Source organism: Gymnoscopelus braueri (genome assembly GCF_963280865.1).
Source record: "Gymnoscopelus braueri genome assembly, chromosome: 23".
Taxonomy (NCBI): domain Eukaryota; kingdom Metazoa; phylum Chordata; class Actinopteri; order Myctophiformes; family Myctophidae; genus Gymnoscopelus; species Gymnoscopelus braueri.
In genome coordinates this window covers 1,758,630-1,902,808 of record NC_137625.1, presented here as the reverse complement: position 1 = coordinate 1,902,808, position 144,179 = coordinate 1,758,630, and the positions used below count along the sequence as shown (strand labels likewise).

Genomic DNA, 144,179 nt, shown 5'->3' with positions numbered 1-144,179 from the left:
TTCCTTAGACAGATGAGACAAAAATAGCAAAATCAAATGAGCAGGAGCTAAAACAAATAAGTGTATCGACTAAACAAGATCCAATAAAACAATACAACAATAAAACAAGCGTTCGTACAACTAGTTAACAACAAGTAGGCCAGGCAGAGAGGATGGGTAGTGTTTCCTGAAGAGGTGGGTTTTCAGCCTGCAGCGAAAGATGGGCAGTGACTCTGCTGTCCTGACATCAGTGGGAAGTTCATTCCACCACTGTGGGGCCAGAACAGAAAAAAGTTGTGACCGTGTGGATCGGCCAGAAGGACCCTTGAGTGATGAGGCAATCAGTCGCCCCGAGGTGGCAGACCGAAGTGGTCGGGCAGGGGTGTAGGCATCGACCATAGCCCGGAGGTTCCTTTCACTGCCCTATAGCTAGCACCAGGGTTTTAAACTGGATGCGAGCCGTTACGGGGAGCCAGTGTAGAGAACGGAGAAGGATAGCTGTGTGGGAGAACTTGGGGCGGTTGAACACCAGACGAGCCGCAGCTTTCTGAACAAGCTCCAGAGGTCTGATGGCAGATGCCGGAGCACCAGCAAGGAGGGAGTTGCAGTAGTCCAGGCGGGAGATGACAAGAGCCTGGATGAGCGCCTGGGCTGCCTTCTCCGTGAGGAAGGGGCGAATCCTCCTGATGTTGTAGAGGAGGAATCTGCAGGACCTTGTCACTGATGCGATGTTTGCCGAGAACGACAGTTGATCGTCCAGGGTCACACCCAGATTCTTCGCAGTCCGAGTTGAGGTCACCACAGCATTATCAATGGTGATGGCCATGTCTCGGTGCGGACAGCCCTTCCCCGGGAGGAACATCAGCTCGGTCTTGTCCAGGTTGAGTTTCAGGTGGTGCGTCGACATCCACTCCGAGATGTCAGCCAGACAAGCAGCAATGCGTGCCTCCACTTGGGTGTCAGAGGGGGGGAATGAGAGGATTAGCTGGGTCTCATCGGCATAGCAGTGGTAGTAAAAGCCATGGGAGTGGATGACAGCACCAAGAGATGTAGTGTAGAGAGAGAAAAGAAGAGGACCCACAACCGAGCCTTGGGGAACCCCATTAGTGAGTCCCCAGTAGTGAATCTTACTCAATAATTAGGGAGAAAAAAATATATGTTTTGACGAGCCCCCATTATGTTACGGTCTCCAAACAATAATACAAAAACCAATGGCTGGAATTGGAGACCCCAACATAAAATGGACACCACAAACATTGGCAAAGGTTTAAACAGTTTTTATTAACAAAAACATGAATATGGGGGAACAAACATAATGAAAACTTAATGCAAATACTTTACCAAATGAAGGAACTCAAAAGGAGGCCTGGCGATGCCGGCAAACTAAACAGAATGGAGGGGGGGACTCAAAACCAAGTTGTACTGAATTAAAAACTGAACGAAAAGAGGGAACTACCGGCCATCTCCAGGCCAAACTAAAGTAAACTAAACTAGAAGTTCTCCGTCAGGTCAGGTAGAATCGGCCACCTGGTGGCGCCATAACAAGCCCATGTGAAAAATGTGAAAGATTTGGGGCAGAGGTTCTGAATTGGCATCCAGGGAGTGTGTGTGCAAAGTTTTGCTGCGATGAGGCCTACAGTGCCGGAGATGAGCTGTTCACAGACAGAAGGACGGACGGACAGGGTGCAGAACATACTCTCTCGCCATGCCTTCGGCCTGGCGGAGACAATAACTTCAAGAAAAGGCTTTCTAGCCTCAGCAAACAATGGCGTGGGTTCTGAGCTGTTGCTGGGTCTGTGTCTGTGTCTGAAGTCTTCTTCGTCTTCTTCTTCTTTTTGTTTAACGGCGGTTGGCAACCAGTTTTTGGTGCATTACCGCCACTGTGTCTGAAGTGGAACTGAATCTGGCTTTTATAGTTGCTTGTGATTGGGGCGGCAGCAATTCCTGATCAGCTGCAGGTGTGCCAGCCTGAGTGAGAGGAGAGACAGTGAGGGTTAGTGATTGATTGAGGATGATGTCATGGCCACACGCAACAGTGGTACTTAACCATGACCAACAGATCAGTGCAATTTTTTCCATAAAGTGCAGCACATGTAGGATACATTTCAGAGATTCAGGTAGCCTGTATACATTCAAGGACCTTCTGTAAACTCAACACTTCCAACTTTCTATTTTTATAAAGTAAAACAACACTTTCAAGTACATTCAGAACAGTGTAAACCCTGACCATTAGAATATCTCAACATAAAGTGCCATTAGTACCATCTAAAATGGTCAAATAAATAAGTGCCAGTGATTGACCTCAATCCCTCGTATTCTTCCAATATCCTGAGGAAAAATATCTCTGTTGCAAAACATAGGCCATAACCGTTTGATCAACATTTTAGTGACAACAAGCCCATTGGCCTCAGGATACCTCTAAGCCTACTTCTTCTGCTTCTTCTCTTTCAGCCAGTTGCTGAGACAAACTCACATTTTCAGAGCTACCATGGCTGACAATGCATTGTGATATGACACATTGAGAGCTTTGAAGAGCAGCTATTTTTTAAATATCCAGACAGACAGACAGACAGACAGACAGACAGACAGACAGACAGACAGACAGACAGACAGACAGACAGACAGACAGCTGTTTACAATATTTCCAGTTGATATCATGAGAAGGGGCTTAAGTTAATGTGCAGGTAGGGAATTGTACTAATATCTGCCCCTGATGGGGTGGAGGTGACCACAAGACCCTGGTCTGAGGTGGCCCAAATAGTTCAATACAGAGTCAGTTGTTATGTGTACCAATGGTGGTTAGAAAAAGAAGAAAACACTGTTGGCCTATCACAGGATGAACAACATTTGCTCAGACTTGATGCACACAAGCAAGGTCATTTACTGTAGGAGTCCTAATTCATTACATGGTACAGACACACAAGTGCAAATTAACTATACAATAAATAAACGTTAAGCTCAATGTTTACTAGTCCTTGGATTGTGCTGCTGCCTCTCTCTCTCTATCTGATTCTCAAGGCAAATTATTGGAGGGGAGTATGCTGCTCATCTCTCTTAGAGAAGAGACACACCAAAGGCTGGAAGGATTTGGGCACACATTGCTGGGTCAACAATGACAAGTCACAGGTTTCACAGGTTTGGTACCGGTACAGTTTTTAAAGGCCTATAGAGAAGTGGGATTTCACACAGTCTAGACACCAATCCACAACTTTCAGAGGTGCACCTACGGAATTGCGGTTGTGTGGAATGTGCAGGCTGTGTAGCACAAACCGTGTGCCACACAGGTTGCGAACCCTCACACTATTTTAACTCAAATTCCGCCCGTCACGACGCATTTTTCTGTGGTCAAGTTGACCAATGAGAGGTTTTTTCGTTTCCGATTGAGGCATCCGATAAATCTGATCAGGTCGGAGAATCATGCGAATCTCCAGGTGTTTCACAGTGAGCTCGTGGAGAACCCATGAGTCTGGACCTATCCGCGGGGTCTACACTTTGCCGGTCTTGACAACTTATGGTCTGGCATGGCTCCTCAGAGGAGGCCTGCAGAACTGACACTGTGATGCTTCTGAAGCACCTCGCTGATAATGGTCAAGATTAGTTTGTCAAAACTGCAGTGTGTACAACAAGAGTGAATGTATTGGGGACATGTGATCACAGTAGGGGGCAAATCCCTCTCTCACAGACATGTTTAGTAGAAGTATTCATCAACATGACCCGAGTGTTATAGGGACTGTACTGGACTGGACTGGACTGACAAGGCATTTCATGACTTAAAACAGGCCTTGGATGAAGCCCCTACTCGCTACCCATGACGGGTAGATCAGGTGGGGCTTACAAACGCACTACTAGAGTCGTATTCATAGACTTATACTTTATATTGTCCTTTGTTGAGGTTTCAACAATCTCTTGTAACTGTCATTTTAATCTGTTTTAACACAGACGCAGAGTTTGGTTTTATTTTCATGTGTGCAAATTATATTACTGTAGTATTTGCATAATATTTAATATTATGCAAATACTATATAAATAATTGCATGAAAGAATATTTAAAATAATAGTCAGCTTTGTAAGTCACAGAAAGGAATACCAGCACTCACTTAAGTCCATTTAGGCTCTTATTTATTTTAGGTCATAGCTCCCCAGCAGCAGCGTCAACCGGACGTTTCGGCCCAAAGGCCTTCCTCAGCGTTTAATGACAAAACACTGTTTTTGTGTCACTTATAAAGGGACCTTGGTGCCACGCACAGAGCGGTCCGGGTAACAACAAAATAAGAACGTCACTTTTTAACAAGAGGGTCACCATAAAACAGAGAAAAATGCATATAAAGACAAATACATAGAAACATTTGTTTAGCAGTATAGAACCATTTTTAAAACGCGAGTCCCTCAGTACCCCTTCATAAAGACAGACTCAGATTTCATTAAAGAATTACATATTTGTAAAAAAGACTGCAAAATACATTTTAAAAAAAATATAGTATACATAGCGTCCCTCAAAATGAGAGGCATTAACCACTTATTTGTCACATCATCAATTCATTGCTCTGAAAAAATCATTTCACTCTATAGTGGTATACTCTTTCTGTTTCAAAAACAATACATTCTATAAGAAACAACCAAGTAAAAGTTCTTTGTTCAGGCCTTTAGGGTGTTCTGTTTGGAGAGTGTATCCACCATGCCTCTCGTTTTGTAATAAAAGTTTTTCACGATCCCCACCTCTTTTTAAGGGCTGTACTGCCTCAATACCCTGAAACCTTAAAGAACAGACTTCATGTCCCACCGCATTAAAATGTCTAGCCACAGGCCATTTTTCATCCTTGTTCCTAATATTACTTTTATGTTCTGAAATTCTAACTTTAAGTTCTCTTTTGGTTTTACCCACATAACAAAGGCAGATAAACCACAAACTTAGTTTTACAAGTGATGATGCTTTTAAAAAAAAATCTCCTGAATGTGGATGTAATACATGATTCCCTCTGATCATTGCATTGCAATGAACACAGTTAAAACACGGGAAGTTGCCCGTAGGCAAATTGGACATAAAATGTTGCGGTGGAACATGACAGTCTGCCCTCACTAAAGAGTCCCTCACATTTTTGGCATGTTTGTGCGCAAAGATGGGGGGCTCCTTGAAAACATGACCCACATTAGGATCACTCGATAACACATACCAATATTTTTTAACAGAATTCTTAATGTCAATGCACAAAGGGGAATAGGTTGTGGACAAAACTATCTTGGACTCCCCTGCACGAGCAGGCTTAGGAGTTAACAAGCTAGACCTCTCTTTCTCTCGGGCTCTCTGTACAGCATTCAGCAATTTGTCACTGTAACCTTTAGTTTTGAAACGATCGCACAAGTCCTTCGCTTGTCTTTTGAAAGCACTGTCAGTACTACAGATTATTTTCGTCCTCAATAGTTGACTGTAAGGTAAGCTTCTCTTTAACCCTGAAGGGTGATATCAGTTTGTTTTCTGTAGACACAAGTAGAACTCTTATCTACATCTCTACATCCAAGAACAACACTGATTCTCTACTACACTCTAAAGTGAAGGATATCGATGGCATTATAGAATTAATATAATTCACACACACACACACACACACACACACACACACACACACACACACACACACACACACACACACACACACACACACACAGAACGAGATCCCAGCATTGCTCAAAGTGCAAAACAATATCTGGCTATATATAAATCTGGACTCATTCTACCTAGACCGCAATATCCAAACTGCACTCACAGGTCTATGAAGCTAATAGCTGCCATAATTCAAATTAAATGGCAAATTTGAAAATTCTATTGAAATAAGAGAAATGCTTTTTAATCTTCAGGAAAGGAACACATTTTTTTAGACAAAAATAAATGTAAAATTCAATAGTGTGGGTGCCTGTATGCTCAGTATTTTTGCTTTACATAATATCTGTATAGGTGACAAGCTGCCCCTCCTTTTCACTGCTAAATTATTACATAATGGTAGTGATTCCTTGTATGTACACAACAACTTAGTTACAGGGTCAATTTTAAACATTTTAATTGTATTTCTTTTTTTCATTTTTTACATTTTTTTCTTTGGTTTTCTCTTTCATTTTAGTTTTTCTTTCACATCAGCTAATTCATTCTCTGACACACACTTTTGTGAGTGTCAAGAGGAGGAAATATGTTTTCCTCAAGCTCCCTGGAAACTCATAGCACACAGCAAAATGTAATGCTCTGTGGGGTAGGCTATATTCCTAAGGGACTCATGGATCTTTTACAGTGTGTAGTGTGTTTACACTGGTGAATGATAGCTGGTGCTCATATCAATAAAAGACAAAACAGGAACAGCAGGTACAGTCCTGGAGCAACATATTATAGCCTGCTGTAGATCTATCACTGTCCACAGTTAATGTCCAGTGACAAAGTTAAGACCAACAGTAGCCTGTTTGTTTGTCTGTGTGTGTGTGTGTGTGTGTGTGTGCGTAGGACAGATATCAGCAAGTTTACATGTGTTTGGTGTGGTTTAAGGTGGTCCATGCAGGTGTATTCAGCCGTAGCCTCTGCTGGTCTATTAATAACTGCATGTTCTCTAATAGGCATCCCTCTATAGCCACTGACCTACATGAAACTATGTGCCATGGACATCCAAGTGTATTCTGGGATTCATACTACCACAGCTGATTTCATCATTAGTGCACCTTGTACCACAGATATCCATACAGAGGCAACATTTGGGGTCCCAGGTGTGTCTCATTAACCTCTAATTATGTTCCTTTATAAATATTTTCCCCATCATTATGTTTTGCAGATCTGTCTGATTTAGACAGTAGTATAAACTCATGGGGGACTCCGGTCAACAAAGTACATGCATGGGGTTTAAACTGGTTAAAAGTAGGGCTTAACACATTGAATGCCAATCGCGTAGATCTACGCGAACCGCCGGTTCGCGTTGATTTCACCCCAGGTGCACTTTTGGATTTTTTTGATCCATTTCCGGTTCCGGTTTGAAGACCGGAAACAGAATTATTTGGGATCCGGTTTTGCCGATCGCGTCGGCCCTCGTTCTAATGACGAAACTGAAACAGATTTTTCTCCTTGTAGTTTTTTCTCCTCGCATATATCACTCGCATATCACTGTTTAACGTAAACCGCTCTAACTACAAACATGGAGCTCCGTTTGACATGTGGTTTTCACTGGTAGATTCAGTGAGATGTCGCCGATGTATACAGACAGTATATAGCTCAATCTTAAGGATTTTAACAAGGTCTATGGCGACGTGAAAAAAACAACAATAACACGTTGGCACTGGTGAGTACATTATGAGATTAACGTCTGGCATGGAATGTGTTTTTAAGTGTTTACTTTTTTTTTTGCCACCTTCTATTTTTTTCTGAAATGCTGCCTCTGCCCCCATCTATCTCAGGTCACAGATGGGGGTCTGTGAGCTCCAGCTACAGCGCAGTGTTGATTTCATCAACTAAAACTATGACGAAAAATGTTCGTCGACTACCTTTTTTCACTGACTACAAAGAAACTAAATATAAAAAAAACAAAGGGATTCTACTGTTGCGCCTCAGCCTTAAACGGCCAGTCCGGTGCGTCACAAGGGTAGAGACAATAGATGCAAAAGGGAAGGACGCTGGAGCAGCACGGACTATTTAAGCCTTTTATTTATGCAGTGCAAGTAATAACAATGACTGACGTTTCGGTCTTTCGACCTTCCTCAGAGTCATGGGTGGCAGCATCTAGGAGGACATATATATAGACAGAGGTGAGCATGGGCTGTGCTCTCAATAAACCAATGGTGGATGGCCCTCTGTTCAGTGGTAATTACCTAGTACTGCATGTCACAGTCTCAAGGTTGCGGCAATCAGAGATAATTAGGGTTAGCTCTGGGCATATGAACCATTTTACAAAATACAGAATATACAAAAAGTATAACCATAAAATGCCATGATAAGGTAAGATTAAAACAGTGTACAAGTAGAGATAAGGGCCAAATAATATTAAGGCCAGTTCAAAAAACATTTTAGACAAAATTATGACAATTTTTAAATTGTTAAGACACAAAAAATGGGGGAACACTCTCAAAAGTACAGGGCACACAAAAACAGTGTCAGGGAGCCTAAGGGACCGTCTATAGAAAACATGAAAGGCTCAGTTCTTCATTTAGACCATTGGGTTCTAGGGTATCAAGGTTGTGGATCCATAGTGCTTCGGAGCAGTTTGTTAATAATGTCACCACCCCGTGGTGAGGCTGAATTTTTTTCAATTCCCCAGAATTTAAGGGATGCTGGGGAGCCATGATTTGCTAATCTGTAGTGTCTGGCCATGGCATATTCTGGGTTGTTAGTGCGAATAGCAGTTTTATGCTCACCTATACGGAGTTTAAGTGGTCTCTTGGTTTGACCAATATATGCCAGTCCACAGGGACATTTGAGCATATAGACAACATGGGTTGAGTTACAATTTATAAATGAGGATATTTTATATTTTTTACCAGTACGTGGATGGGTGAAAAACTTGCTATTGGATGAATTTGAGCATTGGGCGCAATTGCCACATTTATAAAAACCCTGTGGGGGATTGGGGAGCCAGGAGGGGGGGGGGGGGTGTTTTCATGTCCGAGTGGACTAGACGGTCTCTGAGGCTTCTGGAGCGTCTGAAAGAGAAGAGAGGAGGATCAGTACACATGTTAGCAAGTTTGGGATCACTTTTGAGGACGTGCCAGTGTTTGAGGAAAGCATTCTTAATTAGCCCTGCCGCTGGAGAATATTGTGTTGAGAAACAGAACCGAGTAGGTGTCTGTTTGGGCTTTTTTATGAGTAGGGACGTTCTGTCTGTATGTAGGGCTCTGTTATACGCTGCATCTAGGTCCACTTGGTTATATCCTCTTTATATGAAGCGGTTAGTAAGCTCTGTAGCTTTAAATTCAAAGTCTGTGGTGGAGCTGCAGTTACGTCTAAGGCGCAAGTATTGGCCAATAGGGATATTCCGGATGAGCTGTTTAGAGTGGTTGCTGTTTGCTCTTAGTAAAGTATTCCTGCTGAGAGGTTTACGGTAAATAGTGGTATCAAATAGACCATCACTACTTTTAAAGATGGTGAGATCTAGAAAGTTTATTTCATTGTTGTTACACTCCAAGGTAAAAGTTCAATATCTAGTAGTGGAGTTAACATACAGGAGGAACGCTTGCAGCTCATCAACGGTGCCTTTCCAGATCAAGAGCACATCATCGATGTACCGACGCCAAAGGGCTATTTTGGGGAGAAATATATTATTTACAGGGTTATATATGAACCGTTCTTCCCAAAATCCCATGACCAGGCAGGCATATGACGGGGCAAAAGCACTACCCATGGCTGTCCCTTGGCATTGTAGATAAAAATTGCCAGAGTACTTAAAAAAGTTGTTAGACAGAATTATCTCAGCGAGTTCAGTCAGAAAAGCTGAGGGGGGCATGATATGTGCCGGGCGTGTATCTAGATAGTGGGAGATGGCTTCCAAACCCACATCATGAGGTATGCAAGTATAGAGACTCGTTACATCAAGTGAGGCTAAAATAGTATCATCATGGTCACATTTCAAATTTTGAATCAGGTTCAGAACGTCAGTAGTATCCCCAAGATAAGAAGGCAAATGTAATACATGTTTTCTCAAAAAATGATCAACATATTGAGACAAGGGCTCAGTGAGACTGCCTATGGAGGACACAATGGGGCGGAGGGGGGGGGGGGGTTATCTAGGGTTTTGTGAATTTTGGGAACACCATAGATTACTGGGCACATGGGGTGATCTTTGACCAAAAATTTCTTTTCCTTATCTGTGATGAAGCCTCTCTTGTTAGACGCATCAATAAAAACATCAATCTCAGTTTTGACTTTAGCAGAAGGGTTGGAGGGTATAGGAGTATAGTGGTTAGTGTCAGCGAGCTGACTTAAAATACCTATGTTGTATTTATCAAAACTCATGACTACTACTGCGCCGCCTTTATCGGCTGGGCGTATAATAATGTCTTTTCTTAATTCAAGATTCTGTATAGCTTCCATCTCAGTTTTGGTCATATTGGGTTTACCTTAAATTTTTAGGCATTTTTTGGCCAGGTCTTTTTCTACCAATTGACCAAAGGTTGTAATGGAAGGACTAAGATTAGTAAGTAAGTAAGTAAGTAAATTTTATTTATAAAGCACATTTCAAAACAAGTTTACAAAGTGCTGTACAATGGAACACAATTAAACAAAATTAACAAGTTAACAACAGAGTATAAAAGTATATAAATAGAGTAATAAAACAATACAACAACAAGGATTAAAACAAAGCAATTTGTCTGTGAAAGTCAGGTAGAACTATGGGTAAAAATGCTTACGGAACAAATGTGTTTTTAACATCCTCTTAAAACCTTCAACAGACTCTGCATTTTTTATGGCCAATGGTAGGGCGTTCCACAGTGTGGGAGCAACCACTGCAAAAGCCCGGTCACCCTTTGTTTTGCGATTGGACGCAGGTATTTTAAGAAGGCCTTTGTCAGAGGACCTGAGGGATCTCATATTGTCCTTAGGAGGCAGTAGGTCCAAAATATAAGGTGGGGCCAGCCCGTGTAACGCTTTATAAGTGGTTAGGATAATTTTAAAATCTATTCTGGACCTAACTGGTAGCCAGTGCAGTGCGGCTAACACCGGAGTTATGTGTGCTCTGCGGTTGGTGTTAGTAAGGATTCTGGCTGCCGTATTCTGCACTAGTTGGAGTCGGGATAATGATGAACGGCTCAGGGTGGTATAGAGTCCGTTACAATAGTCAAGACGGGAGGAAACAAAAGCGTGCATGACTTTTTCTAGATCTTGTGAAGTGAGCATTGATTTAATTTTTGCAATATTGCGTAGATGGTAGAAGCATGACTGGGTAACCTTTTTAATATGGAACTCGAAGTTCATTTGATTGTCAAAGAAGACACCTAGGTTCTTTGCAGTTTGTTTGACATTAGTTGCCAGGGGACCAAGGGACAGACGAATTGCATTTGAGCTAATCTCAGGGCCTATGATGAGGATTTCGGTTTTATCTGGGTTGAGTTGTAAAAAGTTTTGTGCCATCCATTTATTGATACCGGTTAAACAGTCATGCAAGACTGTGAGTTTAGTGAGATCATTTTGCTTAAATGAGAGATATAATTGTGTATCATCAGCATAACAATGATATGATATTCCTTCAAAGCTGTTAATAAGAGTGCCAAGGGGGAGCATATAGAGGGAGAATAGAATTGGACCAAGTATGGAACCCTGGGGGACCCCACAGGTCAGGGGAGCTGAGGAGGAAACATAATTGTCACAAGCGACAGCCACACTTCTCCCTGTCAGATAGGAGGATAACCATGCCAGGGCCGACCCGGTTAGTCCCACCCACTGTTGGAGCCTATTAAGGAGGATGGAATGATCTATCGTGTCGAATGCTGCGCTTAAGTCAAGCAGCAGCAGCACCGAACACTCACCGACATCGGCCCGCATAAGGATGTCACTAGAGACCTTAAGTAGTGCAGTTTCAGTGCTGTGCTTCTGGCGGAAGCCGGACTGAAACTTATCAAATGTGTTGTAGGAATTGTAGAAGTTGATTACAGACAACTTTTTCTAAAATGTTTGAGATGAAAGGGAGTTTGGAGATTGGCCTGTAATTGCTGTGAACTTGTGGATCAAGGCTTGGTTTTTTTAAGAGTGGTTGGATACTTGCGTGTTTAAAGTGATCGGGCACACACCCAGAGGATATAGGGAGCTATTGATTATTGACAGGATGTAAGGATTTAGACAGTTAAAAGCATCTTTTAAAAGGGCAGTAGGAATAGTGTCAACAGGGCTAGAGGAGGGATTCATATGTGACACAATTGGTGAGAGATCCTCTAAGGAGATCATGTTAAACTGGGACAGTGACGAAACTGGGGGAGGATGGTCAGCTATGGTGATACTAGGCGGTGTTATCTTAGACCTAATATTGTCCACTTTATTAAGGAAAAATGATAGAAATTGATCACAGTCATTATTAGAGAAGATAGGAACTGGGGGGGAGCTGGGTTAACCAGAGTGTTAAGTACGGCAAAAAGAGCCTTAGGCCTATTCTTATTAATGTTAATCAGATTCGAGAAATAAGCAGCTCTTGCATCCTCAACGTTGTGATTAAAAGCAGACAGAAGTTCCTTCATGAGGGTGAAGTGAACTGTCTCCTTAGTCTTTTTCCACCGTCGCTCTATCTTTCTACATTCTCTTTTTAATCTGCGGATGTCCTCATTTATCCATGGGGATGCATTAACAGCACCAGCACACTTATTTTTTGTTTTGAGGGGGGCAACTACTACTACATCACAAACACAAATTATTAAAATGGCAGACGAGGTCATTGGTGTCAGTGGGAGCTATCGCAACCTTACTAAGATCTGAAAAAACAGAGGAAAAATTTTCAGCAGAGGAACTGTTAAGAATGCGAGAGCGGGTTAAACGTTTGATGGGTTGGGTCTCGGCAATAAAATCTATGTTAAAAAGAATATATTTGTGGTCAGAGAGAAAGAACTCCCCCACATGTAGATTATTGAGGTTCAATGACAGTGTAAAAACTAAGTCCAGTGTGTGACCCTGGTCATGTGTCGGCCCAGACACATGCTGAGTCAAATTCAGTGATTGAGTAATACTCATAAACTCATTCGCTAAATTGTCGGAGGGGTTGTCAATGTGAAAGTTAAAATCACCTGTCAGGACCAGGTTATCAGTCTTCATAACGACAGAGGATAAAAACTCAGAGAATTCCGTTAAAAACTCACTTTTTGAACCTGGTGGGCGATAACATAATAAAATAAAGAGAGGATTAGCAGATCCAATCCTAAGCAGGAGAGCCTCAAAGGTGTCAAAATGATCGATGTCCACAGAGCGGCAAGCAAACTGTTTGGAAACTACAGTGGCTAGACCACCTCCACGGCCGGACAACCTAGGAGCATTAATAACTCTGCAGGAAGCTGGGCAGAGCTTGTTCACAGTTACGTTGTCTCCGTCTTTCAACCAGGTCTCTGTTAAAAATTAAAAATCAAGGTGATGTGATTTAAAAAAGTCTCTTAAAATGAAGGACTTTTTACAGACTGACCTGGTATTAATTAAGGCCATTTTAAATGGAACAGCCTTAATGGCAGGGGCTATAGGTAGGCAAGGAATGCAAATGAGATTAGATGGAGTGACTGTGCGAGGGGCGATGTTGTTGAGTGAAGAGTGTCTGGACCTGATAAGAACAGGGATGGTCATGGGGCAGAAGAGAAAAATGGAATCAGCATGAACCAAAGGGAGATGCTCATGATTATTGTAATGAAAAACTACTGTAGTGGGATCATGCTGGGGTGCATGTCACTTAGAGCTGCAAGCTATGAACTGTATGTAGTGAGTAATTAATAGATTGGTGCCTTTTGAATTTGGGTGCAGGCCATCACGTTTATACAGGTGATTTCTAGTCCAAAAACTGTCGAAATTGCTGATGAAGCCAGCTCCGGTGGCCTGACAGAAGGCTTTTTGCCATTCATGCAGGCTCCAGAGCCTGCTAAAGTGTTCAGGACTCTTTGAAGGGGCTGGGATGGGGCCAGAAAACACACATGTTTTGCCTAGACTCTGTACAGTGGTGGCAAGTGATTCCAAATCTTCCCTGAGTTTCACAGAAAGTCTGTTCAGGACATCATTGGAGCCAACATGAATAAAGAGGGTCTGAGCAGTGGGATGAAGATCTAGGACAATAGGGGCCAATTCAACTAGATTGTGGACTTTGCCACCAGGGAGACAATAAGTGATGGCACCAGGGATCACAACAGCTCTGATAATCGAGTCACCAATAATGACAACCTGTGGGGGCCTGTCCTTGCATCCTCCCTTATAAATAGAGAGTTTGGACCAGAGGGGATTGTCCTTAAATGTATTGGTAACGGTGGCATTAGTGACGTCACGTTCCGCCGCAGCTGTGACCATCGCGTCGTTGGGGGAACCCCCATTGACGTTACTGTCAGCTGGGACAGACGCTGGAGTTTCGGCTGGGATTTCCTTGGCAATGGTGACGTCAGTAGAGTTCGTGACGTCACGATTGTCCACAGCTGTGTCCATCAGACCGCTGGGCAGTGGAAGAGTAGTAGGAACACGCTTGGATGTATGGACAGCAGGAGGCGAGGGGGTTCTGCGACGAGAGCGTTTATGGTGGATTCGAGGGGTCGAGGGACATGAACGCTTTCTGTTGGAATTGGAGAAGACCTGTTGCTGATAGCCAGCTGGCGGACGAGGGTCTGGTAGCAACCCATTTGCCACGCTCCGCACGGTAGTAGATGTTAGCATTCCATTAGCCACAGCTAGCTCGCTGCTAGCCGCTGGCTCCGGGGTAGCTTGTTGTGGCTCGGATAAACAGGCCAGTTGGGTGAAGAAGTTGGTCAGTGGAATGGGGCTATCAGTACCTCCAGGAGAGAACCAGGGAAGAGAACGCTTTCTCCCATTCCTGACAACAGACGTCCAGGAGCGGCCCTGAGTGGGACTCGAACAGCGGGGTCCGTTGGGAACCAGTTTGTCCAGCCTGGACTGCAGCAGCGACTTCCTCCGGAGGACATCCTTCAGGACTCCCTCGATGGTCTCGAGCTCGGACCTTAAGGTGACCAGTTCGGAATCATCTGAGGTAAGTGGCGACATCTAAGGAGAGAGAAATAACTGCCAGTACACAGTCCAATAGATAGATACTGGTGTTTGTTGTTTAGCCAAGGGCTAAGTGGTTAGCAGCGGCTAGAAAGGCTACTTACACACCTGGACTCCGAAAGGAGTCCAGTGCGTTGATCAGATGTTGTAGATATTATAGATGTACAGGTAGGATGCGATCCAGAGCGGTACTTACACACAAGGGTCCCGATAGGGACCCACTGCGTTGAACGGGTCTAGCAGGGGTACACAGTTGTACCGGTGTCGCAGGATAACGAGTGAATTCAGTCGTTATTGATGGTGATCTTCGACCATGGTGCAGTATGGCCATCAAACAATCAAAGTTTAAAAAGTGTTGTTAAAGACAATCAAGATTAGATGTGGGGAGAAAGGATGACTTCTTTTTAAAGGGGGTAGGTTCTCTAACAGTCTCAGGTACAGATTCATTTACAATGGGATTACAGATACTGGTGCTATTACTGTTAAAGACATTAGGTCTGGAGAAAAAATGTTGTCAGGTGTAATATTCGGAGAAACTTAAAGGTGTCTACCTTGAGAGTAAATGGATCAACAGTATTTGTAGGAGCAAAGGTGAGTCCTTTACTGAGAACAGTCTTTTCTTGTTCTGTGAGGCTGTTGTCGGATAGGTTGATCACTGTCTCCTGTTGCGTGGAGAGCGTCGTGGGGGGGGTGGTTCTCCTCCCGCCGCGCGTGCCCCTCCTCGTTTTGCGTGATGAGAGCGGCCGTGTGGAAAAGGAGGTTTGGAAGACCTTTTATGGGCATCGGCTACGTCACTGGCAGCGTCATCGGAGGATTCCCTCTCACTAGCTGTTGAGAGCGGGTCTTTGATGTTTTTGGCAGGGAGGCGCCGTTGGCTCTTGAAGGCTTTTCTTTTTCCATGCCAGTCGTAGATGGTTCCCACCTCGTAGTCTTTGATGTCCCGCTTGTATTTGTCCATCTTATAGGCTTGTAGATCTTTCACAAACTCCGACACGGTGGTAGTCATGTTGGTCATTATATCGTTGTAGGTTTCCGTGTCCACTTTGGCTTTGATTTCATTCTCAATGTTTGTGATGTTAGCTGTCACTTTATCTCTCTCTGCTTTGTTTTTTTGAATGACTAAAAGCATAAGGTCCATTGAGCATTTGTTCAGAATCTGTTCCCATTGCTGTACAAAATGTTTGTCATCCATCCCGAAGGACGGGGTTTTGTGTAAGCGGAGTCCGCGAGGAATCCGCTTTTCACGCCAATACTCTGAGAGTGTAATAGAATGCCAGAGGAATCTGGCTTCAGTCTTTTTTGCATCTTCAAGGTCTCTTGTAAGAGTAGGTGTACAAGACACTGTTGGTAGTATAAAGTCTTTAAAAAGAGACTGTGGAAGAATAATACTTGCACCTTGTTCTTCAGTAAAGGACAGCGTTTCTGATCGTACCTCAGTGTTAACACTGGTAGTCAGGCTTAGGTTGGTTTCCAAGAAATTCATCGCGTCCTTTTGTTTGGGGCGGCGAGCAGCAGGTAGAGAGGCTAGTCCAGGTAGCCACAGGAACTTGAGAACAAAGGGATTCTACTGTTGCGCCTCAGCCTTAAACGGCCAGTCCGGTGCGTCACAAGGGTAGAGACAATAGATGCAAAAGGGAAGGACGCTGGAGCAGCACGGACTATTTAAGCCTTTTATGTATGCAGTGCAAGTAATAACAATGACTGACGTTTCGGTCTTTCGACCTTCCTCAGAGTCATGGGTGGCAGCATCTAGGAGGACATATATATAGACAGAGGTGAGCATGGGCTGTGCTCTCAATAAACCAATGGTGGATGGCCCTCTGTTCAGTGGTAATTACCTAGTACTGCATGTACCTGAGACTGTTAGAGAACCTACCCCCTTTAAAAATAAGTCATCCTTTCTCCCCACATCTAATCTTAGTCCTTCCATTACAACCTTTGGTCAATTGGTAGAAAAAGACCTGGCCAAAAAATGCCTAAAAATTTAAGGTAAACCCAATATGACCAAAACTGAGATGGAAGCTATACAGAATCTTGAATTAAGAAAAGACATTATTATACGCCCAGCCGATAAAGGCGGCGCAGTAGTAGTCATGAGTTTTGATAAATACAACATAGGTATTTTAAGTCAGCTCGCTGACACTAACCACTATACTCCTATACCCTCCAACCCTTCTGCTAAAGTCAAAACTGAGATTGATGTTTTTATTGATGCGTCTAACAAGAGAGGCTTCATCACAGATAAGGAAAAGAAATTTTTGGTCAAAGATCACCCCATGTGCCCAGTAATCTATGGTGTTCCCAAAATTCACAAACCCCTAGATAACCCCCCCCCCCCCCTCCGCCCCATTGTGTCCTCCATAGGCAGTCTCACTGAGCCCTTGTCTCAATATGTTGATCATTTTTTGAGAAAACATGTATTAAATTTGCCTTCTTATCTTGGGGATACTACTGACGTTCTGAACCTGATTCAAAATTTGAAATGTGACCATGATGATACTATTTTGGCCTCACTTGATGTAACGAGTCTCTATACTTGCATACCTCATGATGTGGGTTTGGAAGCCATCTCCCACTATCTAGATACACGCCCGGCACATATCATGCCCCCCTCAGCTTTTCTGACTGAACTCGCTGAGATAATTCTGTCTAACAACTTTTTTAAGTACTCTGGCAATTTTTATCTACAATGCCAAGGGACAGCCATGGGTAGTGCTTTTGCCCCGTCATATGCCTGCCTGGTCATGGGATTTTGGGAAGAACGGTTCATATATAACCCTGTAAATAATATATTTCTCCCCAAAATAGCCCTTTGGCGTCGGTACATCGATGATGTGCTCTTGATCTGGAAAGGCACCGTTGATGAGCTGCAAGCGTTCCTCCTGTATGTTAACTCCACTACTAGATATTGAACTTTTACCTTGGAGTGTAACAACAATGAAATAAACTTTCTAGATCTCACCATCTTTAAAAGTAGTGATGGTCTATTTGATACCACTATTTACCGTAAACCTCTCAGCAGGAATACTTTACTAAGAGCAAACAGCAACCACTCTAAACAGCTCATCCGGAATATCCCTATTGGCCAATACTTGCGCCTTAGACGTAACTGCAGCTCCACCACAGACTTTGAATTTAAAGCTACAGAGCTTACTAACCGCTTCATATAAAGAGGATATAACCAAGTGGACCTAGATGCAGCGTATAACAGAGCCCTACATACAGACAGAACGTCCCTACTCATAAAAAAGCCCAAACAGACACCTACTCGGTTCTGTTTCTCAACACAATATTCTCCAGCGGCAGGGCTAATTAAGAATGCTTTCCTCAAACACTGGCACGTCCTCAAAAGTGATCCCAAACTTGCTAACATGTGTACTGATCCTCCTCTCTTCTCTTTCAGACGCTCCAGAAGCCTCAGAGACCGTCTAGTCCACTCGGACATGAAAACACCCCCCCCCCCCCCCTCCTGGCTCCCCAATCCCCCACAGGGTTTTTATAAATGTGGCAATTGCGCCCAATGCTCAAATTCATCCAATAGCAAGTTTTTCACCCATCCACGTACTGGTAAAAAATATAAAATATCCTCATTTATAAATTGTAACTCAACCCATGTGGTCTATATGCTCAAATGTCCCTGTGGACTGGCATATATTGGTCAAACCAAGAGACCACTTAAACTCCGTATAGGTGAGCATAAAACTGCTATTCGCACTAACAACCCAGAATATGCCATGGCCAGACACTACAGATTAGCAAATCATGGCTCCCCAGCATCCCTTAAATTCTGGGGAATTGAAAAAAATTCAGCCTCACCACGGGGTGGTGACATTATTAACAAACTGCTCCGAAGAGAAGCACTATGGATCCACAACCTTGATACCCTAGAACCCAATGGTCTAAATGAAGAACTGAGCCTTTCATGTTTTCTATAGGCGGTCCCTGAGGCTCCCTGGCACTGTTTTTGTGTGCCCTGTACTTTTGAGAGTGTTCCCCCATTTTTTGTGTCTTAACAATTTAAAAATTGTCATAATTTTGTCTAAAATGTTTTTTGAACTGGCCTTAATATTATTTGGCCCTTATCTCTACTTGTACACTGTTTTAATCTTACCTTATCATGGCATTTTATGGTTATACTTTTTGTATATTCTGTATTTTGTAAAATGGTTCATATGCCCAGAGCTAACCCTAATTATCTCTGATTGCCGCAACCTTGAGACTGTGACATGCAGTACTAGGTAATTACCACTGAACAGAGGGCCATCCACCATTGGTTTATTGAGAGCACAGCCCATGCTCACCTCTGTCTATATATATGTCCTCCTAGATGCTGCCACCCATGACTCTGAGGAAGGTCGAAAGACCGAAACGTCAGTCATTGTTTATTTATTGCATAAATAAAAGGCTTAAATAGTCCGTGCTGCTCCAGCGTCCTTCCCTTTTGAAACTAAATATAAACTAAGCTATGATGACTAAAACTATGACTAAATATATTGATAATTTTGTCAACAAATAAAAACTAGACTAAAATGTTAGGGAAGGACTAGTGGAGAAGAGATCCAGTAGAACTGAAAGACAATGAGCTTGTAGATCGGCTATTTTCATTATGACGCCATCAAGGCACCGCCAACACACAATTTAGTCGACTAAATCAACTGTAGATTTAGTCGACTATAACTAGACTAAAAGTAAACATTTCAGGTGACTACAATATGACTCAAACTAAACAGAATTCTATTCAAAAGACTATGACTAAAACTAAATCAAAATTTGCTGTCAAAATCAACACTGCTACAGCGATGGGTTAGGTCACAGATGGGGCTACCTCCCCCCCCCCCCCACCAGCACTCACTTCACTACCTTGGTTATTTGTTGACATATGCTATGTATGTTACTGTATGTAGATAGACATACAGTATGCTATGTATGTTACTGTATGTAGATAGACATATAGCCTACTGCTTTCTTGACCACAACATTAGGCTACTTAGATAGTTTAGAGACAGATGCTAGGTTTGATGTTTACCTGATAGACCCTATGCCATGTCTTCTGTTGAATAGGGTAATGTGTCTAAATGAGTCTGTGTTCAAATGTCTAAAGTCCTGGAGATGCAGAACTTTTCTGGTTTACATTTTAGACGGTCTAACCTTCAGTCACACTGGAAGATGCTTGGAAATCAGGTGTATTTAGTGCAACATCCCCATCTCTCCAGCAGAGGACTATTTGTTGATTATGATCAACAAACTATGATAACAACTATGATTGTTTCATGCAATCAATTCCATATTGTTTCGGGGTTTCGCTGGTTTCAGTTCATTCAACCTCCTCTTGTGTGTTGGCTAGTGAGGCGCGTCCTAGCGAGACCTGACAGAATGGGTTTCATTTGGTGCCGGCCTGCGCGTGCATACTGGTTCTTATCAGTGTGACGTCGTCTGTTAAGGGGTTTATTGATTCCCTGCAAGCACTGAGTAGTGTTGGTATCAGAGCCAGACAACAGAGCTATGTCTATGGCTCTGTCATTTTCTAGTTACAATTTAATTAATGGGTTGCTCTAGCAGTCCTTGAAGCTGGAAACATTAATGCCATGCTCATTTACAGAAAAACTGTACGTTTTTACACACGAAAGGCAAGTTTATTTGTATAGAACACAGGCAATTCAAAGTGCTTTTATAAGGTATAAAAAGGCATTAAAAGCTTCACAGTGAAGTAAAGTGCCATGATTAAAAAGCTTAAGTGTGTTTAAATCACAGAAAACATGGAGATTTGGCGCATAAGGCTGGCGCTAGAGGAAAGGGGTCGTGGGGTCAGTCAATGTTCCCTGGGAGTATGAGTGGCATGGCAATCAGCCCATTCTTTTTTACATATCTTATGTGCATATTTTACAGACTTGAGTCACACAGAATGTGAATATTATGTGGCTATAAAGCGACAATTTGCATTCAGGACAAGGACATGATGTTATTTGTTTATTGTTTATTGTTTATTAGGATCCCCATTAGCTTTTGCCATGACAAAAGCTAGTCTTCCTGGGGTCCGACACAGACAAACATTTTAACAGAGACATTCCTTACATCAACTTTACAATCACTGTAATCTAAATAAAAATAGAAAATAAAAAACAAAAAGTACAATCAAGTAATACAATTAAAACTATAACTAAATCACTTATTACACATTAAACTTTGTGTTTCTGGGGATTAGTACAGGCATGTTTTCATCAGGTGTTCTTTTAACTTTTTCTTAAAGATGAATTTTGTGTTTGTATTAATTATGTACTTAGGCAATGAGTTCCATCCTATTGCAGCTCTATAGATAGTAGAAGCTTTGAGAAGATCTGTTCTTGGTTTAAGTGTTACCATCACCTGAACTGGCTTGTCTAGTCATATGGGTATGTTCATCTCTTCTGTATCCTACCTGGTCAAAGAAATACTGGGGTTTTTGGTCAGTTAAAACAGTAAGCCATGATAGATTTCTGTGCATTTCTACTACACGTGTGCGCTTGGAGCACTGGAGAGCTAATCTGGCAGCTTTGTTTTGAGCTGTTTGCAATTTCTGTATGTCTTTCTTTGTAGCGGATGACCAAACAACTGGGCAGTACTCAAGGTGTGACAAGACTAAAGCTTGAGTTACTACTTTCAGAGTTTTTAATGTAATATACTTGGAACATTTCCTGGTTATAGCGATGCTCCTTCCCATTTTAGTTACTATATTATCAATTTGCTTTGTCCAATTTAGTTTAGGATCTAATACAAATCCAAGCAGTTTAGCCTCCTTCACCTGTTCCACTGGCTTCCCGGCAAGTGATAGGCACAATTGAGGATCACTTTTCAATATATGTCTAGATCCAAACACCATGCATTTGGTTTTAGCAATATTCAGTGCTAATTTGTTCTCGCCGACCCAATCCGCTACTGATTTAATTTCAGCATTGAGTATATCATTTAACTCACCTACTGTAGATGCTGTACTGTACATGGTTGAGTCATCCGCGTACATAACCACACTAGATTTCATGTGTCTAGTTCCTATAAGGGTGTGACCTATCCAGTTTCACGTTATCCTTTTGATGGTGGTAGTGGAAGCTATGTCATCCCAGTTTGGATCAGAAACCCGAAAATGGTATTGATCCCACTGATGTACATGTACTCAATGTTTCCGTATCTGCTGCAATATTTGCTGTAGACCCAGAGCGGATCTGCAACCTGCAAAGTGAAACGCATTCTACAGGTTCTTCAGAAGAAGAGGGTGTGGACTGTGGAATTAAGTGATTATTTATCATATTCTTGTCTTTTATGTGTCACAATGACATAATCTGTTAACAAATTACAGGCTACAAAGTGTCAACGTGAATCATGTCCAATCTCTTGCAATGAATCTCTCGCATACAGTGTGCAACTTTGTAACTTCTGTTAAATGTATGTCATACAGAAAATCAAATCAATCAGTTTTGCTGAAAATGCTGGACACACACATACAGTGAGGGGGGGATACATGTTAGGTATGTTTTTCATCTATTGTATATGGTTGAGTTGTTTTTCTCTTCACACATTGGACACAAAATGTATTTTCTCTATCCCATAGTTCTCACCTTTTTTTATTTCAAGGACCCCCATAACTCTGAGAATGTACAGATGTAACCAAACTTGGTCACATGATATGTATTCTCAGGTTTAGGAGATGCAAGGATCCATTTGGACCCCCCTCAAAGAACCCTAAGGGTCCCTGAACCCCACTTTAAGGACCACTGCTCTATCTCAACATTTATAGTGAATATACTGGAAGATTGGCAGAAAAAGACTCACTCACTGCATGAAAATGAAGGAAAACCTCTTAGACAGACTTAAGAAAATATACTTTATTTAATATAATGCTCATAGTGTGCTCGGTGCTCATAGTGATTTAAAAAAGCAAACGTTTCAGTCCTAGGACCTTCGTCAGTGCTATAATGCTCATAGTGCTTTTTTAAATCACTTTGAGCACCGAACACACAAGCATTATATGTCAAAGGAGTTTTCCTTCATTTTTATGCAGTGAGCGAGTCTTTTTCTGCCAGTTTTCCTTTATGTTTTTGAGACCAACCCTAACCAAAGGACAAAGAATGGCGCAACAGTTTTCCCTGTTCTTTAGTTAATATACTGTACATGTTCCTGGAAATTGAAAATGTATTTGATGTGCATGGCCCCTCTGAAGCACTATTAGCACTACTTATAAACACTAATTATTATTTTAAGACAGTTCCACATGGGATTTATTCTTCTACACAATGCTTACAGTCAGTTTAGTTCTCGAAAACAAATAACATGAACACAATGTTCATGTATGGCTTAATTGGTTCTCCTCATTCAGAAGAAGCAGAACTTTGTTATTATTTGACAGTTTTACAGGTGCACATTGTTGGTACATACATTTAAACTCATTACATTTAGAGTTAGTTGTGATAGAGGGATATATGTATGTATAGCCTCCTGTCTGACTGGATGTCATGTCTAATGTATTGTGTACTGTGTGAATGAGGAAACCTTCATTGAGGTCTATTCAGTTCCCGATGGATGGATGCATGTTGTGTCTAATGTATAGAATACTGTCTGTCAAGTGCCCGAATGGATGTCATGTCTAATGTACAGTCTACTGTATAATGTGTTCCGCTTTGTCATTCTTACAATGTTTCAAAATAAAAGGTGAATCATCAGTCTGACAGTCTCTTTCAAATTAAAACACAAGTAATGTTTACTAAACTTACTAACATGAACATAAAGCATAAATGTTAATTCAATCAATCTTTGCATTAAGAGCATAAATTCAAATGACACTTGTTGTGGGTGCAATATAAGAGAATTAAAACAAAGAAAGGCACACGCAAAGGACAGAGGTAGGCCAACATGAATATAAAATCCAAGAAAACAGGGCTCAGTATTGACTTCACATACTGTACATTTCCACTGTGGATGGTGGTTACTGGTGGCAACAATATTCAAGTCATTCCCATCATTGTGTAAAACAATACTACAGTAATAAGCTGAGGGTAGAACAGAATGGATGTTGTGTCTAATGCAGTGGGTTCTCAAACTTTTTCATGTCAAGGACCCCCAAATTGACACTTATTAGCCCGCGGACCCCCATTTGAAAAGATATGCCAGCTACGGACCCCCATAATACGGCTCTAGCAGTGATTCTCAACCATTTTAATTTCAAGGACCGCCAGTTTAACATGCATTAGGCTACGGACCCCCATTTAATGGCATTTCTATCACTGGGACCCCAATTTATATTGTAAAATCAATGTTAATTTAACTCTGTTAATTTAACTCTCAGAGTTACAGACCCATAAGGGTCCATTTGGTTCCTAACTATCCATCATTTAGCTGGGAACCTCCTGGAACTCCCTCAAGGACCCCTGGGGGTCCCCGGACCCCACTTTGAGAACCAATGGTCTAATGTACAGTGTACTGTCTGAATGGATCGTGTATAATGTATAATCTACTGATCGTCAGAATGGATGCCACGTCTAATGTATAGTATATTAGTCTACTGTCTGAATGGATGTTGTGTCCGTTCATAGATTAATCATGTTAACTAATACACAGGATGTGATAGAAAAATAATTTCTGCTATTAAACTAGGATAAGGTACATAAAAACATAAAAGGCAGATAGGTGAATATAAGCACTAGGTTTGTCAATCAGGGAAATGAGTGAATTCATCTTTGCCAATGTTCCCTCCGCTGAGGATGCACACTACATTCTTGTTCTCCATGTTGGGTATCTTGTTGTTAACGATGGCAGCGAACGCAGCAGAACCTGACGGTTCTACCACTAGACCTGACTTGTAGAGTGTGGACACCGCCGTCTTGAGCTCTTCGTCGCTCACCAGGACGATGGCCTCCACGAAGCGTTTACACAGCTCATAGGGGAGGGCTCCTGGATAAAACACACAAACTATGAATTAAGTGAAGCAATGGTGACAAAATAGTTGCAAATGATGACGTCACTGAAAATGTGCCCGTTTCTGAAGACCAATTGGAAAATCTCTCCAATATCACGGTGACCTTCTGAGCATTTCAGTGAAATGCTGACGAAGGCCAACAGGTTGAAATGTGTCTGTCATTAATTGCTGCTGCGGCTTATTGAAGACTTTTAAACGTTGTTCATGAGTGCGGATGGTGTGATATCAGTCATCTATGATGTCAGTCGTCTATGACATCATAGATGTCAAATTTGGGCAAGGTTTCTGAAAACTTAAGTCAAGATTTAGAAGGCGTTATTAGAATCAGCCTCAGGTCTAAATGGGTGTCATCCTCTCCACAACATCTTGGCAGGTCAGAAAAGCGGTCGTAAGGACCTGTTCCGTTCATTGCCCTGCAAGGACGATCGTTTTAAGAACACTTTTGTTCCAACAGCAATTAGGCTCTTCAACTCCATGACCAGCCGCTAGGCCTATGAACTGGACTAATGGACTAATGGTCTTAGTTTTTAGTTATTTATGGGTCTGTGTGCAATGATAAAGGATGATTTTTATTCTTATTCCCAGTGACATCTTTTAAATGCTTTTTTATGCTTATTCATAATATATCTTTTATATTTGTGTTCTCTCAGTTTTAACCTGTTGCCCCTCCTCTTTTTGTGATGTGTTTTTAACTAACCTTGCCTGTATGAGCTATGGGATATCTGAATTTCCCCTCGGGATTAATAACGTATCTATCTATCTATCTATGTATCTATCTATCTATCTATCTATCTATCTATCTTAATACATTTCTAAATCTAAGCTTTAGCTCTAAATCTAAGTTACCTTCAAGTTGAGTAATCTGACTGAACAAGAGGAACATTTCAGGAGTGCTGATCTACAGTATAACAACACTGGAACAATTTACTGTAACACATCACTGTTGGTTTTTCCTTTAATGTGTCACCCGCCTGTATAATTTACATACAGTATGTTTCACATGTTGTATCAGCACTGCACTGATTATCTTCTATGACGGAATCACAGCTGTGCTGATACTGTATACCAGGGGTCTTCAGAGTTTCTTTTTTTTTTACATTAACGACTTGAACCCTGTGTGTAGAGGGAAAAAGGAGCAAACCAAGTACAGAGCCAAAGGTCAAGTTTACTAAGTATTGAGGGTTTAAATGGTTAAATGTCTGAAATAAACAAAAACAAATGTTAATTTACTCAACACTGATGATAGTGCTGTCAAACAAGTCTATGAAGCTATCTATGTAATCTATGAATAAATTCAATCTGCAACATCATTTCATACAGTATATAGTGGGGGTCCCTGGTTCATCTCTCTCTCAGCTAAGGGGTCCTTGGCCTGAAAACAGTTGAAGACCCCTGCTGTATACAGTATAACAGTATGACCTCAAGCAGAGCATGTGAGCAGAGCGGGTGGAAATGCCGCTCGGCGCTCCAGGGGGCTGGTTTCACGCTCGCTATTCACTCATGTTGACCCCCCCCCCCCCCCCCGTGCGCTCCGCTCCCCGTCACTCATGTTGATTTTGCTCTCACTCCATGCTCTGCTCAAACCGGGCCGCTCAACAGTAAAAAAAAAGTTGAAATTTGAAATCTTGATCAAGGACGAGCGCTGTGCACTGCTGGATGTCTGTGTGTCTGAGTCCGTGCGACCGGGCATGCTCAAACATTAGGTGCGCGGCCCCCGCCGGAGCGGCTTGGAGCGGCAGGCGGTCCTCGCTCCGAGTAGCGCTCCAACCTTTTTATAAACCAGCTCCACGCTCCGCTCCGCTCTCGCTCCACTCCGCTCACATGCTCTGACCTCAAGTGTGACATTGCTTCAACTTGTTGAAAAGAGCTTTAACACACAACAGTTTTAAGCAACAAACATGTAGGGTAGCAGTGGCCTAAAAAGGTTAGAGTAGCCAAAAGGTTCCCAGTTCAATCCTCCGGACCAGCAGGAACAATCTGTGTGAGGTAGCGAATGACCGACACTGTCTCCCTTCCCTCTCAACACTGTTGACCTGCCCTTGAGCAAGGCACTGAACCCCTAACCGCTCCAGTGGAGCTGCCAACAGTATGAGATTGTGGTTGTAGTGACCCTACCTGGCATGACCTGCTATATGAATGAATGAATGAATGAATGAATGAATGAATGAAATTTTATTTTCGTGTCATGCCACCATTTTGGCCCATCCCATATGGGATTATATGACACATTACACAAAAAGAAAACAAGACATTAACAGTCCATTAACAGTCCTTCCTGTTCATATTACGTCCTTCCTCATACCACTTAAATAAAAACATGCGTATAGTACTTATATGAACAAAATAAGAACAAAAAAAGACAATGCCATTTTACATATAAATGGCTCTCCTCCTCATTGACCAGGCCTTGTCAAGAAATGAAGCAAATGAAAGAATATCATGTTGAAAGAGACATTTCAGTTTCTCTGAATCCTCCAACCACACAAGTTCATATTTAGGATCTACCTTATTAAAAAGTCTCTGCCTGATAGAGTTGTAGAATGGACAATACAAAACAAAATGCATTTCATTTTCAATTTCATTAAGATCACACAAACCACATAATCTATCCTCCTCAACCGTGCCTACATATCTAACCGTCTCAATATGAAGACCAAGTATGCCAGCCCTGATTTGAGCACATAGGCTTCGTTTCTTTTTTGACAAATGATACAATACATAATTTTCTGGACAATAGACATGCTTTATCTCACAATAAGTACGGAGCTTTGGTTTACACCATATATCCAGAGCCCATCTGTCCTTTATTTGTTGAAAAATAGTTTCTTTTATTACCATAGTCTCTACTTTTTCTTTATTATAAAAATGATCTTCATACCCTGCTCTCAAAAGAATGTCATACATGTCCGTAGCCCATGCGCCCTTGATCAAAATGTCCCACTAGAAGACCTTTCTTACAATTCTATTGGTGTTCAGCCCCAGTATTCTATTCCACAAACGTACCATGTGCTCACTCCACCGTACCTCATTGGGTTCCCACCCCATATCTCCCATGATGGCCAGGGTTGGCGTAAATTTGTGTACTCCCAAGAAGTACCGCATTGCTCTATTGTGGACAGCCTCACTTTTAGGATATTGTTTAAATCCCCACACTCCTGCTACGTAATCCAACACTGGACACACACAAGCCTGGTATAGTTTGGAGTAGGTAGAGAAACCCATATCCCTCAGGATCTTTGTTTTAGCTATGACTCCTCCTAGTGCTCTATTTGCTGATTCTGTCAATAAAGTGGTTCCTTTTATAAAATGCATATGCTCATCCAAATAAAAGCCCAGATATTTATAGAACTTTGTATCATTCAACTTTGATCCCCCAAATTGGAATTGGAAGTCACTTGTGCGCATGGCAGGGTTTTTAAAATGCATGATTTCAGTTTTCTTTTCATTTATCAAAAGTCTCCATTTTTTACACCAGTTACTTGCACATGTTAGCATTCTTTGTAAGTCAACTGTCTCTGCTATTAAGATAATGTCGTCAGCATACATTAAAATGCTGACATATTCACTTCCATATTTGACTACACAATTTAGTGGTTTGATTTGATTAGCTAAATCATTAATAAATACAGCGAACAAGGTAGGGGACAAAGCGTCCCCCTGTTTCACTCCTGATTGTGTGGGAAACCAGTTGGTACAAGCATCATTTACCTTTACACATGCTTGTGGTGCACTATAAAGTGAGCTAATTGCCTGATAAAACTTTCCATCTACACCAGTCTTAATCAATCTATAGGCAAGAAGGTCTCTATTGACAAAATCAAAGGCTTTTTGGAAGTCAATAAAGCACGCGTATGTTGATTTGTTTACCTTCAATCTATTTCTTACTATGGCACATACTGTATAAATGTGGTCAATACAAGCCCTGGCTTTACGAAAGCCATTCTGCTCCTCTACCAGAAGCTGTTCTTTCTCTAAAAAAATCCATCAATCTCTCATTAAGTAAAGATGAATACAATTTATAAACTGTGCTCATCAAACTAATTCCCCTATAATTAAGGGGAACTCTAGGATCATTTTTCTGTGATTTTGGTATGGGGCTTATGATGGACTTAGACCATATTGATGGTATTCTACTGTGTTCAAAACAATTGTAAAACAAATTAAACAAAATTTGGGCAATCTTAGGTGATTTTAGAATTTCATTTGGTAGGTCTTCTATACCTGTAGCTTTTCCTATTTTAGCTTTATCAATAACCTTTAGCACTTCCCCCATAGAAATCTCCCTATTAAGGTCCCCATTACTTTGAAATGTTACTTCTTGCATTTCTTTTTCCCAGTTGTTTTTTAATCGACACATTTCCTGAAAGAAATCATCATCAAAGCCTATTGCATCGTTTTCAAATAGAGTGGCAAAATCTTTTTCCCATTTAGACAACACTTGTGAAGCCTCTCTTATCAGATTTCCCCCTTCTCCCCATACTTCCATTGGAATTATTTTTTTACGTCTTGGTCCTAACTTATTAATTTCACTCCAGAAGTGCTGGGGGCTTGATGATTGGATTTCTTCCAGATACAATAGCTGACCTCTTTGGTATCTCCGTTTAAAGAAACGGTATCTCTTATCAAATGCATGCTGACATTGTCTGAAATTATCTAACAGTTTCTGCCTGTCCCCTATAGCTCCTTTACATCTTAAAAACAATCGTTCTGAACTATGCATAGAGTACCACAGATCCTGCAACTCTTTATTCCAGTATGGTTTGCTTTGCTTAATTCTCTTTGTTTTAGTAGTATATGGCTTGTGCTGGGAGTATTTTCCCATTTCATCATGGACTAATTTACATAGATCACCATACCAACTATCTAACATCTCCTGTGTAGTAAAACAAGCCTGCTGTCTATCCACCAGGTCTATCAATGCTTTGCATCTCATATTAGAACACAAAAAATCATTTGGTAGTTTTCTGCTTACACTTATTTTATAAGGTTTAAATTGTTGGTCACTTTCCCTCGCTAAATCTACATCTATCTTAGTTCCATAACCTACTGTAAAATCCATTACTAACAGGGAATGGTCAGGCACTTTACTACGTTCTCCAATGAGATGCATGCAACCAGTTAATTCTACCATTTGATTAGAAGTTATCACTTTGAACAATGTACATGTTTTCAAACACTCATAAGGAGTTGCTATATAATCTACAACTGCTTTTCCTTTTATAGATACTGAGGTGTAGTTGTCATTTAGTGGACATATTCTGCCATTTACAATACACATTTTGGAGTCTTTAAGAAATTCTATCAATGATTCTCCGTGTTTATTTACCCCCTCATCTAGAACAACTCTCATTGGCACATCATCAATTTCCCTCACATAGTCCTCTAGGTTACCAGTTCTACCATTTACATCACCACAAACATAAATGGCATCCACATCGGAATATAAATACATGTGACTCAGTAAATGACCAAAAAAAACGGATGCATCTCTTCCCCACGGGGATGTCTCAGGGGGAAGGTAGCATGAAAAAAACAACAAAACAATATTGTGAACTCAAGCTAATAAAATGTAAACCAAGAATTCCATCCACCTCTTTACTGATCACTTTAATTTTATATGAACTTAATAAGTCACATTTAACACAAATACCAACCCCCCCTGAACCCTTTGGTGCCTTAACATGCTTTTCTCTATTATTCCCATACCAGACATATGCCCCTTTTCCACTACGGAGCTGGAACCAGAACTTTCCAGAACCTGAACCTAGTTTTGTGGTTCCATCCAAGTCAATAGAAGCCTCTCCCGTTAAATGAGTTTCATTTAATGAGATTATGTCTGGTCGTAGGTGATTTAAAATCACAGTTCTTAACTCACGGTTCTTGTCTGTCCATCCGTTTACATTCCAGTGGATTAAATAGAGATTTTTGGCATCAATCTGTGTGGTTGTAGACGCGGCTCACTTCTCTCCTTTTTTCTCTGACGTCACGACCCTGACAACTCCGGAGCGGTCAGGTTCACGTCCACGTCCAGTGTCCCGTCTCATTACTCGGCCATTCCCGGTGATGAAGAAGTCCTTTCCCGATGGCATCTCTTCAAGGATAGTTCTGAAGTTGAGATCGATCAGACGTTCAGTGTGTGATTTGGCTGATCTAATATAGACCTTGCCAAACGTCGCGTTGTCCTTAAGCTCCCTTTTTTGTCTCAACACTGCCACTTTATCTCCAGTTGTGTTCAGTTCCATCTTAATCAGCCCCGGGCCCCGTCCTCTCGGTACCAGCCGTTCCACGGCAACAATCACCGGTACCGGGTCGCACCGCAGCCCCTCAGCCAGCAGCGCGTTCATTCTCTGCATAAGATCCTCACCATTTTCAAACAGCAGGCCCGAGATAACGATGGAAACATCGGGGTTGAATTCTGCACGTTTAACTTTCTTGTTAAAGTTGGCTTCCACCTGGTCGATTCTCGCAATTACGTGCCCGATTTCCATATCCACATTGGCTTGAATCTCGCTTTGTTTTTTTTGCAGTTCTGCTCTCATGTCTATAAGGTCCAGGTCATCGTAGGAGTGGAGGAAGGTCATGTTGTTCTCCTGAACGCAGCGGTTCACCGTATCCATCAGACAACATCTCATAAAAAATGAACTTTAAGTTAATTGCCATTAACCGCCAAGCACAAATTCATTCAACCTTTAATTAAGATTCTCAGAGAGATCATTGAGGGAGACCCTCATTTACAATGAAGCACAGGAAAATGTATTGGTGTAATTGGTGCCAATATATAATGTGTCAATGTACTGAGTTTCACAGCACAGTTGTGCACATAAAGAACAGTGAACAATGCATACACTACTGTATAATCTTTGACAGGACAGTTAAGTCTAACAGTAGCAATGAGCTAGTGAAAAATCAACATCTGATTTGAAAACTGAATAAAATGGGAAACTCACAGAGGCTACATATTGTATTTATATATTATGGGTGTTATCCAAATCCAAATAAATGTTTTTATTTTCATTTAAACAGATGTAAGTCACACTATGAAAATAAATAATAGGATACCATTCTAATTCTGGTGGCTTTTGAAGGTGAGGGAACTCAAGCTGTTGCTGTTAAGTACCCTTCTGTCATCTAGTGGCTCTTCTTTTAACTGCAGTGTGCACTCTTTGATTTTAAGGTCATGGTATGATTTGGTTTTGTCCTGTTTTGACCGATCAATCATTCAGATTTGTATTGATTTTCATTACACCCCTATTTATTCATGCCAGGTTTGAGGTCTACTTACTTACTTTGTAGCACATGCTTGTTTTCTTAGCACTCTAGTAGGTACCCTGATGTTGGTTGACTAGGGTCCATGTCTGTGAGCATCTGATAAATGACTAAATTGTCATGGACATTTCAATAGTTTAATAGTTGACTTGTAAACGTGACAGTAAATAGGTCGGAGAGGCTTATTGTAGGTACCAGCCATGGACACAGGAGATGGATAGCTGAGGTGGAGCACAACAAAGCCGTGCTCCTCATACGCTGAGTTGGCGGTGCCCAGGGTCGTACCCCAAACCTAGTAGACTGAAAGAACGAGCCCAATCGATGGTCTTGAAGGGCGGATCCAAACCCAGGCGCTGGATTCCTGCACCGCTTCCTATTGCTTCACCAATCTATGTCCCCGCCTCCCCTCCCCCCCCCCCCGGCCTGTGCACGGAGCACGCTGACGTCACCAAATTCAGAGCGACGCCCCTCTGCACTCTGATTGGTTAGGAGATAACAAGGTCCTAAGACCAGCGTTCCTGCAAGGTTCTCCCAGCCTTTTTTTCTTTTGAAAAAAAAAAAAAAAGGCTTGGGTTTCCGAGGCTACGAACCTAGTGATCCAAAGGCTAGTGCTCTACCGACTGACCTACCGGACAAAACAGTGTCCCTGTCACAGTTTACATTTTACCAGTAGATCAAGTATCCGATCATGGAGCCGTAGTGCTTTGAGGCGTACGCAAAAGACTTCCCATAGTTCCCTGCAGACATGGTGACAAAGTGGACGCCTTTCTCTCTCCTGGCAAACTGATTGGCCACTCCCCGGATCTTAAACGAGCCTGTCAAATATAGAAAATAAAGAGATACACACTGCAGTCATTGCGTCATTAAACTAATGAACACAATACATAGATGTTGACTGGTAGAGTCTACACTACTACGGTAACCACTTTGGCAGGTAACCAGACCAGATCATTGAAGAATGATCACTTATTTTAACCAAAGAAAATCACCCATAAAGGTATATTTGGTTCCTAATAGGGCTGTCAGAACGAATTTCACTATTCGAAAAAAAATCTAATTATTATTATTTTTTTTACTATTCGAATGTTAAAATTGGTATTCGAATGTAGCTTTTATCATTTATTAAAACATTTTTTTTATACATTTTGTTTTTATAAAATTTTATATAAAATGTATTTTATAAAAGAATTTAACGATCCGAAACAAGCCCGCTTCTTGCCTGCAGGCATGTAAAAAAGGTGCTCGTCAGGTCACGTGATATCAACAATACTGTTTGAGAGCCGGCACCTCGCGAGAGTGCAGTAGTTGTAAACATGGCGGAAGGCGGCGATGTCGTGGATGCACCAGAGATCACCACTCATGATCATTTAAGGAGTGATGTGTGGAAAGTTTTTGGATTTCCATCCAAAAACGGAAAAATAACAAGAAAAGACATAGCAATCTGTAGAGTATGCAAGATCGAAATTAAGTATCACACCACTACAAGCAACCTGAGGAATCATGTCGCAATGTTGCACCCTGCTACATTTGCCGAGATGGCAGATGTGGATGAACCACATGTAAAACAGGCTAGGATGACCTCGTTTCTGCCCCCCTCCTCCTCAATGTGAGGTTTGCCTGCTGCTCGCCAGAAGGCGATTACAAAGAAATTGACCCAATTTATCTGCAAAGATATGAGGCCGATTAAAATCTCGCAGGGGGCTGGGTTCCAAGAGTTCATACGGGAGCTTGAGCCAAGGTACACAATTCCCTGCAACACTACAATCACTGACAAAGTTGTGAAGCTATACGATGTCACTAAAGACAAAGTCAGACAAATGGTTAATGGAGAACCACAGATGGGTGGACGTCACTAGCCACGGAAAGCTATGTGACACTCACTGCACATTTTATAAATGAGAAATGGGAGCTGAAAGATGTCATTCTCAAAACGGCGGAAGCCCAGACAAGCCACACAGCTGAGAATGTCGCAGGCTACATAGAAGGCATACTCGATGAGTACAACGTTAGTCGTGAGTCCGTTCTCTCCATCACCACGGACAACGCAACTAATTATATTAATGCGGTGGAGCAGCACCTCCTTGCCACCAGCGTCCCGTGTATGGCTCACACAATTAACCCTGCAAGACCCGGATATATTTCTACTTACAAAAAAAAATTGTCAACCTTTCAGATGGTGTTTTAGGAGTACTTTGGAGAGGAAAATATAATGTTTTTAAAAAAAAATAGTTTTCGTAAGGTTTTATTGAAATGTTGTAATATTACAACAGTGGGTCTAACGGGTAGCAGAATTTCCTATAGGCCATTTTACTCACTGTCAGAATAGCATGGCAAATGTCTATATACTTCACTAAAACAACTTAAGGGTTCATTTATATGGTTATGGTTTATCATTTGGCCTCAGAACAGTATACATTATGAATAATATTGGGCCTCAGAACAGTACATTATGAATAATAACATCAATAAGCCATATTTTTAAGAATTTTGATTTTATTAAAAGAACAAAATGAAAAACAGTACAATGAATGTACTAAAGAAACCTAATTACAATATACACTGGTCACAATGTGATGCAAACAGCCCTCCACCGAAGACCAATTCACACCTGCTCAAAATGAAACGGGCACCCCCTCTCATCCATCTATTTGAACACCATTTACAATCACTTGCTTTTTAGCAGTGATAGTCCCAGAAACAGTTTCGGTCTCCTGAAATGCACAGACGAACACCACACTTGTGGCAGAGTAAGCTGGTGTAACTTGAACAGCCACTATTCCTGCAGCGCCCCCTCTCTGTCTTCCGTGGGAGGTGTCCAACTTGGTCCTGGCGCACATCTGATGGCCGATGTTGACATCCATTCATTTGTACAAGGCCCATGTTCAGATGCATGCCCATCATTTGCTCTATTTCTTTTCCACTTGTGTTAACTGATGTTCCTGTTGTTTGAAGGCTGTACACATTTGTGTTTGTTGTCAGGGAGTCAATCATGTCTTCGGACACAAACCGGCGGAAGTACTGCAGTGGTGTGTGGAGTGAACTCACATCTTCAGTCAAAGGTGGACCAGAAAAGTCTGTATTAGGGCTGATGAAGGTCTTCTTCTGCCACTGATATCTTTCACTGGGTTTGGCGTGTTTGGCCGGTTGGGGGGGGGGCAGTGGGTCAGTGGGTTCACTGGGTTCACTGGGTGGATGGTTTTCTTTGGACTCCTCTCCACAGGCCTCTTCATCCGACTCTTCATCAGTTTCAGTAAAGTCGATGTCCACATCACTCTCTCCATTCATTACAATATCCAACACATCCCTTGCAGTGAAGCGAGGCTCTCTCCTTGCTTGTGGCATTCTGAAATGAAAATAAAGAAATACCATTAGTACATTAGTACTAGCACATCTCACTGCAGGTACATATTTCACAAGTCACACAATACTGTCTGGCCAACCTATTGTACTTTGCTTATCCTCACAAGTGGCATCAGTGATGATGGTACTTAGCACCATCAGTGATGAATGATGATGCTTAGCCTAACAAAGGGATTGGGGATGACTGTAAGTGGGCAATCCCAACACCCATCACATGAACAATGATGAGAGATTCTTAACTGGGCGACTCCCATATGAACAATTACCATACACTGATTGCTAACCACAAACATTACCAAAATGTTTTGCTAAAACATTATAGGCAATGACATGTTATAAGCTAATGATGCAGTATATTTGTCTTCGAGTACAATTGGTTACAATATACAAATTGGTATATATATATATATATATATATATATATATATATATATATATATATATATATATATACACACACACACACACACACACACACACACACACACACACACACACACACACACACACATACCAATTTGTATGTTTTAACCAATTGTACTCGAAGACAAATATACTGCTTTAGCTTATAAGTTATAACATTTCATTGCCTATAATGTTTTAGCAAAACATTTTGGTAATGTTTGTGGTTATTTGTGGTATATATATATATATAGTAATGCAATGTGGGGAAAATACACATAATTGTATAAATGTATTGTGAAAACTATAAGACTCCACTTAGCCAGGTGAACAGGTGGCATTGCTATTTGCTACCACTATGACCCAGAGTTGTAAAAAAACAACAAGTATAAAGCATGCTCTAATTTACATTTGGGGGATATCTTTCCCAATAATATCATATGTACATGTTCTAGACATTCTAATGATCACCAAAAAAATTATTGCAGACATTTTACTTACTTTTTTGTGAGAAATCCTGTCCAGTGAAAAAGAGATTGTTCTTCCTTCAAGGATTTTCAAGTTGTGACTTTTCCTGCCTCTGTGGGGGGTATTTATATGCAAATATCCCGGCCAATGACATTGCAAGACTAAACAATAGGATCCAATGATGATGTTTAGGTGAAAGAATAACAGGAAAACAAATGATTTATACCATGTTTTTGATAAAATACAAATGTTGTAATATTACAACTGCGGGTCTTGGAGGGTTAACCTGGCTGTGAGGAAAGGTCTAGCAGTTCGAGCCATTCATACTCCGGTCAGCAGACTAAAGGCCACAGCACTGCATTTCAACAAGTCTCCAGCAGACATGTACCTCCTGGAGGCCAAGCAGACGGCACTTTCTGTCACACAAAATAAGCTAATCAACGACTGCGCTACTCGGTGGAATAGCACCTACGATATGGTGTGTCGGGCAGCTGAGCAACAAGCTCCCGTAGCAGCGGTAATCATGGAAAAGAAACTCGGTCATCTGGAGTTGAGCACCAATGAGTGGACGATTATGGAGAGGGTCAGAGAAGTGCTTAAGCCTTTCAAAGTGGCCACTGAGGCTTTATCAACCGACCGATTCCCAACAGCATCAGCCGTTCTTCCCCTTAAGTTTGTGCTTTTGTCGCAACTCCAGACTTCCACCGACGACCCAGCAGCAGTCAATGAAATGAAAACAAAGATCTCAACCGACCTCAAGAAGAGATACAGTGAGGACAAAGCAGCTGCCTTCATGCTACTTAACGCCGCTAGCTACCTGGTTCATTTGGATGACGGACAAAAACATAAAGTACGTGAGAAAATTAAAAGTGAACTGCAGTTGCTGTGGGTTGAAGAGGAGCGAGATGTGGTTGTGATTGCTGAGGACCCGGGGCAAGACGAGGAAGGAGCAGCCATGGCTACAGCAGGGACATCGCGCCAGGGCAAGAAGACAGCCAAGAAAACAGCGCTTAGCGCCATGGGAGATCTGTTTGGGAATGTTTACAGTCAAGCCACAGATCCATCAGGTTTGTTTTTATTTTATTTTTGTAAATTATTTTGGTAAAATAAATAAAAGTAAGCACAGTATAACTTAAACCCAGGATATACACATTAAATCATAAAGTGTAACGAAACACTTCTTTTCAATGTGGTCCTACTATAGGTGCCACCGTAGACATACTACAACAAGAGATGGTGTCGTACGAGAGAGAGATTCCGCTACCGAGCGACGGCAACCCACTTGAGTGGTGGGGGGTGTCATGTTCCAAGTACCCCCACCTTGCCCAGCTGGCAGGGCGCTATTTGTGCATCCCGGGTACTTCGGTTAGAGCAGAGAGGGTTTTCTCCACCACCGGGATAATCGTAAATATAAAACGCTCTGCATTAGATCCAGAAAATGTGGATCGCCTTGTGTTTTTGGCTAACAACCTTTAAGTCTCGCCAATGTTGTTGTTTTGTTTTGTTTTTATTTGATGCTGCTGAACGCTGAGCACTTTATTATTTTCATATTATTTTATTCGTTTGGAACAGTGGTTTTGTTTGGTCAAAGTTGACAAGATAACTTAACAGATTTACACTACAGTTGCAATGTAGCTATGTTGGCTTATTTCACTTTCATTGCTGGACTTATTGGGACTGTTCAGTGTACATGAACACAATGTGTTCATGTCATGATAGGAGCCTATTCATTGTTTAAAAAAAAAGAAGAGAGAGAAACTGGACTTGTCCTGCTGTTAAAGACTGTTCCTTCCTCGTTTCATATTGAGTCTACTGAGTGCACAAGTGAAGTGCATTAGATAGCAATCTGTGCTGTACTCAATAAAATACAACGTATCCAACGTTATACATTTTGTGCCTGCCTATCATTATTACATGCAAGCGACATCAGTGTTGTTGTGTTGAAAAAATAGCTTTGGCGTTTGGATGGGGCGCCGTCTAGTGGACATAACGTGCATGATTAACCACATCGATGTTCGTTGTACTGTATAACCTTAACCCTAGAACCGAAATACATTTTTAGACGGGAATAAAGTACCCGAATCCGCCCGAATCCGCCCGAAAAGCGCGCGCGCGCACGGGAACATGCACGCGCGATATAATATTATATATAATATATTCAGAGCCAAAAGTAAGAAAAGTCAGGGGCGCAGCACAGAGCAGGATTCCAGCACCAGTCACCTCATAGAAGGACTCAGAGCAGAGCTGTTGGAAATTAAAAAATAGTTCTGGAAACTGCAGAGGCTAACAGAAAGACTCAAACAGACAGAACTTCAGCCTACGCCAGGAACCGACCAGGAGGATGCAGAGCCTGTCAGGAAGCTCAGATTGGAGAGTCATGCAGACACTGCTTCAAGTGTGGCCACGAGGGGCACATCTCCAGAGGATGTCGTCAAGGCAGAGAACAGCAGGGAAACGAGAGAGGGCTGCTGAGTCGGGACTCTCAGTAGCCCATGGACATGAGACCCCACTTAGTCCCACTGAGCAGACAGCTGTCACCCAAGTAACTTCCCCGTTCCAGAGCCCCGCCAACTATCTCGCACCCCGACGCCAAGCCAAACTCCTAGACCTCATAGGTAAGAGGTGTATGGTCCATTGTCAGTTAGACGGGGTTCCTGTAGAAGCATTATGGGACACGGGTGCGCAGTCTGGTCTTATTAATGAGGAATGGAGGAAGGTGAATTTACCTCATCGTGTGGTGAGACCTATTAGTGAACTGTTGGAGGCAGACAGAGTAATTGGACTTGCAGCAAACCAAACTGAGATACCTTTCCTTGGCTGGGTGGAGGTGGAGTTTAGACTAGGCAAAGATGTAGACCATGTAGAGACACTTTTAGTCCCCACCCTAGTGTCAAGTGACCCAAATGTTGCAGAGCAGCCCATAATTGGCTTTAATGTAATAGAGGCAGTGCTAAATGGGGAGATGATGTCAGAGGCAAGGTCAGCGACCATTCTCCAAGTGAGTAAGGCATTCTCTGTGACTTTCAGAGCAGCAAAGTCAGTGCTCAGGCTCGTGCAGTCCCCAGAGATAAGTGAAGAAGTGGGAATTGTGCATAGAGGGAAGAAGAGGGTTCACTTAGCAGCTGGACAGGTCAGCATTGTCTATGTCAAAGCTAGTAGTGGAGCACAGTTTCAAGGTCAAAACCTCTTACTTGTCCCTTGTGAAGAGCCCACACTACCTGAGGGGATTATCATTGAAGAGGGGTTAGTCAGTATCCCCACAGACAGGTCAATGTATGTGCCGGTCCCCATTGCAAATGTCAGCAAGCAGGCCATGACTTTAGATAAACGCACAGTTCTGGGTCACCTCCAAATAGTCAAGACTGCCTATCCAGTTAGAGTGGAACAGATAGAGAGTGATGTCAACAATAAAGAGGGAGGAAGGGAGGACAGTAAACAGAGTGACACTAAACAGACAGGAGAGCAGACAGGTGAACAGAAAAGGGACACCACTTGCAACCAACCAAAAACACCGAAACCAAGTCAGTGGGATCCCCCTGTCAATCATTCCCACCTAACTGATGAACAGAGAGGATTAGTGAGACAGTTACTGAGAGAGGAGTGTCATGCATTTGCCTACAACGAAGATGACATAGGGAGTATCCCCTCCCTGAAACTACACATTAGTCTTCAGGACCCCACTCCAGTAAAGAGAACGTACATGTCAGTCCCCAAACCACTGCATAACGAGGTCAAACAATATATACAGGACTTGCTGAATCGTGGTTGGATAGTCCAGTCAAGATCCCCATACGCATCACCAGTGGTGTGTGTGAGGAAGAAAGATGGGACATTGAGACTTTGTTGCGATTACAGGGAGCTGAACAGAAAATCCATCCCTGATTGCCATCCAATCCCTCGAATTCAAGATATGCTAGACTCTCTCACAGGCAGCTCTTGGTTCTCAGTATTGGATCAGGGGAAGGCCTACCACCAGGGGTTCCTGAGTGAGGAAAGCCAACACCTCACAGCCTTCATAACACCCTGGGGTCTTTATCAGTGGACCAGAATCCCCTTTGGTTTGAGTTCAGCCCCCGCTGAGTTTCAGCGTAACATGGAAGAGTGCCTAGTGGGTCTGAGGGATGATATCTGTCAACCCTACCTTGATGATAATCTCGTTCACAGCTCTAGCTTTGAAGACCATGTCAGCCACATGAGAACTGTGTTCCAAAAACATGGAGTTAAGCTCAGTCCACGCAAGTGTGATGTGTTTAAGCGAAAGGTCAGATTTCTGGGACGGATGGTTTCGGGTGAGGGCTACACGATGGACCCAGCTGAAGTGGCTCCTGTGCAGGCATTAAAGGAGAGGGTACATGTCACAGTTTCAGACTTGAGACGAACAATGGGCTTTCTATCATACTACAGGCCATATATACCAAACTTTTCCAAAATTGCAAAGCCACTGTACCAGCTGCTCTCGTCACCTCCTGACAAGATATCGCCTGCGGAGTCAAAGACAAAGACAAAGACAAACAGAAAGAGTGGCACCAACAAAAATAAAGGTAACCTCCTACCGAACACTCCCATACACTGGACACATAGCCACCAAGAGACACTGAACTTCCTCATAGATAAGCTGATTGAGCCCCCCATTCTTGGCTACCCTGATTTCACCCAGCCTTTCACTTTGCATTGTGATGCGTCCCAGGAGGGACTGGGTGCAGTGCTTTATCAGAGACAGAACAGTAAAATGGTTGTTATTGGGTACGGCTCCAGAACACTAAGCCCACCTGAGAAGAACTATCACATGCACTCAGGGAAGTTAAGAGTTCCTAGCACTGAAATGGGGCATATGTGAGCGTTTCAGAGACTATTTGTATCATGCCCCCCACTTCACAGTATATACTGATAACAATCCCCTGACTTACGTCCTATCAACAGCTAAGCTTAATGCTACAGGTCACCGGTGGGTCGGTGAGTTATCAGATTTTAACTTTTCTATAAAGTACCGCCCAGGTAAACACAATGCTGACGCAGATGGCCTATCCCGTATGTCAGTAGTCATAAACAAGCTCATGGAACAGTGCACAGAGGAGGTTCACCAGGAAGTTATTAGTGCGTCTGTGCAGGGAGTGATAGTACAAAGAGATACACCTCTCATTTGGACCATGCCAGTGTCTGTGGAGGCAGTAACAGTAGTGAGAGATTCACCCACTCTGAGCAAACCTCTAACACCAGAGCAGATCAGAGAAAGCCAACTGAGAGACCCGGTTATTGGTCGAGTCCTCCATCACAAAAGTAACAACCAGCAGCCTTCCAACAAGGTACTCAAAACTGAGTCAGCTGATGTAAGAGCCTTAATGAGGCAATGGCATAAACTGTATATCAATGACAATGGTGTCCTCTATAGAAAAGCCGGTGACAAATGTCAGCTTGTCCTGCCCAGAGAACACCACCCCACTGTGTTTCAGGAGCTCCACCGTGAAATGGGACATCCTGGAGTCGACAGAACACACAACCTGATCAGAGACCGGTTTTATTGGGCCCGTATGCAGAGTGACATAGACCACTTTGTCACCCAAGTCTGTGAGTGTCTGAAGACAAAACGACCCCAAAAAGCAACCAGAGCCCCTCTTATGCCCATTGTGTCAACACGCCCCTTTCAAATAGTGTCTGTCGACTTCCTCCACTTAGAGACTTGCAAACAAGGGTACCAGTATATTCTAGTAGTAATGGATCATTACACCCGTTTCGCACAGGCCTATGCCACCAAAAACAAATGTGCAAAGACTGTGGTTGACAAGTTGTTTAATGACTTTGCCCTTCATTATGGTTTTGCTGAGAAAATTCACCACGACATGGGAGGAGAGTTCCAGAACCGACTTATGGACCAGCTGCAGAGATGCTGTGGTGTAAGAGGCTCTCATACTACATGTTATCACCCACAAGGCAACGGACAGGTAGAGCGTTTTAACAGGACACTACTGTCAATGCTTCGAACACTCACAGACACAGAAAAAGCAGACTGGAAAAGTTCATTGGCCAAGATGATTCATGCATACAACTGCACACGCAGTGAGGCCACTGGATTCTCCCCCTATTACCTTCTTTATGGCCGTTTTCCCCGTCTGCCAATAGACTTGCTTTTCAACATACCACCCACAGAGGGACAAGAGAGCTATGCAGAGTATGTTGAAAAATGGCAAACTAGAATGAAACAAGCATATGAGATTGCCTCCAAAACATCTGCCAAGAAAGCTGCCCGGGGAAAAAAGGGCTATGACAAAAGAGTCCATGGAGCTGACCTTCAACCCGGTGGACGAGTGCTTGTCCGTAATCTGTCAGAAAGAGGGGGTCCGGGCAAGCTACGATCCTATTGGGAAAACAGAGTCCATGTCGTAGTGAAAAGAAGGAGCAGTGACAGCCCTGTTTATGAGGTGGTACTGGAGGGAGGTGGTAAATGTCGAGTGCTGCACAGAAACCTTCTACTCCCATGTGACAGTTTACCCCTAAGTCACCCTGAACCAGACACAGAGCAGAAAAGAGTCAGCCCCACACAGAGGAGAAAAAGGGGACAAAAGACTGATAAACCAATTGTTTGCTCTGACAGTGAAAGCAGTGATGAGGGTGAGCTTGTGTGCCATTTCCCTAATCACAAGCAACAGAGCCAAAGAACTGTAAACCTAGACCCAGAGGCAGAGCCCTTCGTGCCAGAGATGGAATATCGTGAGGAAGAGCCAGCACCACAGGACGTAGGAGAAGACATCGTTGACTACACAGCAGCAGAGGACAGAGATGACGCTTCAGAGCCTGGAGATCGTCTGCTAGAATCATCAGAGCAGCCGATGTCGGAGGAAGATGAGCCTGCATCACCAACCGTGAGTGCCTACCCCCAGAGGGAGAGATGGCGCCCGAGAATGCTGACCTATGGGACCCTGGGTGAGCCATCGGTGGTCGAGGTTGGAGTTGATAACCTGCATGTGAGTATGCCTTCAGCCACGAGAGACTGTGGCGACCTTGGACCATGCCAGACATTGAAGTATCAAATTAAGATAGACTTTCATAGACACTTGAAGTGACATTTGATATTTGCCTTATAAGAGACTCTTGAAGAGAAAAACAAAAACAAACACACACACACACACACACACACACACACACACACACACACACACACACACACACACACACACACACACACAATGATGACTGTTTTTTAATGTCCCAATCATACATCTATATATCGAAATGCAACAGACTCCAGCTTTGCAGCATTTGCTGTGTCCACCAAATGACTTTTGCAGCCACAGAGGAGGACGATAGCGCACGCTTTACTGGCATCTGCAAGATGGGTCCAGTAAGGTTCCCAGGTTCTGACACTTGGGTGGGAGGAAGGTTCTCAAGGGACCTGGTACCATTTGACCAACATCAGCCTTCCCTGACTATGGGAAAAGGAGTACAGGTATCTCAAAGAAACCCTGGTCACCCTCACCTTGGAGCCTGAAAAGATCAACTCCAATGTCCATGTCCAAAGATTGGAGTGTATGGTCATCATCATATACAGCAAGAGCTGTGGCCACAGCAGAGTAGATGAATCCTGACAGTGGCTTTTCTCAGTCCCTCACGAACATTCCTCTCACCCAAGCTGCACTGATTCAGCATGTAAAACCTGCTTCAGACCAGCTTCTATTGGATCAGACAACCTCCGTCCAACAAAATATCCCAGATTTCAATAGGTTGGGCTGGTACTGGGACTCCATTACTAAGACTTGTGAACCTTACTGGATCTTGCAGGTGCCATTAAAGCTATTGCTGTTGTAACACCAAGACCATAATGTGATATAAACATATTATAAACAATTCTATACACCTTTGACTAGTATGATATCATACTAGTCAATGGTGTATAGAATAGTATTACTATAGAGTATTACTTTTTATGCTGAGCATTGTTGCACATACTGTACTAGCTGTAGCTGTATCATTAGGAACGAGTTCTACTCATTCTATTGAGTTAAATCATTATATTGTTTAAATAAAATTACATTGTAGGATACATTGGTTGTTTCATAACATAGTGGCATATATATCACATATTTGATATATCAAATTAGTGTCCTCTAGATAGATTACATCATAAAGATAAGCATTCAAACATGTTTCTAATTGTCAAAAAACATGATTTAGACACCAAGTTTGCATTCGTAGCTCATGTGGTTCAAACGTTATAGCCAAAGGCTTTGGCAGGTGGCAGCCATATTGGATTTGGCCACTATGATGACCCCGAAGGTCGTTGGCTCGGGCACCCTTGCTAAATCATTAGAGCATGCCCTGGGTTACATCAGGGACAAATGTAGTGCTTTTAGATTGATTCGCGCAACTATGGCCCTGGACTGTAATACGTTTTTAGCCGTTTCTTTTAGCTGTTCTGTCGTAGTCATGCAATAAACCAGGTCGCGCTGACGTCTCCATGGCCTGCTCCCGTGGCGGCGCTCCCCGTCGTAGGAACACTCATGGATACGATCCTCCTCACCGGCCCGCACCCATGGTCACCTCAAAATACACAGGTTCTTTAACCGAAGCGCACGCCGAAAAGTGTGCACAACAATGTAGCTCGCCATTTGTGGTGTAATTGAGGCAGTAAACTGCGGACTACCAGGCTGGTTGGTTGTAATAAAGTAGAGGAGAAGAGACGTCAGGACCAGGTTTCCAGAATCATTCAGTGGTTTATTCAGCAACAACAAACACAACAGCAAAGATTCCAGAGGCAGAGCCCCTGTCCACCCCCAGCCTCACGGCGTCAGGACTGGTTGCAGTCCTGACCGCCGTGAGGCTGGGGGTGGACAGAGAGTAGGGGGGTCCCTATTCCTGAGGGACTGAGGGCCCACTCTACTCGGGGCGTAGCTGCATCTTGGGCCCTTTACAAAGGGGTGTCGATGCAGGAGATCTGCTCCGCGGCTAACTGGTCGTCTCCCTCGACCTTTGCATCTCTATACAGCCTTGACGTAGCGGCGTCTGAGATGCCTCCAGGTAGAGAAATGTGGACATGCCTTGGGGCATGATTTTCTCCCTGAGTGGAGTGCAGCTGGCTGCTTCCAGGTAGAGAAATGTGGAAATGCCGTGGGGCATGTTTTTCTCCCTGTGTGGAATGCAGCTGCCAGTTTCAAGGCGGGGAATGTGTTGCATGCCTGAGGGCACGCTTTCTCTCCCTACCTGGCTGGCCTTTTCCTGCCCTCCCGGGACCGGCTAGGCATGGTCCGGGGAGGAGGAGGCCTTGGTTTCTTTGTCACTGGCTGGATAATCCAGGTTTTGTCCAGGTCTGGTGACAGGGACAGGACTTATGTCTGTCAAGGTCTTGCCTTAAGTCCTTCGCGTCCCGAACCTGTGGGTCTGGGGTGCCTGGAGGCCGGGGTTTCTGCCGAGGGCAGGACCTGTGGCCTTGGGCAAGCGATTGGGTATGGGTTGTCACAAATTGGGGCTCCCCCGGGGGACGTGTATGTGTCCCATAGTAAGCAGTTGCTGTTAGCTACGCTATAATAACCCAGGGTTACGTATGTAACCCCGGTTTTATTAGTAGCGTAAGCAACTGCTTACATTTTGAACCCCCTCTGTGTGCGTTGAGCATGCAGAGTGGAAGGTTTCAGAGGAAGCACCCATGTGACGCAGCGGTACTTATGCCGCTACCGGTTTCCGGTTTGCGTCACACGACCCTATCCAATGGACATTGGAGTTGTCGGGAGTCCTGTGTGTTGCTCTGTGCATCGCTAGGGGGCGATGATATCCCATAGTAAGCAGTTGCTTACGCTACTAATAAAACCGGGGTTACATACGTAACCCTGGGTTTTCAATGATCTTGGATGATCTTCAAAATAGTGTTTGCACTTTCTTCCTTTTTGGTCCGTGCATCTACATAAACGTTCAGATTTCAAATATAAAGTGCTTACCTCATGGACACGGATGTTACAATTATGTACGGGCCCTCAAAAGTACCTGTATCTTCCGTATTGTTCAATAAAAAGCATTTTCATTCGATTGGTGGTCCTTTTCTCATAGAGTTATAATGTATCAGAGTGCAATACACCTCCCAACCGATAGGGCCAAGTACTGAAAGCATACGAAAATACGGAGAAAATGGCCAACAATCGGATTAAAATGCTTTTTATTGAACAAAACGGAAGATACGGGTACTTTTGAGGGCCCGTACATATTTTGTAACATCCGTAACCATAGGGTAAGGGTTTATATTTGAAATCTGAAAGTTTAAGTAGATGTACGGGCCAAAATGGAAAAAAGTGCAAAAACCAGGTTGAAGTTCATCCATGACGGTCGTGACAGACGGCCGTCGTGTATCCATAGCTGCCCCTTATGCTGGAGTATGTTGGCCATAATAATCTGTTTCTGATTATGAATTCATTAAGGATCCATTATTTTATGCTTAGGCCTACCTGGAGGTTAATACTCTGAATTGTGTTTGTTTGTTTGTTTGTTTGTTTGTTTGGTTGTTTTGTATTAGTGTTTTATCATTTCTCAGAGTACTTCAGCCATAAAATGACTTATTTTCTATCTATTACACACCCCATGAAGCCTTGAATTCATGGAGAGTTTTTTGTTTTTGTTACATTCCTAAGCCAATAATTTGTCTTGATGACCGGCAGAGTCTCCGGTAGGAGTCTCCTACTGACCGATGACCCGGGCATCAAATTCTTGGCCTAGGAATGCAACAAAAAACAAAAAAGCACCATGAATTCAAGGCTTGTGTGTAATTGAAAATAATATTTTTTTGGGGTGAACGACTCCTTTAATGTTTCTTTTTTCTAAAATAAACGTGTATACATTATCGTTGGAAAACCCTGGAAATGCTACATCTCAAGGGGTTATTATTCGTAATAAAGAATTTCAATCATCATCATCATCATGTTCTCAATCTCGTCATCTTCTACCTACCCTGCTGTGTGTTCACCCCGCACTCTAGTGGTTCTAAATTGCCATCGTAATAGTAATGTAGTCAATAGAATGGGGAGTTTGGATCAGCATTTGCACTAAGAATTGCTTCGTAGCATATTTGTAGCAATTATAGCTGAACCTGCTTTGATGTACACAGTGGTTCAATGTGTCACATGTACTTACTGTACGTACATACTAATAATAGTAATTCTTGAACTGCTTAAACTGCTTAGGCCACAGTTGAGATTTAAAGCAAATTTCAGTATCCCTCTTCGAATGTAATAAAATGTGTATCACTTTTAGTCTTTATTACTTTTGTTGAGGTGCGTGCGTGTGTGTGCGTCTTTGTGTTCAGAACTGAAGCCATTCAGTTGCATCTGCTTTGATCTACAAAGAGGCAACACACTATCAGGCTTATGTGGAGATGGACCCCTCACAACCTGCGGTTAGTTTTCTTAAAGTTTTCATCATAATTGCCTGTCAAAGCATATAGGACCCTGGATGACAAACTCTATTGATCCTTGTTTATAATGGTAAAGCTGTCAGAGAGCACTCATAACTCACGTGGTCATATTGCACCATTGTTTAATAACCAGGATCATTTACACAATGATATCAACAACAGATATACAGCGAAGAGTCATGTTATACAGTACCTCGTAAACACACTGATACGACTACTTCTCATCCTTAAGCCCATGACCCACATCATTCCAACACACTTTGCTAGTTTGGGAGGCAGAGCAGAGGCAGCTCCACTGATCACGTCCAACCCAGATTTGGCACTAACAAGGGTTTGAATTCGTTCTCCTGCTATGCCACCAAAATGTGGAATGCCCTACCAAAAGTGGTGAAGGAGTGTAAAACCCTACTCTCCTTCAAAACTGCCCTAAAAGAGTACCTACAAGTGGCTGCAATTGGAAACTGGCCCCTGTAAAAGTCCAAACCTAAATATCACTGGGATTGGTATTTAAGACAGTCAAAGTCAATACCCTCATACCTGTCTAACTACTTCTCCAAAGTGAGTGCCACACCCACAGCCACAACACTAGAGGGAGCTAGAGGACCATGATATGATCTGGTACCACACAAAGTTACAATGTGGAATGCCCTAACACCATCCAATAAAGGATGTGAAACACTGGTTTCTTTCTAAACTGGCCTGAAAATTCTTACATTTCATACAAGTATTCAATCAATCAATCAATAATCATGTCCTGAACATAATCAACCCCTGCTCATTGTTCTCCATAAAAATCATATTATTAAATTGATGGTCAGCCACATCTAAACATCTATTTTGATGGGCCGTGTCCATGGAGAGAAAAGGCTTTATCTCCCACGTGTACAAAAAGGAAGGAATTGTAAACTTACACTAACATTAAGACTTAATATTTTTGGAGGTTGAACAGTGACAAGACTTTTAGGTCCTAAACTGTAACACATGGTACAATATACATCCATGCATAAACACCATGCTGTTCCTTCTTCTGAGAACACCTGCTGGCTTACTCCTCCTCCAACTGCTCCACCACCTGGCGCAGCTTGTCCACCAGCACTGTAGAATAGAGATAAATATCATTTATTTTGTGGGAGGTTTACAACTACACCAAAAGGCATGAGTTGAAATGACCAAAGGGGTACAGCAACAGTGACCAATGAGGTTAGGGTTAGTGGAACACAAGAACGCTCGCCCCGGGTCAAATCCGGCGACCTCGTAACAGTCACCATCAGGTGTTCCTAAACCTAATCTCAGTAAAACAAATACAAGAATACAAGAACCGCTGGGGACGATCGGTCCGTGGAAAAAATGTGTTTTGGGGCGAGTGTTCCGGTTACCAGTTGGAGAGATAAAACCGGTGTTATTGATGTGAAACAATAAAATAAACTGTAATTTAATGCATTTTGAAACAGTTTGCATTTCCGGTCTGGAGTGAGTAGACAAACCGGGATGAGACTCTTCACCCCATTGGAATAGTTTGCCCAGTCTACTCTAAATGGTAATTGGACTGAATTTATATAGCGCTTTTCTCCAAAGCGCCTTACAAAGTATTTCACATTCACCCATTCACACATTGATACCAGAGGAAACCATGCAAGACACCAACCTACTCATTGGGAGCAGTTAGGGGTTCAGTGTCTTGCTCAAGGACACTTCGACACGTAGCCAGGAGGAGCCAGGGGTTGAACCTGGAACCTTCGGATTCCAAGACGCCCGCTCTACCTCCAGAGCCACTGCCGCCCCACAACTCTACACTGTCTTCCCTGGCATAACACTCAACCTGGGTCTAAAAGAAGCTTACCTCCAGCTGTTGGCCTTTGGAAAGGGTTGTACCCACGACAGGCATTGATCAGTTCTCTCAGCTTTTTAGGACAGTCCTCAGGAAGTGGTTCTAGCACTCGCTTCTCCACACACACTCTCTTAAAGATGTGGAGATCTGTGGTACAATCTGTTATGAGAGACATGTGTTATAATACATACAAAGTGTAAAGAAAGTGGGTGCAGTCTGCGTTAACCACTGTTTACAGGACACATACCGTCAAGGGGTTTCTTGCACGTTGCGATTTCCCACAGGACCATTCCGAGACTGGGAAAAGAAAAGAGAAATACAGTGTGGTTTGGTTCATTAATTCATTTCAGTTATTGGCTCTAGGTCCAATTACAATTAATTGGTTATCCTCTGAACTTTATTGTATTCATGCATTTTATTTGTTTGTATGTTTTATACTATGTTATTATTCTTATTACTGTAAAGGACTGACCTGTAAATCTCACATATCTTGCAGTATGGATGGTTGACACTGTCCAGCTCTTCAGGTGATCGGTAGCGCAGGCCGCACTTCTTTGGGCCCTCAGGGCTCCTTCTCAAGGACGTCTCTGTTTGTGCCAGCTCCAAACCACCCAGCTAGTGACAAAACAGACAGCCAACCAATGAATGATAATACAATATAATAATTACCTTAGGAAATAGAGAAAAAGCTGTTGGTAGCAGTGACTGATGTCCATAAAAGGAATATTTACTAGCTATATTAAAATAGTTTACTTTAAACCATTAAGACCGGGAAAGCATCTGTGTAGATTTTAGCTATCTAGCAACATATTTATTTCCAGAAAAATAGCAGACAGACAAGCTCACTTGTACATCTGCTATTTTTGAAAATTTTGTTTGGAAGTGTTGCATTTGTTGCATTTTTAGCCTCCTTCTGGTTGTTTATGTTGAGTTAGCAAAATGTTTTTTTAATGGTAGTGGATAGAGAGAGAGGATATTTGTCCAGCCAAGCACAACAGCAACCAATGGGCGTGAAGAGACTTGACAAAGGGTCAATTAGCCGAAAGAATACGATTACAATTGTTACATTTGAAAGATTATATACATGCAGTGAGCTGTGAACAAAATCAATCAAGGCTAAATTAATCATTTTTAGTAATTTCATACCAACTTAATATAAAATATATGCTTTGTATTTAACTCCGTCATACCTTAACTCTGTAGCCTTCAGCTACCATGAACTTGTCGCTGGTGATGCTCCCATGGACTTTGGCTTTTTGTTCTGACTGATGTAATCTAAGAGGAAGCAATAGTAGTCAGTGTGTCACTTATCAGAATCAACTTGTAAGAGATTCAACAGAAGTCAAAAGCTTTATTAGAATGACATTTCATCTCTGTCGGGTGGCTCATACTGTATGCCCAAAACAATTACTTTTCAGGATTCAAATTCAAAAATAGCAAAAGAAGCAGATCTACAAGCTCAAAATTTGCTACTGGATCTACTTTTGATGCTTTTGTGTGACGCTCTCTAGTGTGATCAAATAGGGCATTAATACGAAAAAAACACAAAAAGTAAAAATCTGGAGACAGGAGGTTTCTACCTGACAGCAACTATATGATTGTGCCAGTGCATGATTTGATCACCTAAATCACTAAAGAACCGCTGAAGCACCAACATTTGTTTAAATTGTCCAGTGGTGTTCTACCGTGTTACGCTATATACGTAGCATGCCGTCCAAGAAAATGTGGGAAAAAATCGCATACCCTCCAGTAACCATCGAGGAAGTGTATCTGATACGCAGGAGGAGGGGCTGGGGGCAGCAAGAATGTAAACTTCAGTTTAAATAGCCTTTTTCATGATAATGTGGCGTCTGAGGTGAAGGCTTACGTAAGGATAAGGATAATTCCTTTTAACAGGTCGTTCATGAAAGTCCTTGCGGTCTTGTTTCCAATGAGAACCTGTGAGCAATTAGGGGTTAAGAGTCTTGCTCAGGGCCAAATTTCATTTCATCGACACATATGCTGGCCTGGCCTGCAATCGAACCTGGGGCAACCAGGGCCTCTGGCTCCCTAGGCGGGCTCACTAACCACTCAGCTATGGCTATTGTCTTGAGGTGATAATGACCGCTGGCTATTGGAGATTCGAAGTAATTCACACATTAACTACTTAACAAAAGAGCAGTTATTTCATTCAGTGACCACCACGCACACGTGTTTATGTGCTTGTGGGAGGGAATAATTATCGTATACCCCCCAAAAAGACCTAGAACACACCACTGGAATGTACCATGTCAAAACGTCAAGTCAGATTCTTACTTATTGAACTCATTCTGAATCTAATTGGTTTGTTTTTCTCTACCAAAGACTTTCCACTGAGAACTCACCTGTAGATGCCCTGTGCAGCATCCAAACACATGCGAGCCTTCCTGACCCAAGGTAGTTTACACTTCAAGTTGTTGTCCAAAACCTCTCTCAGACTTCCCTTGGCACAGTACTCCATGACTATCTGTCCTGCTGGCAGGGAAAAGGAAATCTCATATGTTATAGGACAGTGGTTCTAAACCTTTTTAGGCTGCGACCCCCAAAAATAATCACATTTGAACTGGGGACCCCCACCCTGAGGCATTACATTTAGTTTGACTCTGTTCCCACAGATAAATATTGTGAAAATAACAGATGAACAAGCTCACAATGCCTCGCACAGCGAGGCGTTGTGAGCTTGTAGATCGTATTGTGAAAATAGCAGATCTACAATCTCACAATGCCTCGCAAAATGAGGCGTTGTGAGCTTTTAGATCGGCAATTTTTTGCCTCTTTCTTATATTATTTGACAATTTGGCCAATGTTTGACCAGTTTTTATAGTTTGTTGATGCATCGATGATTCATTTAATTTATTTTTTATTTTTTATTAAATAGGTCTTAAAAGTCCTTAAATTGTCACTTTAATGTCATCTGGGGACCCCCTCAAAATCATGACCCTGGGGGTCCTGACCCACAGGTTGAGAACCACTGATATAGGAGACAGGCACAAAGTAGAAAAATGAAAGCAGATGATGACGTGGTTTCAATAATTCTTCTCAACAAGTAAAGCACAATTATAAAAATGACTCACCATCGGCACCCTCGAAACAGACTCCAAACATCCGCAGTATGTGTGGCGATTCATAGTTCATCATGGTTGCGATCTCCCTCTCGAATATCTTTATCACCTCACTATTAGGGAAATAATACAATACATAGGTTAACACCCAGCCAGGCCCGCTCTCTCCCCACACTGTATAATAATACAATACATAGATTAACACCCAGCCAGGCCTGCTCTCTCCCCACACTCTACCTGATTGACAGTAATGTTAATCTATTTTGTTCATTTACAGCAGTGGTTCTCAAACTTTTTCATGCCAAGGACCCCCAAATTGATATGTATTTGGCCGCGGACCTCCTTCAGAAAATATTTTGTGCCAGGGACCCCAAAAAGAGAAGAAGTGTGTAAAAAAACATTATTCAAACTTTTCCAAACATCTCCGATATATTTCAAATCATTTAAAAAATGTCCAAAAATATTTATATCATTTATTTTAAGCCTAGAATCAAGCCATCCAGGCTCCTGGTGAATAATGACCATAAAACATTTTATTCTGTGAAAAATAAAGGGTATTTAAATGAGCAATTAAATATTCATTTTCTTCCTTCTTCACAGAATCATATATTGTATTATTATAGTATAAAAATTGTATCAATTAAAAACGTGTGCCGCAAACCCTGGTATAGTGATCTGTGGACAGAGGTATCTTTTGATGGCCACAGGATATTTCCTGTATTCTCCCTTGTAGACTTCACAGATGTCAGTTTTCATGATGGGCGTTATGGGGAAATCAAAGGTCAGGTCCCCAGGGATGATCTTTCGGATGCCTTCAGGAATGATCTCAGACTTCTGAACTGATGACGGCAAAACCACCATTGAGATTAAAGAAGAAAACAAAAACATCAGACAGCTGTCAGTGAAACTAAATCCCTTTATGGAAAAAAACATTGATAGCACAGTCTAAAGTCACTGAGGGATACTGCTGTGAACATATGACATGACAAAACTGCATTCTATATTTACCACAGTGACTGGGGATTAGTTTTTCCTTAATTGTTTTATTCAAATTGAAAAAGTCTATATGCAAAGCATAATGTGAAATGTCTAACAAATAAATAACCCTTCCTCTGAAGTCTGGGATGGAAATCATCCAGATGTATTATGGGTGAAATACAAAGTGGAATAGTTCACAAACCATGCACTATATTGAATGATATGTGGCAACTGACCTTCAAAGTTGTTTACTTACGCATTTCAATCATTTGTTTCATGTCATCCGGTTTCAATGACATAGCATCCAGTTTCCCCTCCACAGTATCCTTTTGGTCCACCACATGTTGTAGCACTGTGAAATACATCTGATATTAAAGCCAATCACACAATCAACATTAACTTCATGAAGGCATACCTACGTGCAGCTTACATTGTAGACATTAGACACTGGTTCTGTAGAACCAGTGTCTACACTATTGACTATACAGTCAACACTGGTACACTAATAATAATAAAAATAATAATAATCATTAGACCTATTCCAAATTGAAATTCAGTTTTCAGCTCCCATACAACGCAAAAAAGAAAGACAAGACCCCCTCCTCTCACTTTTCTGGATCTCTTCATGATCCTTCTTCCTGGCTGCCTCGTACTCTTTCCGTTGAGAATCTGCATCAAACAGCTTAGGATCCATCTGCACCGGCAGATTCAGGGACAGCACCTGGAACGCGTCGATGAGACGGTCGTTAAGGCTCTCAAACTCGTCCCCGTAGTTGTAGGTGTTCCAGAACCGCTTGATGATACTTTTTGTATCAGCGTTGTATTTTTTGACGACATCCGCAGCAGACTTGAGTGTGAGCGTGAGCTCCTTGAGGGCCGTGTACATCTTGGAGTCGGGAGAGATCTGGGCCCTTTTTCCCTGGATGGCCCTCAGCACTGGCTCCAGCCCTTTCACACGGTCTTTCAGACGCGTGCATCGTTTCTTGTTGGCCTTGACCTCCTCGCAGAGAGCGTAGAGTGTAGTCGCTATGCCAAAGATGGGGTCTATGAAATCCATGACTGAAGGGAGAAAGGGGGACAGATAGGTTGAACTGCAATAGACTGAATCAAAATGTTGCACGCACAAACAACATTTTCACCATGTTTAAAAGGATCCCTGGCTAATAAGCCAAATATGCCTTACATGCATTCCATACATTCCATAGGGCTAGACCACACATGGGCAAATGACATCATCAACTTGCGACGGGCATTGCCCATATTGAGTGAAAGATGAACTGTTTCTAAAATAAATACAATATTTAAAAGGGATAGTTCACCCCCAAAATGACTCGATCGATTAGTTACCCCATGGAGACTTGAAATCATGGATATCTTTTAGTTTTTGTCGCGTTCCTAAGCCAATCATTTGATGACCGGCAGCGGTTCCGGTAGGAGACACAAAGAGTCTCCTTTGTGTCTCCTACCGGAACCGCCTACCGGTCTGCTGGTCATAAAATGATTGGCTTAGGAATGCGATCAAAACAAAAACATATCCATGAATTCAAGTCTCCATGGGGGGACTAATCCATAAAGAAAAAGTAATCTTTTGGGTGAACTATCCCTTAAAGGGCAATACCATTCATTTTCAACATTGAACTATGTCTTTAATACACCTTAGAGCTGTTGTGTGGAAATAAGAAAAAGGTCATGATTGAGGTCATGTGATCAGTGACATACGCACGGTGTACTTTTGGCTCCGCCCTCTAGCCTCTCTGCATTCACTAGAATTGGGAATCTCACTTCCAGCTGAAGCAGTGCGTATGTAGTAGTTTATAATGGTATTATGGTTATATATCACATTTAGCAAGACATAGTACTTGTAGATAATAGATATCAATTGGCTGAAAATGCTCTAATAAGTCTTAACTTTATATTCAAGACACACTGTTTCAGCTGGAAGTCAGATTCCCCATTCCTATGAATGCAGCAGCATAGAGGGCGGAGCCAAAAGTAAACCGTGCGTATGTCACTGATCACATGACCTCAATCAATTCTCCAGTTCTAGGCAACATAGAGGGGGGGGGGGGGACTTTTTTCTTATTTCCATTTTACAGTTGATTTTAACTGTAAAATCCTGACAACAAACAGAGAGAAATACCTACCATGATGTCCCCCCCCCCCTTTTTAATCATTTTAACCCATTAAAACCTGGAACGCATCTGTGTCATTTTAGATGTCTTTGGCTATTCAAAAATAGCAGATCTACAAGCTCGTAGCGCGGCACCGAGTGCCGCGCTATGAGCTTGTAAATCTTCAACATTTTGTGCAAATATTTGAAAATATATATATTTTTAAAGGGAACATTTGTAACTCAAATCTTTGCTTCATGGGGGTCCATGGAACAAAATATTTTGGGATGGGGGTCCACGGCCAGATATATATAATTTTGGGGATATGAAAAAGTTTCAGAACCAGTGCTATTATAGCAACATATAGCAACAAGTTTTTCAGAAAACAGTTAGGATTTAGGAGACATTTGTAGAATCCCCAGAAGCAAAGATTTTAGTTACAAATGTTCGCTTTAAATATATATATATATATATATATCCAAAGATTTGCACTCGGTGCCGCGCTATGAGCTTGCATATCTGCTATTTTTGAATAGCCCAAATAAATCATTAAAATTACAGTCTTTTTCTTTGAGTGAACGTAAAAAAGTTTTCAAAATGTGTCAATATATTTTGAAAAAAGCAGATCTACAAGCTCACAATGTGATGCATTGTGAGCTTGTAGATCAGCCATTTTGGAATAGCTGAAGGCTGAAGTATGAAATAGGGTTGAGAATAGGGTTCACAGCCTGAAAAGGTTGAGAACCACTGCTCTATACTACAGTTTTTTTTTTTAAATAAAAGATCTACAAGCTCACAACGTGTCATAACATGATGCGTTGTGAGCTTGTAGATATTTTCCATGAATGTTCACGTATTAAGAAATGCCAAAAATCGCCCAAATGCCAAATAAAAGGAGAGGAGAGGAGAGGAGGAGGAGGAGGAGGGATCCCCTGGACATGACATTAATATGTCACATGACGTACATGTCCCCCACCACTGGTCTACTGGTATCTAATTTAATAAGCATTTGGCCCATGTTGTGAGCTTGCAGATCTGCTATATTATATTGACTCATTGTGCTGGGGCCCCCCTGGAACCCCTTCAAGGACCCCTGGGGGTCCCAAAACCCCACCACTGGTCTACTTGTATCCAAACAATGTAGGGGTTGAAGGGTTTGTGTAAAAAGCAGTTTACTGATCACTATGTACTCACGTTTTAAATAGTCCTTTCTGTTTGTGCTGCCTGGAGGCACTGATGGTAGTGAGTCATTGACTGGAGGCACTGATGGTAGTGAGTCATTGACTGGAGGCACTGATGGTAGTGAGTCATTGACTGGAGGCACTGATGGTAGTGAGTCATTGACTGGAGGCACTGATGGTAGTGAGTCATTGACTGGAGACACTGATTGTAGTGAGGCAGGTAGTGGAGACACTGTAAACACAAGAAGTCATTTGATATCATGATCTAATCTACAAAGTATGCATAAATAAGTGGGTGCGTTTGGAAATACACACTGAGTATAGGGCATAGCAGTGGCGGCCATTTTATGGTTCCACTCCAAAATAGTCAATGCATTTTTCCCATTGAAATTTCCAAAAATATTTATATCAATTATTTTAAGCCTAGAATCAAGCCATCCTGGTGAATCATGACCATAAAACATTTGATTCTGTGAAAAAAACTTTTTGAAAACGGCAAAACAAAGGGTATTTATTAAATATAGTATAGAATATAATTATTATTATTTATTTCTTTAATCACAGAAACAAATATTTTATGGTCATGATTCAACAGGACCCTGGATGGCTTGATTCTAGGTTTAAATGAATTGAAAAAAATGTTTCAAAAAATGAATTTAAAAAAATGTTTCAAAAAATGAATTGAAAAAAATGTTTCACCAGGACCCTGGATGGCTTGATTCTAGGCTTAAATGAATTGATATGAATATTTTTGGAAATCTCAATGGGAAAATGCATTGACTATTTTGGAGTGGAACCAGAAAATGGCTGCCACTGCTATGCCCTATGCTGGGTGCTCTCTGGTCATATGTAAAGTAAGCGCAGTCGTCGCATTGCCGTTTGTTAATTTAGTGCGTACTGGCCCCCCTCCTGTTCAACATATACACAAATGACCAGCCAATACTCCCAGAATGCCAGCGTTTCATACGCAGAAGACCTCTGCATCACCACCCAACAAGTAGACTTCCAGAAAATTGAGCCTGTCCTTGAAAATGCCCTCCAAGAAATGTCAACCTACGACTACAATAACAACCACCTGAAACCCAACCCATCAAAAACCCAACTATGCATCTTCTACTACTACTACTACTACTAGTACTACTACTACTACTACTAATAATAATAATAACAATAAGCATAATAATAATAAATGTAATGATGATAATACTACTACTATTATTACTACTACTAATAATAATGAGCATAATAATAATAATAATAATATCTCCTCAAGCATTGAACTGCAAAAGAACAATAAAAGCTCACCTATTTGTGGACTGTCACCATCCTGTTGAGCACAGAAATTATATTATTTAATTTCAACAACATTCAATACCATTATGAAGTGCAGTATGTATTCTACAGTATGAGATCTATTGGACAACATTAAGTTTGGCAAGAGGGAGGAGATAAGAGAAAAAACAGACAGACAGACAGACAGACAGACAGACAGACAGACAGACAGACAGAAAAGGGTAACATCATTGTTTTAAAGTAAGTGAATGAGTTTAGTATGCATCATGTATTCTTACCAGCATGCTTTGCACTTGGCGGACGGCGGAATTAATCCCACACTTGTACTCCTCATAAAGGCCTTCTGTCACAGTGGTGCATTCTGGGAACGACACAGACACAAAGTTGATTCAGCTGCTCAGACCCCCAAAAAAGGTGAAGCTTGAGTCGCCTGGTGGCCGACTCTGGAAGTGCAGCTTACCACAGCTGGGGCCGGATACGTGAACGAGCGGAAATGGTTTTGACCAATAGGCTCGACTTGCGAGTTTGCTCACAGGGTTGGTCACAGAGGTGATACTACTGCGCATGGGAGACATAACTCTATGACGCATAAATGGGGAACATAGAACCCGGGGAACATAGGGATGACCCCGGGAAAAGGGAGTATGCGCTGGGCGAGCAACTCCATAGAAGTGAATGGGTGGGGATGTCCATGTCTAGTTATTTTATAACTCTATGGCATGCTTCTATAACCTGAAACCCTAGTGCGCATGCAGCGTAGAAACAAACAACGCCTGCTCTGTGACAAAAGCCTTTTTGGTTCAAATACAGAAGAAGAGTGTAATTCCTTGCAGTCCTTTCCTAGACCCATGGCTACACTTGATACTCTTTTTCTTTTTTTTGCACCTTATGTCTAATATCATGTAAAGTACATACCTTATGTCTAATCTCATGTAAAGTACATACCTTATGTCTAATCTCATGTAAAGTACACTGCAGCAAGGAGATTGACTGATAAGGACATAAAACATGGACAAGTGTTGATCTGCCAGCACAAATATAGCTGATGATGTTCAACTGTCATGTGTTGCTATGTGTGGCAACAGTCGCAAAATATGATGTACTGTACTGGAAGGGGCGGCAGTGGCTCAGGGGTTGTGAACTGGAAACCGCAAGGTTCCCAGTTTGATCCCGGGCTGGGGCGCTCCCCCAGAGTTAGTGTGGAAGTGTCCTTGAGCAAGACGCTGAACCCCTAATTGCTCCCGATGAGCAGGTTGGTGCCTTGCATGGTTTCCTCCGCCATCGGTGTATGAATGTGTGTGTGAATGGGTGAATGGCACAATCAATGTAAAGCGCTTTGGATAAAAGCGCTATATAAATGCACCATTTACCATTTTACCATTTTACCATTTACTGAGGTCATGACATTTAGAAGTAAAGGTCCCTGGGATGGAAAAAGTGTTTAAGGGAGTGTCTAATGACTTAATTGTTGGGTATATAAACAATGATACGAGAGGTCCCAGCTAGCTAATTTGCCGAGGTACCTCTGTGTATGTCTATGCACGGCTCATACTATAATAACGTATTCATCTAATGTAATATGTCGTGGTCTGTCGTATCTTGATAAATAATCAACAAAGGCTTTAGGCAGCTTGCTACATTAAGGACATTTCAGACGACGCTAGTAATTAATTTTCAATGAAAGGTGAGTGCAGCTCCTCTAGCTCTATGAAGCAGTAGGAGCGTCTCTGTTTCAGTTTCCGCACCATAAAAAATCCACAGTACACCACTGTCTATCTTCATATTAGCCTACATTGATATAGAAAGAGGAAGTCATAGAGTGTAAACATTAAAACAAGGGTATTGTGCAGTCACAGTTACCACAGTTTACTGGAGTAAAGCTTGTTAATTTTCAGCATTATTTAATTGATGAGCTGAGTATAATCCCACTTGTTACAGCCAAACTTCCTTTGCGAGCATGTACTTATAAGGAAGTTGCGTGGAACAATCGGTCAGTCTGGCATCGATTGATAGGACAGCTCCGACCGGTTAAGTACATGTTTAGGTACTGCGTAGCGCTGTGTTGAGAGAGGCGCTTATGTGCGCGTTTGGGAAACACCCGTAACTTCAGGCAGCCTTCTTACCGGAGCCTTCGTGAGGACTGCACATAACTCCCTACGCAGGATCTCTTTGGGAAACCCGGCCATTGTCCTTCAATGAGGTTACCCTAGCAACCACTACTACAAACTAGCACCTACCTGTTTTATCCCATCAACATCTTAGCAATCGTCTCTTAGATGATAGCAACTGCCTAATGACACCCAATCTGATTTGCTGCTAAACTACTTTTAATTTGCACACTTGTGCTGTTTATTTTAAACATTTATGCTTTTAAATCAATATTTTACAAATTGCTGATTTGATATATAGTCTTTGTACATTTGAACACAAATGCTATTTATACTGAGCATATTTTCTTCATATTTGCTTTCAACAAGCCCACACAATTTCTCCAAGAACAGTTTCTTTCTACTTTTATCCTGTTCTCCCAACTTTTCTACTCTATTATTTTCTCTTACATTATGTTCTGGTTTAGTGCCATTTCATATTTCTCCCGTTGGTGAGCAGTTCACCAGTATCTAGGTGGGAGGTATAAAACCATTCAACTTCCCAAGTGATGCTAGTTGCAGGACAGTCTTCTCACCTGTAAAACGGGGTCTTAGTATTGGATTTTTGTTCCAGCAGTAGACCATGAGTTCTACCAGGTCCTCCAGCCCTGGGGTCTCCAATCTGTTAACATCCTCCAGGGATGGCCTAGGGATGGAAGAATCATTCACGCCCTTGTTGTGACCAGGGTCTGAGAGAGAGGAGAGGAAGATGAATGATTGCATGGGTTGGGAAATAGAGAAGAGAAACCTTTGTAATACACAGCATGGATACTTGTCAACTTGTGTTTCTAATTATTCTTATCGTTGAATTAACATTAAGTCAAATAATGGAATCTGTGAGGCTGAGACAATGAGCGATTAAAGGGACTGTGTCCACCAAGATTATTATTATTATTTTCCCTGAGCGCAGCGTATGTTTTTAATTATTTACTATGAGAGCACTCCATCAGCATGATGAGGCGCTGAGCATTTATTTTGCTCAGATCATTTTAACTATTTCATCAACGCGGTGCTTGGAGGTGTTTTTAGGCCAGCACCTTGGCATTTTCAGCCGAGAAAAAGAAACGTCTTGGTGGACACGGCCCCTAAAGTAGGAAGAGATTGATCGAACAGAAAATGGGGACAACAAAGGAGAAAGCAAGAAAAAATGAAAAAGGGAGAGAGAGAGAATTACTCACTTAAAATGGTCCACACCAGTATTGCGTAACTAAAATAAAAAGAGACATTGATCAGCAATTAGTTTACATATCCACATATCACACATGATGGGACAGACAGCATTAGCAGCTCATTCTCAGCATCAGCAAGAACCCTAACACTAACTCAGTTTTCCAACTAACACTAACACAAAATTGCTAAATGGCAACAGGATAAAAACCTTTGCCTAAACCTGGATTTATCTCTGTACATCTGCACGTGTGAAATGTGTTTAGTTTGCACATAAGAAGTTACATGTATCTATATCCTGTTAAACAAAACATCTAACGAAACAGAAAGAGCAACATGACTACTGAATGTTGTACGTGCTAGTATGGAGCCTATCCACTACAGCTAAGCAGCCGTCAATGCATTATGTTATTCACAGGGCTTTGCAGTGACACACAGCTGAATTCCAGTCACACAGAAAATGGCACAGGGAATGATGAATACCTGTAGATATCGTAGGCACAGTCGGCTGTGTATGACGGTGAGGGGTAGATGGCCTCTGGAGGCGTGAAGAAGGCTGACATCACAGTCTTGAGACCAATGCATGTCACAGTGTTGTCAAACTTGGCGAGGCCAAAGTCAGTGATCTGGATGAATAAGAGAGAGAGAGAGAGAGAGAGAGAGAGAGAGAGAGAGAGAGAGAGAGAGAGAGAGAGAGAGAGAGAGAGAGAGAGAGAGAGAGAGAGAGATACATAATTATAGAGAAAAGAGCCAGAGAAGATTCCCACAGTGATACAGGGGAGCTGGACAAGTTGCCTACCATATGTTTTGTTTTACAATACAATAACAGAATGGAGATTAGCATGAACAGTGCCAGAAGAGGGACGTGGTCGACTCATCATGGTGGTAATCCCCCCCAAAAAGGGACTCACCTTAACATTTAGGCCTGTGTCCAGCAGTATGTTGTCAGGCTTCAGGTCCTTGTGGATGAGAGCAGGTGTGAGACTGTGAAGGTGCTTCATGCCCAGAGCCACTTGGTGAGCCAGTCTAAAGACCAGAGGCCAGGGTAGCAGGTGCTTTTTATGGTGAGGGTTGGGGTCAAACAGAAACCTTTAATTACAATCTCAGAGACACAAATACAAATAAAAGCTCATTTAAAGCTATAAAGGAGCACTTCACATATTTTCAACCGGTGATAAAATGGCAGCAAGAGTCATCAAAAAGGTCAACCAAAGAACAAGTTTTTTCTATAGGATTTCCTCTCTAGTCAGTAAGAATACTTTGAGGATTCTTACAGGGGCCCTCATCCAAGGTCAGTTCGACTGCTCCTCATGGTACCACGACACCACTAAGGTTCTCCTGCTATGCAATAAAAAAAGTGGAATGCCCTACCAAAAGTATTGAAGGAGTGGAAAACCCTACTCACGCACTGACATTTTGCACCTTAATCCCATATATAACGCACTGGCTTTTTGACTTTTATTGTGCTTTTTATTTTTGCACTGAATCTGCACTTTTATTGTGCCTTTTCATCTCTAAGGGGCGACCATAGCTGAGTGGTTAGTGAGCCCGCCTAGGGAGCCAGAGGCCCTGGTTGCCCCAGGTACGATTCCAGGCCACGCCAGCATATGTGTCGATGAAATGAAATTTGTCCCTGAGCAAGACTCTTAACCCCTAATTGCTCACAGGCCCTCATTGGAAACAAGCCCGCAAGGACTTTCATGAACGTCCTGTTAAAAGGAATTATCCTTATCCTAAGCACCTTAACTAACGTCCATAAGTATATCATGCACAGTATACACTGCTGCTATGCTCACGCACCTTTTTCTTATCTCAGGTACTAGTGTAAATATGTAGATAACTTGTTTTGTGTTTTTCTTCTTCTCTTGTTTGATCTCCCTTTCCACTTGCCCCCCCCTCTTCCTTCCTCCCCCTCTTATTTCTATGAAAATAACGTGGCAATGAGAACGATGTACAAAACTAATTTCACCCACTTCTTTACTTGTAAACCTGTGACAAATAAGGGTTAAGATAACATTATACATATATATATACTATATATATATGATTACAAATAAGCGTAAGGCTATTATAGCGCCACCAGGAGGCCGATTTTTATAACAAAAAATATATACAGTGTATTACTCCTACAAATGTTGTCCAAACATCACGCAAATCGGTATATATTATCTCTTTAGTCAAGTGATGAAGACGGATCCGTCCGATTATTCACCCACCTGGCCCACACTAACCTACCTGACCTGGCGGAGACCTGTGCTGTGCTCCGACGAGCACTTTTTCTAGTTGGTTATTTTTTTCATTGACTTCTTACTCTTTTATCTGTTATAATCCATTACTGTTATTTTATGTACCGTCTTATTTTAAGCTTTGCTTTTATCTCTAACAAGCTTTTTGTAACTTTGTTAAGACAAGTGCAATAATAATAACTAGAGGTTTGGGCCGCCTTGCGGCCCTCACATCTAGGCCCGATCAGCTACTGTACAGCTACGCTGCACCGGTGATCCAGATGATAAGGCCATATATGGAGATGCGCAGTAGGGTAGGGTCCTAGCGACCAAAGAAAAGGTGCTGCGGCTAAAAGGAAGGAAAGCTGCTGTGGCTAAAATGTTAAAATGTAGTTTTATATTGACTGTACAATATGTAAGTACATTGAAGGCGGGGAAAGAAGCCTTAGTATTAGCCAGAGCTCTGATCAACAGTCTGTGGCAAGTTTCGGGGCAAGTGGAGTGATCGTGTGCTGAGCAACCCCGGACGTACTTTTGGAGGTCATTTCAATTATAGTAGTAGGATAATAATAATAATAATAATAATAATAATAATAATAATAATAATAATAATAATGATAATAATGATAATTATTATTTAAACCAATGTGTCCGTAAAGAGGGAAGAAAGCTCACCTGTAAGGAGTAGAGGGATCCTCTCTCCATCAGATCCATGACCAGACCCACTGGGTGAGGGGGTGTACGGCTCCTGAAGACCCCCAGGAGCTTCATCACATGGGGACTGTCTGCACGTAGCATCAGCTTAACCTCACGCTGTAAATCCTCCTCTGAGCTTGATCTGAAGATGAAACATGACATATATGTCACTAGGGTTGAAATACGTTATGGTCCCTTGTTTGGAAACTAAAAGACCCTAAAGTTGTCCCTTATTCAACTGATAAGGGACAGCCTTCATTCCTTCATTTTGGGAATCAATCAATGACAAGTTGATAACTACTTCATCCCTCTAGACTTGTGTTGTGAGCTTGTAGATCTGATACTTTCTCTATTATTTATTTGTTTTAATCGTTGAATAGTTTTTGCATGATGTTACAATTTCAATACAGCAATAAATTGATATTAAAAACAAAATGTACTTAGTCATTTGTACCTTGGATTACTTAAGTAGCCTATTTTCAAAAGCTTGCACTTTTGAATACTTAAAGGTATTGTTTCACTTTGGAACGTGTTTTGGGTCATATTCTAATATCTACTCAGGCTTTTGTGTTTCACCCCAGACAGTTGATATTTTATATGAATTTAATCAGACACACCCCCTTCCTTTACTAACCCATTGTAACTCCAACCTCCATTTTAACTAGGTTAGATTCATTGAAAACACCTCAATAACTTTTTGGATTTTTTTTAATAATTTATTTGGAAAATGAAAAACTAAATTACAAAATAAAAAAAATAATAATGAAAAAAGTAATTGTAAAAACACGTAGTAGAAGGACAATATCAGTCACCAGGACCAACGTTTGAATCTGACATGGTTACTATGGAGTTTCAATGTCCAATAGGAAGAGGTTGTTTCTGATCAAATGTATATTAAATATCTACATACTGAATCGAGCTACTTAAAAACGGTCTGGGGTGCTTACAAAAACCTGCTACATTAACATGACCCCAGACATGTTTAAAAGAAAGTACTCCCGTACTTTTAACATGAGTACACATTTGACAGACAACTATCACTTGCAGTTGAGTAATATTTGACCAGGACTATATACTGACTCAAGTACATGAGTTGAGTGCTTTGTCCACCACTGGCTTTTGCACTTACCCGTCTTTTTTAATTAATATTTTAACAGCCACGTCCCGTCCCGACCGATGATGCCTGGCCTTCACGACTTGACTAAATCCACCTGCACCGAGCACCCCCCTGTAACTGTAACTCAGCTCCAAACTCTGCTCATCCATCTCTTCCACATTGACTGCAATGGAGTCCGCCTGTGCCATTGTTCACTGAAGAGAGGGAGAGAGGATGGTAATGGCAGCTCATTCATTTAACACACAATATATATATATATATATATATATATATATATATATATATATATATATATATATATATATATATATATATATATATATATATATATATAGTCATGTATGAGGATGTTATTGTAAACTGATATGATTAATGTGTGTCAATATGTGTCATTAGAATGCAGCAGGTCCGTATGTTAATTCATCAATAATGAATGAATTGCCCCCACAAAACACGGCGGGAAAAACAATGCATTGCATATGGAAATTAATTCATGTATATTGTCACTGTTGGATGGAAAGCTCATTACGTCCAAAACTGTTACTTTTCAGGATTCAAATAAAAAACAGCAGATCTTGCACATTTTGAAAAGTTTACCTTTCTACTGTAAGTATATTTTGATGCTAATACTTGTCTGCTGATTTGGTTTTTCACAATACGGATTGCAAAAAAAAAAACATAATCTGACCCTAGATCTGTACTTTGAAACCACAGATCTCATCTTTCCAGTTCCAGGCTTGTATTAGAGTGAGGTCCAGGAATGTGTGATGCATTTTTCTTAAGTAGGAGTCTCAAAAAAGGTTGTTTCTTACAATAAATATTTTGTGAAAATAAATTACATATTTACACCTGTGATGTATCTTTCTTTCTTATTCCCCCCCCCCCCCCCCCCCCCCTCCTTTTACTGTGTTTTCTTTACAACAGGATAATTGTAACGCTTCAGTAAGATTATTTAACATTTCCTATCTGGCAACATTGAACACTATACAATGTTTGTTTGGTTTCCTGCTAATTCAATTCAATTAAATGCAATGCAATGTGATCGTGTCTACAATCCTTACCTGCTACAAGTCCTGATGAATCCTACGTCTTTGTCTGTGGAAATGTAAATGTAATTGCAATGGATTAAATTACATTTAAATGTAACTGTTGAATGTGTTGTAGTTGCAGTCAGTCACACAGTGTCAGGCAGGCTTGATACTAAAATGGCAGAGACACATTGATAGAGAGATACTGTACAAACAAACTAATGAAGCTTCTCCCACTGTGTGTGTGTGTGTGTGTGTGTGTGTGTGTGTGTGTGTGTGTGTGTGTGTGTGTGTGTGTGTGTGTGCGCGTGTGCGTGTGTGCGTGTTCAGTATGCATTGTCAGTGTGCTTGATAGCAAGTCTCAACATGGCAGCAAAGCCAATCAAATCCAGTGATTGGATCATTTGATGATGAGGTGTGTCATTGTCATTGTAAACTGATTGATGATTGGGTCATTAGGTGATGATGTCATTGAATCATCAGATGTGTCTATATGTATAGTCATTAGAATGCAGTACAGGCCGTATGTCAGTTACCCTCCATTAAGCACACAGAGAAAATTTAAAAGTAAATCACTGTATTTGAAAGATGTCTGAAATGTTTAAACGTACCTGAAAATGTATTTTCTGTTTATCTAAGAGCTGGAGAGACAAGGAGACTCATGTCACTGAACAAACACTTGAAAGCAATGATCAGAATTTAGTGCTTTAACCTTTTAACAAGAAATGTTTTGTTTTAACCACAACATACCACTTACCCTACATTTAAAGGGATAGTTCACCCAAAACAAATCTTTTGTTCTATGGATCAGTCACCCCATGGAGACTTGAATTCATGGATATTGTTTAGTTTTGTGTCTCATTCCTAAGCCAATAATTTGATGACCAGTGGACCGGTAGGCAGCGGTTCCGGTAGGAGACACAAAGGAGACTCTTTGTGTCGCCTACCGGAACAGCTGCCGGTCATCAAATGATTGGCTTAGGAATGAGACAATGGGGGTGTGGTTTCCATGGGGTGACGAATCGATAGAAGAAAAGTCATTTTGGGGGTGAACTTTCCCTTCAAGTAAAAGTAGCAATACCACAATGTAGAAATATTAAATACTAGTACAAAAGTATTGGCATCAAAATACTTAAAGTACCAAAATTAAAAGTACTCATTTTGCAGAACATTTTCACAATTGGTCAAAATCTTTCAAAAGTTGCAGATCTACAAGCTCACAATGAGTCACATCACGAGGCATTGTGAGCTTGAAGATCTGTAATAACAAATCTAAAAAGTAACTTTTAATTCAAGTTTTCAAATAAGTGTAGTGGAGTAAAAAGTACAATATTGCCAAAGGCATGAGACAAGAGTCTATTGTAGCGACAATGTTTAGTTTGTATTTCAGACCAAAACAATATGAAGCAAAGCCTACAGTGAAGCTCTACATTTACTTACATTAAATAACTATTGAATGAAATACAAGTTCACTGAGCAGCCTTTATCAGTAGGATAAAGAGTTAAGGAAGAGTTGACAGAGCGGCTTAGCTAGCATACAATGTTGCCATTCATCATTCACTACATTGTAACACAAGGTGTATAATATATATACAGTGTATATATATATATATATATATATATATATATATATATATATATACAATCACTTAAATGGCAAAAGGAAAATGCCAAGACAATTCTTCTTACTTACTTGACTTATCTTGAGTAGGATATCCAACAGCGGCTGGGTAGAAGAAACTAACAGCTTCTCAAAAGTAACTTTTGTAGTAATTATAACAGCTCACCCGTTCGGTCAAGTCCTCAAGCCTCAATGTCTGAACTGAGGTTCATGATATGCTATTTATACTGTTTATATGTGCTGCTCTCTCTTTCTCTTTGATTCAATCATTTACAGTACTCTGACAATCACATTGATCAAAGGCCAGTACTATACTTTTACTTCTACTCCACTACATCAGAGGAAAATATAGTACTTTTACTCCACTACAATTATTTGAAAACTTAAAGTTAGTAGTTACTTTATAACTTTATTATTACATTATAAAATATACATTTACAACCATATTTTATACCTAGGCTAATTCAAAATAGTCGATCTACAAGCTCACAATGCGTCGCATCACCACACGTTTTCTCTCTCTCTCTCTCTCTCTCTCTCTCTCTCTCTCTCTCTCTCTCTCTCTCTCTCGTGGAACACAACCATAAAAAGAAAACTACGTCGGTACAATTATAACAAAGAATAAAGACATGTGTAAACAGAGCTGTGTTACAATGCAACTTATAGAAAACTTACAAAACCAGTCAAATTGTGCATTTTCTGTCAGAAAAAAGTTATACATCCAAGTAGGAAAAGTTAGCTTGGGAAAAACATTTGAAACAAATGGCATTAATATTTGTTTATGTAAGTTTTGCTTTCACTTCACTTTGAATAAAACCTTTGGGACAAATAGCAGAAAAGTTTTCATAATGTATATCAATGGTTCTCAACCTGTGGGTCAGGACCACCACAGGGGGGTCCCCACATATCTTTTTGTGGGGGTCCCCCATATGACAGTGAAGTGGCAAATTAAGGACTTTTAAGATCCTTTTAATACCTCAAACAAAAATAAAGAAAGAAAAGAAAAAGACCATTACTGCATCAAGAGTGATCAACAAACTATACTATAAAAACTGGTCAAACATATTGGCACATTGTCAAATAGTGTAAGAAAGAGGGAACAACTGTGAAAATGGCTGATCTACAAGCTCACAACACTTCTGGTTTATCTGTGGGACCAAGTCTAACTAAGTGTTTGTCAGTGTGTGTGTGTGTGTGTGTGTGTGTGTGTGTGTGTGTGTGTGTGTGTGTGTGTGTGTGTGTGTGTGTGTGTGGGGGGGTGGGGGGGGGGGGGGGTGCAGATATAAATGATAACATTATAAAACATACATTAACCACTTTAGCCCAACTTTATACCTAGGCTCTTTGAAAATAGCCGATCTACAAGCTCACAACGCGTCGCATAGCGTCGTGTTGTGAGCTTGTAGAACTGCACTCACAGGTCATTTTTTGAGACAGAAATGAATATATAATGCAATAGCATTTACATTTAATGTTCAGGTGTGCTCATTCTATGACAGAATTAAAGTAATACATAAAAGGTCATTTGATTTAACATTTAAAAAAATGCCCTACTAAATAATGGACACTATCAAAATGACAAGGCCGGAAAAAAAGGCCACTGTTTCCTTGAGTTGCTGTACGTCTCTTCCTATGCCCCTCCCCCCCAAAAAACTATCTTTGTTTACATTCAGTTTGTACAAAATGGACATTTTAAAGAAGAGTGTTATTCCACTGTTTTTCTCTCTCTCTCTCTCTCTCTCTCTCTCTCTCTCTCTCTCTCTCTCTCTCTCTCTCTCTCTCTCTCTCTCTCTCTCTCTCTCTCTCTCTCTCTCTCTCTCTCTCTCTCTCGGAGTGTTTTAAAGACAGATCCGTCTTGATCCCATGACTAAAGAGATACTGTGTACCGATTCGCCTCATGTTTGGACAAAATCTGTATAATCTAATATGGAGGCACTAACAGGCCGATGTGAAAAACTTGGGACAGAGGTTCTGCTCTGGCCTCCAGGCAGTGTGTGTGTGCACAGTTTCATGTTGATCGGTTCAAGCAAACCAATTGGGGGAAAAATAACCCAAAAAGTTTAGATTGCTTAAAGTGAGTTTGTTTGCCACAGAGTAGATAGTAGCCAAGAGTATAAAGCAACACTAAAACAGAAAAGGGAAAGTTTAATCAAAGTTAAACATACCTAATATACATACACAACTACAGGTTGTCACAACATTAGATTGTAGGCTAACTATCAGCAATGCAGCCTATAGCTGTGTGCAGTGTTCACTCATCTGTATCCACAGAATAATTGAAGACCACTTTGCAAAAAGCAGTGGTGGAAAAAGTACTCAAATGTTTTACTTAAGTAAAAGTATCAATACTGCAATGTAGAAGTACAGTACAGTTACAAGTTAAAGTCCGGAATAAAAAATGCACTTGAATAAAAGTACAAAAGTATTGGTATCAAAATGTGCTTAAAGTACCAAAAGTAAAAGTACTAAAATGTTTGAAAATAGCAGATCTATGATGCGACGCGTTGTGAGCTTGTAGATCAGCCATTTTCAAATAATATGTGACGGTTGCAGCCAAACTGACATTGACATGCTGTGGTAATGTAGAGGTGCCTGTATTTTTTTTTAATGACACTTGAGGTAATAAAAACACGGATTAAAACTGTTTTATATTATTATTTGTTTTTATAATGCTGTACAGAACCCACATGGTAAAAGGAAAATAAGAATACAGTGATCAGCTTTAGGCCTACAGTTAAGCGTATTTGATAAATGAAAGTTTTTTTAGAGCAAAGTCCATTAATTAGCATTTTAAATGCACATTATCCAATCAAGAAGCTAAAGCTATCTGTGTTTACCTGAAAGCATGCCGACAAAGAAAAAATCTTTGACCAGATTCAGACTCTGATGATAATCTGATGGCTATTGGCTAACTGTTAAACATGATGACATGTAATGTATATTTATAGCACAATGCAATAATAAGGTTATCCATTATTTTGGGGGCTGATACAGTATGCTCAGTATTTTTGCTTTACATTATATCTGTATAGGTGACAAGCTGCCCCTCCTTTTCACTGCTAATGGTAGTGATTCCTTGTATGTACACAACAACGTAGTTACAGGGTCATTTCTGTTCAAAATCCAGCCTAGTCAGCCCGGTTGAGCGTGCTGACGGTAGAGCTCATCTCTCACACACACACACACACACACACACACACACACACACACACACACACACACACACACACACACACACATACACACACACACACACACACACACACACACACACACAATCTGCTACAGAAATGGTTCCCAACCTCTTTATGGATCAGGGCCCACTTGAAAATCTCGAAAAGCGTTCGTGGCCCACCCATCGGACCACCGCATCGGACCAACGCACCTATTCACCTGTTTCCTAGGCTGTGTGTTTTCCACTTCCTGTCAATTTCATTGGATATCATTGGTCATCTGACAAGTTTCATTGGATTTCATTGGATCAAATCGACAGTTAGTGGAAAACACACAGCCTACAAACAGGTGAATAACAGGCAGCGCGAGGCGTTGAGAGCTTGTAGATCTGCTATTTTTGGCTAAAGTTCTCCTCAGAAAAGGGATGCTAGGGTTCAAGTGGTTAATGTAAAAAAAAAAAATCTATCACACTTAAGATTTGGCGGACCCCCTGTAGTAACTCTTAGGACCCTCTAGGGGTCCCGGACCCCCTGTTGAAGACACCTGGTTTAAGTGGTTAAAAAGCCATCCAAAAAGTCAGTCAAAAGTCATCCAGACAGCTCATTAGAGCAAGTTATCCAGACTCAGTAGAGTCATTAAGATCATAATCGTTTGAGCAACCGTTTTACAATAGCAATGAACTCTTGATAAGAATGTGCACGTGTATTTTAGGATCAACAGGACAATGATGATCCACAGAACAGAACTCATCATGCACATACTCATGTATTTATTTAAACGTTTCACCAGAGGATGAGCCCCTTGAGATGCAGCATCTCCTTTTCCTCAAACCCCCTGGAAACTCATAGCACACAGCAAAATGTAATGCTCTGTGGGGTAGGCTATATTCCTAAGGGACTCATGGATCTTTTACAGTGTGTAGTGTGTTTACACTGGTGAATGATAGCTGGTGCTCATATAAATAAAAGACAAAACAGGAACAGCAGGTACAGTCCTGGAGCAACATATTATAGCCTGCTGTAGATCTATCACTGTCCACAGTTAATGTCCAGTGACAACCCAGTGAGCCATAGTCGTTTTTTAGACGTCTGGTTTTTGTTTAGACCTCATTTCACCGGTCTAGATTCGGTCGTATTATAGACCGAATCTAGACGATTGAATTTAATCCATTATTCCATAAACTTTGATTAAAAAAAACAACTGTAAGCTGCACAACTGATCTCCAGATATTGGACTAAAATAATTTGAATAGCCATTTATCAATATACAGTATAGTTTAAATGTAGCCTAGATTTAGACGTTTAAATCAAAACCATATATCAACGTCTACATTTAGACCAGTTTTAAACCATGACATTTACTTATTTTTTTAGTCATGTTGTTTGAAAACTTTGATTAAAAAAACAACTGTAAGCTGCACTTGATCTCCAAATATTGGACTAAAATAATTTGAATAGCATTTATCAATATACAGTATAGTTTGAATTTAGCCTAGATTTAGACGTTTAAATCAAAACCATATATCAACGTCTACATTTAGACCAGTTTTAAACCATGACATTTACTTAATTTCATGTTGTTTGAAATCGTTTATTTTAGGATGCTAACAATAGAAATTATTAAATCTCACTATTATAGCGAAATAATGCAGTTTGCATTAATGGTGATATATGCAAATATTTTTTTTTAAATGCATAAATATAAAAAATAACGGCAGTTTGCAGTATTGGTGATAGGCTAATATAAAATACTGAGGAACGAGTGAAAGCCAAGCAGTAAACCGCTAACCTCTCGTCACCAGACTTTCCACAGTAAACCGCAGATTGTCTTTGTAGTTCGGTTTGCTTATTTCTCTCACGAGACTTGGCAACACTGGGCTTCACAGCAACAGTAAACCGCAGATTGGTTTCGGAGGTTGGTTTTCTGATTTTCTCACGAGACATGGCAACATTAGTGGTTCCGGTTGCGGACGACAAACAGTAAACACTCACAAATAGATACATTTCATGCGAGTTATCACGATGTTCATCACCATGAAGTTTAATTATTTAAATGGCAATACGACTATAGAGGTGAGTGTTCTTTGCTTATTGATTTTAAAACTTTTCTTAAGCCGCTTGCAAGCTTATAACTTCTAAAGGAAGCTGCTAGCTGCTGCAGCTAGCTAGCTAAGCTGCTAGATGCATAAAGCCAGCAGCTAACTTTAGCAGTCCGTGAAGAACGTCGATTTACAAGCTCAACGCTTTGCATCTGCATCACGGTGTGAGCTTGTAGATCCACTACTTTACTGCAAGGAGTAAAACCACGGAACATAAATTGTGTATAATCTTTTATTTTGTTCCAATTGGAGTGAACCTTGTTGAATATGGTACAGTGTAATAAATTATTGTTCTTTAACAATGTGCAGGCTAACATGTACCAACATGTTGAAGATGTTGTGAAATGTTTAGTTTATTTACTCTTTTTAACTATTTTTAATTGGAACAAAGTGACTGTACGTGTATTTATAGATCTCTTCTGTTTAAAGTGACACCAAAACAACAAATTAATTTCAGAGAATGTGTAGACTACTTGTCACTACTGGTGATATCCAATGTTAATGCTATCACCTCTTGTGAGGACTACATGTGATATATTAGGCCATAAAAATGTCTTTTTTTGTCAATCTTGTTTCAGGAACACAAATGGCAAAGGGTAATGGAAACATGTGAGTTTGGCTATATTATGTAACCACGCTGTCATGTCCTGTGGTGGATGTTGTGCCAATGTTTAGATAGTTATACAACTAAACTCTACAGATTGTTTTTAAACTATACACACTGCCCACAGAATACCACGTTGACAGCCCCTATCCACACCTCAACACCAGGTCTTACTAGCAATAGGCTGTAAACACCACAAAGGTGTTTACAACAAACATGTTATGTCTCCTTGGTAGTTCAGCAAAATTGTACATTTGAATTTAACTGCTATTATAGTTACCAGGAGCCTCTCGTATCACATATGTTGAGATGTAGCAAATTCCTACAAAGTTAATGTGCTCACAGTAACAATCAGAATGGAGCTCTTATGCTTTGTATTGGCCACTTGTACATTCAATTGAATGACATGACTTACAAACTAAAATGTCTTATATCCTGTAGAAATGCATGTTTCTAATAATCGCAACACTAGTTAAGAGTCATTCCAGTGTTGTTGGACTCTTTACTCACCTATGACACACTTTAATTTGAATGGAGGATGTCAACAAGGGAAAGGAAGTTCAAAAAGACATCACCATTACATCAACAACTGTATTTAAAACGGGTGATGTTGCAGTAATTGTCAGGGCTAAAAATGTATTATTTAATTTTCAAGCTGTACAGTGTACACTCTAGATTACATAACCTCTGCTATTGATACTCCCAATCTTAGAATTAATTAATTCGTTTATATGTTCATTGCAGAAGCCACCTAGATTTTGTTTTGGCCAGGCTACGGAGGAACAGTGCTGTTGTGGATCCATTTACAGTGGAGTCAGTACTGCTATATGGGGCTGAGACAAGCTGTGAAATTAATAATGTCATTGTTTTCAAACAGATCACAGCAATACACTGCTTGCTCAAGCTGCCCTGAATGGACTGAGGACACAGATCTATGTGTAGATATGTACATATATGTAGGTATGTGTAGATGGCTAAGTGGAGATATTTGGAGATGACATTGAAAACATTATGTTGGATATGTAATTTCACTGTCTTCCACCCCTAACAGTGAATTGTGGCTTCAGTCCAGTCCAAGCAAGAGTCAGGACTACACAATGTAGAATTTGATTTGCTATAGCTGTGAGCACAATAGTGATGGTGTAATTATGACATGTAATTTACTTTGTTTTCTCCCCAACAGTGTATCATAGGCGTATGCCAAAGCAGTGCCAGGACTCCACAACCACAAGGTACAATTTATTTGAGTTTTCCAGTGATATAAATGGTGAGTTTGTAAGTGAGATGAGTAAGTACCCCCACCAAACAGAGAATCTTAGCCTTACTCCAAGATGAAATGGAGCAAGGACTACCTACACAAGGTAGATTTTGAGTCTAGGAGTGATCATAACGGTGACTATGTCTAATTTATTTCCTTTACCCCCAACAGTGAATAGAAGCCTTACTCCAGCCCCAATGAAGAAATAACACCACAAGGTAAATTTAAATTGACTGTAGCAGTGAGCAAAATAGGTTGCAATGGTGCAAGTAAGATGTTTAATTTTCTTTTCTCCCCCCAACAGTAAGTAGCAAGTATGACATGTAATTGCCTTGTCTTTCACCAACAGGAAATCTTATCAGAACTCGGAGGAGAAACATTCACAGGATTCCAAAAGGTACCTTTTTATAAAGTTTGGAAGTCATCTTACTGTGGCAAAGATGTAATTGGGTAGGGATGATGATGTTGAACTTGTAAAACAAGTAATGTTGTTTATTAAGATCTGCACCTGCCAAAGTATAGCCTCACATCCTAAAGCACAGGCAGACTGTCACAAGGTTTCTTTATTTCAGTTTCCCATGTCGGAGAAAAGTAAGAATGGAAGTATTATTTATCATTTCCCACTGTGTTAGTGTATTATTTATTATTTCTGTTTCATATCAACATTATTGTTGGCATAGTATGCCATTGACGATTTAGCTTCTCATTTTCCTTTTGTTTCAGACTTTTCACCAATGGCCTGATGACTAATTTCTACTAGCATGGTGCCGGACAGCAGGAGAGAGCTTTCAAAAGCACTACCTTCTATCTTTCTGTCATCAATGGTAAAAATAACTGTAATATTGTCAGTGCTAGTTATTTGTTGATTGCTTATTCAAGTTGTACACGTGTGTGTATGAGAGTTATATGTCATTGTTTTGACTGCAGAAGCCGTTCAGAAGACATTCAGAGAGACAATGGAGAACCTGGTGAGCGCTGCCATCTCTGACCACTTCAAGCAGGCGCCTGGTAGAAGTGGTGGAGGGGGATACAAGAAGAGGGCAACGCCTTGAAGCAAATCAATGTTATTATTTGGTCAAAACATTTTGTTAAAACTTGTCTTTTATGGTTGTTTATCCCATTAAGATAGGGAACGCATCTGTGTCACTTAAGATTTCTTTGGCTATTCAGAAAATAGCAGATATACAGGAAATTCCTGGAAATATTTTGGAATAGAAATTTAAAAAATCCAGTACTGGAAAAGGTTTGGAATTGATCTAAGGTCCTGGAATTTATCAAGGGTCCTGGAAAAAATATTTGGCTATGCATTGTTTTTGGCTATTGATTTTGTTAACACAAAACATTTTCATAAACATGTATAACATTACACGAAATATGTAACATAAGTAGTTTTTCGCCAAACGGGCTGTGTGATGGCAGCCTAATGTATGTCTCAATTGTGTTGCCCTAATTTTGCACGAAATTTGAATGGAATTGTACCATTCTATGCTTTATTTTTGCTACACTGCCTATCTTTGGGCATTGTACATAGGAGTAAGAGACACATTATTGCGCTGAATGATTGTTATATAGGCCTGGAAATTGGGCTAAATATTCTGGAAAAGTTTTGGAAATTCATTGCTAAAAATGTGTGGGGACCCTGGATATACAAGCTCATAGCGCGGAACTCGGTGCCGCGCTAACAGCTTGTAGATCTTCTATTTTTTGGAGAGTAAATTTTTTTTTGTGCAAATCTTTGTGTATGTGTGTGTGTGTGTATGTATATATATATATATATATATATATATATATATATGTATGTATGTATGTATGTATGTATGTATGTATGTATGTATGTATGTGTGTGTGTGTGTGTGTGTGTGTGTGTGTGTGTGTGTGTGTGTGTGTGTGTGTGTGTGTGTGTGTGTGTGTGTGTGTATATATATATATATATATATATATATATATATATATATATATATATATATAGGCAAAGCAAAGATTTGAGGTAAAACATACATTCAAAGATTTGCAAAAATGTTCAATATTGTTAAAACAAAAATATAGCAGATCGACTAGCGCCGAGTGCCGTGTTATGAGCTTGTAGATCTGCTATTTTTGAATAGCTCAAGTATAAGATGTGTTTAAAATCTAACATGACAGGTGTTAATGGCTTAAAGCATTAAGAGGTGCAGAAATTAAAGACCGATTGTACAAGCTTTGGTATTTTTTTTGTTGAAATATGTATTGTGATTGAAATTACAGTTGAAGGATAGTTATGTTCAGAGTAGATCAATGTTAACATTAAGAAAAAAGTTTTTATCCAGTGGTACAATAAAGAGTAGCATGACATTAGTGTCACACTGCAACATATTTAAAAGATCCTGAAAGATAACAACATAATGTAAACAAATTATCAGAACATGGGACTACACTTCTACAAAGGTAAGCAAAACGGGTTAAATTTGGTCCATCAGGTATTTTTTTTGTAGAGAACCTGGATCTGCATTAAAATTGAGGCATTTAAATGCATTAATATAGGTTTCGTGTGAATAATTTGATATATCTTAAAGGTATATAATGCCTACAAGTTGTTTAGATGTTATTTAAACATGATTTAATTATAAGTATATTAATATCCTTATTAAATAGACGTTTACATGACGTCTAAACAACGTATATAGTCTATAATAGGGTTTAACCCACTGAGCATTTTTCGGGCTATTAGACGTCTAAATAACGTCTAGGCTAAATCCGGTTTATGAGTGGTCTAAAAATGAAAGTTTTTTCAACGTCTAGGCTAAGCCTAGACGTTCTTTCAACGTCATTTGAACGGTTATATATTTATATCTAGCCGTCCAAAAGACGTTGAAACAACGTCTAGGCTAGGTTTAGACGTTGAAAAAACTTTCAATTCTAGACCACTCATAAACCGGATTTAGCCTAGACGGCTAGGTGACGTTTAGACGTCATTTAAACGGCTAATAGACCGAAAAATGCTCAGTGGGAAAGTTAAGACCAACAGTAGCCTGTTTGTTTGTCTGTGTGTGTGTGTGTGTGTGTGTGTGTGTGTGTGTGTGTGTGTGTGTGTGTGTGTGTGTGTGCGCGTGCGTAGGACACATATCAGCAAGTTTACATGTGTTTGGTGTGGTTTAAGGTGGTCCATGCAGGTGTATTCAGCCGTAGCCTCTGCTGGTCTATTAATAACTGCATGTTCTCTAATAGGCATCCCTCTATAGCCACTGACCTACATGAAACTATGTGCCATGGACATCCAAGTGTATTCTGGGATTCATACTACCACAGCTGATTTCATCATTAGTGCACCTTGTACCACAGATATCCATACAGAGGCAACATTTGGGGTCCCAGGTGTGTCTCATTAACCTCAAATTCTGTTCCTTTATACATATTTTCCCCATCATTATGTTTTGCAGATCTGTCTGATTTAGACAGTAGTATAAACTCATGGGGGACTCCGGTCAACAAAGTACATGCATGGGGTTTAAACTGGTTAAAAGTAGGGCTTAAGTGTTTACTTTTTTTTTTGCCACCTTCTATTTTTTTCTGAAATGCTGCCTCAGCCCCCATCTATCTCAGGTCACAGATGGGGGTCTGTGAGCTCTCCCATCACTGTAGCTCCAGACTCCAGCTACAGCGCAGTGTTGATTTCATCAACTAAAACTATGACGAAAAATGTTGGTCGACTACCGTTTTTCACTGACTACAAAGAAACTAAATATAAACTAAGATATGATGACTAAAACTATGACAAAATATATTGATAATTTTGTCAACAAATAAAAACTAGACTAAAATGTTAGGGAAGGACTAGTGGAGAAGAGATCCAGTAGAACTGAAAGACAATGAGCTTGTAGATCGGCTATTTTCATTATGACGCCATCAAGGCACCGCCAACATACATTTTAGTCGACTAAATCAACTGTAGATTTAGTCGACTATAACTAGACTAAAAGTAAACATTTCAGGTGACTACAATATGACTCAAACTAAACAGAATTCTATTCAAAAGACTGACTAAAACTAAATCAAAATTTGCTGTCAAAATCAACAGTGCTACAGCGATGGGTTAGGTCACAGATGGGGCTACCTTCCCCCCCAACACTCACTTCACTACCTTGGTTATTTGTTGACATATGCTATGTATGTTACTGTATGTAGATAGACATACAGTATGCTATGTATGTTACTGTATGTAGATAGACATACATACAGTATGCTATGTATGTTACTGTATGTAGATAGACATACAGTATGCTATGTATGTTACTGTATGTAGATAGACATACATACAGTATGCTATGTATGTTACTGTATGTAGATAGACATATAGCCTACTGCTTTCTTGACCACAACATTAGGCTACTTAGATAGTTTAGAGACAGATGCTAGGTTTGATGTTTACCTGATAGACCCTATGCCATGTCTTCTGTTGAATAGGGTAATGTGTCTAAATGAGTCTGTGTTCAAATGTCTAAAGTCCTGGAGATGCAGAACTTTTCTGGTTTACATTTTAGACGGTCTAACCTTCAGTCACACTGGAAGATGCTTGGAAATCAGGTGTATTATAGTGCAACATCCCCATCTCTCCAGCAGAGGACTATTTGTTTACCAACATTGAGACTGCACGCGCATAGATGATTGTTTCATGCAATCAATTCCATATTGTTTCGGGGTTTCGCTGGTTTCAGTTCATTCAACCTCCTCTTGTGTGTTGGCTAGTGAGGCGCGTCCTAGCGAGACCTGACAGAATGGGTTTCATTTGGTGCCGGCCTGCGCGTGCATACTGGTTCTTATCAGTGTGACGTCGTCTGTTAAGGGGTTTATTGATTCCCTGCAAGCACTGAGTAGTGTTGGTATCAGAGCCAGACAACAGAGCTATGTCTATGGCTCTGTCATTTTCTAGTTACAATTTAATTAATGGGTTGCTCTAGCAGTCCTTGAAGCTGGAAACATTAATGCCATGCTCATTTACAGAAAAACTGTACGTTTTTACACACGAAAGGCAAGTTTATTTGTATAGAACACAGGCAATTCAAAGTGCTTTTATAAGGTATAAAAAGGCATTAAAAGCTTCACAGTGAAGTAAAGTGCCATGATTAAAAAGCTTAAGTGTGTTTAAATCACAGAAAACATGGAGATTTGGCGCATAAGGCTGGCGCTAGAGGAAAGGGGTCGTGGGGTCAGTCAATGTTCCCTGGGAGTATGAGTGGCATGGCAATCAGCCCATTCTTTTTTACATATCTTATGTGCATATTTTACAGACTTGAGTCACACAGAATGTGAATATTATGTGGCTATAAAGCGACAATTTGCATTCAGGACAAGGACATGATGTTATTTGTTTATTGTTTATTGTTTATTAGGATCCCCATTAGCTTTCGCCATGACAAAAGCTAGTCTTCCTGGGGTCCGACACAGACAAACATTTTAACAGAGACATTCCTTACATCAACTTTACAATCACTGTAATCTAAATAAAAATAGAAAATAAAAAACAAAAAGTACAATCAAGTAATACAATTAAAACTATAACTAAATCACTTATTACACATTAAACTTTGTGTTTCTGGGGATTAGTACAGGCATGTTTTCATCAGGTGTTCTTTTAACTTTTTCTTAAAGATGAATTTTGTGTTTGTATTAATTATGTACTTAGGCAATGAGTTCCATCCTATTACAGCTCTATAGATAGTAGAAGCTTTGAGAAGATCTGTTCTTGGTTTAAGTGTTACCATCACCTGAACTGGCTTGTCTAGTCATATGGGTATGTTCATCTCTTCTGTATCCTACCTGGTCAAAGAAATACTGGGGTTTTTGGTCAGTTAAAACAGTAAGCCATGATAGATTTCTGTGCATTTCTACTACACGTGTGCGCTTGGAGCACTGGAGAGCTAATCTGGCAGCTTTGTTTTGAGCTGTTTGCAATTTCTGTATGTCTTTCTTTGTAGCGGATGACCAAACAACTGGGCAGTACTCAAGGTGTGACAAGACTAAAGCTTGAGTTACTACTTTCAGAGTTTTTAATGTAATATACTTGGAACATTTCCTGGTTATAGCGATGCTCCTTCCCATTTTAGTTACTATATTATCAATTTGCTTTGTCCAATTTAGTTTAGGATCTAATACAAATCCAAGCAGTTTAGCCTCCTTCACCTGTTCCACTGGCTTCCCGGCAAGTGATAGGCACAATTGAGGATCACTTTTCAATATATGTCTAGATCCAAACACCATGCATTTGGTTTTAGCAATATTCAGTGCTAATTTGTTCTCGCCGACCCAATCCGCTACTGATTTAATTTCAGCATTGAGTATATCATTTAACTCACCTACTGTAGATGCTGTACTGTACATGGTTGAGTCATCCGCGTACATAACCACACTAGATTTCATGTGTCTAGTTCCTATAAGGGTGTGACCTATCCAGTTTCACGTTATCCTTTTGATGGTGGTAGTGGAAGCTATGTCATCCCTGTTTGGATCAGAAACCCGAAAATGGTATTGATCCCACTGATGTACATGTACTCAATGTTTCCGTATCTGCTGCAATATCTGCTGTAGACCCAGAGCGGATCTGCAACCTGCAAAGTGAAACGCATTCTACAGGTTCTTCAGAAGAAGAGGGTGTGGACTGTGGAATTAAGTGATTATTTATCATATTCTTGTCTTTTATGTGTCACAATGACATAATCTGTTAACAAATTACAGGCTACAAAGTGTCAACGTGAATCATGTCCAATCTCTTGCAATGAATCTCTCGCATACAGTGTGCAACTTTGTAACTTCTGTTAAATGTATGTCATACAGAAAATCAAATCAATCAGTTTTGCTGAAAATGCTGGACACACACATACAGTGAGGGGGGATACATGTTAGGTATGTTTTTCATCTATTGTATATGGTTGAGTTGTTTTTCTCTTCACACATTGGACAAGAACAAAGAGGAAAATGTATTTTCTCTATCCCATAGTTCTCACCTTTTTTTATTTCAAGGACCCCCATAACTCTGAGAATGTACAGATGTAACCAAACTTGGTCACATGATATGTATTCTCAGGTTTAGGAGATGCAAGGATCCATTTGGACCCCCCTCAAAGAACCCTAAGGGTCCCTGAACCCCACTTTAAGGACCACTGCTCTATCTCAACATTTATAGTGAATATACTGGAAGATTGGCAGAAAAAGACTCACTCACTGCATGAAAATGAAGGAAAACCTCTTAGACAGACTTAAGAAAATATACTTTATTTAATATAATGCTCATAGTGTGCTCGGTGCTCATAGTGATTTAAAAAAGCAAACGTTTCAGTCCTAGGACCTTCGTCAGTGCTATAATGCTCATAGTGCTTTTTTAAATCACTTTGAGCACCGAACACACAAGCATTATACTGTATGTCAAAGGAGTTTTCCTTCATTTTTATGCAGTGAGCGAGTCTTTTTCTGCCAGTTTTCCTTTATGTTTTTGAGACCAACCCTAACCAAAGGACAAAGAAGGGCGCAACAGTTTTCCCTGTTCTTTAGTTAATATACTGTACATGTTCCTGGAAATTGAAAATGTATTTGATGTGCATGGCCCCTCTGAAGCACTATTAGCACTACTTATAAACACTAATTATTATTTTAAGACAGTTCCACATGGGATTTATTCTTCTACACAATGCTTACAGTCAGTTTAGTTCTCGAAAACAAATAACATGAACACAATGTTCATGTATGGCTTAATTGGTTCTCCTCATTCAGAAGAAGCAGAACTTTATTATTTGACAGTTTTACAGGTGCACATTGTTGGTACATACATTTAAACTCATTACATTTAGAGTTAGTTGTGATAGAGGGATATATGTATGTATAGCCTCCTGTCTGACTGGATGTCATGTCTAATGTATTGTGTACTGTGTGAATGAGGAAACCTTCATTGAGGTCTATTCAGTTCCCGATGGATGGATGCATGTTGTGTCTAATGTATAGAATACTGTCTGTCAAGTGCCCGAATGGATGTCATGTCTAATGTACAGTCTACTGTATAATGTGTTCCGCTTTGTCATTCTTACAATGTTTCAAAATAAAAGGTGAATCATCAGTCTGACAGTCTCTTTCAAATTAAAACACAAGTAATGTTTACTAAACTTACTAACATGAACATAAAGCATAAATGTTAATTCAATCAATCTTTGCATTAAGAGCATAAATTCAAATGACACTTGTTGTGGGTGCAATATAAGAGAATTAAAACAAAGAAAGGCACACGCAAAGGACAGAGGTAGGCCAACATGAATATAAAATCCAAGAAAACAGGGCTCAGTATTGACTTCACATACTGTACATTTCCACTGTGGATGGTGGTTACTGGTGGCAACAATATTCAAGTCATTCCCATTATTGTGTAAAACAATACTACAGTAATAAGCTGAGGGTAGAACAGAATGGATGTTGTGTCTAATGCAGTGGGTTCTCAAACTTTGTCATGTCAAGGACCCCCAAATTGACACTTATTAGCCCGCGGACCCCCATTTGAAAAGATATGCCAGCTACGGACCCCCATAATACGGCTCTAGCAGTGATTCTCAACCATTTTAATTTCAAGGACCGCCAGTTTAACATGCATTAGGCTACGGACCCCCATTTAATGGTATTTCTATCACTGGGACCCCAATTTATATTGTAAAATCAATGTTAATTTAACTCTGTTAATTTAACTCTGAGAGTTACAGACCCATAAGGGTCCATTTGGTTCCTAACTATCCATCATTTAGCTGGGAACCTCCTGGAACTCCCTCAAGGACCCCTGGGGGTCCCCGGACCCCACTTTGAGAACCAATGGTCTAATGTACAGTGTACTGTCTGAATGGATCGTGTATAAAGTATAATCTACTGTCAGAATGGATGCCACGTCTAATGTATAGTATATTAGTCTACTGTCTGAATGGATGTTGTGTCCGTTCATAGATTAATCATGTTAACTAATACACAGGATGTGATAGAAAAATTATTTCTGCTATTAAACTAGGATGAGGTACATAAAAACATAAAAGGCAGATAGGTGAATATAAGCACTAGGTTTGTCAATCAGGGAAATGAGTGAGTTCATCTTTGCCAATGTTCCCTCCGCTGAGGATGCACACTACATTCTTGTTCTCCATGTTGGGTATCTTGTTGTTAACGATGGCAGCGAACGCAGCAGAACCTGACGGTTCTACCACTAGACCTGACTTGTAGAGTGTGGACACCGCCGCCTTGAGCTCTTCGTCGCTCACCAGGACGATGGCCTCCACGAAGCGTTTACACAGCTCATAGGGGAGGGCGCCTGGATAAAACACACAAACTATGAATTAAGTGAAGCAATGGTGACAAAATAGTTGCAAATGATGACGTCACTGAAAATGTGCCCGTTTCTGAAGACCAATTGGAAAATCTCTCCAATATCACGGTGACCTTCTGAGCATTTGAAGTGAAATGCTGACGAAGGCCAACAGGTTGAAACGTGTCTGTCATTAATTGCTGCTGCGGCTTATTGAAGACTTTTAAACGTTGTTCATGAGTGCGGATGGTGTGATATCAGTCATCTATGATGTCAGTCGTCTATGACATCATAGATGTCAAATTTGGGCAAGGTTTCAGTGCGATCACAGGCCCATTGACTTCCATCATAAAGTGAAAAGTGTAAAACATTATGTGAAAAACAATAATGGAGGCACTTCTGTGGCCTTACTGCCATTGTGCACAAGATATCTGGCACTGATCGGTCCAGCGGTTTACTAGCCTCGCGTGGCCAGACAATATCACACGACACACTGCGTGGATATTAGTCTGGTCCCTATCAACGATAGATTTTTTTCCAAGGGGCGGTTACAAAAAGATCCAAACGGACTCTATTGGTTAGACCTAAACCAATCAGAGCAGTGCTTCCTTGTTCACGAACTAATCAGAGCAGTGCTTCCTTGTACGTCATTGCTCCAAATAAGGTGATAAGCCCGCCCACATTTGGATACTGGGCCCTGGTTGGCTCCACACCACTGCGGAGGGAGAGAAATGGAATCTCTATGGAGGGGGGCCAGACCTAATCTGCCGATGGCTAAAGTGCGATGCGATTTTGCAAAGGCAGATTCGGCTGGAACCAGGCTAGCGGTTTACGAGATTAACACAGACAGATACACAGACCGACCCTCTTGCAGATGGCTGGACTCACCACACCATAAAAAGTCATAGTCCTGTGATATCACAGGTGTGGTTTTTTAATTGTCTCTGACAGAGACAGAGAGAGAGACATAAAGTACTTCACCAATCACTTCCACTGCAGACAGAGGTAATACGGGTACCTGCAAAAGGTGGTGCTAGTCCTGAGGTGATGCTTTTGGTGTCCATACCCACTGGCTGATTCTCAATGAAGCTTCTGTGCATGGTGCACGCTGTATCAAAATAGAACATTTCCACACATTAAATCATCCGAATCCCTCACAACACCTTTATCAACAAATGCATAATAATTCTAAATATACTGAGTGAGCGCAGTATTATGTATGGTAATTGTACGTCCTTCTGGTTCTACTCCATAGATCCTGGTCTGATGACGACCTGACAGTTTGATAGCTGCAGCAACACCAGCCAGCAGGCCTCCACCTCCACAACACACCACGACTACGTCAGGTTCACCCATCTTCTCCAGAACCTCAAAGCCTAGACTGGACACACACATGTATCACCACACACCACGACTACATCAGGCTCACACATCTTCTCTAAGGCTGGGGATTGTCAGTAAACAATCAGTGGACACAGAGTCCATTGACCAATTAGGTCTTCAAACAGCAGTAGTAATATGTTCCTTACAGTTTTATTTTCACATTATTTTAACCCATTTAAGGCAGGAACCCCTATTTGTAACTATAACTACATATTTGTACCCCTATTTATTTGTACCCCTATTTGTAACTATACCGGGAACCCCTATTTGTAACTATACCTACACATTTTTATACTCTCAGAGTTAAATTAACATTGTTTTTACAATGTAAATTGGGGTCCCAGCGATATAAATGCCATTAAATGGGGGTCCGTAGCCTAATGCATATCAAACTGGGGGTCCTTGAAATTAAAATAGTTGAGAATCACTGCTAGAGCCGTAAAAAGCTTCTCTTATGGGGGTCCGTAGCTGGCATATCTTTTCCAATGGGGGTCCACGGGCTAACGAGTGTCAATTTGGGGGTCCTTGACATGAAAAAGTTTGAGAACCACTGCATTAGACACTACATCCATTCTGTTCTACCCTCAGGACGGGAACCCTTTTGATATGTACAGTATATAGCAACATACATTTGTTGTAATTTTTTAATAGATATTTGAAGTTTTTCTGAAAAACTTAAGTCAGGATTTAGAAGGCGTTATTAGCATCAGCCTCAGGTCTAAATGGGTTTTAATACATTTATAAATCTAAGCTTTAGTTCTAAATCTAAGTTACGTTCAAGTTGAGTAATCTGACTGAACAAGAGGAACATTTCAGGAGTGCTGATCTACAGTATAACAACACTGGAACAATTTACTGTAACACATCACTGTTGGTTTTTCCTTTTATGTGTCACCCGCCTGTATAATTTACATACAGTATGTTTCACATGTTGTATCAGCACTGCACTGATTATCTTCTATGACGGAATCACAGCTGTGCTGATACTGTATACCAGGGGTCTTCAGAGTTGTAGTTTTTTTTACATTAACCACTTGAACCCTGTGTGTAGAGGGAAAAAGGAGCAAACCAAGGACAGAGCCAAAGGTCAAGTTTACTAAGTATTGAGGGTTTAAATGGTTAAATGTCTGAAATAAACAAAAAACACTGATGATAGTGCTGTCAAACAAGTCTATGAAGCTATCTATGTAATCTATGAATAAATTATATCTGCAACATCATTTCATACAGTATATAGTGGGGGTCCCTGGTTCATCTCTCTCTCAGCTAAGGGGTCCTTCAACTTGTTGAAAAGAGCTTTAACACACTACAGTTTTAACACATCGAGTTCCAGAGGTTTTTTTACATCCTGTTAGGCGTAGTGCGTTGCGGTGGAGATTTAATAGAACTCACTCACTTGGCATATTTATTTATATCAGGTAGGAAAGATGCGGTGATGCTGCCGCTCTGTATTCCATCCAAACAACATCTGACCGGATAAGGTAGAGGCCACAGGTAGTGCAAGGTATAGTCAGCGACGTCACGTCCTGGACGCACTGCAGACAACATTGCCCTCTGCAGGACACACTTAGCAAGGGCGCACATAAAGATACAACATTTAACACCCCCACTCGATCCTAGCTTATTGTGGTACATTTTCATAACAGAATACAAACAAAACTAAATATTCTCCCCATTTGGGGAGAAAACACAATGGCACATATATGCATTTCTTACACTTTAAGTGCCAAACAAATACTGAGCAAACTTTTTCAGTTGTAGCTTAGTGGCTGGTTTTGTCATTAAGTCAGCTATCATGTTGTCAGTAGGACAATATTCCAAACATATCCTCCCACTGTTCACAGTTTCTCGGATAAAGGGATATTTAATATTGATATGTTTGCACCGCTGCCGATTTACTAGCCTGGTAAACCCCCCTCCCTCCGGAAATCTCATTTGCATTTGGTTTCAGGAAGGAGGGTCTGGGATTGCTCACAGAGTAAAGCTGCCCGAACCGCTGCGCATTCGAACCAATCAGCGGCTGCTAGGGGCGGGATCATCCAATCACCTGCCTAGTAGCTTGAAAAAATGAAACTCCGTCTGTAATCGATTCTGCGACCGGAGTCTCAGATGCAAGTACGCTGTGAAACAAAATGTGTGTCGCAAGCTTCTTCCATTTGACGGAGTGAGGTTACCGATTTACTGGATTTCTGGCAAGTGCAATAGCTCCTTGGTTGTCATCATAAACCTATACTCATCAATACCTTTGAGTAGCTGTTGTAAATACATACACTCCTGTATGGCTGACGCTAAGGCCATGTATTCTGCCTCGCAGGTAGACAGTGCAACTGTTGGTTGTTTCCTACTCTTCCATGAAATGAGAGAGCTTCTCACACTCAGACTGGCACAGTACCCTGTGGTGCTACGTCTGTCTGTAACCTATGAGGCCCAGTCTGCATCACTATGGACTATTAGGCCCAGTTTACCTGTGTCATCCTTTTTAAAGCATAATCCACGGTCTGTTGTACCCTTAAGATACCTGAACACATGCTTCACAGTGCTCCAATGCATCCACTTGGTTCAGCAAAATGCTGGGAAAGTTTACTGACCACAAAACTTAAATCTGGTCTAGTGCATGTAGCCAAATAGATCAGACTTCCTACTGCCTCTCTATACATCCTAGGCTCTTCCATTTCTTCCATTTTGTCAGCATTTTCTGTGTATTCAAGTTTAGACTCACATGGGGTTTCTCTGATCCTACAATCTTGCATTCCAAATCTGGAGAGGATTTTGTTCACATACCTTTCCTGTGACATTGTGACTTGACCCTCTGACTGATTAAAATCTATACCAAGAACATTGTTTAATTTCCCCAGGTCTTTCATTTTAAACCTCTCAGTGAGCATCATTTTGACACTTTTCACAACCTCCTCATTGTTAGCATCGATTATCAGATCATCAACCCATACAATCAGAATCACTTTTTAGTTTTGTTTGTCCCTTGTGTATTGACAGTGATCAGCAGAATTTTGTTCAAAACCATTTTCAGTGAGATATGCATGTAACAGAGCATTCCAGTTTCTGCCTGACTGCTTTAGACCATATAGGGACTTCTGTAATTTGCATACTAACTTTTTGACTTTTTCTCATAACCTTCAGGTTGTTCCAAATAGACCTCACAGTCAATGGGTGCATGCATGTATGCAGTTTTCACATCCATTTGGTGTAAAACTAAATCTTCCTGCACTGCCTATTGCATGACAACTCTTAACAGTTGTCATGTCAGCTGTAGGTGAGAAAGTTTCCTCATAGTCAATGCCTTGTTTTTGGCTGTAACCTTTTGCAACAAATCTTGCCTTATACTTGTCTGACCCATCAGTATCACACTTGAGAGTATAAACCCACCTACCCCCCAACTGCCTTTTTGCCTAGAGGCAACTGGGTGATCTTGAATGTGTCATTCTCTTCTAGTGACTGCATTTCGTCATTCATTGCATTGATCCACTGCCGTGACTTGGTTGACCCTATGGCATCCTGGTCATTTTGTGTACACATGTTACCAGTTGGTCTACTGTATCCTCAATCTCATAATCCTGTAAGTGCACTGGCTTTCTCCTAGCTCTAGGTGGGTTCTTTCTAGCCTCACCCTCAGTGCTTGGCCGTTCACATTCAGCCACAGAAACATCACCTTGAACACTTTGACCTGATGCATTTCCCATTTTTTCATCAACATTTTCCTCATTGTCAAGGACCCTGGGGTGTACCTCTCTGTCCTGACATTCAATGTGTGACCCAGGTGTCTGTGTTTCCTTCTCTTGGGCTGTCTTGTTTGTGAATTTCAACAACCTGTGTTTTTGGACCTTATCTGTGTCTGGACAGTACACAAGATAAGCTGGGCTTATCTTGTGTTTATCTTGTGTACTTATATCCAATAGAAATGCCGTGTTCACATCTGGAATCTAACTTCCCTTTCTCTTGTGTGTAGGCAAAACACACAGATCCAAATTTCTGAAGTTTGGACATGTCTGGCTTCTTGCCTGTGAGCATCTCATATGGTGTTTTCTTTGTGCGATTACTGTAACACCGGTTTCTTACATAGGCTGCCGTCTGTATAGCATAATTGTCTCCGCCAGGCCGAAAGGCATGGTGAGAGAGTATGTTTTCCACCCCGTCCGTCCGCCCGTGTGTCCGTCCGTCCGTGTGTGTGTCCGTCCGTCCGTCTGTGAGCAGCTAATATCTGGCACCGTTGGCTTGATCACAGCGCCACTGTGCACACACACTCCCTGGATGCCAATTCAGAACCTTTGCCCAAAATTTCTCTCATGGGCCTTTTATAGCGCCACCAGGAGGCCGATTTGTGCAAAACATATTTTTTGACAGTACTCCTATAGATTTTGTCCGAAAATCCCGCAAATCGTTACACAGTATCTCTATAGTCATTAAACAAAACAAGTCTTTCAGATTTCTCATATTCCATCCTGATTGGCTAAGAATGTCTTCCAAAGTTTGCAGGAGTGCTCCGTTTTGAACAAAATGCCTCAAAACATGAACACAGCATGCAATTTCCGAAATTTTGCACGCACATTCCCATTAGGCCGAGGAAGAACTACCATTTGAAAATTTTCAAATCAGCCTCATGGTGGCGCTATAACAGGCCGATTCGTGTTTTTACCTATAATTGCACCGATCTGTGTAAAACTTTGTATGCACACTCCCTAGAGGTCAAGGAAAAACCTTTGCCCTGCATTTTTCACATCTGCCTTTTATAGCGCCACCAGGAGGCCGACTCATGTAAAACACATTTTTTTTATACTACTCCTTCCAATTTGATCCAAATTTCACACAAATCGGTACACATGATCTCTATAGTCATGTGATCACGACGGATGTGTTAGATTTTTCATATTCTATACTGATTGGCTAAGATTGACAGTCCAATTGCGCTCAAACTTTGCACGCACATTCACACTATGTTGAGGAACAAATGCCACCCTTTTAACATTGGCCTGTTATAGCGCCACCAACAGGTCTAATTTAGCGAAACACATGTTTTTAACAAAATGCCTCAAATCATGAATGCAGTCAGTGTCCGATTGTCGTGCAAGGCCTAAGAAGAAACGGCACCCTTTTCACGTTGGCCTATTATAGCGCCACCAGGAGGCCACAATAGCCTACCTGACCTGGTGGAGACCTGTGCTCCGAGGAGCACTTTTTCTAGTTCCACAGTGTGTCTGGCAACTTACTGTCTAACAGCATACACCTGCCCATTTCATAGATAATCTATACTAACAGAGCAGAACCTTTATTTCAAAAGTTTTAGTTCAGCAATTTAATTGCTGCTGCATTTATAGTCAAACCCACCACCATCAACCTCCATTTATATGATATATATTATATTTATAGTCACCCACCACCATCAACCTCCATTTGAACCCATTCAATCCAGGAACGCATCTGTCATTTTAAGATTTCTTTGGCCATTCAAAAATAGCAGATCTACAAGCTCATAGCGCGGCACAGAGTGCCGCGCTATGAGCTTGTAGATCATGCACAACATCTGTGCAAATCCTTGAAGATATATATAAATTTTTAACTCAAATCTTTGCTTCTGGGGGTCCCTGGAACAAAATATTTTGAGATGAGGGGGTCCACGGACAAATACATACCGTTTTGGGGGTCCTTGACATGAAACATGTTTGAGAACCACTGATTATAGCAACATGAGTTAAAAAATCACACCCTGTGTGAAGTGGGCGGTGTCTTGCTAGCTAATCACAATACTGAATGAGTCGATCAATCATGTACAAAGGATAAATACATTTATTGAAACACTCTTTATGATGGACAAAACCATAACTTGAAAAAAACCAATATTTGGTTTTTTTCAAGTTATGGTTGCTTATATAGGGCTATGCACATGTGTCATGTGACACTGGCCAATCACAGTCCTGAATAGGCTGTGATTGGCCAATCACATCGCAGGATAATTCTACTAATTTCCTGGGCCCAGATCACAGCGCAGGAAATGTACATTTTCCTGGGTTAACAATATGTTGTTCCAGGGACCCCCAGAAGCAAATATTTGAGTTAAAAATAATTTTGCTGTGTGTGTGTGTGTGTGTGTGTGTGTGTGTGTGTGTGTGTGTGTGTGTGTGTGTGTGTGTGTGTGTGTGTGTGTGTGTGTGTGTGTGTGTGTGTGTGTGTGTGTGTGTGTGTGTGTGTGTGTGTGTGTGTGTGTGTGGATTTAAAGTTCAAACTGGAGCCACAAACCACCAGGAAACAAAGGTTGCAATCAAATATCCAGTTTATTTAGCCGGATAATGATGTATGGTGCTAGGGCACCTGCCCTTTGCCCTCTTGACCAGAAGTGCCCTTTTGAAGAAAAGAAAGAAGAAAAAAAAATGTTTATTTTTTTTATTTTTTTTTAGTTTACAGTATGTAGCCCATGGTGACATCGATCAATTCTGGATTAAAAGCTTCTAATGTATTAACAATTCCCCAAAATGTGCATTGCAATTTTCTTCTATAAATCTCACACTACTAGGGCAGCCGGCGGTTGCGGTTTATTATTGTTTCTTACAGTACAGTGGTCCCCAAACTTATTAGACAAATTACATTATAGTCACTCAAGTCCTATTTTAGAAATAGTGAAAATAGCAGCTCTACAAGATCACAACGCGTCGCTATATGTGCTGCGTTGTGAGCTTGTAGATCCGCTTAAATGTATGGACTTTTTTTTACTATTATTCTGAAATTATTTTTAAACATGTTTGAAAACATTTTCTGTTTTCATTTTTGAAATGTTTACATTAGAACATGTGTAGTGTTTAAAAAACACTATATGCTGGAGGATATCTTAAATGTTACAAGTCTAACAATACATTTTGCATTAGATGGTTATGTGAACATAACCATCCCAGCCCAGCCCCCTTCGAATAAATGACTTCCAGCGCCCCTGTTGTAGCCAGTTCCACCACAAGGCTCCTGAAGGAAGTAGGGATCAGAGGACAGGCCCAACGGAAGGCAATCAAAGAACTTGCCACTGCAGCAGAACGGAGCAGTCACTGGCTGTGGCTGAAACGTAGAGACGCATCATGGGCTGCTAAATGAACACGTGGTGCCACCGTGCGACACACACCCAGGTCTGATCAGCCTGTGGTGGGCCAACCTCGGCAGAGGGTGTATTGTGATAAATGGCTGAAACACCCAATGAGGTCGGGGAACACAACTAACGATGTGTCGTACTGGTGGCACCAAGTGATTATTGCCAAATTCCACCCCACCCAAGAGGACATCTCCAACCTCATTCAATTGTTGTGCTGAATATTTAGGGATCTTTAACAACTAGTCCTATTAAGAATACAGTACTTTTACTTTCAGTACTTGAATATATTTTAATGCAAATACTTTTTGTACTTTTACTCAAGTATTTTTTTATACCAGACTTTTGTATGTCTACATTGTGGTATTGGTACTTTTACTTAAATACAAAATGTGAGTACTTCTTCCACCACTGGTGGTTTGTCATTTGTAACAAGCGTTCGTTCACCTGACGTACCAACCTCTGGCTCGTTATTAGCTCCCTCTGTGTCCTCCCCCTTCACTGTAGCTCTACCCACGGAGAAAAAAAATCTTTATTCAGGATATGAGGTTTGTAGGCTGACATTTCAGAGAATTGAGGTGTTGTGTAGCCTTATCGCCCAATATGACAGTTATGAACACAGAAAGATGCATTATAATGTCTTCTGTTCTTATAACCAAATGGACCCTTAAGGACACACTTCATGGAGTGCCCTGAGTCCATCGATGGTGAAAGGTCCTTCCCCCCACTGACATACACACTGTGGATCATTTGCTTTGAAGTATTGACAAGACCACGGACCATGGAGTAACAGACGACACTTTATTGGTTGTAGTCACACAGAGCGCATAGCAGAAGATGTTAGCGATGGAGAGGACGCGTCCAGTCACTGCGTTTGTTAGCTGCCCCAACTGGGCTCTTTGACAGACAACGACGAGTTATAATAATGGTATATCCAGGACTAAAAGTAGCATTTCAAACATGAGAACATGTATTTCCATGATATTCCATTTAATTGGTAAAACACTTGAAGGTTTGTATTTAGAACTGAGTTTGACCAAGTACTGTAAGCTAGGCAGAGATGTCACCCAACTTTGTGTGGGCTCAGCTGTAATGCAATCAGTTCAGAGTTCCTGGCCATTGTGCTACACTAGAGAGTCCAGGTGAGAGGTGAGAGTCATAACAGTCATTCTGATAAACCTTTTGTTTATTGGTTCAGAGGCATTGACACCCTCTGTCTTGTCTTGATTACCAGGGCAAGGCTTTTGTATCCATTTAAACTAATCAGAATAATCATTGTTCCTTCCTGGAACAATATATATATGAGTATTCCTCCTCACCGTAGTTGGGGGCACTATGTCTCTAGCCATCTTGCCTAGAGACACCCGCAACATCCCGGGGAGGGAGGGCTTCTCCTCGGAGATTACTCTTTCGGTAGATAACTGGAGACCCGTGACCATAGCTGCGAATTGTTGATGTAGGAACATGACTAGCTTGTCGTCCTCTGACTTGCGGCTTTTATGCCAACAGTGCTCTATTAGCAGTGTCTCGTCATGGGTTAGCCCCAGACCCGCATAATAGCCCCAATCGTTCAGGGCATTTCCGTCCCTATTCAACGTCATTCTATACCTCCTTAATCGCTCTCTAAAGTTGAATCGACAGGAGGCCGGTTCTCCTACTGTGCCATTTCCGCCAAGTTGGATCCCCATAGTCCGGGCCTCACGGCACATAGGGACCAAGGTTCCTTCCTCGCGGATTGCCTTTTTGAGAAACGTGGTTTTATCCAGGTCTCTCCAATGCCTATCTGTTTCATTCAGGCCTCCCTCCACGCAGTGCAAGAGAGCATCCATCACTCGGGTCCCAAAGGAGCCGGTGATTTTGCTTACTTGCTCTGGGTCGAGAACAGGGGCTTCGAATGTGTACAGAGTGTGGCCTCCTGCCAAGGTTTCTCTAAGAATCCATGGCAAGCCAGGTGGGTAGGCTCGGTATCCTCCGGGTCCTGGCTTCTTTTTAGCAAGGACCCAAGGATACCACTTCTTGACCGGGGATAAAGAGAACCCTGAGGCTAGCTTTTCCCGGGCCAATTGTTTTGAACCATGTTTTACCAGAGGTGCAGCCATCAAAGGAATAGCTATTGGCGTATCCTTCTGAGGGGTTTCTAGAATATCTAGCATATTTAGAACCTCCATAAGGTTTGCCATTTCCTTTAAGAAAGCATCTAGCTCTCTTTTCTCACTAATGGGCCATTTCGTCACAGTAGTTACAACATGCACCTCCACTGTTTCAGGGTTCAATACTGACACAAATTTGCGACCGTTTTCCAATTTCACTGCCTTAGTCTGATTGACTTGGGTCAGAGAACAATTGGACACTTCCTCCCAAGGTTCCCACTTTGGGTCCCCCTCATAGCGGAAGCGTGTTGTCACAGTCACACAGGCATATGTGGTTCGGGGCCCTTTTACTGTTCTCAGCTTCTGGACCACCTCACCACGTAGCCTGTTTACACTGATTGAGTCTATTTCGTAGTCTAACAATCCTTTTACTTCCTCCTCCCTTTGCTCCGTTAGCTCGGGCCATGTAAGGTGCGAGTTACAGTGCTCGGGATTCATGACGTGACAGTCGATGTCATTCTCCATAAGAGAACACTGGGGTGGTGGCCCTAGCTTTGTTAAGTCCAAAGGAGGGCCTCCATTCTCAGTGTTTTGGAATGACTTCCACAACTCCCAGTGTGTCTGGGGGTTATTCTGTCTCATGCATGGCAGTGGACTTACTATTGTAAGGACACCCAGTACCCCCCCTTCCCTGGTTTTCAGGGTAGGGGGAAACTCATATTCCCATTGCACCCGTGTCTGGGGGTGCGACAGGGCCCTTATGAGTCCTAAAGTCACCACCAGAGCCATAGCCGTGAGAGTGACTTTTACTAATAGTTTGGCCGTCATTCGGGTGATACTGATTTTTCGGGGAATTTCTGGAGGAGTAATACCTGTCCTGGGGCCCAGGAAAGTTTCTCTAAAGATTGTATCATCTCCTCCGTCATTCCCCTCATCAGCGCGGTCAGTCATCCTGGCACTCCCCCTCCCCTTGTCACCGCTGGAGACCTGCGGGGAGAAGGGTCACAGTCAAGACTACCTTAAGAGGTTCCCGCATCCTTTCTATCTTTCACGAAAGTCCTTACGGCCCTGCGCCATAGTCCTTCTTTCTCAGTCCCCTCCACCCATCCATCAGGCTGCACCTGTCTTTCCCCTAAGGGGACCGCAAATGAAACCCGTGGCAGTTTAGGTGTAAGGGTCCTATCGGGCACGGGAATAACTCCGAACCCAAATGAGATCACATTACCTTCAGGGTCCACGTCCATTGACACGGTCGCCCTGACCCACTGGTATCCTTCCTTTTCAGGGTGTTTACCATGGGTTATACAGGAGCCTAATGACAGCCCGGCAGCCTCAGATCCGAAGGGGGCCGGGCCATCGTTTGCGAGGATCTCCCATACCAGACTCTCTCTGGTCAGGTTCTTCCTCATATAGATAGTGTGTTCAGTGTACCAGTCCCAGTGAGATAGACTATAACTATCGTCTTGGTACGGCACACGCTCACACATTACGCTTAATGCAGTACGAGCCCCCAGCATGCATTTTATTAATGCCTGTACGCTCAGTACCACTGCTTTGCCCACCATCTTTTCAGCAGATTTGCCCTTGGGGTCGACCCCCAGGACCATCCGCCGTGATGGAGTGTCGGCGATGCATATGGTCTCTCAGCCCTTTTTCCAATGGGTGCGAGAGGAACGGGAAGGCACAGGAATGGGATAACACCAGTTGATAGACTTCTCCAGGTCAGACAGGGTTAGGAGGTGTAAGTCCTCCGTACTCCCTTTGAACTGGATCCCAGCCTTATTGGCCAGGGCCTTTCGAACCGGGGTCATCCCACTCTGCAGGTAACCTTTTCCCGTAGTAATACAAACGCCAGAGTTAACCTTTGCGCCCTTATGCAGGGGGCATGGGAACAACTCATCTCCCGTCCAAGCGCACTGGCACTTGTTGGCCCATGATCTACTCATGGGAGGATAACTCGCCAGTACTATTCTGCCACACCAGTTAACGTAACACGTGCCACAGAGTAGGATGCGACAGCCCCTAGGGCCTTCTCTAGGGCCTAGGTCAATAGTCGCACTCTCACTCATACTCAGCTGTGTTACCCACCCTGGCGGAACTGCAGCTGGCTTGCATTTACCCTGCCCCGCCCAACGATGTGCTGCAACTATGACGTCGCACACTGCGCACAGGCAGGGGGAGTGTCTCCACAGCCACTCTATGGGCTTCTTGTCAAAACCTATTATTGGCAAGAACCCACCCTTCACCTCCTTAGCCGTCCCCACGCCTCTCCCTAGCCAGATATCCTTTCCGTTAGTGCCAGGAGACATAACAAAGAGTGCCCGCTTGTTGGCACACTCCAAAGCAAAAGGTAGGGACCTCTGGGTCTCAACCTTATTCTCTGCTTTAGAATGCTTCGACGCCATAGTACTGATCACTGAGTTTTGCGAATCTGTTTAGTATTAACTACACCAAATTCCTGTAATACCAACCTGTGCGGACTCAACACTTCTAACACAGTGTCACGTCCCCCAATCTTCAGCTTAGGATTTCGTCCCTCAGGTTTGCGGCACACCCACACTTCTTCACCTACGGAAAAGAGAGGAGGAGAGGGGTCAGTGCCTGGCACGTACCTCTTCAACTCTCTTCCTAGGTTTACAGTGTCGTGTAACCTGAGGAGAGGGAGGGGTTCGTCCTATGTACTCTCCACCCCCTCACGCGTTACGAAATCCTTGACCTCCCGCACTGTGCGTTTGGCCACACCATTGGTACTAGCTAGATAGGGTACTGACCAGAGAGCCTGGATTCCCCTATCTTCCAATACCTTGGTTACTGGTTCGGCTTTGAAGTAGGTTGCATTGTTCATCTGGAGGGATTCCATTGCTGGTCCCCCCTTCAGTACGCTGCATAATTGGATAGCTACTTGCAAGCCAGTAGGTGCAAACATAGGAAGCACCTTTATTAAACCTGAATAATGGTTTCATCATCCGGTTTTGCTAAGGCCAAGAGGTCTTTTGGGGCCAATAAAGGCGCCAAACCAGGCTTAGCCACTATCCCTTCAATCCCATGCTTTCCAGCAGTGGGCATTAAAGAGTGACATGCACATATACACATATCCACATATATATATACACACACATATACATATACATACATACACACTATGTATATACATATATACACACATATATCATACAGGCATATAGCTGGTATATTAGCATGCAATGTGACTTCAGCTCCTGTGTCTACGAGGTGTTCTTCCCCGTCAATATTGTTGTTACAGTATTCTGAATCTATCGAGATAATGGTATTTACTCTTGCTTTTTGACAGGAGCCTTCAGGGCAACGCGTTTGGCGCGGTGCGCTTCTTGCTCCTCCTTTGAGAGTTTGTCCCATTCCTCTGGCTTGAGGTAGGGTACCAATGATTTTCGGCCTGTGGTCCGGGGTTCTCCCTGGGACTTTGGGCTCTGGGCTTTCGGGTGGGGGCTCCGAGGCTTCCCCCCCTTGTTCCCGTTTTTTGGCTGAGAGGTGTTTTTCTCTCTGGCCTTTCTTTCCCCCCGGGGTGGCGGTTAGTTTGGGGAACCTGTAGCCCGGGGTTCTGTCACCTTTGAGGTTTTCCTTTGATCCAAGCGCCGATGCAGTGCTAGTGCATGGCGTCGATCCCGACCGATAACCTCATTAGTGAGTTGTACTTGCCCTTCACTAGGGAAGGCTTCATTGCAGCCCGGTGGGGGGCCTACAATGGTAGCATTTGGGCATTTTACAATGCCCAAATGCTTAAATGCATCAGTAATATGTGACAGGGCAGGAAAGGCTTGGAGAGGATCGCTATGATCGTCCCCTTCTTCCTCGTCTGATGAGGAGGAACAATCCTCTTTACTCGCTCCCTCTGTGGGAGTGGGACTTGAGGTTGTCATATCCTTTTAGCTAGGTTGGATTTTGCTAATCTTTCGCATAAGTAATATTATCTCTAACTCTTATCTCGTGGCTTTCGAGCAGTTATGTTGGTCCTTCACAGAGATGTTTTTACCACCTGTGGCCGCTGGTTGCGCATTCCAGCCTCTGTTTCACCCTGTTAGGAGGAATACGCTAGCGGATACAGCCCCCGGTACAAGTTAGCTCTAGGCTCACAAATTAGAGTAATAATAGCTATACTTCCTGAGTTCTGATATACGGCTATGATTGTAACTCCTAGATAATGGTGGTCTCGTGTCCACCCAGGGACGCCATGTTGAGGGAATCAGACCCTGGGTCAGTAATCACCCAGACTCCCCACCGGAACCCCTTCGAGGTTTGCAATGTCCTCTCCGGATACCGGAATTTTAACCTTACTCCTACTTATCGCTTTATCTAAAATAGATAAACTCCGTCTCTTGAGTTCAACCTAGAGGATCTATTCTCGGTAGATTACAAGTGGCTTCCGACAATGACTAGACTGCATTGCTCAGAACTCAGGCACAAATCTAGAATTAGATTTAAAAACACTCAGTGATCGGAGACCAATACTATTGCTTTGGCGTCTTTCACCAGCAGCTACGGGACACAACTGCTGTTGTATCTGCGTGTGCTTCGGCATCAACTGTACAGACCTAATTTCACTCTTGGCTCTGTGTTATCACCAAGCGGCTAGTGCCAAGTGATCTCTTGTGAGCGGCGCTCTGTATCCTGCTTGTATAGGAAATAAATGAGGGCCACTCGTTGAGAAATGGACTTAGCACCAACCACCTTACTTAGTAATAAACAACAGATAGATATCTCCACTGGGGAAATATCGTGAGAATGAAACCTAAAGCCGTATACAGGGCCTGTCCCAACCTGTGTCAGTTAGAGAGGAACTCTCAAACACAGGCTGGTTCCTATCTTAATGTAGTAATTAGTGTTACCAATCTTACCCCAGAAATACAGGAAAAGGACAAAAACCCGGATATCTTTCTCGGCTAATGAGGCAGTGGGGAGGCAGTCATCGCACAAAAATGAAGTTCAATAAAAAGTATTTATTAAGAAGTGAGTTACAAATATAGAGTAGTAAAGTATTGAAGAGAGAAAAGGCCACCGAGGTGGCTGTTAGCTGTATATGAAAACAGATGTCTCTAGATGCAAAAGTCCAGGAAGAGTCTGCCCATCCCTGGGCGATCGGGGGTTAAATACATCAACCCCTGTGGCAGCACACTGTCATTACACGGCATCTTTCGCCCCTCCCTTCCCGCCCAACTCTCACCCTCGAGGCACGTAGATACTTCCTGTCACGTCTCACTGGTTCCAAGCAGACAGTGCGTGACCTTGGCTTGTCTGGCCTGTTATCAGTTTACACATGCAGCTGGTGAGAAATTGTGTGTGGGAAGTTATCTAAGCAAAAACATTTTAAAGCTATGGCTAATACTAGCTAAGCATTTGTTTTACATGTTTTAATGATCTCTAATAGTAGGGACCCTGCTGGCCTCTTGGATCGGGTTGATATTGGGCGGGGGGCGCCCCGTAGAATCCTGTGTTAGGATGAGGGCTGGGGTAGGGTCCTTGGTGAGGTCCCCTCGGTGCATATGGGTGGGGGTACGTCGGTGGACCCCCCCCCTGGTGTAGGGACAGCGTTGTATGGTGGATTCCAATTGCTCCATTGCTCGCTGTCTGCGGGCCACCCAGTGGCTGGCGCCCACGCAGCACGGTTGTGTTTCAGCTTCTCTCTTTTCTTCTTGCCGGCCGACACGGCAGATGCCTTGGGCGGGGGCCTTACAGGAGCTCGGGGTATAGGGGTCACATTGATGGCTTGAGCCTCGCTCTCAACAATTTCCTACATTAAAGGGATATTTCACTTTCAAAAAAACTTTTGGTCATTTTATCGTCTACTCAGGCTTTTGTGAGCCCCCCAGACCGTTTTTAAGTTGCTTGATTCAGTATTTAGATATTTGATATTCATTTTATCAGACACGCCCCCTTCCTATACAAACCCATTATAACTTCAAACTAAATTTTTAACATGTTAGTTTCATCAAAAACACCCATCCTTGGTTCTGGTGACTCACCCTGCCCTCCTAATACACGAGGGGGCTGTGTTTTTTCGATAACTTTTTTCATTTATTTATTCTTTTTTTTTTTGGAAAATGAAAAAATTAAATACTTTAAAAAAATAAAATAAAATAAATGAAAAAAGTTATCGAAAAAACACGGCCCCCTCACGTATTAGGAGGGCAGGGTGAGTCAGCAGAACCAAGGACGGGTGTTTTTGATGAATCTAACAGGTTAAAAATGGAGTTTGAAGTTATAATGGGTTTGTATAGGAAGGGGGCGTGTCTGATAAAATGATTATCAAATATCTAAATACTAAATCAAGCAACTTAAAAACGGTCTGGGGGCTCACAAAAGCCTGAGTAGACGATAAAATGACCCAAGATTTTTTTGAAAGTGAAATATCCCTTTAAGTTTTTATTATTATTCCAAAACATAGAAAAAAAAGAACATAAAAAAAAAACATTAAAAAAAAAATGTGTCGCGATTGTGCTTGTAGATCTGCTATTTTCACTGGTTTGGGTCCTGGGGAGAAGAGACATTTCTCTTTTGGGTCTCGAGCTAAAAAGTTGGGGAACCACTGTTACTAGTAAAATGCATTCATCTGGTATCCCAGGACTAAAGTAGTCCCTGATTCGTGGGCTAGAATGAAAACCAGCTGTAATCTGCATGGGTTCCCAATAGTAGAGGACCTGGCTAAGATATGTATGCACTTCATTTAGGAGAGAATATCTCAACTGTTCTTGGCTAATATGACCCCAGGGAACAACTTAGGAACTTTGACTAATTCTCTATCCGGGACGAAATACCCGAAAATGACCATAACCGGTGCACTACTTCCAACATGGTTCCAACATCTGCTAAACCGTTGGAGCTACACATTTACTGAGGTGCTCAAAATGTTCAGAATACGTATGTTTAAGGAAACATAGAATAGTGTAATATTTCTAATTTGAAATGTTATGACAGAACAGCTAAAAAACAGTTTTGGCTATAACCTTTGAACCAGATGAGCTATAAATGCAAACTTGTTGTCTAAATCATGTTTTTTGACAATTAGAAACATGTTGGAATGCGTATCTTTATGACTGGATGTGGCTGGACCTCTACTTTACATATTTAAAAGGAATATTAGTTTTGAAAATGTGTTTTACTTACCTTAATCTTTGTCATTTTTGGCAAACTTGGTGTCTACTTTATGCTTTTTGAGCATTAGAAACATATTGGAATGCTCATATTTATGATTGAATCCATCTAGATCACTCTGACTTGCTTATTACAAATATGGCCACTATACCAAACATGTTATGTAACATAACGTTTCATCCAGATTGAGTGTATACAGTAGTTGTAGGAATGAGATCAAATTAAGATCAAACTCAGCTCAGCATACATTGAACACTATCATAATAGTCAAAGGTGTATGGCATTTGAACAATATGTTTAAATTAGAATCAGAAAGGTTAATTGCTAAACAACAAATGGTTGCTAGGAATTTGTCTACTACAACAACAGAACAGCTCTGCAATAACTGATACATACAGTACTGCACCCCACACACACACACACACACACACACACACACACACACACACACACACACACACACACACACACACACACACACACACACACACACACACACATGTGGCGCAACAATATAGTTGCTGACAATTTAAAAGTGTAATTTTGCATACATGTTGTCGGTGTGAAGATTTGCTATGTTCTTTTGCTGTGAGGAAAGGGTTCTTTTTGTATTGAGTTCATTATTATTGCAGCAGCCAGCAGTGTAACTGAAGTACCAGTATATCACCAGTAGATGGCAAAGTATCACCTGGGATTGGGAACAGAATGTCTGTGTGAAGTCTCATGTGAACTGAACTCTCACGTGATTTCAAATGCCAGTGAGAGTTTGTTCAGTGAAGAACACACATGCAGGATGTTCAGAGGCAGTGTGTGATACTGAACCGTGTTATATCTATTTTGCAGGTGAGATGGTCAATTTGGGAATGCACATGCTGTGGGGATTATGTTATGGGATGATTTATATTGGGATTGTACTTGGGAATGTACTTTCACTGTGTGTAAGGTTGGTGGGGGAATATGCAGAGTGAGGTAGCCATGATTAGCAACTAGCATGGGGCCTGCTTCTAGTAGCTGTAGCATGGGCAGAAGGCAGAAGCCATGACAGGGCATTGTGTGCTAAATTGGGCTGGAGTAAGATATATTCCTGTGACTTCTGTGATGATATGGTGATCTTATGTAATGTGATGTGATGTGATGTGATATGTGATGTTATATGAATGTTGGGTTTATACTCTACACAGGAAAGTGATTTATTTTGGAAAGAAGGAAGAAGTTAACTAATGTGAATGTTTATACGGTGACTTGGAAATGAGTAATGGTTATATTTTGGGATTTAGTCATGTGATTTTGATGTTAATTGCCAGTGATTTAGAAATGCCAGTGAGAGTTTGTTCAGTGAAGAACACACATGCAGAATGTTCAGAGGCAGTGTGTGATACTGAACCGTGTTATATCTATTTTGCAGAGAAAGCAACAAAAAATAAAACAAATGTGTAACACCAGTTGGAACCAGCAGCGTTTCTTTCTTGGTCCCGTTACATATTTTGGCGAACCAGCCAGGACTGGAGTGATCCAGCCATTGATCCACCATCCAGAGACAAACCTGGATCAGCATCATCATTAAAAGAAGAAGAATGGAGCAACTACGGGATGAAGTAAGCAGAGTACTGCTGGCGTTGGAAAAGCCAGAGCTCATTTCCACATGTCAACAGCTAAAGTGCTCAGAGCCATCAGGAGGGTTCGAGAAGGAAGCTCGTCGTGCCCTCATCAGATTGGCTGAGTAGACGCTGGATGAAGTGGAGGATGAAGAGGAGAGCAAGGCGTTTCAGCAGTACTTGCAGCATGTCCTGTCACGGATAAAGTCCCTGCAAAAGAAGGAACCGAGTGAGGCAGAGACTGTACCTAATGAACCGAGTGAATTAGATATTCTGAAAGAGAAATATCTCAAGCTGCAGGAGGAACAGAATGAAGCCCGTCGACTGCTAGAAGAGGAGATCGTCGTTTTGGAAGGAAGACAACAGCCCATAGAACCAGCGGTGGATACAAGGACAGTAATTATGTCACCACCTTCACTGTCACTGCCTGAAGTGACTCTTAGAAGGGAATTTATATAGGGAAAGAATAAAGCTAGTTTCCCAATGACCTGTAGAAAAAGAGTCATTGAAGCTGTTGTTCTCCCTGTTTTGGACTATGGTGATGTCATTTATAGGAATGCTTCCCCTTCTACCCTCAAGGTTTTAGATTCAGTTTACCACTCTGCCCTGCGCTTCATTTCTGGTGAACATTTTAGGACCCATCACTGCATCCTATATGACAGAGTAGGTTGGCCATCCTTGGCTGACAGGTGAAACAAACATTGGTACCTATTTATTTTTAAGGCAATTGATGGGACTTTGCCATTATATATTAATTAATTGATAGAATGGAATCCTGGAGCGCATGGGACACGCTCAAATGACTGGCTGACGCTTAAAGTCCCTAGGGTAAAAACTGAACTGGGGAAAACAGCCTTTTGCGTTAGTGCCCCAACTACGTGGAATGACCTGCAGCTGAAATTTAAGATCAGTTCGCCCATAATCTCTCAAGAACAGATTCTGCACTGCGTTGGAATCTGTCGGGGAGGTTCGTCATAACAAGTGCGCATGGGCGTGCCTTCAGATCAGGAAGCGGGCCGCGCTTTACCCAATCAAATGTAGTGGGCGGGATTCACGTGTCCGTCGATCTTTCCCCCTCGAAACAAACCGAAACTAATTTAACAATAACGTCCGCGGAGCAGACAAAACCACGGAAAGATATTCACATTTTAACTTACTCTTTCATCATAGAAACAAGTGGGCTTATAACCAAAACGATCGATGTTCTCTGGGAGAAGTGGTGTTAGTGTTCTGTGTAGAAATATTGTTAGTGGGAATGAAAACATAGTCGCACCAACCGGAAGTGACGCGTTGAAGGCATACAAAACACCGGTTTCCTTTGCGCTCTGGCTCTACGTTTTCTTCCGCCCAGAGCCAACAGACATAGAACAAACAGCAGAGGGCGCTGTTTTTCATTTTCAGTTGGCGATGGGTTCCCAGATTGGTTCGCCCATAACATATGGTCAATTTAAATCTTTGATTGCAGATCTACCCACAAATGTCTGTAACTGTTTTTAATTTTGTTTTTGTTCTGAATTTGTCATTGATATGAATATTGATGTTGTATTGATGTTGTACTGTGCTGTATCTCGACGACACTGCAAATGAGGGCAACCTCAATGTCTTTCGAGAATAAATAAAGGTTTGAAATGAAATGGGAAAAAAAATCGCATCTGTGGTCAGATTGGAGAACCAGGCCAAAGAGAGAAAATCTCCTACACCAGCCTAATCAACCAAATAGAGTCTGGACAACGTAAGGGTCATTTGGAAGCTGAGATAATTGAAGCTGTCACACGTGCAGTGACCCCAGGCCTACATCTGAGGGATATGCTGGAGATCAAAAGAGGCTTGACCCTGCCCAAATTAAAAACTATCCTCACAGGTCACTACAAAGTCGACTCATCTTCAGATCTGCTACACCAGGGCTACTCAACTTAAGATGGCTCAGGGGCCACTCAGCAAAATACAAAAAGTCCAAGGGGCCGCCATAAAAATGACGGTCCTATTTTGGATTTTTCGATTTTGTAACACACAAGAAAATGTACATTTTGACATCATATTCTTTTCACTGTGTCAGTTTATTTTCTGTGTATGTCCAGTGGCATCAGTTCAGCAAAAGCTAAGGTATGGCAAGGTTAGGGTTGCCAAAGCCGCACGGTCGGAAAAATGTGGGGGTCAAACCCCCCCAAAAACCCGAAATGCATAGAAAACTATGCATTATACCTGTAACAATTGACGCACCTGTATGTATGTCTGTCTGTTTGTTTTTGAAAAATGTTTTAGTAACCCATATATTTGAACGGAAATGTATATTTTTATCCTGTGCTTAAAAAAATAAAATATTTTTTTTTTTTTTTTTTTTTTTTTTTGACCATGAGGGGGCCGCCAAGACACTGCGTTCGGGCCGCATGCGGCCCGCGGGCCGCGGGTTGAGTAGCGCTGTGCTACACCGACTGATGAACATTACACAAGACCCCAAGGAATCAGCCCAAACGTTCCTGTTCAGAGCAATTGAACTGAAGGAGAAGTTAATATGAGGTGAGCAGTTTAGTCCCGAACTAATTCAGAGAAAATTCCTCCGCTCTCTTGAAACAGGATTGTATAGTGATGCGGTGAAATTCCAGATTAAGCCTTACCTTTGCAGCCCTAGTGTGACAGATGAAAATTTAATAGAGCGAATAAATGAGGCTGCAAATCTGGAGCAGGAACGGCAGCAAAAACTAAAGAAAACAGTTATGAGCAAGCCCCCTAGACTCAGTGAAATCCATACAGAGGTGTCCCCCCATGCACCTCAACCCCCTTTCAGGAGAGAAACAGAGCCACCAGATGATCACAGAGACCCCACTAACACCGCTGAGTTCAGAGCCAAAAGTAAGAAAAGTGAGGGGCGCAGCACAGAGCAGGATTCCAGCACCAGTCACCTCATAGAAGGACTCAGAGCAGAGCTGTTGGAAATGAAAGAAATAGTTCTGGAAACTGCAGAGGCTAACAGAAAGACTCAAACAGACAGAACTTCAGCCTACGCCAGGAACCGACCAAGAGGATGCAGAGCCTGTCAGGAAGCTCAGATTGGAGAGTCATGCAGACACTGCTTCAAGTGTGGCCACGAGGGGCACCTCTCCAGAGGATGTCGTCAAGGCAGAGAACAGCAGGGAAACGAGAGAGGGCTGCTGAGTCGGGACTCTCAGTAGCCCATGGACATGAGACCCCACTTAGTCCCACTGAGCAGACAGCTGTCACCCAAGTAACTTCCCCGTTCCAGAGCCCCGCCAACTATCTCGCACCCCGACGCCAAGCCAAACTCCTAGACCTCATAGGTAAGAGATGTATGGTCCATTGTCAGTTAGACGGGGTTCCTGTAGAAGCATTATGGGACACGGGTGCGCAGTCTGGTCTTATTAATGAGGAATGGAGGAAGGTGAATTTACCTCATCGTGTGGTGAGACCTATTAGTGAACTGTTGGAGGCAGACAGAGTAATTGGACTTGCAGCAAACCAAACTGAGATACCTTTCCTTGGCTGGGTGGAGGTGGAGTTTAGACTAGGCAAAGATGTAGACCATGTAGAGCCACTTTTAGTCCCCACCCTAGTGTCAAGTGACCCAAATGTTGCAGAGCAGCCCATAATTGGCTTTAATGTAATAGAGGCAGTGCTAAATGGGGAGATGATGTCAGAGGCAAGGTCAGCGACCATTCTCCAAGTGAGTAAGGCATTCTCTGTGACTTTCAGAGCAGCAAAGTCAGTGCTCAGGCTCGTGCAGTCCCCAGAGATAAGTGAAGAAGTGGGAATTGTGCATACAGGGAAGAAGAGGGTTCACTTAGCAGCTGGACAGGTCAGCATTGTCTATGTCAAAGCTAGTAGTGGAGCACAGTTTCAAGGTCAAAACCTCTTACTTGTCCCTTGTGAAGAGCCCACACTACCTGAGGGGATTATCATTGAAGAGGGGTTAGTCAGTATCCCCACAGACAGGTCAATGTATGTGCCGGTCCCCATTGCAAATGTCAGCAAGCAGGCCATGACTTTAGATAAACGCACAGTTCTGGGTCACCTCCAAATAGTCAAGACTGCCTATCCAGTTAGAGTGGAACAGATAGAGAGTGATGTCAACAATAAAGAGGGAGGAAGGGAGGACAGTAAACAGAGTGACACTAAACAGACAGGAGAGCAGACAGGTGAACAGAAAAGGGACACCACTTGCAACCAACCAAAAACACCGAAACCAAGTCAGTGGGATCCCCCTGTCAATCATTCCCACCTAACTGATGGACAGAGAGGATTAGTGAGACAGTTACTGAGAGAGGAGTGTCATGCATTTGCCTACAACGAAGATGACATAGGGAGTATCCCCTCCCTGAAACTACACATTAGTCTTCAGGACCCCACTCCAGTAAAGAGAACGTACATGTCAGTCCCCAAACCACTGCATAACGAGGTCAAAGAATATATACAGGACTTGCTGAATCGTGGTTGGATAGTCCAGTCAAGATCCCCATACGCATCACCAGTGGTGTGTGTGAGGAATAAAGTTGGGACATTGAGACTTTGTTGCGATTACAGGGAGCTGAACAGAAAATCCATCCCTGATTGCCATCCAATCCCTCGAATTCAAGATATGCTAGACTCTCTCACAGGCAGCTCTTGGTTCTCAGTATTGGATCAGGGGAAGGCCTACCACCAGGGGTTCCTGAGTGAGGAAAGCCAACACCTCACAGCCTTCATAACACCCTGGGGTCTTTATCAGTGGACCAGAATCCCCTTTGGTTTGAGTTCAGCCCCCGCTGAGTTTCAACGTAACATGGAAGAGTGCCTAGTGGGTCTGAGGGATGATATCTGTCAACCCTACCTTGATGATAATCTCGTTCACAGCTCTAGCTTTGAAGACCATGTCAGCCACATGAGAACTGTGTTCCAAAAACATGGAGTTAAGCTCAGTCCACGCAAGTGTGATGTGTTCAAGCGAAAGGTCAGATTTCTGGGACGGATGGTTTCGGGTGAGGGCTACACGATGGACCCAGCTGAAGTGGCCCCTGTGCAGGCATTAAAGGAGAGGGTACATGTCACAGTTTCAGACTTGAGACGAACAATGGGCTTTCTATCATACTACAGGCCATATATCCCAAACTTTTCCAAAATTGCAAAGCCACTGTACCAGCTGCTCTCGTCACCTCCTGACAAGATATCGCCTGCGGAGTCAAAGACAAAGACAAAGACAAACAGAAAGAGTGGCACCAACAAAAATAAAGGTAACCTCCTACCTAACACTCCCATACACTGGACACATAGCCACCAAGAGACACTGAACTTCCTCATAGATAAGCTGATTGAGCCCCCCATTCTTGGCTACCCTGATTTCACCCAGCCTTTCACTTTGCATTGTGATGCGTCCCAGGAGGGACTGGGTGCAGTGCTTTATCAGAGACAGAACAGTAAAATGGTTGTTATTGGGTACGGCTCCAGAACACTAAGCCCACCTGAGAAGAACTATCACATGCACTCAGGGAAGTTAAGAGTTCCTAGCACTGAAATGGGGCATATGTGAGCGTTTCAGAGACTATTTGTATCATGCCCCCCACTTCACAGTATATACTGATAACAATCCCCTGACTTACGTCCTCTCAACAGCTAAGCTTAATGCTACAGGTCACCGGTGGGTCGGTGAGTTATCAGATTTTAACTTTTCTATAAAGTACCGCCCAGGTAAACACAATGCTGACGCAGATGGCCTATCCCGTATGTCAGTAGACATAAACAAGCTCATGGAACAGTGCACAGAGGAGGTTCACCAGGAAGTTATTAGTGCGTCTGTGCAGGGAGTGATAGTACAAAGAGATACACCTCTCATTTGGACCATGCCAGTGTCTGTGGAGGCAGTAACAGTAGTGAGAGATTCACCCACTCTGAGCAAACCTCTAACACCAGAGCAGATCAGAGAAAGCCAACTGAGAGACCCGGTTATTGGTCGAGTCCTCCATCACAAAAGTAACAACCAGCAGCCTTCCAACAAGGTACTCAAAACTGAGTCAGCTGATGTAAGAGCCTTAATGAGGCAATGGCATAAACTGTATATCAATGACAATGGTGTCCTCTATAGAAAAGCCGGTGACAAATGTCAGCTTGTCCTGCCCAGAGAACACCACCCCACTGTGTTTCAGGAGCTCCACCGTGAAATGGGACATCCTGGAGTCGACAGAACACACAACCTGATCAGAGACCGGTTTTATTGGGCCCGTATGCAGAGTGACATAGACCACTTTGTCACCCAAGTCTGTGAGTGTCTGAAGACAAAACGACCCCAAAAAGCAACCAGAGCCCCTCTTATGCCCATTGTGTCAACACGCCCCTTTCAAATAGTGTCTGTCGACTTCCTCCACTTAGAGACTTGCAAACAAGGGTACCAGTATATTCTAGTAGTAATGGATCATTACACCCGTTTCGCACAGGCCTATGCCACCAAAAACAAATGTGCAAAGACTGTGGTTGACAAGTTGTTTAATGACTTTGCCCTTCATTATGGTAAAAAAAAATAGGAAAATTCACCACGACATGGGAGGAGAGTTCCAGAACCGACTTATGGACCAGCTGCAGAGATGCTGTGGTGTAAGAGGCTCTCATACTACATGTTATCACCCACAAGGCAACGGACAGGTAGAGCGTTTTAACAGGACACTACTGTCAATGCTTCGAACACTCACAGACACAGAAAAAGCAGACTGGAAAAGTTCATTGGCCAAGATGATTCATGCATACAACTGCACACGCAGTGAGGCCACTGGATTCTCCCCCTATTACCTTCTTTATGGCCGTTTTCCCCGTCTGCCAATAGACTTGCTTTTCAACATACCACCCACAGAGGGACAAGAGAGCTATGCAGAGTATGTTGAAAAATGGCAAACTAGAATGAAACAAGCATATGAGATTGCCTCCAAAACATCTGCCAAGAAAGCTGCCCGGGGAAAAAAGGGCTATGACAAAAGAGTCCATGGAGCTGACCTTCAACCCGGTGGACGAGTGCTTGTCCGTAATCTGTCAGAAAGAGGGGGTCCGGGCAAGCTACGATCCTATTGGGAAAACAGAGTCCATGTCGTAGTGAAAAGAAGGAGCAGTGACAGCCCTGTTTATGAGGTGGTACCGGAGGGAGGTGGTAAATGTCGAGTGCTGCACAGAAACCTTCTACTCCCATGTGACAGTTTACCCCTAAGTCACCCTGAACCAGACACAGAGCAGAAAAGAGTCAGCCCCACACAGAGGAGAAAAAGGGGACAAAAGACTGATAAACCAATTGTTTGCTCTGACAGTGAAAGCAGTGATGAGGGTGAGCTTGTGTGCCATTTCCCTAATCACAAGCAACAGAGCCAAAGAACTGTAAACCTAGACCCAGAGGCAGAGCCCTTCGTGCCAGAGATGGAATATCGTGAGGAAGAGCCAGCACCACAGGACGTAGGAGAAGACATCGTTGACTACACAGCAGCAGAGGACAGAGATGACGCTTCAGAGCCTGGAGATCGTCTGCTAGAATCATCAGAGCAGCCGATGTCGGAGGAAGATGAGCCTGCATCACCAACCGTGAGTGCCTACCCCCAGAGGGAGAGATGGCGCCCGAGAATGCTGACCTATGGGACCCTGGGTGAGCCATCGGTGGTCGAGGTTGGAGTTGATAACCTGCATGTGAGTATGCCTTCAGCCACGAGAGACTGTGGCGACCTTGGACCATGCCAGACATTGAAGTATCAAATTAAGATAGACTTTCATAGACACTTGAAGTGACATTTGATATTTGCCTTATAAGAGACTCTTGAAGAGAAAAACAAAAACAAAAACACACACACACACACACACACACACACACACACACACACACACACACACACACACACACACACACACACACACACACACACACAATGATGACTGTTTTTTAATGTCCCAATCATACATCTATATATCGAAATGCAACAGACTCCAGCTTTGCAGCATTTGCTGTGTCCACCAAATGACTTTTGCAGCCACAGAGGAGGACGATAGCGCACGCTTTACTGGCATCTGCAAGATGGGTCCAGTAAGGTTCCCAGGTTCTGACACTTGGGTGGGAGGAAGGTTCTCAAGGGACCTGGTACCATTTGACCAACATCAGCCTTCCCTGACTATGGGAAAAGGAGTACAGGTATCTCAAAGAAACCCTGGTCACCCTCACCTTGGAGCCTGAAAAGATCAACTCCAATGTCCATGTCCAAAGATTGGAGTGTATGGTCATCATCATATACAGCAAGAGCTGTGGCCACAGCAGAGTAGATGAATCCTGACAGTGGCTTTTCTCAGTCCCTCACGAACATTCCTCTCACCCAAGCTGCACTGATTCAGCATGTAAAACCTGCTTCAGACCAGCTTCTATTGGATCAGACAACCTCCGTCCAACAAAATATCCCAGATTTCAATAGGTTGGGCTGGTACTGGGACTCCATTACTAAGACTTGTGAACCTTACTGGATCTTGCAGGTGCCATTAAAGCTATTGCTGTTGTAACACCAAGACCATAATGTGATATAAACATATTATAAACAATTCTATACACCTTTGACTAGTATGATATCATACTAGTCAATGGTGTATAGAATAGTATTACTATAGAGTATTACTTTTTATGCTGAGCATTGTTGCACATACTGTACTAGCTGTAGCTGTATCATTAGGAACGAGTTCTACTCATTCTATTGAGTTAAATCATTATATTGTTTAAATAAAATTACATTGTAGGATACATTGGTTGTTTCATAACATAGTGGCATATATATCACATATTTGATATATCAAATTAGTGTCCTCTAGATAGATTACATCATAAAGATAAGCATTCAAACATGTTTCTAATTGTCAAAAAACATGATTTAGACACCAAGTTTGCATTCGTAGCTCATGTGGTTCAAACGTTATAGCCAAAGGCTTTGGCAGGTGGCAGCCATATTGGATTTGGCCACTATGATGACCCCGAAGGTCGTTGGCTCGGGCACCCTTGCTAAATCATTAGAGCATGCCCTGGGTTACATCAGGGACAAATGTAGTGCTTTTAGATTGATTCGCGCAACTATGGCCCTGGACTGTAATACGTTTTTAGCCGTTTCTTTTAGCTGTTCTGTCGTAGTCATGCAATAAACCAGGTCGCGCTGACGTCTCCATGGCCTGCTCCCGTGGCGGCGCTCCCCGTCGTAGGAACACTCATGGATACGATCCTCCTCACCGGCCCGCACCCATGGTCACCTCAAATTACACAGGTTCTTTAACCGAAGCGCACGCCGAAAAGTGTGCACAACAATGTAGCTCGCCATTTGTGGTGTAATTGAGGCAGTAAACTGCGGACTACCAGGCTGGTTGGTTGTAATAAAGTAGAGGAGAAGAGACGTCAGGACCAGGTTTCCAGAATCATTCAGTGGTTTATTCAGCAACTACAAACACAACAGCAAAGATTCCAGAGGCAGAGCCCCTGTCCACCCCCAGCCTCACGGCGTCAGGACTGGTTGCAGTCCTGACCGCCGTGAGGCTGGGGGTGGACAGAGAGTAGGGGGGTCCCTATTCCTGAGGGACTGAGGGCCCACTCTACTCGGGGCGTAGCTGCATCTTGGGCCCTTTACAAAGGGGTGTCGATGCAGGAGATCTGCTCCGCGGCTAACTGGTCGTCTCCCTCGACCTTTGCATCTCTATACAGCCTTGACGTAGCGGCGTCTGAGATGCCTCCAGGTAGAGAAATGTGGACATGCCTTGGGGCATGATTTTCTCCCTGAGTGGAGTGCAGCTGGCTGCTTCCAGGTAGAGAAATGTGGAAATGCCGTGGGGCATGTTTTTCTCCCTGAGTGGAGTGCAGCTGCCAGTTTCAAGGCGGGGAATGTGTTGCATGCCTGAGGGCATGCTTTCTCTCCCTACATGGCTGGCCTTTTCCTGCCCTCCCGGGACCGGCTAGGCATGGTCCGGGGAGGAGGAGGCCTTGGTTTCTTTGTCACTGGCTGGATAATCCAGGTTTTGTCCAGGTCTGGTGACAGGGACAGGACTTATGTCTGTCAAGGTCTTGCCTTAAGTCGTTCGCGTCCCGAACCTGTGGGTCTGGGGTGCCTGGAGGCCGGGGTTTCTGCCGAGGGCAGGACCTGTGGCCTTGGGCAAGCGATTGGGTAAGGGTTGTCACAAATTGGGGCTCCCCCGGGGGACGTGTATGTGTCCCATAGTAAGCAGTTGCTGTTAGCTACGCTATAATAACCCAGGGTTACGTATGTAACCCCGGTTTTATTAGTAGCGTAAGCAACTGCTTACATTTTGAACCCCCTCTGTGTGCGTTGAGCATGCAGAGTGGAAGGTTTCAGAGGAAGCACCCATGTGACGCAGCGGTACTTATGCCGCTACCGGTTTCCGGTTTGCGTCACACGACCCTATCCAATGGACATTGGAGTTGTCGGGAGTCCTGTGTGTTGCTCTGTGCATCGCTAGGGGGCGATGATATCCCATAGTAAGCAGTTGCTTACGCTACTAATAAAACCGGGGTTACATACGTAACCCTGGGTTTTCAATGATCTTGGATGATCTTCAAAATAGTGTTTGCACTTTCTTCCTTTTTGGTCCGTGCATCTACATAAACGTTCAGATTTCAAATATAAAGTGCTTACCTCATGGACACGGATGTTACAATTATGTACGGGCCCTCAAAAGTACCTGTATCTTCCGTATTGTTCAATAAAAAGCATTTTCATTCGATTGGTGGTCATTTTCTCATAGAGTTATAATGTATCAGAGTGCAATACACCTCCCAACCGATAGGGCCAAGTACTGAAAGCATATACGAAAATACGGAGAAAATGGCCAACAATCGGATTAAAATGCTTTTTATTTAACAAAACGGACGATACGGGTACTTTTGAGGGCCCGTACATATTTTGTAACATCCGTAACCGTAGGGTAAGGGTTTATATTTGAAATCTGAAAGTTTAAGTAGATGTACGGGCCAAAATGGTGAAGTTCATCCATGACGGTCGTGACAGACGGCCGTCGTGTATCCATAGCTGCCCCTTATGCTGGAGTATGTTGGCCATAATAATCTGTTGTCGTTTCTGATTATGAATTCATTAAGGATCCATTATTTTATGCTTAGGCCTACCTGGAGGTTAATACTCTGAATTGTGTTTGTTTGTTTGTTTGTTTGTTTGTTTGTTTGGTTGGTTGTTTTGTATTAGTGTTTTATCATTTCTCAGAGTACTTCAGCCATAAAATGACTTATTTTCTATCTATTACACACCCCATGAAGCCTTGAATTCATGGAGAGTTTTTTGTTTTTGTTACATTCCTAAGCCAATAATTTGATGACCGGCAGAGTCTCCGGTAGGAGTCTCCTACTGACCGATGACCCGGGCATCAAATTCTTGGACTAGGAATGCAACAAAAAACCACCATGAATTCAAGGCTTGGGTGTGTAATTGAAAATAATATTTTTTAATGTTTCTTTTTTCTAAAATAAACGTGTATACATTATCGTTGGAAAACCCTGGAAATGCTACATCTCAAGGGGTTATTATTCGTAATAAAGAATTTCAATCATCATCATCATGTTCTCAATCTCGTCATCTTCTACCCACCCTGCTGTGTGTTCACCCCGCCCTCTAGTGGTTCTAAATTGCCATCGTAATAGTAATGTAGTCAATAGAATGGGGAGTTTGGATCAGCATTTGCACTAAGAATTGCTTCGTAGCATATTTGTAGCAATTATAGCTGAACCTGCTTTGATGTACACAGTGGTTCAATGTGTCACATGTACTTACTGTACGTACATACTAATAATAGTAATTCTTGAACTGCTTAAACTGCTTAGGCCACAGTTGAGATTTAAAGCAAATTTCAGTATCCCTCTTCGAATGTAATAAAATGTGTATCACTTTTACTCTTTATTACTTTTGTTGAGGTGCGTGCGTGTGTGTGCGTCTTTGTGTTCAGAACTGAAGCCATTCAGTTGCATCTGCTTTGATCTACAAAGAGGCAACACACTATCAGGCTTAAGTGGAGATGGACCCCTCACAACCTGCGGTTAGTTTTCTTAAAGTTTTCATCATAATTGCCTGTCAAAGCATATAGGACCCTGGATGACAAACTCTATTGATCCTTGTTTATAATGGTAAAGCTGTCAGAGAGCACTCATAACTCACGTGGTCATATTGCACCATTGTTTAATAACCAGGATCATTTACACAATGATATCAACAACAGATATACAGCGAAGAGTCATGTTATACAGTACCTCGTAAACACACTGATACGACTACTTCTCATCCTTAAGCCCATGACCCACATCATTCCAACACACTTTGCTAGTTTGGGAGGCAGAGCAGAGGCAGCTCCACTGATCACGTCCAACCCAGATTTGGCACTAACAAGGGTTTGAATTTGTTCTCCTGCTATGCCACCAAAATGTGGAATGCCCTACCAAAAGTGGTGAAGGAGTGTAAAACCCTACTCTCCTTCAAAACTGCCCTAAAAGAGTACCTACAAGTGGCTGCAATTGGAAACGGGCCCCTGTAAAAGTCCAAACCTAAATATCACTGGGATTGGTATTTAAGACAGTCAAAGTCAATACCCTCATACCTGTCTAACTACTTCTCCAAAGTGAGTGCCACACCCACAGCCACAACACTAGAGGGAGCTAGAGGACCATGATATGATCTGGTATCACACAAAGTTACAATGTGGAATGCCCTAACACCATCCAATAAAGGATGTGAAACACTGGTTTCTTTCTAAACTGGCCTGAAAATTCTTACATTTCATACAAGTATTCAATCAATCAATCAATAATCATGTCCTGAACATAATCAACCCCTGCTCATTGTTCTCCATAAAAATCATATTATTAAATTGATCTAAACATCTATTTTGATGGGCCGTGTCCATGGAGAGAAAAGGCTTTATCTCCCACGTGTACAAAAAGGAAGGAATTGTAAACTTACACTAACATTAAGACTTAATATTTTTGGAGGTTGAACAGTGACAAGACTTTTAGGTCCTAAACTGTAACACATGGTACACTATACATCCATGCATAAACACCATGCTGTTCCTTCTTCTGAGAACACCTGCTGGCTTACTCCTCCTCCAACTGCTCCACCACCTGGCGCAGCTTGTCCACCAGCACTGTAGAATAGAGATAAATATCATTTATTTTGTGGGAGGTTTACAACTACACCAAAAGGCATGAGTTGAAATGACCAAAGGGGTACAGCAACAGTGACCAATGAGGTTAGGGTTAGTGGAACACAAGAACGCTCGCCCCGGGTCAAATCCGGCGACCTCGTAACAGTCACCATCAGGTGTTCCTAAACCTAATCTCAGTAAAACAAATACAAGAATACAAGAACCGCTGGGGACGATCGGTCCGTGGAAAAAATGTGTTTTGGGGCGAGTGTTCCGGTTACCAGTTGGAGAGATAAAACCGGTGTTATTGATGTGAAACAATAAAATAAACTGTAATTTAATGCATTTTGAAACAGTTTGCATTTCCGGTCTGGAGTGAGTAGACAAACCGGGATGAGACTCTTCACCCCATTGGAATAGTTTGCCCAGTCTACTCTAAATGGTAATTGGACTGAATTTATATAGCGCTTTTCTCCAAAGCGCCTTACAAAGTATTTCACATTCACCCATTCACACATTGATACCAGAGGAAACCATGCAAGACACCAACCTACTCATTGGGAGCAGTTAGGGGTTCAGTGTCTTGCTCAAGGACACTTCGACACGTAGCCAGGAGGAGCCAGGGGTTGAACCTGGAACCTTCGGATTCCAAGACGCCCGCTCTACCTCCAGAGCCACTGCCGCCCCACAACTCTACACTGTCTTCCCTGGGATAACACTCAACCTGGGTCTAAAAGAAGCTTACCTCCAGCTGTTGGCCTTTGGAAAGGGTTGTACCCACGACAGGCATTGATCAGTTCTCTCAGCTTTTTAGGACAGTCCTCAGGAAGTGGTTCTAGCACTCGCTTCTCCGCACACACTCTCTTAAAGATGTGGAGATCTGTGGTACAATCTGTTATGAGAGACATGTGTTATAATACATACAAAGTGTAAAGAAAGTGGGTGCAGTCTGCGTTAACCACTGTTTACAGGACACATACCGTCAAGGGGTTTCTTGCACGTTGCGATTTCCCACAGGACCATTCCGAGACTGGGAAAAGAAAAGAGAAATACAGTGTGGTTTGGTTCATTAATTCATTTCAGTTATTGGCTCTAGGTCCAATTACAATTAATTGGTTATCCTCTGAACTTTATTGTATTCATGCATTTTATTTGTTTGTATGTTTTATACTATGTTATTATTCTTATTACTGTAAAGGACTGACCTGTAAATCTCACATATCTTGCAGTATGGATGGTTGACACTGTCCAGCTCTTCAGGTGATCGGTAGCGCAGGCCGCACTTCTTTGGGCCCTCAGGGCTCCTTCTCAAGGACGTCTCTGTTTGTGCCAGCTCCAAACCACCCAGCTAGTGACAAAACAGACAGCCAACCAATGAATGATAATACAATATAATAATTACCTTAGGAAATAGAGAAAAAGCTGTTGGTAGCAGTGACTGATGTCCATAAAAGGAATATTTACTAGCTATATTAAAATAGTTTACTTTAAACCATTAAGACCGGGAAAGCATCTGTGTAGATTTTAGCTATCTAGCAACATATTTATTTCCAGAAAAATAGCAGACAGACAAGCTCACTTGTACATCTGCTATTTTTGAAAATTTTGTTTGGAAGTGTTGCATTTGTTGCATTTTTAGCCTCCTTCTGGTTGTTTATGTTGAGTTAGCAAAATGTTTTTTTAATGGTAGTGGATAGAGAGAGAGGATATTTGTCCAGCCAAGCACAACAGCAACCAATGGGCGTGAAGAGACTTGACAAAGGGTCAATTAGCCGAAAGAATACGATTACAATTGTTACATTTGAAAGATTATATACATGCAGTGAGCTGTGAACAAAATCAATCAAGGCTAAATTAATCATTTTTAGTAATTTCATACCAACTTAATATAAAATATATGCTTTGTATTTAACTCCGTCATACCTTAACTCTGTAGCCTTCAGCTACCATGAACTTGTCGCTGGTGATGCTCCCATGGACTTTGGCTTTTTGTTCTGACTGATGTAATCTAAGAGGAAGCAATAGTAGTCAGTGTGTCATTTATCAGAATCAACTTGTAAGAGATTCAACAGAAGTCAAAAGCTTTATTAGAATGACATATCGTCTCTGTCGGGTGGCTCATACTGTATGCCCAAAACAATTACTTTTCAGGATTCAAATTCAAAAATAGCAAAAGAAGCAGATCTACAAGCTCAAAATTTGCTACTGGATCTACTTTTGATGCTTTTGTGTGACGCTCTCTAGTGTGATCAAATAGGGCATTAATACGAAAAAAACACAAAAAGTAAAAATCTGGAGACAGGAGGTTTTGATGGGGTAGATGGCCTCTGGGGGCGCGAAGAAGGCTGACATCACAGTCTTGAGACCAATGCATGTCACAGTGTTGTCAAACTTGGCGAGGCCAAAGTCAGTGATCTGGATGAATAAGAGAGGAGATACACACACAGAGAGAGAGAGAGAGAGAGAGAGAGAGAGAGAGAGAGAGAGAGAGAGAGAGAGAGAGAGAGAGAGAGAGAGAGAGATACATAATTATAGAGAAAAGAGCCAGAGAAGATTCCCACAGTGATACAGGGGAGCTGGACAAGTTGCCTACCATATGTTTTGTTTTACAATACAATAACAGAATGGAGATTAGCATGAACAGTGCCAGAAGAGGGACGTGGTCGACTCATCATGGTGGTAATCCCCCCCAAAAAGGGACTCACCTTAACATTTAGGCCTGTGTCCAGCAGTATGTTGTCAGGCTTCAGGTCCTTGTGGATGAGAGCAGGTGTGAGACTGTGAAGGTGCTTCATGCCCAGAGCCACTTGGTGAGCCAGTCTAAAGACCAGAGGCCAGGGTAGCAGGTGCTTTTTATGGTGAGGGTTGGGGTCAAACAGAAACCTTTAATTACAATCTCAGAGACACAAATACAAATAAAAGCTCATTTAAAGCTATAAAGGAGCACTTCACATATTTTCAACCGGTGATAAAATGGCAGCAAGAGTCATCAAAAAGGTCAACCAAAGAACAAGTTTTTTCTATAGGATTTCCTCTCTAGTCAGTAAGAATACTTTGAGGATTCTTACAGGGGCCCTCATCCAAGGTCAGTTCGACTGCTCCTCATGGTACCACGACACCACTAAGGTTCTCCTGCTATGCAATAAAAAAAGTGGAATGCCCTACCAAAAGTATTGAAGGAGTGGAAAACCCTACTCGAGCACTGACATTTTGCACCTTAATCCCATATATAACGCACTGGCTTTTTGACTTTTATTGTGCTTTTTATTTTTGCACTGAATCTTGTCTTTTATTGTGCCTTTTCATCTCTAAGGGGCGACCATAGCTGAGTGGTTAGTGAGCCCGCCTAGGGAGCCAGAGGCCCTGGTTGCCCCAGGTACGATTCCAGGCCACGCCAGCATATGTGTCGATGAAATGAAATTTGTCCCTGAGCAAGACTCTTAACCCCTAATTGCTCACAGGCCCTCATTGGAAACAAGCCCGCAAGGACTTTCATGAACGTCCTGTTAAAAGGAATTATCCTTATCCTAAGCACCTTAACTAACGTCCATAAGTATATCATGCACAGTATACACTGCTGCTATGCTCACGCACCTTTTTCTTATCTCAGGTACTAGTGTAAATATGTAGATAACTTGTTTTGTGTTTTTCTTCTTCTCTTGTTTGATCTCCCTTTCCACTTGCCCCCCCCTCTTCCTTCCTCCCCCTCTTCTTTCTATGAAAATAACGTGGCGATGAGAACGATGTACAAAACTAATTTCACCCACTTCTTTACTTGTAAACCTGTGACAAATAAGGGTTAAGATAACATTATACATATATATATACTATATATATATATGATTACAAATAAGCATAAGGCTATTATAGCGCCACCAGGAGGCCGATTTTTATAACAAAAAATATATACAGTGTATTACTCCTACAAATGTTGTCCAAACATCACGCAAATCGGTATATATTATCTCTTTAGTCAAGTGATGAAGACGGATCCGTCCGATTTTTCACCCACCTGGCCCACACTAACCTACCTGACCTGGCGGAGACCTGTGCTGTGCTCCGACGAGCACTTTTTCTAGTTGGTTATTTTTTTCATTGACTTCTTACTCTTTTATCTGTTATAATCCATTACTGTTATTTTATGTACCGTCTTATTTTAAGCTTTGCTTTTATCTCTAACAAGCTTTTTGTAACTTTGTTAAGACAAGTGCAATAATAATAACTAGAGGTTTGGGCCGCCTTGCGGCCCTCACATCTAGGCCCGATCAGCTACTGTACAGCTACGCTGCACCGGTGATCCAGATGATAAGGCCATATATGGAGATGCGCAGTAGGGTAGGGTCCTAGCGACCAAAGAAAAGGTGCTGCGGCTAAAAGGAAGGAAAGCTGCTGTGGCTAAAATGTTAAAATGTAGTTTTATATTGACTGTACAATATGTAAGTACATTGAAGGCGGGGAAAGAAGCCTTAGTATTAGCCAGAGCTCTGATCAACAGTCTGTGGCAAGTTTCGGGGCAAGTGGAGTGATCGTGTGCTGAGCAACCCCAGACGTACTTTTGGAGGTCATTTCAATTATAGTAGTAGGATAATAATAATAATAATAATAATAATAATAATAATAATAATAATAATAATAAGGGTAATAATAATAATAATAATAATGATAATAATAATAATAATAATAATAATAATAATAATAATGATAATAATGATAATTATTATTTAAACCAATGTGTCCGTAAAGAGGGAAGAAAGCTCACCTGTAAGGAGTACAGGGATCCTCTCTCCATCAGATCCATGACCAGACCCACTGGGTGAGGGGGTGTACGGCTCCTGAAGACCCCCAGGAGCTTCATCACATGGGGACTGTCTGCACGTAGCATCAGCTTAACCTCACGCTGTAAATCCTCCTCTGAGCTTGATCTGAAGATGAAACATGACATATATGTCACTAGGGTTGAAATACGTTATGGTCCCTTGTTTGGAAACTAAAAGACCCTAAAGTTGTCCCTTATTCAACTGATAAGGGACAGCCTTCATTCCTTCATTTTGGGAATCAATCAATGACAAGTTGATAACTACTTCATCCCTCTAGACTTGTGTTGTGAGCTTGTAGATCTGATACTTTCTCTATTATTTATTTGTTTTAATCGTTGAATAGTTTTTGCATGATGTTACAATTTCAATACAGCAATAAATTGATATTAAAAACAAAATGTACTTAGTCATTTGTACCTTGGATTACTTAAGTAGCCTATTTTCAAAAGCTTGCACTTTTGAATACTTAAAGGTATTATTTCACTTTGGAACGTGTTTTGGGTCATATTCTAATATCTACTCAGGCTTTTGTGTTTCACCCCAGACAGTTGATATTTTATATGAATTTAATCAGACACGCCCCCTTCCTTTACTAACCCATTGTAACTCCAACCTCCATTTTAACTAGGTTAGATTCATTGAAAACAACTCAATTACTTTTTGGATTTTTTTTTTTTATAATTTCTTTGGAAAATGAAAAACTAAATTATAAAAATAAAAAAAATAATAATGAAAAAAGTAATTGTAAAAACACGTAGTAGAAGGACAATATCAGTCACCAGGACCAACGTTTGAATCTGACATGGTTACTATGGAGTTTCAATGTCCAATAGGAAGAGGTTGTTTCTGATCAAATGTATATTAAATATCTACATACTGAATCGAGCTACTTAAAAACGGTCTGGGGTGCTTACAAAAACCTGCTACATTAACATGACCCCAGACATGTTTAAAAGAAAGTACTCCAGTACTTTTAACATGAGTACACATTTGACAGACAACTATCACTTGCAGTTGAGTAATATTTGACCAGGACTATATACTGACTCAAGTACATGAGTTGAGTGCTTTGTCCACCACTGGCTTTTGCACTTACCTGTCTTTTTTAATTAATATTTTAACAGCCACGTCCCGTCCCGACCGATGATGCCTGGCCTTCACGACTTGACTAAATCCACCTGCACCGAGCACCCCCCTGTAACTGTAACTCAGCTCCAAACTCTGCTCATCCATCTCTTCCACATTGACTGCAATGGAGTCCGCCTGTGCCATTGTTCACTGAAGAGAGGGAGAGAGGATGGTAATGGCAGCTCATTCATTTAACACACAATATATATATATATATATATATATATATATATATATATATATATATATATATATATATATATATATATATATATATATATATATATATATATATATATATATATATATATATAGTCATGTATGAGGATGTTATTGTAAACTGATATGATTAATGTGTGTCAATATGTGTCATTAGAATGCAGCAGGTCCGTATGTTAATTCATCAATAATGAATGAATTGCCCCCACAAAACACGGCGGGAAAAACAATGCATTGCATATGGAAATTAATTCATGTATATTGTCACTGTTGGATGGAAAGCTCATTACGTCCAAAACTGTTACTTTTCAGAATTCAAATAAAAAACAGCAGATCTTGCACATTTTGAAAAGTTTACCTTTCTACTGTAAGTATATTTTGATGCTAATACTTGTCTGCTGATTTGGTTTTTCACAATACGGATTGCAAAAAAAAAACATAATCTGACCCTAGATCTGTACTTTGAAACCACAGATCTCATCTTTCCAGTTCCAGGCTTGTATTAGAGTGAGGTCCAGGAATGTGTGATGCATTTTTCTTAAGTAGGAGTCTCAAAAAAGGTTGTTTCTTACAATAAATATTTTGTGAAATTACATATTTACACCTGTGATGTATCTTTCTTTCTTATTCCCCCCCCCCCCCCCCCTCCTTTTACTGTGTTTTCTTTACAATAGGATAATTGTAACGCTTCAGTAAGATTATTTAACATTTCCTATCTGGCAACATTGAACACTATACAATGTTTGTTTGGTTTCCTGCTAATTCAATTCAATTAAATGCAATGCAATGTGATCGTGTCTACAATCCTTACCTGCTACAAGTCCTGATGAATCCTACGTCTTCGTCTGTGGAAATGTAAATGTAATTGCAATGGATTAAATTACATTTAAATGTAACTGTTGAATGTGTTGTAGTTGCAGTCAGTCACACAGTGTCAGGCAGGCTTGATACTAAAATGGCAGAGACACATTGATCGAGAGATACTGTACAAACAAACTAATGAAGCTTCTCCCACTGTGTGTGTGTGTGTGTGTGTGTGTGTGTGTGTGTGTGTGTGTGTGTGTGTGTGTGTGTGTGTGTGTGTGTGTGTGTGTGTGTGTGTGTGTGTGTGTGTGCGTGTTCAGTATGCATTGTCAGTGTGCTTGATAGCAAGTCTCAACATGGCAGCAAAGCCAATCAAATCCAGTGATTGGATCCTTTGATGATGAGGTGTGTCATTGTCATTGTAAACTGATTGATGATTGGGTCATTAGGTGATGATGTCATCGAATCATCAGATGTGTCTATATGTATAGTCATTAGAATGCAGTACAGGCCGTATGTCAGTTACCCTCCATTAAGCACACAGAGAAATGTTTAAACGTACCTGAAAATGTATTTTCTGTTTATCTAAGAGCTGGAGAGACAAGGAGACTCATGTCACTGAACAAACACTTGAAAGCAATGATCAGAATGTAGTGCTTTAACCTTTTAACAAGAAATGTTTTGTTTTAACCACAACATACCACTTACCCTACATTTAAAGGGATAGTTCACCCAAAACAAATCTTTTGTTCTATGGATCAGTCACCCCATGGAGACTTGAATTCATGGATATTGTTTAGTTTTTGTCTCATTCCTAAGCCAATAATTTGATGACCAGTGGACCGGTAGGCAGTGGTTCCGGTAGGAGATACAAAGGAGACTCTTTGTGTCTCCTACCAGAACAGCTGCCGGTCATCAAATGATTGGCTTAGGAATGAGACAATGGGGGTGTGGTTTCCATGGGGTGACGAATCGATAGAAGAAAAGTCATTTTGGGGGTGAACTTTCCCATTAAGTAAAAGTAGCAATACCACAATGTAGAAATATTAAATACTAGTACAAAAGTATTGGCATCAAAATACTTAAAGTACCAAAAGTAAAAGTACTCATTTTGCAGAACATTTTCACAATTGGTCAAAATCTTTCAAAAGTTGCAGATCTACAAGCTCACAATGAGTCACATCACGAGGCATTGTGAGCTTGAAGATCTGTAATAACAAATCTAAAAAGTAACTTTTAATTCAAGTTTTCAAATAAGTGTAGTGGAGTAAAAAGTACAATATTGCCAAAGGCATGAGACAAGAGTCTATTGTAGCGACAATGTTTAGTTTGTATTTCAGACCAAAACAATATGAAGCAAAGCCTACAGTGAAGCTCTACATTTACTTACATTAAATAACTATTGAATGAAATACATGTTCACTGAGCAGCCTTTATCAGTAGGATAAAGAGTTAAGGAAGAGTTGACAGAGCGGCTTAGCTAGCATACAATGTTGCCATTCATCATTCACTACATTGTAACACAAGGTGTATAATATATATATATATATATATATATATATATATATATATATATATAGGAAAATGCCAAGACAATTCTTCTTACTTACTTGACTTATCTTGAGTAGGATATCCAACAGCGGCTGGATAGAAGAAACTAACAGCTTCTCAAAAGTAACTTTTGTAGTAATTATAACAGCTCACCCGTTCGGTCAAGTCCTCAAGCCTCAATGTCTGAACTGAGGTTCATGATATGCTATTTATACTGTTTATATGTGCTGCTCTCTCTTTCTCTTTGATTCAATCATTTACAGTTCTCTGACAATCACATTGATCAAAGGCCAGTACTATACTTTTACTTCTACTCCACTACATCAGAGGAAAATATAGTACTTTTACTCCACTACAATTATTTGAAAACTTAAGTTAGTAGTTACTTTATAACTTTATTATTACATTATAAAATATACATTACAACCATATTAAAGTCTAACTAAGTGTTTGTCAGTGTGTGTGTGTGTGTGTGTGTGTGTGTGTGTGTGTGTGTGTGTGTGTGTGGGGGGGATATACATGTGTGCAGATATAAATTATAACATTATAAAACATACATTAACCACTTTAGCCCAACTTTATACCTAGGCTCTTTGAAAATAGCCGATCTACAAGCTCACAACGCGTCGCATAGCGACGTGTTGTGAGCTTGTAGAACTGCACTCACAGGTCATTTTTTGAGACAGAAATGAATATATAATGCAATAGCATTTACATTTAATGTTCAGGTGTGCTCATTCTATGACAGAATTAAAGTAATACATAAAAGGTCATTTGATTTAACATTTAAAAAAATGCCCTGCTAAATAATGGACACTATCAAAATGACAAGGCCGGAAAAAAAGGCCACTGTTTCCTTGAGTTGCTGTACGTCTCTTCCTATGCCCCTCCCCCCCAAAAAACTATCTTTGTTTACATTCAGTTTGTACAAAATGGACATTTTAAAGAAGAGGGTTATTCCACTGTTTTTCTCTCTCTCTCTCTCTCTCTCTCTCTCTCTCTCTCTCTCTCTCTCTCTCTCTCTCTCTCTCTCTCTCTCTCTCTCTCTCTCTCTCTCTCTCGGAGTGTTTTAAAGACAGATCCGTCTTGATCCCATGACTAAAGAGATACTGTGTACCGATTCGCCTCATGTTTGGACAAAATCTGTATAATCTAATATGGAGGCACTAACAGGCCGATGTGAAAAACTTGGGACAGAGGTTCTGCTCTGGCCTCCAGGCAGTGTGTGTGTGCACAGTTTCATGTTGATCGGTTCAAGCAAACCAATTGGGGGAAAAATAACCCAAAAAGTTTAGATTGCTTACAGTGAGTTTGTTTGCCACAGAGTAGATAGTAGCCAAGAGTATAAAGCAACACTAAAACAGAAAAGGGAAAGTTTAATCAAAGTTAAACATACCTAATATACATACACAACTACAGGTTGTCACAACATTAGATTGTAGGCTAACTATCAGCAATGCAGCCTATAGCTGTGTGCAGTGTTCACTCATCTGTATCCACAGAATAATTGAAGACCACTTTGCAAAAAGCAGTGGTGGAAAAAGTACTCAAATGTTTTACTTAAGTAAAAGTATCAATACTGCAATGTAGAAGTACAGTACAGTTACAAGTTAAAGTCCGGAATAAAAAATGCACTTGAATAAAAGTACAAAAGTATTGGTATCAAAATGTGCTTAAAGTACCAAAAGTAAAAGTACTAAAATGTTTGAAAATAGCAGATCTATGATGCGACGCGTTGTGAGCTTGTAGATCAGCCATTTTCAAATAATATGTGACGGTTGCAGCCAAACTGACATTGACATGCTGTGGTAATGTAGAGGTGCCTGTATTTTCATTTAATGACACTTGAGGTAATAAAAACACGGATTAAAACTGTTTTATATTATTATTTGTTTTTATAATGCTGTACAGAACCCACATGGTAAAAGGAAAATAAGATTACAGTGATCAGCTTTAGGCCTACAGTTAAAGGGGAAATCCACCCATTTTCAATATTTAACTATGTCATTAATATAGCATAAAGGAGTTGTGTGGAAATAAGAAAAAATTAAAAAAAAAAATAACATTGCAAAAAAATGTAACATTGCAAAAAAATTAACATTGCAAATTACACTGTGATGACTCATCATGGTGTAATTTGCAATGTTAATTTTTTTGCAATGTTACATTTTTTTGCAATGTTAATTTTTTTTTTAATTTTTTCTTATTTCCACACAACTCCTTTATGCTATATTAATGACATAGTTAAATATTGAAAATGGGTGGATTTCCCCTTTAAGCGTATTTGATAAATGAAAGGTTTTTTAGAGCAAAGTCCATTAATTAGCATTTTAAATGCACATTATCCAATCAAGAAGCTAAAGCTATCTGTGTTTACCTGAAAGCATGCCGACAAAGAAAAAATCTTTGACCAGATTCAGACTCTGATGATAATCTGATGGCTATTGGCTAACTGTTAAACATGATGACATGTAATGTATATTTATAGCACAATGCAATAATAAGGTTATCCATTATTTTGGGGGCTGATACAGTATGCTCAGTATTTTTGCTTTACATTATATCTGTATAGGTGACAAGCTGCCCCTCCTTTTCACTGCTAAATTATTACATAATGGTAGTGATTCCTTGTATGTACACAACAACGTAGTTACAGGGTCATTTCTGTTCAAAATCCAGCCTAGTCAGCCCGGTTGAGCGTGCTGACGGTAGAGCTCATCTCACACACACACACACACACACACACACACACACACACACACACACACACACACACACACACACACACACACACACACACACACACACACACACACACACACACACACACACACAATCTGCTACAGAAATGGTTCCCAACCTCTTTATGGATCAGGGCCCACTTGAAAATCTCGAAAAGCGTTCGTGGCCCACCCATCGGACCACCGCATCGGACCAACGCACCTATTCACCTGTTTCCTAGGCTGTGTGTTTTCCACTTCCTGTCAATTTCATTGGATATCATTGGTCATCTTAGCCTGGTAAACCCTCCCTCCGGAAATCTCATTTCTATTTGATTCCAGGAGTGAGTCTGGCCTGATAGCCCTTTGTGGGGGTTTCTAGTGGAATTACCAGCTAACCGAGCCTATCAGCGTCATCGCTCATTGTTCTGTGATTGACAGCTTACGTTGGCCAATCAGGTGGCGAGTTCGAGTGAGCCCAAAACACGAACGGCAGCCATCTTTTTCTTGTCCGCTATAATCTCCGCTATTTTTTTACTTCAAAAAGCTCTCTAACTTCTATTTTGAGGCACGGAATTTACTTATAATATATCGTTTGGATAGAATTTAGTTGTTTAACTTCATATATGTGGTCAATTAATCATGACAAAGCCTATTTAAAAATAAAAATTTAGAGAACCGGTAGGGGTGGGCAGTGACACCCATGTATCCGAATAAGGCAACCCATTTTGGCCATGGCTGTCTCAAAAGTCCCGTTGCGTCACATTAGACTGGTGAACTGCTGATTGGCTGAAGGGGAAAAAATATCATTGGCTGAAGGGGTTGTCAGTCAACGGTATTACTTCCGCCCAACTCAGCCTGCAGCCAATATTGCAGAATGGGCGATAAGGCCAGACTCACTCCTGGAATCAAATAGAAATGAGATTTCCGGAGGGAGGGTTTACCAGGCTATGGTCATCTGACAAGTTTCATTGGATTTCATTGGATCAAATCGACAGTTAGTGGAAAACACACAGCCTACAAACAGGTGAATAACAGGCAGCGCGAGGCGTTGAGAGCTTGTAGATCTGCTATTTTTGGCTAAAGTTCTCCTCAGAAAAGGGATGCTAGGGTTCAAGTGGTTAATGTAAAAAAAAAAAATCTATCACACTTAAGATTTGGAGGACCCCCTGTAGTAACTCTTAGGACCCTCTAGGGGTCCCGGACCCCCTGTTGAAGACACCTGGTTTAAGTGGTTAAAAAGCCATCCAAAAAGTCAGTCAAAAGTCATCCAGACAGCTCATTAGAGCAAGTTATCCAGACTCAGTAGAGTCATTAAGATCATAATCGTTTGAGCAACCGTTTTACAATAGCAATGAACTCTTGATAAGAATGTGCACGTGTATTTTAGGATCAACAGGACCATGATGATCCACAGAACAGAACTCATCATGCACATACTCATGTATTTATTTAAACGTTTCACCAGAGGATGAGCCCCTTGAGATGCAGCATCTCCTTTTCCTCAAACCCCCTGGAAACTCATAGCACACAGCAAAATGTAATGCTCTGTGGGGTAGGCTATATTCCTAAGGGACTCATGGATCTTTTACAGTGTGTAGTGTGTTTACACTGGTGAATGATAGCTGGTGCTCATATAAATAAAAGACAAAACAGGAACAGCAGGTACAGTCCTGGAGCAACATTTTATAGCCTGCTGTAGATCTATCACTGTCCACAGTTAATGTCCAGTGACAAAGTTAAGACCAACAGTAGCCTGTTTGTTTGTCTGTGTGTGTGTGTGTGTGTGTGTGTGTGTGTGTGTGTGTGTGTGTGTGTGTGTGTGTGTGTGTGTGTGTGTGTGTGTGTGTGTGTGTGTGTGTGTGTGTGTGTGCGCGCGTGCGTAGGACACATATCAGCAAGTTTACATGTGTTTGGTGTGGTTTAAGGAGGTCCATGCAGGTGTATTCAGCCTTAGCCTCTGCTGGTCTATTAATAACTGCATGTTCTCTAATAGGCATCCCTCTATAGCCACTGACCTACATGAAACTATGTGCCATGGACATCCAAGTGTATTCTGGGATTCACACTACCACAGCTGATTTCATCATTAGTGCACCTTGTACCACAGATATCCATACAGAGGCAACATTTGGGGTCCCAGGTGTGTCTCATTAACCTCAAATTGATTGATTTCCATTTATTTTACAGATTTCAACCAATTTGAAATTTGGAATTTGGAATTCTGGACTTTTACTTGTAACAGAGTGTTTCTACATTGAAGTATTGATACGTTTACTTAAGTAAAAATACTTTGTCCACCACTGTTCATTTCAGTCTGTGGTGAATGGTAGGCTACTGTGGTTATGAGGGTCAACAATGCTCAGACCAGGCTGCTGATTCTCAGTATTTTCATTTAATGACACTTTAGGTAATAAAAAAACGGATTAAAACTGTTTTTTATTATTATTTGTTTTTATAATGCTGTACAGAACCCACATGGTAAAAGGAAAATACGTTGTACAGGAATACAGTGATCAGCTTTAGGCCTACAGTTAAGCTTATTTGATAAATGAAAGGTTTTTGGAGTAAAGTCCATTAATTAGCATTTTAAATGCACATTATCCAATCAAGAAGCTAAGCTATCTGTGTTTACCTGAAAGCATGCCGACAAAGAAAAAGATAAATGGATCATCTTTGACCACATTCAGACTCTGATGATAATCTGATGGCTATTGGCTAACTGTTAAGTATGATGACATGTAATGTATAATTATAATACAATGCAATAATAAGGTTATCCATTATTTTGGGTGCTGATACAGTATGCTCAGTATTTTAGCTTTACATTATATCTGTATAGGTGACAAGCTGCCCCTCCTTTTCACTGCTAAATTATTACATAATGGTAGTGATTCCTTGTATCAAAATCCAGCCTAGTCAGCCCGGTTGAGCGTGCTGACGGTAGAGCTCATCTCTCACACACGCACACGCGCACGCGCACGCACACACACACACACACACACACACACACACACACACACACACACACACAAAAAAACGATCTACAAGCTAACAACGTGTCTCTAGCTTGTAGATCGGTTATAAGAGTTCATTACAACAATAAACTCTTGATAAGAATGTGCACGTGTATTTTAGGATCAACAGGACCATGATGATCCACAGAACAGAACTCATCATGCACATACTCATGTATTTATTTAAACGTTTCACCAGAGGATGAGCCCCTTGAGATGCAGCATCTCCTTTTCCTCAAACCCCCTGGAAACTCATAGCACACAGCAAAATGTAATGCTCTGTGGGGTAGGCTATATTCCTAAGGGACTCATGGATCTTTTACAGTGTGTAGTGTGTTTACACTGGTGAATGATAGCTGGTGCTCATATCAATAAAAGACAAAACAGGAACAGCAGGTACAGTCCTGGAGCAACATATTATAGCATATTATAGCCTGTAGATCTATCACTGTCCACAGTTAATGTCCAGTGACAAAGTTAAGACCAACAGTAGCCTGTTTGTTTGTCTGTTTGTGTGCGCGTGCGTAGGACACATATCAGCAAGTTTACATGTGTTTGGTGTGGTTTAAGGTGGTCCATGCAGGTGTATTCAGCCTTAGCCTCTGCTCGTCTAATAATAACTGCATGTTCTCTAATAGGCATCCCTCTATAGCCACTGACCTACATGAAACTATGTGCCATGGACATCCAAGTGTATTCTGGGATTCATACTACCACAGCTGATTTCATCATTAGTGCACCTTGTACCACAGATATCCATACAGAGGCAACATTTGGGGTCCCAAGTGTGTCTCATTAACCTCAAATTCTGTTCCTTTATAAATATTTTCCCCATCATTATGTTTTGCAGATCTGTCTGATTTAGACAGTAGTATAAACTCATGGGGGACTCCGGTCAACAAAGTACATGGATGGTGTTTAAACTGGTTAAACGTAGGGCTTAAGTGTTTACTTTTTTTTTGTTCCCACCTTCAATTTTTTTCTGAAATGCTGCCTCAGCCCCCATCTATCTCAGGTCACAGATGGGGGTCTGTGAGCTCTCCCATCACTGTAGCTCCAGACTCCAGCTACAGCGCAGTGTTGATTTCATCAACTAAAACTATGACGAAGAATGTTCGTCGACTACCTTTTTTCACTAACTATAAAAAAACTAAATATAAACTAAGCTGTGATGACTAAAACTATGACTAAATATATTGATAATTTCGTCAACAAATAAAAACTAGACTAAAATGTTAGGGAAGGACTAGTGGAGAAGAGATCCAGTAGAACTGAAAGACAATGAGCTTGTAGATCGGCTATTTTCATTATGACGCCATCAAGGCAACTTTCTTGACCACAACATTAGGCTACTTAGATAGTTTAGAGACAGATGCTAGGTTTGATGTTTACCTGATAGACCCTATGCCATGTCTTCTGTTGAATAGGGTAATGTGTCTAAATGAGTCTGTGTTCAAATGTCTAAAGTCCTGGAGATGCAGAACTTTTCTGGTTTACATTTTAGACGGTCTAACCTTCAGTCACACTGGAAGATGCTTGGAAAGCAGGTGTATTATAGTGCAACATCCCCATCTCTCCAGCAGAGGACTATTTGTTTACCAACATTGAGACTGCACGCGCATAGATGATTGTTTCATGCAATCAATTCCATATTGTTTCGGGGTTTCGCTGGTTTCAGTTCATTCAACCTCCTCTTGTGTGTTGGCTAGTGAGGCGCGTCCTAGCGAGACCTGACAGAATGGGTTTCATTTGGTGCCGGCCTGCGCGTGCATACTGGTTCTTATCAGTGTGACGTCGTCTGTTAAGGGGTTTATTGATTCCCTGCAAGCACTGAGTAGTGTTGGTATCAGAGCCAGACAACAGAGCTATGTCTATGGCTCTGTCATTTTCTAGTTACAATTTAATTAATGGGTTGCTCTAGCAGTCCTTGAAGCTGGAAACATTAATGCCATGCTCATTTACAGAAAAACTGTACGTTTTTACACACGAAAGGCAAGTTTATTTGTATAGAACACAGGCAATTCAAAGTGCTTTTATAAGGTATAAAAAGGCATTAAAAGCTTCACAGTGAAGTAAAGTGCCATGATTAAAAAGCTTAAGTGTGTTTAAATCACAGAAAACATGGAGATTTGGCGCATAAGGCTGGCGCTAGAGGAAAGGGGTCGTGGGGTCAGTCAATGTTCCCTGGGAGTATGAATACAAGTGGCATGGCAATCAGCCCATTCTTTTTTACATATCTTATGTGCATATTTTGCAGACTTGAGTCACACAGAATGTGAATATTATGTGGCTATAAAGCGACAATTTGCATTCAGGACAAGGACATGATGTTATTTGTTTATTGTTTATTGTTTATTAGGATCCCCATTAGCTTTTGCCATGACAAAAGCTAGTCTTCCTGGGGTCCGACACAGACAAACATTTTAACAGAGACATTCCTTACATCAACTTTACAATCACTGTAATCTAGATAAAAATAGAAAATAAAAAACAAAAAGTACAATCAAGTAGTACAATTAAAACTATAACTGAATCACTTATTACACATTAAACTTTGTCTTTCTGGAGATTAGTACAGGCATGTTTTCATCAGGTGTTCTTTTAACTTTTTCTTAAAGATGAATTTTGTGTTTGTATTAATTATGTACTTAGGCAATGAGTTCCATCCTATTACAGCTCTATAGATAGTAGAAGCTTTGAGAAGATCTGTTCTTGGTTTAAGTGTTACCATCACCTGAACTGGCTTGTCTAGTCATATGGGTATGTTCATCTCTTCTGTATCCTACCTGGTCAAAGAAATACTGGGGTTTTTGGTCAGTTAAAACAGTAAGCCATGATAGATTTCTGTGCATTTCTACTACACGTGTGCGCTTGGAGCACTGGAGAGCTAATCTGGCAGCTTTGTTTTGAGCTGTTTGCAATTTCTGTATGTCTTTCTTTGTAGCGGATGACCAAACAACTGGGCAGTACTCAAGGTGTGACAAGACTAAAGCTTGAGTTACTACTTTCAGAGTTTTTAATGTAATATACTTGGAACATTTCCTGGTTATAGCGATGCTCCTTCCCATTTTAGTTACTATATTATCAATTTGCTTTGTCCAATTTAGTTTAGGATCTAATACAAATCCAAGCAGTTTAGCCTCCTTCACCTGTTCCACTGGCTTCCCGGCAAGTGATAGGCACAATTGAGGATCACTTTTCAATATATGTCTAGATCCAAACACCATGCATTTGGTTTTAGCAATATTCAGTGCTAATTTGTTCTCGCCGACCCAATCCGCTACTGATTTAATTTCAGCATTGAGTATATCATTTAACTCACCTACTGTAGATGCTGTACTGTACATGGTTGAGTCATCCGCGTACATAACCACACTAGATTTCATGTGTCTAGTTCCTATAAGGGTGTGACCTATCCAGTTTCACGTTATCCTTTTGATGGTGGTAGTGGAAGCTATGTCATCCCTGTTTGGATCAGAAACCCGAAAATGGTATTGATCCCACTGATGTACATGTACTCAATGTTTCCGTATCTGCTGCAATATCTGCTGTAGACCCAGAGCGGATCTGCAACCTGCAAAGTGAAACGCATTCTACAGGTTCTTCAGAAGAAGAGGGTGTGGACTGTTGAATTAAGTGATTATTTATCATATTCTTGTCTTTTATGTGTCACAATGACATAATCTGTTAACAAATTACAGGCTACAAAGTGTCAACGTGAATCATGTCCAATCTCTTGCAATGAATCTCTCGCATACAGTGTGCAACTTTGTAACTTCTGTTAAATGTATGTCATACAGAAAATCAAATCAATCAGTTTTGCTGAAAATGCTGGACACACACATACAGTGAGGGGGGATACATGTTAGGTATGTTTTTCATCTATTGTATATGGTTGAGTTGTTTTTCTCTTCACACATTGGACAAGAACAAAGAGGAAAATGTATTTTCTCTATCCCATAGTTCTCACCTTTTTTTATTTCAAGGACCCCCATAACTCTGAGAATGTACAGATGTAACCAAACTTGGTCACATGATATGTATTCTCAGGTTTAGGAGATGCAAGGATCCATTTGGACCCCCCTCAAAGAACCCTAAGGGTCCCTGAACCCCACTTTAAGGACCACTGCTCTATCTCAACATTTATAGTGAATATACTGGAAGATTGGCAGAAAAAGACTCACTCACTGCATGAAAATGAAGGAAAACCTCTTAGACAGACTTAAGAAAATATACTTTATTTAATATAATGCTCATAGTGTGCTCGGTGCTCATAGTGATTTAAAAAAGCAAACGTTTCAGTCCTAGGACCTTCGTCAGTGCTATAATGCTCATAGTGCTTTTTTAAATCACTTTGAGCACCGAACACACAAGCATTATACTGTATGTCAAAGGAGTTTTCCTTCATTTTTATGCAGTGAGCGAGTCTTTTTCTGCCAGTTTTCCTTTATGTTTTTGAGACCAACCCTAACCAAAGGACAAAGAAGGGCGCAACAGTTTTCCCTGTTCTTTAGTTAATATACTGTACATGTTCCTGGAAATTGAAAATGTATTTGATGTGCATGGCCCCTCTGAAGCACTATTAGCACTACTTATAAACACTAATTATTATTTTAAGACAGTTCCACATGGGATTTATTCTTCTACACAATGCTTACAGTCAGTTTAGTTCTCGAAAACAAATAACATGAACACAATGTTCATGTATGGCTTAATTGGTTCTCCTCATTCAGAAGAAGCAGAACTTTATTATTTGACAGTTTTACAGGTGCACATTGTTGGTACATACATTTAAACTCATTACATTTAGAGTTAGTTGTGATAGAGGGATATATGTATGTATAGCCTCCTGTCTGACTGGATGTCATGTCTAATGTATTGTGTACTGTGTGAATGAGGAAACCTTCATTGAGGTCTATTCAGTTCCCGATGGATGGATGCATGTTGTGTCTAATGTATAGAATACTGTCTGTCAAGTGCCCGAATGGATGTCATGTCTAATGTACAGTCTACTGTATAATGTGTTCCGCTTTGTCATTCTTACAATGTTTCAAAATAAAAGGTGAATCATCAGTCTGACAGTCTCTTTCAAATTAAAACACAAGTAATGTTTACTAAACTTACTAACATGAACATAAAGCATAAATGTTAATTCAATCAATCTTTGCATTAAGAGCATAAATTCAAATGACACTTGTTGTGGGTGCAATATAAGAGAATTAAAACAAAGAAAGGCACACGCAAAGGACAGAGGTAGGCCAACATGAATATAAAATCCAAGAAAACAGGGCTCAGTATTGACTTCACATACTGTACATTTCCACTGTGGATGGTGGTTACTGGTGGCAACAATATTCAAGTCATTCCCATTATTGTGTAAAACAATACTACAGTAATAAGCTGAGGGTAGAACAGAATGGATGTTGTGTCTAATGCAGTGGGTTCTCAAACTTTGTCATGTCAAGGACCCCCAAATTGACACTTATTAGCCCGCGGACCCCCATTTGAAAAGATATGCCAGCTACGGACCCCCATAATACGGCTCTAGCAGTGATTCTCAACCATTTTAATTTCAAGGACCGCCAGTTTAACATGCATTAGGCTACGGACCCCCATTTAATGGTATTTCTATCACTGGGACCCCAATTTATATTGTAAAATCAATGTTAATTTAACTCTGTTAATTTAACTCTGAGAGTTACAGACCCATAAGGGTCCATTTGGTTCCTAACTATCCATCATTTAGCTGGGAACCTCCTGGAACTCCCTCAAGGACCCCTGGGGGTCCCCGGACCACACTTTGAGAACCAATGGTCTAATGTACAGTGTACTGTCTGAATGGATCGTGTATAAAGTATAATCTACTGTCAGAATGGATGCCACGTCTAATGTATAGTATATTAGTCTACTGTCTGAATGGATGTTGTGTCCGTTCATAGATTAATCATGTTAACTAATACACAGGATGTGATAGAAAAATTATTTCTGCTATTAAACTAGGATAAGGTACATAAAAACATAAAAGGCAGATAGGTGAATATAAGCACTAGGTTTGTCAATCAGGGAAATTTGCCAATGTTCCCTCCGCTGAGGATGCACACTACATTCTTGTTCTCCATGTTGGGTATCTTGTTGTTAACGATGGCAGCGAACGCAGCAGAACCTGACGGTTCTACCACTAGACCTGACTTGTAGAGTGTGGACACCGCCGCCTTGAGCTCTTCGTCGCTCACCAGGACGATGGCCTCCACGAAGCGTTTACACAGCTCATAGGGGAGGGCTCCTGGATAAAACACACAAACTATGAATTAAGTGAAGCAATGGTGACAAAATAGTTGCAAATGATGACGTCACTGAAAATGTGCCCGTTTCTGAAGACCAATTGGAAAATCTCTCCAATATCACGGTGACCTTCTGAGCATTTCACAGTGAAATGCTGACGAAGGCCAACAGGTTGAAACGTGTCTGTCATTAATTGCTGCTGCGGCTTATTGAAGACTTTTAAACGTTGTTCATGAGTGCGGATGGTGTGATATCAGTCATCTATGATGTCAGTCGTCTATGACATCATAGATGTCAAATTTGGGCAAGGTTTCAGTGCGATTACAGGCCCATTGACTTCCATCATAAAGTCAAAAGTGTAAAAAAATAATGGAGGCACTTCTGTGGCCTTACTGCCATTGTGCACAAGATATCTGGCACTGATCGGTCCAGCGGTTTACGAGATTAACACAGACAGATACACAGACCGACCCTCTTGCAGATGGCTGGACTCACCACACCATAAAGAGTCATAGTCCTGTGATATCACAGGTGTGGTTTTTTAATTGTCTCTGAGAGAGACAGAGAGAGAGACATAAAGTACTTCACCAATCACTTCCACTGCAGACAGAGGTAATACGGGTACCTGCAAAAGGTGGTGCTAGTCCTGAGGTGATGCTTTTGGTGTCCATACCCACTGGCTGATTCTCAATGAAGCTTCTGTGCATGATGCACGCTGTATCAAAATAGAACATTTCCACACATTAAATCATCCGAATCCCTCACAACACCTTTATCAACAAATGCATAATAATTCTAAATATACTGAGTGAGCGCAGTATTATGTATGGTAATTGTACCTCCTTCTGGTTCTACTCCATAGATCCTGGTCTGATGACGACCTGACAGTTTGATAGCTGCAGCAACACCAGCCAGCAGGCCTCCACCTCCACAACACACCACGACTACGTCAGGTTCAGCCATCTTCTCCAGAACCTCAAAACCTAGACTGGACACACACATGGCTCACACATCTTCTCTAAGGCTGGGGATTGTCAGTAAACAATCAGTGGACACAGAGTCCATTGACCATTTAGGTCTTCAAACAGCAGTAGTAATATGTTCCCTACAGTTTTATTTTCACATTATTTTAACCCATTTAGGGCAGGAACCCCTATTTGTAACTTTACCTTTCAGGACGGGAACCCTTTTGATATGTACAGTATATAGCAACATACATTTGTTGTAATTTTTGAATCAATATTTGAAGTTTTTCTGAAAAACTTAAGTCAGGATTTAGAAGGCGTTATTAGCATCAGCCTCAGGTCTAAATGGGTTTTAATACATTTATAAATCTAAGCTTTAGTTCTAAATCTAAGTTACGTTCAAGTTGAGTAATCTGACTGAACAAGAGGAACATTTCAGGAGTGCTGATCTACAGTATAACAACACTGGAACAATTTACTGTAACACATCACTGTTGGTTTTTCCTTTAATGTGTCACCCGCCTGTATAATTTACATACAGTATGTTTCACATGTTGTATATCAGCACTGCACTGATTATCTTCTATGACGGAATCACAGCTGTGCTGATACTGTATACCAGGGGTCTTCAGAGTTGTTGTTTTTTTACATTAACCACTTGAACCCTGTGTGTAGAGGGAAAAAGGAGCAAACCAAGGACAGAGCCAAAGGTCAAGTTTACTAAGTATTGAGGGTTTAAATGGTTAAATGTCTGAAATAAACAAAAAACACTGTTGATAGTGCTGTCAAACAAGTCTATGAAGCTATCTATGTAATCTATGAAAAAGTTCAATCTGCAACATCGTTTCATACAGTATATAGTGGGGGTCCCTGGTTCATCTCTCTCTCAGCTAAGGGGTCCTTGGCCTGAAAACAGTTGAAGACCCCTGCTGTATACAGTATAACAGTATGACCTCAAGCAGAGCATGTGAGCAGAGCGGGTGGAAATGCCGCTCGGCGCTCCAGGGGGCTGGTTTCACGCTCGCTATTCACTCATGTTGACACCCCCCCCCCCCCCCCGTGCGCTCCGCTCCCCGTCACTCATGTTGATTTTGCTCTCGCTCCATGCTCTGCTCAAACCGGGCCGCTCAACAGTAACAAAAGTTGAAATTTGACTGAAATCTTGATCAAGGACGAGCGCTGTGCACTGCTGGATGTCTGTGTGTCTGAGTCCGTGCGACCGGGCATGCTCAAACATTAGGTGCGCGGCCCCCGCCGGAGCGGCTTGGAGCGGCAGGCGGTCCTCGCTCCGAGTAGCGCTCCAAACTCTTTATAAACCAGCTCCACGCTCCGCTCCGCTCTCGCTCCACTCCGCTCACATGCTCTGACCTCAAGTGTGACATTGCTTCAACTTGTTGAAAAGAGCTTTAACACACAACAGTTTTAAGAAACAAACATGTAGGGTAGCAGTGGCCTAAAAAGGATAGCCAAAAGGTTCCCAATTCAATCCTCCGGACCAGCAGGAACAATCTGTGTGAGGTAGCGAATGACCAACACTGTCTCCCTTCCCTCTCAACACTGTAGACCTGCCCTTAAGCAAGGCACTGAACCCCTAACCGCTCCAGTGGAGCTGCTCAGAGGCCAACAGTATGAGATTGTGGTTGTAGTGACCCTACCTGGCATGACCTGCTATCAGGTCCAGGTCATCGTAGGAGTGGAGGAGAAGGTCATGTTGTTCTCCTGAACACAGCGGTTCACCGTATCCATCAGACACGACATGGGCACTCTCTCCACCTCCACCCCGAAACTCTGAGGAGTTTCACACAAACACAATCTCATTAAAAAATTACTTTAAGTTAATTGCCTAATGGCAAATTCATTCAACCTTTAATTAAGATTCTCGGAGAGATCATTGAGGGAGACCCTCATTTACAATGATGCCGAGATTACACACACACACACACACACACACACACACACACACACACACACACACACACACACACACACACACACACACACACACACATATATATAACTTAAGAACAACAAATAAATACAAGCACAGGAAAATGTATTGGTGTAATTGGTGCAAATATATAATTTGTCAATGTACTGAGTTTCACAACAGTGGTGCACATAAAGAACAGTGAACAATGCATACACTACTGTATAATCTTTGACAGGACAGTTAAGTCTAACAGTAGCAATGAGCTAGTGAAAAATCAACATCTGATTTGAAAACTGAATAAAATGGGAAACTCACAGAGGCTACATTTTGTATTTATATATTATGGGTGTCACAATTATCCAAATAAATGTTTTTATTTTCATTAAAAAAAATGTAAGTCACACTATGAAAATAAATAATAGGATACCATTCTTATTCTGGTGGCTTTTGATGGTGCGGGAGCTCAAGCTTTTGCTGTTAAGTATCCTTCTGCCATCTAGTGGCTCTTCTTTTAACTGCAGTGTGCACTCTTTGATTTTAAGGTCATGGTATGATTTGGTTTTGTCCTGTTTTGACCGATCAATCATTAAGATTTGTATTGATTTTCATTACACCCCTATTTATACATGCCAGGTTTGAGGTCTACTTATTTACTTTGTAGCACATGCTTGTTTTCTTAGCACTCTAGTAGGTACCCTGATGTTGGTTGACTAGGGTCCATGTCTGTGAGCATCTGATAAATGACAAAATTGTCATGGACATTTCAATAGTTTAATAGTTGACTTGTAAACGTGACAGTAAATAGGTCGGAGAGGCTTATTGTAGGTACCAGCCATGGACACGGGAGATGGATTGCTGAGGTGGAGCACAACAAAGCCGTGCTCCTCATACGCTGAGTTGGCGGTGCCCGGGGTCGTACCCCAAACCTAGTAGACTGAAAGAACAAGCCCAATCGATGGTCTTGAAGGGCGGATCCAAACCCAGGCGCTGGATTCCTGCGCCGCTTCCTATAGACCATATTCACACGGCGGCCATATTGGAATTTAACATTGAAAGTGCCGCCACCCGGGGTGGCTACTTTCATTGACTTCATAGAAACATGGCCGCCGTGTGAATATGGTCTATTGCTTCACCAATCTATGTCCCCGCCTCCCCTCCCCTCCCCCCCTGGCCTGTGCACGGAGCACGCTGACGTCACCAAATTCAGAGCGACGCCCCTCTGCACTCTGATTGGTTAGGAGATAACAAGGTCCTAAGACCAGCGTTCCTGCAAGGTTCTCCCAGCCTTTTTTTCTTTTGAAACAAAAAAAAAAGGCATGGGTTTCCGAGGCTACGAACCTAGTGATCCAAAGGCTAGTGCTCTACCGACTGACCTACCGGACAAAACAGTGTCCCTGTCACAGTTTACATTTTACCAGTAGATCACGTCTAACCCCTGACCTGTATGAGAGAGGATCTGGATGTTGGAGCTGTTTCTGGCATCACCACTTTGCCTTTGGAGCCGTAGTGCTTTGAGGCGTACGCAAAAGACTTCCCATAGTTCCCTGCAGACATGGTGACAAAGTGGACGCCTTTCTCTCTCCTGGCAAACTGATTGGCCACTCCCCGGATCTTAAACGAGCCTGTCAAATATAGAAAATAAAGAGATACACACTGCAGTCATTGCATCATTAAACTAATGAACACAATACATAGATGACTGGTAGAGTCTACACTACTACGGTAACCACTTTGGCAGATAACCAGACCAGATCATTGAAGAATGATCACTTATTTTAACCAAAGAAAATCACCCATAAAGGTATATTTGGTTCCTAGTTCCTAATCTATCATTCAGCTGGGGACCCCATGGAACTCCGTCAAGGACCCCTGGGGGTCCCCAGACCCCACTTTGAGAACCAATGGCATATAGAAAAAGATTAGCGTGCCAACAAACCTGGCCGACATCGCCGGAGGAAAGCATGTCACTGAGAGGGTCTGGGGAGTGAGTCAAGTGAATGACTCAAAGACAAACACAAACAATAATTGACCATTAATGTTCCCAAACGTGTAATATATGACTTACAGCAGGGATACTCAAATAGCTGAACCTGTGGGCCACGTTACAAAAACTGGCAAGGGGCCAGGGGCCAGTTGATAAAATGACAACGTTAAAGGGACAGTTCACCCAAAAAAAAAAAGTCACCCCATGGAGTTCATGGATATTTTTTTGTTTTTTTCGCATTCCTAAGCCAATAATTTGATGATTCCAGTAGGAGACACAAAGGAGACTCTTTGTGTCTCTGTTGAGAGCGAGCGCCTCGATCGCAAAGTGGCCCCTAAACCTTCCACTTCCTCCTCATCTCACAACAAGAAGACAAGGGAGAAGAAGAAGCCCCGTGCTGCTGGGCCATCTTCCTTCTACAGGGGGAAAAGCCAGTCCAGTGGGGTGCGCACCCCCACACATGCGCACCGAGTCCTGATCTAGGATACTACAGAAACCCACAGGGTCGACACCATCCCGCTCAAAGGAGACAGGGGCCCAGTTATTAGCCCTTCAGAGAAATGCTAGCACAATATGACTCAGCTATAAATGTGTTTTCTGCTAGAAACGTTTCTCATGCACTGTCTAGGTAAAAGCTGATAAGATACTAGACGCCCACGCTCAAGGTCACGCACCAGCTGCAGCTATGATGTGTCACTGTGGGAACATGTGTGCGTGCTCTGAGGGATGGGAGTTGACTTTGGTGGGTGGGAGATGCAACTACATGTCTTGTAATATGACGCGACGGACTGCTCTTTATTACCCTGCCGCACTGGGTTGGGAGAGACTCTCTTCCTGGACTTTTTGCATCTAGAGACATATATACAGCTAATAGCCACCTCGTGGCCTCTTCTCTTTTCAATACTTTACTACTCTATATTTGTAACTCACTTCTTAATAAATACTTTTTATTGAACTTCATCTTTGTGCGACAACTGCCTCCCCAATGCCTCATTAGCTGAGAAAGATATCCTGGGTTTCTGTCCTTTTCCTGTATTTCTGTGGTAAGATTGGTAACACAATTATTACATTAAGAATAGGAGCCAGCCTGTGTTTGAGAGTTCCTCTCTAACTGGCACAGGTTGGGACAGGCCCTGTCCACGGCCTTAGGTTTCATTCTCACGATATTTCCCCAGTGGAGATATCTATCTGTTGTTACTGAGTAAGACGGTTGGCGCTAAGTCAATCTCTCAACGAGTGGCTCTCATTTATTTCCTATACAAACAGGATACAGAGCGCCGCTCACGAGAGATCACTTGGCACTAGCCGCTTAGTGATAACACAGAGCCAAGAGTGAAATTAGGTCTGTACAGTTGATGTTGAAGCACACGCAGATACAGCAGCAGTTGTGTCCCGTAGCTGTTGGTAAAAGACGCCAAAAGCAATAGTATTGGTCTCCGATCACTGAGTGTTTATTAAATCTTATTCTAGATTTGTGCCTGAGTTTTGAGCAATGTTTAGTCCAAGTCTGAGTCTAGTCATTGTCGGAAACCACTTGTAATCTACCAAGTATAGATCCTCTAGGTTGAACTCAAGAGACAGAGTTTATCCATTCTAGATAAAGCGATAAGTAGGAGTAAGGTTAAAATTCCGGTAACCGGAGAGACTATAGCACATCTCGAAGGGGTTCCGGTGGGGAGTCTGGGTGATTACTGACCCAGGGTCTGATTCCCTCAACATGGCGTCCCTGGGTGGACACGAGTCCATCGTTATCTAGGAGTTACAAGCCGTATATCAGAACTCAGGAAGTATAGCTATTATTACTCTAATTTGTGAGCCTAGAGCTAACTTGTACCGGGGGCTGTATCCGCTAGCGTATCCCTCCTAACAGGGTGAAACAGAGGCTGGAATGCGCAACCAGCAGCCACAGGTGGTAAAAACATCTCTGTGAAGGACCAGCATAACTGCTCGAAAGCCACGAGATAAGAGT

General features: G+C 41.6%; 1 protein-coding gene, 1 long non-coding RNA gene and 1 pseudogene across 4 annotated transcripts; 1 reads left to right on the top strand and 2 right to left on the bottom strand.

The window, feature by feature from the left end:
* Positions 1-47,589: 47,589 nt before the first annotated feature.
* On the bottom strand, positions 47,590-54,077 carry LOC308079715 (mixed lineage kinase domain-like protein). Of its 2 annotated transcripts, none has more exons than XM_080421288.1 (10): positions 53,980-54,077; positions 53,627-53,722; positions 53,054-53,231; positions 52,405-52,505; positions 51,676-51,805; positions 50,503-50,587; positions 49,785-49,927; positions 49,560-49,609; positions 49,325-49,471; positions 47,590-48,579 (listed from the first exon to the last, which is right to left on the bottom strand). In XM_080421288.1, exons 1-10 carry the CDS (start codon positions 54,062-54,064, stop codon positions 48,530-48,532), a joined length of 1,065 nt encoding a protein of 354 aa, XP_080277414.1. In that variant the 5' UTR covers positions 54,065-54,077; the 3' UTR covers positions 47,590-48,529. The 2 variants fall into 2 exon arrangements, with proteins under 2 accessions (XP_080277414.1, XP_080277415.1); XM_080421289.1 differs by having other exon boundaries at positions 51,676-51,802.
* Positions 54,078-73,090: 19,013 nt separating this feature from the next.
* Positions 73,091-76,724, top strand: LOC308079142. The gene is made up of 8 exons (XR_013932578.1): positions 73,091-73,202; positions 73,807-73,837; positions 74,710-74,792; positions 75,016-75,064; positions 75,262-75,308; positions 75,440-75,487; positions 75,814-75,914; positions 76,018-76,724. It is a non-coding gene; the product is annotated as an uncharacterized lncRNA (long non-coding RNA).
* Positions 76,725-84,149: 7,425 nt separating this feature from the next.
* On the bottom strand, positions 84,150-143,956 carry LOC308079206 (phenylserine dehydratase-like; annotated as a pseudogene). Its single transcript has 7 exons — positions 143,907-143,956; positions 142,574-142,626; positions 141,667-141,848; positions 139,952-140,084; positions 85,621-85,769; positions 85,407-85,496; positions 84,150-84,394 (listed from the first exon to the last, which is right to left on the bottom strand). The product of its transcript is annotated as a phenylserine dehydratase-like (transcript).
* Positions 143,957-144,179: the final 223 nt, after the last annotated feature.

Bases quoted from the DNA above. Each gene is read 5' to 3' on its own strand.
- LOC308079715 (XM_080421288.1), bottom strand. From the start codon at position 54,064: ATGGATCCTAAGCTGTTTGATGCAGATTCTCAACGGAAAGAGTACGAG. The intron at 49,610-49,784 runs GTCAGTCCTTTA...TTCTTTTCCCAG, and splicing joins AAGATATGTGAGATTTACAG to TCTCGGAATGGTCCTGTGGG. The intron at 48,580-49,324 runs GTAAGCTTCTTT...TCTATTCTACAG, and splicing joins CCAAAGGCCAACAGCTGGAG to TGCTGGTGGACAAGCTGCGC.